At 40.6% G+C, this 121,896-nt stretch overlaps 1 protein-coding gene and 1 long non-coding RNA gene across 5 annotated transcripts; both read left to right on the plus strand.

Annotated features, from left to right (window-relative positions):
- The first annotated feature begins 24,557 nt into the window (after nucleotides 1-24,557).
- Nucleotides 24,558-121,626, plus strand: PSME4 (proteasome activator subunit 4). Of its 4 annotated transcripts, none has more exons than XM_064277088.1 (47): nucleotides 24,558-24,799; nucleotides 39,255-39,395; nucleotides 40,023-40,139; nucleotides 51,557-51,601; nucleotides 53,460-53,609; nucleotides 54,820-54,883; nucleotides 55,792-55,866; nucleotides 58,276-58,398; nucleotides 59,831-59,923; nucleotides 60,398-60,663; nucleotides 63,309-63,495; nucleotides 64,270-64,359; nucleotides 65,104-65,168; nucleotides 65,890-66,040; nucleotides 67,253-67,351; nucleotides 67,522-67,591; nucleotides 68,121-68,188; nucleotides 68,831-69,046; nucleotides 70,408-70,565; nucleotides 71,681-71,776; nucleotides 79,473-79,528; nucleotides 81,520-81,576; nucleotides 81,766-81,821; nucleotides 81,915-82,013; nucleotides 83,444-83,506; nucleotides 83,648-83,743; nucleotides 88,918-89,049; nucleotides 91,222-91,431; nucleotides 92,332-92,468; nucleotides 93,531-93,584; nucleotides 93,858-93,987; nucleotides 94,605-94,686; nucleotides 97,860-98,013; nucleotides 98,704-98,773; nucleotides 99,440-99,565; nucleotides 100,070-100,222; nucleotides 105,599-105,703; nucleotides 106,213-106,304; nucleotides 106,982-107,113; nucleotides 107,493-107,701; nucleotides 107,882-107,967; nucleotides 111,122-111,250; nucleotides 112,394-112,549; nucleotides 114,221-114,395; nucleotides 118,301-118,434; nucleotides 119,497-119,635; nucleotides 120,123-121,626. In XM_064277088.1, the coding sequence occupies exons 1-46, from the start codon at nucleotides 24,558-24,560 to the stop codon at nucleotides 119,629-119,631; spliced, it is 5,544 nt and encodes a 1,847-aa protein (XP_064133158.1). In that variant the 3' UTR covers nucleotides 119,632-119,635; nucleotides 120,123-121,626. The 4 variants fall into 4 exon arrangements, with proteins under 4 accessions (XP_064133158.1, XP_064133160.1, XP_064133161.1 ...); XM_064277090.1 differs by having other exon boundaries at nucleotides 114,221-114,383; XM_064277091.1 differs by lacking the exon at nucleotides 64,270-64,359.
- LOC135228695 (uncharacterized) lies at nucleotides 24,812-29,444 on the plus strand. Its single transcript, XR_010319469.1, has 2 exons — nucleotides 24,812-25,688; nucleotides 25,746-29,444. It is a non-coding gene; the product is annotated as an uncharacterized LOC135228695 (long non-coding RNA).
- Nucleotides 121,627-121,896: the final 270 nt, after the last annotated feature.

Raw genomic sequence — 121,896 nt, forward strand, 5'->3', positions numbered from 1 at the left:
GATATTCAAAGGACTCCTTGAATTTTGGGAAAATTTTTTTTAATGAAAAGAAAACATTGGGGTGGTGGCACTGGCCATTCACTTCATAGGCCTGTGTTCCCTGGGGAAGCTGGCTGAATCTGGTCATAGGACTCCCTTCATAAGAGACCCAGGGTGAAGCTGGCACCTCCACAGTCAGCCCCCAAACCTCCTCACAATCAATGGGGCTTCCATATATCAACCCATGGCAGATACCAACATATGTACCCAGACAGAGGTGCAGCTACCTCAGGACTCACCTGTGAGTCACCTGGAACCCCTCCACCCCCTCAAAAAAAAAAAAAAAGTAGAGTGGAGCAGCTCTGGGTGATGACAATGGCCAGAGTGGCTGGGGAAAGATGGAGGACAAAAATAACTACAGATGAGGAAGTCAAAGGACCTGAGAGCCAGGTGTTGACTGGATCATCCGTATGAACCCTAACATCATCCAGGATAACAGTAGGAAAGAAGACACTGAGCCAGGTGCCAGGTGCCAATGTCTTCAACAAATGATGAAAGTGACTAGAAAGCTAGGAGATGGTAGCAATAAAAAGGAGTAGAGAGCAATATAATCACACAAGTCTAAAGAAGCTGAGCTTTGTTTTTGTTTTTCACATGAGGATGGTGTAGCAAATGAAATGCAACTGGCTCAGTAATTAATAGTTCCCCTGCTGAGGTCATCCCCAATGTTCTAGGGATAGAAACAGCCCAGGTTCTTTTCATACCCAGCCCTGCCTATTGTGTAAACAGCTTGAGGGCAGTGTCTGACCTCTTCCAGCCCCACGAGGGGGAAGGAGAACAAAGATCAAGACAAGCTGTTTTACAGTTGGTGGCAGAAGTGGGATTCTTTGCAATGGCTCCATACTCATGAAAGCATGTAACTTTGTAAGAGAAAGAATGAGGGGACTTGGGAAGTGAAACTTTTGATTCATGGATGGTTGCTTTGGTCATTGTTACCTGTAACGTCTGTAAAGCTGCACCTGGAGTGTCCAGGGGCAAAAGCCAGGCCAGATAAGCAGGATGATGGCCTCTGGTTTCACCAAGCCAGAGGCCCAAGGCCATACGCATATGTATGGGAAAATAGTTAAGGTGAACAGAAGACTAAACTGGAATGTTTTAAAAGGGTTTTGTGCTTAGGAGTATGCATTTATCTGAATGTATTACGGATATTGAACGTTTCACCTACTTGATGTTTAAAAAAAGCAGACCTAAATGTATGATAGAAATGAATATTGGGTTATAGATTACAGAGAGCATGGTATAACTCCGCCTTCAAACAATTCTTGATTGGATATGCTAAAAGGGGAACTAGGGTTTCCCCAAGGGAAACACAGGTGGTTTCAATGCAGTAGCCCTGTATGTACAATGGGGGCCTTAGGTGGAAAACCTGAGCCCCACCCGGATTTGCATTTGAAAAGACATGCAGAACCACCCTGAACTGCTGAGAGAATGGAAGATTTGCATTTGAAAGAACATACAGGAAAAAAAAAAGTGGCTGTTTTGCTTTATGAATTTCTAACAAGTGATTTGCTGTTGGATGATTGAGGCAGGAAAAGTCAGTGCCCATCGGAAGACACCCCCATCCAGGACTGGAAGTTAAAGGAGCCAAAAGTAGACAACCTGGTCTGCTCACTTATGGTGACCACCTGGGTCCACTCAATGAGTGGAAGTGGGGAAGTGCACCAATGAAGAGACAGGCTGAGTTTGGACATGTTCCATTGGTACCCACTGACCTAGCCAATGGGGGCTAGGAATGAGAGAGAGTGGAAAGGCTGACTGGTCAGAAGTAAAAGGAGTTGCTGGACTCCTAAGTTTACAGGTGGAACCCACTGACCTAGCCCAAGAGGGCTAGGGATGAGTGTGTGTGAAGGGGCTGTCCAAAGTGTCTGGAGGTATGTGTGAACTCTCAAGCCTAAGGTTGCTTGCTACCCATTGTAACCTAGCTTGGATAGCTAGGGATGAGCTGACCAGTACCCCCACCAAATGAAGAGAAAGATGTTTGACACTGTGAGCTGGTATAAATTGTTGCAATTTGGTGGCTTGCTCTGGGCTGGACTTTGCTTACGGATGCAGATGCTCAAAGTTCCAACCAGAACAGAAGATTCTTCAAGACAAAAGAACATGCTTGTCTCCGCAGTACTGGAGGAGCTGATTCTGACTCACAGCGACCTTACAGAACGGAGTAGAACTGCCCCATAGAGTTTCCAAGGAGCACCTGGCAGATTCAAACTGCCGACCCTTTGGTTAGCAGCCGTAGCACTTAACCACTATGCCACCAGGGTTTCCATTAATTTGATAGGGATGGGCAATTTAAACACTGGCTATCTAAATCAGGAGAGAGATAAAGGCATGAAGTGGCTGGCTTACATGCTTTCATGGGTGTGCTTACATTAAATGAGGGGGGCAAGGGGGGACCCCCTCTGAGTAGATTCCTCTTTTCCTGATGGGGCTGGGGAAAAGAGGGTGGGAGAAGACGCTGATAGAATTATATGATTCAGCCGTGAGTGTTGATTGTTAACAGGGTTAATTGTGATTGTAAAATCTGTATTTGTAGAAGATGTAAGTGTGAAAGAGTAGACTAAGGGGGAGGGACTGCTGGACTTGAGTACAGTGGCCAAATCTAAAGTCCCTTAAAGGTTTTGCTATGCTGATCCCTCGTGAGGCTCAGAGCAAGGGAATAATCTTAGGTGAATTTTGTCTGAGGCCAGAAAGCATGAAGACAAGATGACTTTCGGAGAACCTGACCAGATCAGACAGAAACCTGCAGCACACCTGAATGGCTGGTACCTGAGTAAACTCACCCCTTGGATTCTTTGCCCTATTGAAGGATTGTTAATGACTGTTTGGGACTGGTAAAATGATTGGAAGAGGGGAAGTTATCCTCCAAATATGAAAGAACCATGGGTAGAAAAGCCAGGGGGTGGCCTGTGATGGATTAATTACTTTTGCGTGTGGCCTTTCCAGCTATGGTCTTGTAACTCCCACCCAGGTGATAGGGTAGGACTGTGTGATACAGTAATTGTGACCTACCAAGAGGATTGGTCAGTTTTGCCTTAAAAGAGAGCCAATTCCAGAGCAGAGAGGACGGTCTTGCTACCACCAAGGAAGGACGTCCAGGAGCAGAGAGTATGTCCTTTGGACCCAGCATTCTTGTGTTGAGAAGGTCCTGGAAGTAGGAGAGTGAGAGACAGAGACAGAGAGAGCCAGCCATAACCCTGAAGCCAGTGAGAAGTGGCAGCAGGAGAGATCTGGCAGCAGCAGTCAGCTGAGTGGGCTTCCGGGCCCACTGAGTGAGAAAACTGAGTGCCTTTAGGGAGAGACCTAGGGCCAGGGAGAGGCATGCCTGCAAGCACACTTGGGAAGAGGCTATCTTGACGGAAGAACTGTATCCTGAGTGTTCCTGAGCCTGAATTGTAACTGTTACTTCCCTAATAAACCCATAATTGTGAGTAGGGTCTGTGAGTGCTGTGTGGCCATTGCAATGACTTCTTGAACCCAGCAGAGAAGTAGAGAGTGCTGTGTGAGGGATGGCTGGTGTCAGAATTGGTAAAGATGGCGTGCAGAGGAGACTTGTCTGGCCTCTGCCTCATGGGTGTCAGCATGGCGCTGTTGACATTGGTTCTGTTTCCCCCTTATGGGGTTGGAGGAGGTCAGGAGTGCCCCCAAGCCGCGTTTACACCTATCCATACTCCACACTAGCTCCCCATCCCCACCCTACCAGATATCATAGGACTGACCATCCTGGAGGAGTCCTACCAGCTTCGCTTGCACAGGCAGAAGGTTGAGCAGACAATGTATATATAAAGAGCTTGGCCACTAACCAAAAGGTCCGCAGTTTGAGTCCCCCAGCCGCTCCTTGGAAACCTTATGGGGCAGTTCTACTCTGTCCTATAGGGTGGCTATGAGTCGAAATTGACTTGACGGCAACAGGTTTGTTTTAGGGTTTTTTTTTATGCCATTAATCAGCTAGTGGTGCTGAAAACTGAAACCACCTGTGCCAACATGATTCAACTCAGGAAATTTTTGCTCAAGAATTTAAAAATATAACAAATATGATCACTGTTCGCTTCAGAAAATATTTCAAATCAAGTTTTGAAGGCAAACAGTTTGCTGATCTGGATAACAGCTCTACTATCAGGATAATAGATTGCTTACCTGGGTAACCTGTTGCTTTCCAGTCAATTCCAACTCACAGCAACCCCACAGGACAGGGTAGAACTACTCCATGAGGTTTCCAAGGCTGTAATCTTTATGGAAGCAGACTGCAACGGCTTTTTCCTGTACAGCGACTGATGGGTTCGAACTGCACACCTTTTGGTTAGCAGCCGAGTGCTTAACCACTGTGGCACCAGGGCTCCTTACCTGGGCAAAGAGCTTAATTTTCAGACATTTTACTTATCAAGACTTGCTTCCATTCCCTCTCCTGGAAGTGTCCACCAGTCCTAAATATTCTGTAAAAAATGTTGCCCAATCCTAATCCCCTGCTTTCAGAGACAAGCCTAAAATTTTTAAGACCCAAACCCCTGTAAATAACCTCCCCAACTGCTTCTCCTTGAGACACGACTAAGGTTTGTCAGGAGTGTGCTTTCTCCTTTGCTGCTGTAAGTTCAGTTAACTCAGCTTTGCTTGATGAACAGTTTTCCCCGCCACTCTATGTGGGGGAGTCAACAATTGACAATCCTAAGAAAGTACTAAGTAACAGTTATAATTCTGTTAAATCTAGATAAAATAAACTTTATAATTTTTGCTTGAGTAGGAACTCAGCCTTTTCCTCCTTTTATTTAGTATAAATTTTGTTTCCTATTTTAAGTGGATTCCCCTTCTGTAGACTTTTTCTGGACAAATCACCCAAGTGGCAAAGACTTCCTGAACCTATAACCATACGTATCTATCTGAACCTCCTTTGGCAGGCTCTGCTCTCTCTCCCTGACGCCCTGAAAGCAAGACTCATCGTGTCAATGCTTGCTAAAAATAAGAGCCGACTACACAAAGATCGGATTGGAAATTGATGCTTTCCTAAGAATTTTGTAGGGAACTGGAGGAGGGGACCTCCTTCACATAAAAAAAAAAAAACCCACCTGCTGTCATCAAGTTGATTCCAACTCTTAGTGACCCTATAGGACAAAGTAGAACTGCCCCATAGGGTTTCCAAGGAGCACCTGTTGGATTTGAACTGCTGACGTTTTGGTCAACAGCCGTAGCTCTTAACCACTACACCACCAGGGTTTCCTCCTTCACACAGCACATGGCGTTTCTCTTTCCTGAACCCCTTTCAAAATCTCTTCCCAGGTCTCTGTCTGGGGCTTCCAGTTTCTTCCCTCTTCCATGCAGCCTCTTAAACAACAAAAAAAGCTCTTATATTGCCCTGAGCAATTTAAACTACCTATAGCTTTTATTTTTTTTTTTATAGCTTACTCACCGTGAGTCGGAATCAACCTGATGGCACTAGGTTGGGTTTTTTGGTTTTTGGTTATAGCTTACCACTCATATTGACTTGATGGCATAGGGTTTGGTTTTGATATAGCTTACAAGCAGCAAAGCACCAAGCCCAGTTGTTAGCCAGACGGGGCCTTCTCTTGTTCTACTACCTGCTCCCTGAAGCCTCAATTTATTTTTCTACAAACTTAACAATTTTACATTTATTCATTCCCCTTTTATGCAGGCTAGAAAAGTTTTATAAATATTGTCAAAAACCTAAAAGCACAGAGAAACACTGTTGCAGGGTAAAAACATCGCAAAGTTTAGTAAAGGAAAAAGAAAGTTTTATTCGGCATACATTCAAAAAGGCAAAAGTGGGAAGTGGACAAGCATGCTGCCAGAGCTGTCTGTCTGAGTCCAAGGAAATATTACAGGATGGACAGGAATGGGAAAATGGGCAAGCATGCTGCCACAGCCATGTCTGCCCGAGTCCAAGGGACGTTACAAAACTGTCAGTATACACTAACATTACAAACGGGCAATCCCATTGAAAGCTTCACCTTTTCACAGACTGGCTAGAAACTGTGATCCTCTATTTTGAATTGTCTTTCTGAACAATCATTAGTACAGGTTACAGTAAGGTCAGGTGGGTCTTCATTGGTCCAATTAATTTTCTATTCACTAAATGCTAATAGAAAAAGGTATGAGTGGAAAAGTCTTTTGTGTTCTGTTCGGTTGGCTCATGTGAAAGTTTCCCTAAAAGATATTTTCCAAGATTACCCTAGCTATTGTCTTTATACCTCGGGGCCCAGTTGGTGAGACCTTGTGAGTCCAGCTCCAGCTGGATCACGTTCTCTATGCTCACAGACAGGGACTAATGATTCCAATATTATTTTCTAAATCAACACCAAAAATTAATGCAGCAGAATACATCGTGAATAGATATGATTCGAATTGGACAGTGTTAACTCGAAGGTTTTGGGAAGGCGCTCAGAAGAGTGGATACTGAAAACAGGTTATACAGACGGGTCTGGGCAGGGTGGGGCCCTGGTGGCACAGTGGTTAAGTGTTTGACTGCTAATCAAAAGGTCTGCAGTTCCAATCCACCAGCCGCTCCTTGGAAACCCTATGGGCCAGTTCTATTCTGTCCTATAGGGTCTCTATGAGTCAATCTACTCGACAGCAGTGGATTTGTTTTTCTGTTTTTTGGTTTTGGGCAGGGTAGTCTCCCGAAGGTCATTGTAATTCTCCACAACAGCCCAAGGCCTAAGGCAAAAGGATCTCCCCTAAGCTGCTTACAGGTTACTGTTTTATGTGAAGGTGACTTTAGGAAAACAGTTCCCTAAAGGCTCAAGGTTCAAAAGGACCCCTAAGGGCAGATGGGCCAAGTGGGCCACCCCAACTCCATGGACCCAGAAATCTTGATTCCAGGAGAATTAAAACAGTTTGTCAATATCATACATACACCCTGTTTTTGTTTTTTTTCTTTTTCTTCTCACTTTTCCTTTCTCTCTCATATAGTCCTAACTTTTTTTCTGTTCCCCTTTTCAAATACTACAAAAGAAAATCTGGTTTGATGATTACAACAGTGAGATTACATGAGATATTCTCCTACTTTCCTGTGTGTCTTAAGCACATGACTTAGTTTCCATTTGCATTATCTTTTTTACTGCCGTCTATGGGAAGGGAACATGGCAGACAGGAGATGAAAAGGGTCATATATACTTCATTTAAAAAAAAAGTATTTTAAATATACTTAGAATAAATCTTTCCCAAACTGTAAAGTGGAGAGTGGTTTTAGCTTCTCTCAAACTATCCTCTGGGGTCAGGGACTCTTTTCACAGAGATCCCTGACCCCAGTTGCAAATGTCCAGATTTTCATAAGAGAAATGATCAACCTGGGTCAAACCTGAGTGAGTCTCTAAAACAAGCAAACCCCCTCCACCATGTGGTCAGAAACCCCGGCCTACGGCTCAACACGTATATCCTATAACCCACATGAGCCCTTCTAGCTGACTTTGCTTTTTTTATTAGCAAGGTCTCTAATTTTCCTAAAGCTGAAAAAGTATCATATTATAGCTTATAGTTTTCCATCTCTAGAGACGGAGATATCAGTTCCCCTTTGGAATAGGTTGTTTTGGAGAAATCACTAGAATAAGTCCTTTGATCATCCAAATCCAGCTGTCAAGTGTCTACTTATTGGATTGAGGAAACACTATAAAATCATACCAACCTTGAGTGTGGTCTCTTAACCAACAGCAGCAGCATCCCCTGCAAACTTGAAAGAACGCAAATTCTTAGGCTCCACCCCAGACCTACTGAATCGGAAACTCTAGAGGTGGGAATCCACTCAACCACTGCCTTAGACTGATGTGCTGAAAGTTATCAGTGAGTGTCTTGATTGTAGGCAATAATAGCCGATCTGGTTAACTTAAATGGAAGATGAATTTATTAAAAGTATCAGGTAACTTACAGAAATGATGAGAAACATTCTCAGATAATGGGCTGGAACAAAGGGAGTCAGGGTAACAGAAACAATCTCGTGAAGGTATTGCTGCCACCACCAACACAGGCCACCACTGGCCTTTGGTATAGTTGCCACCGTGGGTGGGCCACTGCTCCGGATGAATACAGCCGTAGACGCCAGACTGCCTATACCAGAGCCACCACATATCCAGTACCATCCCTTTATTTTGTATCACTTACTTAAGATTCAAAGTACATGGGGGCCAAATCTGTGTCACAAGACTGTCAGGGGAGTGAGCAGAGGGTGAATCTCCTCCCTGAGGTTTCTCAAGTTAGAGGTAGTAGCCTACTTCCCACCAAGACCTAGATAGTAGGAGGTTTCCCAAACCCAGTTAGTTGGTTCGGATGCTGGGCAGTCAAAAACAACTGCGCTGTTAAGTGTTCAAGTAAATTAGGTACATTTTTAGCAGGACCAGGTCCTAGCTGAATTAAGTAAATGCATTCTTTGTATTACTAATTATAGACTTAAGAATTGTCCATAAAACCTACTTTTGGTTCTTGAGAGATATGTCTTTTTATTTAAATATTGGCTTATAGTGGAGTATAAGAGTGGATGGTACGTACCTGTGATGGTTAAGGTTGTGTGTCAACTTGGCTGGGGCATGATTCTCAGTGGTTTGGCAGTTATGATGCAGTTTGGCAGTCGTATAACGATGTGATCACCCCCATGATGAGATCCGATATAAGGTGATCACCTCCATGATGGAATCTACTGTGAGTAGCCAATCAGTTGAAACGGAGTTTCCTTGGGCGTGTGGCCTGCGCTGAATATAAGTGAACATTTTGGTAAGGCTAGTGGGTTTTTGCTGGCTCTGGAGCCTGCAGCTGGCTCCTATTTGTCTGATCTCCAGCTCTTGGGACTTGAGCTAGCAGCTTACCTGCGGTCTTGCCTCCCAATCTTGTGGTTCGTTGATCTTTGCAGCCTGTGAGCAAGAGCCCTGCTCTCTGATCTGCCGATCTTTGGTTCACCAGCCCCTTTGGCTATGTGAATCAAGAGAAACCTCTATCCTGACCCACGGACTTGGGATGTTCCAGCCTCTACAACGGCATGAGCCATTTCCTTGATATAAATCTCTCTGTATGTGTATTTATACACTTTACTGGTTTTGCTTCTCTAGAGAGTCCAGCCTAAGGCAGTGCCAGCAGACCCATGCTGGCTTGACAGTCTTTTCACTGCATGTTTGAGGAAAGACCAAGAATAAAAAACCAAGCCATTGCCATCTTATAGTGACCCTATAGGACAGAGTAGAACTGCCCTGCAGAGTTTCTAAGGCTGTAAATCTTTACGGGAGCAGGCTGCCACATCTTTCTCCCGTGGAGGAGCTGGTAGGTTCAAACCACCAGCCTTTCAGTCAGCAGCCAAGTACTTAACCACTGTGCCTCCAGGGTTTCTTGAGTAAAGATAGTAGAAATAAATGACTGGGCTCTTGATGTTCCTCAATGGTGTTATTTAAAACTGAATTACTTGGATATCCATAAGCGATTGAGTGAACCTAAGGTCACACCTTATAAAAAATTAACTTAAAATGAATCATGGATTTAAATGGAAAACATAAAACTATAACAGAAAGAAATAGGGGAAAATCTTTGGGCTCTAGGACGGGGCCAAAGAGTCATAAGTTTGACACTAAGAATTCAACCTGTAAATGGAAAAAAAAAATAATTTGGACCTCATCAAAAATTAAAAGCTTTTACTCTGCAAAAGACCTAGTTTAAGAGAATGAAAAGACAACATACAGGGAGAAAATACTTGCAAACCGCACATCTGACAAAGGACTAGTATCTGGAATACACAAAAGTCTCGCAAAACTCAACAGTAAAAAACCAAGCAATCCAATTAGAAAACAGACAAAATACATGACTAAGCATTTCATCAAAGAGGGTCTATGGCTGGCAAATACACGTACAAAAACACATTCAACATCATTAGTTATTATGGAAGTGCAAATTAAACCACAATGAGGTATCACCACACACCTAGCAGAATGGTTAAAAAACAGTGACAATGCCAAACGTTGATGAGGGTGTGGAGAAATTGGATCACTCACGCGTGACTGTGAGATATAAAAGGGCATAGCTCCTCTGCATCATAGCTTGGTAATTTCTTATTTTTAAAAAAAAAAAACTAAATATGCCACTACCATACAAACCAGCAATTGTACTCCTAGGCATTTATCCTAGAGAAATCAAAACTTATGTTCATGGAAAAACCTGTAAATGAATGTTCTTAAAAGCTTTACTTGGAATGGTTAAACAAACTGTGGTATATCCATACTGTCATGGGTTAAATTATGTGCCCCCCCAAAATGTGTGTATCCAATTGGTTAGGCCATGATTCCCAGTATTGTGTGGTTATCCTCCATTTTGTGATTATAATTTTACATTAAGAGGATTAAGGTGGGATCGTAACACCACCCTTACTCAGGTCACCTCCCTGATCCAAGGTAAAGGACGTTTCCCTGGGGTGTAGCCTGTACCACCTTTTAACTCTCAAGAGATAAAAGGAAAGGGAAGCAAGCAGAGAGTTGGAGACCTCATACCACCAAGAAAGCAGCATCGGGAGCAGAGCACATCCTTTGGACACGGGGTCCCTGTGCCTGAGAAGCTCCTCGACCAGGGGAAGATTGAGGACAAGGACCTTCCTCTAGAGCCAGTAGAGAGAGAAAGCCTTCCCCCGAGCCGACGCCCTGAATTTGGACTTGTAACCCACTAGACTGTAAGAGAATAAATTTCTCTTTGTTAAAGCCATCCACTAGTGGAATTTCTGTTAAAGCAGCAGTAGATGACTAAGACACATACCATGGAATATTAGCCAGCGATAAAAAGGGACAAACTACTGATACATGCAACAACTTTGAAGAATCTCCAGGGAATTATCCTGGGTGAAAAAAGCCCAAAAGGTTACATCCTGTATGATTCCATTTATATAACATTTTTGAAATGATGAAATTCTAAAAATGGAGAGCAGCGTAGTGATTGCCAGGGTTAGGGATGTGGGAAGGCACAGGAAGGTGGGTGTGGGCTGTAAACGGGTGACAGAGAAATCCTTGTGATTACGGAACTGTATCTTGAGTGTATCAATGTAAATATGTAAATATCCTGGTAGTTATATCAGGCTACAGTTTTTCAAGACGTTACTAATTTGGGGAAGCTGGTGAAGGGTACGAGGGATCTATTTCTTACATCTGCATGTGAATCTACAATTATCTCAAAATACAAAGATTGATTTAAAAAATAGAACAAAGCAACAGCAACAGAAAAATTGAATTACTTAGGTTGAGACAGCCAGACCATACCCTATGGCTAGGGGTGAGGGTTTTCCCATAGAAAATGCTGTGTCCACCACTGACTACCCAGAAGTCCAAAACGAAGTAGCCTGGACTAGGAGACCAAGGATTTACCTTGTTCTCTGGGGCTAAATAGGATTTAGGAGCCTAAACTTTTCAAAGAAAGAGCCCTGGTGGCACAATGGTTAAGAGCTCAGTTGCTAACCTAAACATTGGTGGTTCAAACCCACTCAGCGCCTCTGTGGGAGAAAGACCTGGTGATCTGCTTCTGTGAAGATTACAGCTTAGGAAACCCAACAGGGCAGATCTGTGCTGTCACATGGGGTCGCTACGAGTTGACTGGACCCCAATAGGCCAGTTCTGTGCTGTCACATGGGGTCGCTATGAGTTGACTGGACCCCAGTAGGGCAGTTCTGTGCTGCCACATGGGGTCGCTACGAGTTGGCTGGACCCCAATAGGGCAGTTCTGTGCTGTCACATGGGGTCGCTATGAGTTGACTGGACCCCAATAGGGCAGTTCTGTGCTGTCACATGGGGTCGCTACGAGTTGACTGGACCCCAACAGGGCAGTTCTGTGCTGCCACATGGGGTCACTACAAGTTGACTGGACTCGACGGCATGTAACAAAACTTTGTGAAGAAGCCTGGAGCGGGGTTTTTTTTTACACATACATAGAAGCATACATGTATGAAAGGGCATTATCAAAAGTGTATAGATCAATAACTTTTAGCATCTTAACACACCCATATAACCAGCTCCCTCAATGAAGAAACAATATAACCTATGCCCCCGAAGCCCCTCTCATGCCCCCTTCCATTCACTGCCCTTCCCTCAAACGTAATCTCTACGCTGCTTCACCACAGATGAGTCTCGTCTATAAGCCCTATGTAAATGGGATTATACAGAACATGTCCTTTCTTGTCTGGCTTCTTTTGCTCCAACATTACATTTTTGAGATTCATCCATATTGTCGCACACATCTGTGCATTTCTCATTGCCATTGCTACTGGCATTTCATCGTGCAAATATATCACACTTCATTCATTCTACTGTTGACAGAGGAGCCCTGGTGGACAGTGGTTAAAGCTCTGAGCTGTTAACTAAGAGGCAGGCGGTTCAAGCCCACCAGCCACTCCACGGAAGACAGGTGTGGCAGTCTGCTTCTGTAAAGACTTACAGTCTTGGAAACCCTATGGGCAGGTCTGCTCTGTCCTGTAGGCTTACTATGGGTCGGAATTGACTTGATGGCAGTGGGTTTTACTGTTGGTAGGCATTTGGATGATCCCTGTTATGGGTTCTTTTGAACAGTGCTACTATGAATATTCAAGTAGATATAGTTCAGTGAATGTATGTGTATCTTTCTGTTGGGTATTTTCCATACAGTGGCTGGATCCTGGGTCCTGGAGGGAGGACAACGTGGAGCAGGCCCTCTTCTTGAATTGAGATGGACTATAGTCTGAGGGAATAGCAAATCTCAAACCACTGAGAATTGGGGATTATTCATGAATACAATATAACCTGGCCCAATTTGTTAATACAACCAGCATCCTAGCCTCGTTCCTGCCTTTAATGGGTCAGCTTTCAAAGATTCATTGTTAAGTATAAAGATCAACAGAAATTCTTAACAGGTTTAAAGAAGTTTTGAGGATCCCTGGTGGAGCAGCGGTTAAAGCACTTGGTTGCTAATCATAAAGTCTGCGATTTGAAACCACCAACGGCTCCCCAGGAGAAAGATGTGGCAGTCTGCTTCCATAAAGATTACAGCCTTGGAAACACTATGGGGCAGCTCTACTCTGTACCGTAGGGTCGCTACGAGTCGGAACCAACTTGATGGCAACGGGTTTGGTTTGGTTTCTCACTTAAAGAAGTTCCTTTTTATTCTCTAATTTGATAAGAATTTTTATTATGAATGTTTGAATTATATTTAATTTTTTTTTTCCTACATGTGTTGAGTGTTGGTTTTTCTGCATGAAAGTGGTGAATTTTATTGGTAGATTTTCTAACACTGAGCTAACTCTGTGCTCCTGGGATAAACGCTACTTGGTTTCAATACATTATCGATACACTGAAATATACATATATGTATACATACATACATACGTATATGTTGTTGTTAGATGCTGAGGAGTCAATTTCTACTCATAGTGGCCCCATGTGACAGAGTAGAACTGCCCCATAAGGTTCCCTAGGCTGTAATCTTTTCAGGAGCAGATCACCAGGTCTTTGTTCTGTGGAGACCTTGGGTGGGTTCGAACTGCCAACTAACCATTTGATTAGCAGCCGAGAGTTTTACTGTTGCGCCACCAGGGCTCCATACACACACACACACACACACTCTGTATTCGATTTGCTAGTATTTTTGTTGAGTTTTTCTCCCTATGTTCAGACGGGATTGGTCTACAATTTCCTGACCCAGTTTTGGTATGAAGATTAATTTAGCTCTAGGTCTAATTAGAGTCCCTGGGTGGCACAGAGAGGTAACATGCTTGGCTGCTAAACAAAAGATTGGTGGTTCAAGTCCACCCAGAGGCACCTTGAAAGAAAGGCGTGGTGAACTACTCCCGAAAAATCAGCCATTGAAGACCCTGTGGAGCACCCTGTGGAGTACCCTGTGGAGCACCCTGTGGAGCACCGTTCTACTCCGACACGCATGGGACTGCCATGGGCTGGAATCAACTCGATGGCAACTGACTATGAAAAGTTTCTAATTGCCAACTACTAAGGTTTTTTTGTTTTTTTTTTTTTTAAGTCTTCATTATTTGACCTCTAAGGCACCTCACCGTTGACCTCTGCTTGCTCTCCCTGGCTATTTTTGTTATGATGGCCATGCTTCTGTCCTGACTTATCTTTCTAAGCTAGAAGGTTCCTGTTGCTTTCCCGCCTCAATACTCACAGGATAAACTCCTAACTCCTCAGGAAGCCAGGTGTGGCCATTTGTAGTCCGGTCTCAGCCTACCTTCCTGTGTCTTCTCTTGCCATTGCCCACACTTTCTATGCCCCGACCACACTCTACTCATTGCTCCCTGTCCCAACAGGGGCCACTGCCAACTTCAGGTCTTCCCATGTACTGATGTCTTTGCCTGGACTGCATCTACCACCTCAATTTCAAGACTTCAAACCCCAAATCTCAGCCCCTCAGCCAAGGGTTCCCTGCTTCCTTCAAGTATTTGGTTACTGCCCACAGCACTGTATTCATATCTATCAGCTTTTGGAATAAAATCCAAAATCCTTTACCTGACTTACAAAGTCCCACATGCTCTAGCTTACCTCCTCAGCCTTATTTGCTTCTCTTGCCCTCTCTCCCTGAGTTCCAGCCACATTGGTCTTTTCTGAGCTGCTCAGACAAGCCAAGTTCTTGCCCAGCCTCAAGCCTCTACTCATATTGTTTTCCTAGCTGGAGCTAATCACCCTTCTCTTTAACTTCTCATTCATCAAATGCCACTTTCTCAAAGAACTCTTTCTAGGCCTCCCAGGCCCTACCAGGCCCCCATTCTACACAATCAGAGCACATTTGAGCCTATTAGAGAATTTAACTAAATTGTAACTAAATACTCATAACTTTAGTTGTTTCATGTCTGCCTCCCCCACCAGACTGTGAGCTCTGTAAGAGCAGGAGCCATGCAGAAGGGAATCTTTTAGGAAAAGATGTATTTTACATCAAAATTTAAGTTGTTTGTATTTCTAGTGTATGAATCCCTTTGCCTCCCAGAACCTGTACACATTTTATACACACACACACAAAAAATAGAGACTTGTGTGAATGGCTTGTTGTATGGAAACTATGGAAATTAAGGAAAAAAGAAAAAGAAGCCATGGTATCACCTTTGGGTTGAAGCAGTGGCAGGATAGGAACGACGGAAACCTCATGGGAAGATGATTATTCAGTGGAACTAGTTAGCAGAAGCAAAAATTTAGAGCCGGGAGTGACCATAAAATACAAGCCCCCCACACTGTCCAAAATTCACCCACATTTGGGAGGAGGCACTGAATTTTCCACAGTCTGTGGAAGGGAGTTCGAATGAGTTTTATCTAGAGATCTTAAGAGATAAAGAGACCTCAGGTGAACGAAGAAAACCAAACACACGAGAAAAATATTAGCCCAAGAGACAAAGGGACCACACGAACCAGCCTGAGACCAAAAGAACTAGATGGTGCCCGGCTACCACCAATGACTGCCCTGACATAGAACACAACAGAGTCCTGAATAGAGCGAGAGAAAAGTGTGGAGCAGAACTCAAATACTAGTAAAAAGATCAGACTTAATGGTCTGACTGAGACTGGAGGAACCCCCAAAACTATGGCCCCTGGATGCACGGTTAACCCAGAACTGAAACCCTTCCCGAGCCCACTCTTCAGACAAAGATTAAACAAGACTATAAAACAAAAAATACACATGAGGAATGTGCTTCTTAGTTCAATCAGGTACATGAGACCAAATTGACAACAACTGTCCAGATATAGGATGAGAAGCCAGGAAGGGACACGAACTCATCAAACAGACACAACGAACCCGGGGTGGAAAGGGGGAGTATGCTGTCAGATTGTGGGGACTGCAACTAATGTCACAAAACAATATGTGTAGAAATTTTTGTATGAGAAATTAACTTGAGTTATAAACTTCCACCTGAAGCGTAATAATAAAAAAAAATTAAAGACAAAAAAAAGAGAGGTCTCAGCTTTATTGGTTACAGTTTTAATTTATCCATTTACATGTCTGTCAATCCCTCAGACGGTGAATTTCCTTGAGGACAAGTATGGTGTCATTCATCTTATGATCTTAAACTTGGCACACGAGTCACTCAATTAATGTTTATTGAATTAACAGATGTATAATACACTCTGGAGAATTAGGGATTTGATACATTACCCCTCTTATGAATCTATAAATCTCAAAAGAGATTCTGCTTAGTACAAAGAAACAGATTGCAACTGGTAGCATTTCAAGTATCAGATAAAGTGTGAGTGTCTTGCTGGCTATTCAAATTATACATGCAGACAAGCCCATCCTCTGCCTATGAGTAAGGCCCGTTCTATTTCTACAGATAAAAATGGGAGGTAGGTGGGAAGAGTGCACATCCTCTTTGTGCGTTAGTTATTATCTCTCCACTGACTGTATTGTTAATTTCTTCAACTGCCATTTGGATACACGATACATCTCTTTACTACGCTTGATTATGAGGGAGGCTGTGAACTCCTACATTTTTCACAGCTTGTCAAAAAAAGAAGAAACACAAAGAGCTTCAGTAGTGCTGAATAACGTTTTTGCATTTAAACACCAACTAGGTATTTTTTAAATAATAATTTTTTTTTTAAACCATTAAATAAATATAGCCTTGTGGATAAGCGTCGCCAATGGCCACCTGTGTAATATGACTCCAGGGACTCTGTGGAAGCTTTTCATAACCCATAATGGTTCCTTTCTGCTCCCAGTGATGCCTGATATTTTAGAGTTAGAAGCTCGTTCCTTAAGGGTCTCCAAGCTCCAGTGGCATGGCTGCCTGACCTAATGAAGAAACCCTCTTAGGCAGAAATGCTAGATTAAAAATAATAACAAAAACAACCAATGACAACCACAGATAAGCTCAGACATAGACAGGAAAATCTCAAGATGCCAGAAACAAAGAGGAAAGGAAAGCCGGAGGGATAAGTGTGTGAGTTGACCCACATCAACTTTGGGGCAGAGTTACTGGATCTGAAAACAGCAAGTAATGTGAGAAAATCTATGCAGGGATTAGAAGTTAGGGTTTTAGACCTAAAAACCCACCAAACCAAACCCACTGCCATCGAGTCGATTCCAACTCATAGCGACCCTATAGGACAGAGTAGAACTGCCCCAGGGAGTTTCCAAGGAGTGCCTGGTGGATTCGAACTGTCGACCTCTTGGTTAGCAGTCATAGCACTTATCTACTGCGCCACCAGGGTTTCCTTAGACCTAAAGGAGTTGAAAATAAAACACTGTCTGAAAGTAGAACCCTTCCATGCCTACAACTCACATAGGATAGAAATTCAAATTTACATTAGCTGAAAAATGAACATAAGTGTTGGTACTGGGTCTGTGATTGTTCCGTGGGTCTCATGCAAACAAACAAAAAAAATTTGCTCTAAAAGACTTTCTTTCAATCTGGGTCACATGGGATTCCCTAGGGGAAAAAACCCTCTGAAGATGAATTCATAATACAAAAAATTATAAAACACAAGTAAATTATCCAACATGAGCAAAAGTCAGCAAAATGTCTAAAACAATTAAAGTTATTGGAACCATAAAGAAAGAATGAAACTCTATAAAAAAAATAAAATAGTTAGATTTGGAAAATAACTAAATAGAACTTCTAAAATTAAAAATATAGTTATTGAAATTAAAAGCTTAATGGATGCGCTGAACAGCAAATCAGAGAAAGATGAATGAACAATCCAAGAATTGGAACAATCCAAGAACTGGAAATAGCCAATAACATTATCCAGAATGAAATAGAAAGACTTGCAAACTATAAGAAATATGAAGATTAGAATGAGAAGGTACAACATATGTTTAATAGGAATCCTACAGAGAGAAAAAGAGGACAAAAAGTTTTGAGGAATAACTGAAAAATGTGCATAATTAATGAATAAGTCTTTTGATTCAAGAAACACAAATACCATGCAAGACAAATAAAAATAAAGTCATACCTAGCTATACTGTAGTAGAATGGCAAAATACCTAACAAAGAGAAAAACTATAAAATAATCATACGGAAGTTAATTCTTTTAGGTCTCATTTCTTCTTTATAAAAATTGAACTCTAAAAATACTCTAGATAAAATGAAATAGAGGTTCTATGTTTGAATGAGAAGAATGGATGAAATATTTAAAATTAAAAAATTATATATCCACCCCACCCACTGCCATCGAGTCGATTACAACTATAGGGACCCCACAGGGTTTCCAAGGTCGTAAATCTCTATGGAAGCAGACTGCCAAGTCTTTCTCCCACAGACCTGCTGGTGGTTTTGAACTGCTGACCCTTCGGTTAGCAGTAGATCACTTTACCCACCGTGCCACCAGGGCTACTTAAAAACTATACAGAAAGCAGAAAAATAAAACCCCCAACATTTCTCAGAGCCAATATTTTTGTGCCTTCGATAGTTCCAACATGGTAGGAGTCTGGATATTTGATTTGGGCAAAGAAGTCTTCTAATTCAAATACTTCTAAAGATTATGTTCCTGGCAACAGTGATTCATCCACTTTTGCCAAAGTATGTCCAGCCCCAAGTATTAATACATCATATACAGGGAATACCAAGGCGGAGGAAAGAATGACACTAACAATCTGTCTTTATTCTGTTCATTACAAATAAACGGATTATCAAGTAGTGGGCCAATAACTATATCAAAGACATAGCTACGTGATTGATAATTACCTCTGCCAATTCCTCCAGCTGGAGCAGAAACCTCTCACTTCAGAGTATTTTTCAAGAAAGGATTTGCACTTCCTAGGTCTTCCAAGAAGAGTGATTATGGTCTGCCTCCTAGAGGGGTCTGAGAAGAAGCCAAGGTCTCCCTCAGGGTCTGGCTGAAAGGATAATGGGCGGTTTTACTTTGGTGGCATACCCTGAGCTCCAAGAGATAAAACTCAACCCCAGAATTTGGATTACTGTCTCGAATGATGAGTAGACTAGGTCCCACACAGACACTTTTGGTCATCCAACTTTCTCACCTACAAGGGTTTCAATAGCCTTTTCTACAAAACTTCAGGTAGAATAGCAGGAAGAGAATTGATCTCTTTTACGCCAGTGATGTTTTCAACCTTTCCAGTTTAGACATCCATTTCCAGGGAGCCTGACGTCACCTGAAATTGCTTCTTCTTTGAGATCTTAAATCCAAACATTTCTGTATTCCAGGTCCCTTGCTCCCTCTAATTTTTCATATTGTTCATTTTCCGCATCAGTATCTGCAGTTCCTTGACCCCTCTATTTTCTCCCTATAAAACCTCTTCTTTCGTCACTTAGATTTCAACCAACTTAGACTTTATTCAAACCCTGTTGCCGTTGAGTTGATTCTGACTCATAGTAACCCTACAGGACAGAGTAGAACTGCCTCACAGGGTTTCCAAAGAGTAGCTGGTGGATTCCTGTCGACCTTCTGGTTAACAGCCTAGCTCTTAACCACTGCACCACCAGGGCTCCGGACTTCATTCACTCTTTTTCAACTATTTTCAGTTATCTCTCTATACATAGAGGGAGAATACAGTGAGATGATGCAGGTAAAGCTCTGGCCGTTAAAATTACTCAATAAACCCTGATGGTGCAGTGGCTAATTGCTCGGCTGTTAACCAAAAGGTCTGTGGTTTGAACCCATCAGCCACCCTACAAGAGAAAGAGGTGGCAGTCTGCTTCTGTAAAGATTAAAGCCTTGGAAACCCTATGGGACAGTTCTACTCTGTCCTATAGGGGTCACTACGAGTTGGAATCGGCTCAACAACAATGAGTTTTGTTGAGTTTTTTTTAATACTACTACCATTTTTTACCATCGTTACCTGGAGCCTGGGTAGCTCAGAGGTTAAGAGCTTGGCTGCTAACCAAAAGGTTGGTAGTTTGAATCCACCAGCCACTCCTTGAAAACCTTATGGGGGCAGTTCTACTCTGTCTGTATGGTTGCTAAGATTCAAAATCGACTCTATCGCAATGGACTGTCATTATCAGGAATACAAATGACAATCTACATTGTCATTCTATGTTGTTGCTGTTAGTTGCCATTGAGTACATTCTGACTCAGGGCTACCCCATGGGTGTCAGAGTAGAACTGCTCCATACGTTTTTCAAGGTCGTGACCTTTCAGAAGCAGATTGCCAGGCCTGTCTCCTGTGGGTAGGTTTGAACTGCCAACCTTTCAGCTAGTAGTCGAGTAATACCAGTCAATTATGTCACACAATCCTGAGGATTACTGGAGAAAATCCAATTATTGGATCTTGCACTAAATTGTGCAAACTGATAATAGTAAATTTATGCTTCTAAGCTTATCAGATCCTCATCCACGCCAAGCAATTCTACTGTTTCTCTAATTGGTTTTCTGACTTTTGAGACTAAGCATAGTTCGAGCTTCGCAAATCTCCTACTCACCACTCCCTCCATCGTTTTCATTCTCTTGCTTCACAGAAAAAAATAGAAACCATCAGAAATGAACTTCCTTAACTTTCAGTGACCAAATCTACAAGCCTTCCTGCAACTGCACCTATCTCTTTTCCAGTCGAGTCTGGCTTACCGTTAAGGGCCAACTCCTCCACACCCCTTCTACTCTCTATCACCCTTGCCCGTACATCTTCAATCTCTCCACTGGCTCCTTCTCATCAATACTTAAACATATTGAAATTTATCCCACCTTCAAAAATTCCTCTTGGCATTCCAGCTACCTCATCTCTCTCTCTTGTTCTTCCCGCTTAAACTTTTCAAAAAGGTGGTCCACTTTTGCTGATTCTATTCACTTCCTGTTCATGCTTTGTCACTGTCATCTGGCTTCAATTCCTGCATACTACTGAAACTGCTCTTGTCTGATTTATCAATAAGTCCCCTTCTCAGATTTCATTTCATTTGGCCTGTCAGTCAAGTTTGGCATTGTTGATCACTTCCTCCATCTCAAACACTCTCTGGTTTCAGTGACGCCCACTCTCCTAGCTTCTCTGACTGCTCCTTTTGAATATTTTTTGTGGTTTATCTCCTCTTCCTCTGCCCATCTTTAAATAGTGGAGTTCCTCAAAGTCTGGCAAGGACCCTATCCTTTTCATATGCTGTATCTCATCAATTCATATGTGAAACACACCATCAATGGCTCATAGGCAAGCTCGAGTAGAAGCTGATGAGAACAAGTCCACAAGAGCCAAAGTACAGCCTTGAGTATATCCCGCCTGAATTTAGAAGCCATCTCAAGAATAGATTTGACACGTTGAACACTAATGACCGAAGACCAGATGAGGTGTGGAAGAACACCATACATGAAGAAACAAGAGGTCATTAAAAAGACAAGAAACACAAGACCAAAATGGATGTCAGAAGAGACACTGAAACTTGCTCTTGAAGGTCAAGTAGCTAAAGCGAATGGAAGGACTGATGAAGTAAAAGAGCTGAACAAAAGACTTCAAAGAGTGATTCGAGAAGACAAAGTAAAGTATTATAATGACATACGCAAAGACCTGGAGATAGAAAGTCAAAAGGGAAGAACACACTTTCATTTCTCAAGCTGGAAGAACTGAAGAAGAAACTCAAGCCTCAAGTTTCAATACTGAAGGATTTCTACGAGCAAAATACTGAACAATGAAGGAAGCTTCAAAAGAGAATGGAAGGAACATGCAGTCATGGTACCAAAATGAATTGGTCAACATTCAATCATTTCAAGAGGTAGCATATGATCAAGAACCAATGGTACTGAAGGAAGACGTTCAAGCTGCACTGAAGATACTGGTGGAAAACAAGGCTCCAGAAATTGACGGAATACCAACTGAGATGTTTCCACACATGGATGCAATGCTGGAGGTGCTCACTCATCTATGCCAAGAAATTTGAAGACAGCTACCTGGCCAACTTACTGAAAGAGATATATATTTATGCCTATCCCAAAGAAACATGATCCAACCAAATGTGGAAATTATCGAACAATATCATCAATATCACATGCAAGTAAAATTTTGCTGAAGATCATTCAAAAGCGGCTGCAGCAGTGTATAGACAAGAAAACGCAAGAAATTCAAGCCATATTTAGAAGTGGACATGGAACCAGGGATATCATTGCTGATGTCAGATGGATCCCAGCTGAAAGCTGAAAATACCAGAAAGATGTCTACCTGTGTTTTATTGACCATGCAAAGGCATTTGACTGTGTGGATCATAACAAATTATGGATCACATTGCAAAGAATGGGAATTCCAGAACACTCAATTGTGCAGTCGTTTGAATAGAACGAGAAGATACTGCATGGTTTAAAGTCAGGAAAGGTATGTATCAGGGTTGTATCCTTTCATCATACTTATTCAATCTGTATGCTGGGCAAATAATTCAAAAAACTGGACTATATGAAGAATAGGGCATCATGATTGGAGGAAGACTCATTAACAACCTGCGTTATGCAGACGACACAGTCTTGCTTGCTGAAAGTGAGGAGGACTTGAAGCACTTACTGATGAAGATCAAAGACTACAGCCTTCAGTATGGATTGCACCTCAACATAAAGAAAACAAAAACCCTCACAACTGAACCAATAAGCAACATCATGATAAATGGAGAAAAGATTAAAGTCGTCAAGGATTTAATTGTACTTGGATCAACAATCGACACCTATGGAAACAGCAGTCAAGAAACCAAAGGACGCATTGCATTGGGCAAATCTGCTGCAAAAGACCTCTTTAAAGTGTTAAAAAGGCAAAGACGTCACTTAAAGAACTAAGGTGTGCCTGACCCAAGCTACGATGTTTTCAATCACCTCATATGCGTGCGAAAGCTGGACAATGAATAAGAAAGGCTGAAGAAGAATTGACATCTTTGAGTTACGGTGTTGGGGAAGAATGTTGAATATACCATGGATTGCCAAACGAATGAACAAATCGGTCTGGGAAGAAGTAGAGCCAGAATGCTCCTTAGAAGCGAGGATGGCAAGATTTTGTCTCATATACTTTGGACCAGTTATCAGGACGGACCAGTCCCTGCAGAAGGACATCATGTCTGGTAAAGTGGAGGGTCAGTGAAAAAGAGGAAGACCCTCAACAAGATGGATTGACACAGTGGCTGCAACAATGGGCTCAGGCATAACAAGGATCATGAGGATGGTGCAGGACTGGGCAGTGTTTCCTTCTGTTGTACACAGGGTCGCTGTGAGTCGGAACCTAACAACGATATCTCATCCCCTCCTATCCACTTGTGTGGTAATCCATATTACAGTTTAGATCATCCTGCTGATCCATATCTCAAAATATGTAACCATCCCAAAAGCATTTTGCTATTTCTGCCTCCAAACCTGTTCTGCTCTGGCGTGCTCTCAACAAAGGGCTTCACTACACAGTCCCCAAGCCAGACATCTGTCATCCTCCTGTCTCTTCCCTCTTTCACGCTTCATGTTCAATCAACTACCAAGCCTCAACCATTCCACTTCCTGAAATAGCTCTCAAAACATTTCACCTGACAACGAGGCCATCCCTCTGTCGTCCACATGACTGCACAGTTTTTTAACCAGTCCTCCAGTTCCAACATTGTCCAACCCAAGCAAAGCCAGTGATTCTTCTAAAATGCGAATCCTATCCTGCCACTCCTATGCTTAAAATCTTTCCTTTCCTGTTGCCCTTAGGATAAAGATGTAAACCCCCTCGGGCTTTTGTCAGTCTCATTTCCACACTCTCCTTTCTTGCGAGCCATCTTCAGCCATCCTGAACTTCTCTGAATTCCTAGAGTGCTCCCTGTATATTCAATTCCTACCTATTAAGTTTCACTCCCAGGAACCCACCTGATATCCCTCCAGTTTGTGGTCCTGGAGTTCCCGAGGCACCCTGCACTTACACAGCCATTAAAAGCTCTGTCTCTGAATTGCTCAGTCACTAGTCCGCATCCCCATTTCAAAGTCCCTGCAGGGCAGAAGGCAGGTGCTCTTATACTGATTCAATTACTATTTGGTGAATGAATAACCATTGTTTTTCTTTGGGCTGATGGCGGCCGGGAGAATTCCAGAAAGACGGGGGCTTGGAGGGGACAGAATAAAAATCTCTAAGTTTAGCAAGCGGGATGCACACAAGGCACCGAGGCTTTTCCATCAATCCTCGAAGCCCAGAACCGGGAGGTCCTCGCCCCTGCCGCAGGCACGGCGACTCGGGCTGCCGAGGGCAGGGAGCGCGCGACCCCAGCGAGGCAGGACAATAGCCCGGAATTCGGCCTCGCGTTTCCGGCGGGCGGGCCGGCCTGAGGCTCGGCTGTGGGGCCCGGGGTGAGGGCTCGGCGCCCGGGCGGCGGCCACCGAGGCTCGGCGCCCTGGGCTCCCGCTCCCGCCGCCGCCGCGGCCCCGCCCCGCCCATCGTGGCCACGCCCCCAAACCGCGCCCCGCCCCGGAAGTGACTTGAGGCCCTTCCGGAACCTCCCGGCCCGGCGACTGCAGCGTCACCAGCCGAGCCGGTGTGGGGCGGGCGGAGCGGCCGCTGCCGCCACCAACGAACCGGGGACCGCGCGGAGGTCAGCGCGCCGGCCAGGGGAGGGGGCCCAGCGGTCGGGCCGAGGGCGACGACGACGCGGAGGAGGCGGAGCCCGCAAGGGGCGGGGGCCGGGGCGGGCGCGGGCGGGAGGGGGCGGGGGTGGCCCGGGGCTCATGGAGCCGGTCGCGCTGGCGGGCGGCGGGGACCCCCCGGAGCCGGGCGGGCGCCCCGAGCCGGGCCCGCGGGCCTTCGTCCCGCAGAAGGAGATCGTCTACAACAAGCTGCTGCCCTACGCCGAGCGGCTGGACGCCGAGTCCGACCTGCAGCTGGCCCAGATCAAAAACAACCTGGGCCGGGCGGTGCAGCTGCAGGAGCTGTGGCCCGGGGGCCTCTTCTGGACCAGGAAACTCTCGGCGTAAGTGCCAGGCCTGCGGGACGGGGACGGAGACGGGCACCGAGGGCAAGGGCGGCCGGCGGCGCCCCTTTGTCCGGGACGCCTGGACCCCGCGCTCGGCTGCGTTTCGAGCCGGTGGTCCCGGTGCTGTGGCACCAGCCAGAGCCGCTGCAGAAACCTGGGAAGCCCCCTTGCCTCTTCCCTGCCACTTTCGTGCGGGACTTCCATGGTTCTCCGAGCTCCTCCGCCCTCCGCTCCTCCCCCAAGGGTTTGGGTTGTTGTCTTCCGACCCACAGGGCTCTGGGGAGCCGGGGGCACCTGACTGGCCCCAAGAGTCCTCCGTGGACCGTTGCCCATGGCCGGTTTGGGGCTGTACAGACACAACTCGTCTTCAGGGGAGGGACCTCTTGGCTTCCCCCGAGCTTCCTCAGGTTCTCTTTCCCCCAAGGTACTCACCTTCTCACATCCCTCAATTCCCATCTAGTAACTTTTCTGCCCGCGGTTTCTGAATGCGAAGGAGACCGGAAGGAAAGTTCTGGGTTCTTCTTTTCTGGGCCTGCTCAGTCTCTGTGGAATCATCCCTCAGCCCATCCTTGGGCAGTGCACTGGCTGTAGACTAGAACCGACAGCTGAGTTAGTGTTGAGTCTCGAACCTGGGAAAACTGTACGTTCCGCCGTTGTTGACGTTTCCTTTGAAAAGACCTTTGTAATACTAAGGAAGACAAGGAAGAGCCCTGTCCAGGGCTTTCTTAGCATCAGGCTCTGTCAGTTTTCTTTCCCACCGCCCCCCCCCCTTTTTTTTCAAATTGTGTTTTAGTTTTGTGTCAGTTTTTGAGTCATTCTGAGGAACCTGGATTGCCTAAGTGAGTTTCAAGAGTTCTATTTTGTTGATTTGTTTTTAGTAAACTAGGTCCAAACTAGTGAGTTTCAAGAGTTCTATTTTGTTGATTTGTTTTTAGTAAACTAGGTCCAAACTATAGTGTCCCTGAAATTGGGGTGGGGGGGGAGAGTAAAAATAGATAGTGGGGGGAAAAGGTTAGAGACTTTATTTGCTAGAAGTGCATCTTCACTGTGTTGGAAGAACTTTTTAAAAAAGAATCTTGCGGTGTCCTGTTTGATAAACTGTACACAAAGTCCTGCTAACTTTGTAGGTCGATGCCTGTGGATACAGACGGGCAAACGCACACAAGACAGAAGTCACTTGGACAGTGTTTACCCAAATCTGCTGAGTGTGCTGAGTGATGACTCAGCGTTTTGTAATGCATTCATCATCTTTCCATTTTGTCACATGGGATGGCCCTTACCTGCCAGTTATTAGGGGCTCTCTGACAAATTTGTTGCCTTTTAGGGGAGGACTGGGAGTAATTAACCTTTTTAAATAAAAAGAAGCAAAACTGAAGCACTTAATTTGTCCTCTACAAAAGGTGACCATAAGATGTCGAGGTTAACAACCCTCCTCTTTAACTTAGAGTGTAAAAAAGTTTGTGGCGTTAGGATCCGGAGGAAACTTGGAAAGAAAGGACTCCAGCAGGCAGAGAACTGCTTTTCGTCAAAAGGGGAAGATGAGTAAATGATTAAAATCAAATGATGGTTTTCATGTGAGCTCCCTAGCTGTTTGGTCCTCAGGCACAGTAAAAATAGGCAGTTGCAGTAAACGCCCGTTTTCATCACTTGCGTTAGGTCTGCCAGAGAGTACAGTTTTTGTGGACACAAACAGCTCGTTTCAGATTTGTGTGTATAAATAGGCCAATGTGTGAAGCATATCTGGCTTGGATTTTTGAACCTAGAACCTACAAAGGCTCTGCACAGTAAGGCATTGTTGTCTGAAATCTTTATTGTTACCGGGTTTGGTAAATTAGCACCTACAGTTTTGTTGTTGTTGGCCTTATTTGATAAGAGGAGCTTTTACTAGAAAGGGCTACAGTGGAACACCCCTGTGTGTTTAGGGCAGGATTGCAGTTAGATGGCTTAATGGTGATGAGTCCTTTAGTCATGTGTGTCTAAATAACCAGCAGGAAATGCCATCAGGTAGAGCTTTATTTTGGAGCAGTGGTGAAATGCTGCAAGCTGGTTCCTGGGATTGCAGTATGTGACATTTTGGAGCAAGTTGTGATCTTGGTTGTGTGTTTTTCTCGTAAGTCATATGTTAAGGTGACCTGTTTACAGACGTGCTTGCTGTGCTTTAAGACCTGCGTGCTGCATAAGTGTGTATCTAACGATGCCAAAACGTGTGACCATAGGTATCATATTTAGGACTTTATAGAAAGATGGAAACATAGTGACGTAAATAAAATCTGGTTTCTGCCACTCGCTCCTCCACTGCGGGGAAGCTCCTTAAGCCTGTATTACAGTTTCTTATAAGTGTAACGAGGGGGTTGGACTAAATAATTCCTGAGAACCCTTCCTGCCCGAGTGTTCTGTGATTTTATTTTTATATCCTGTAAAGCCTCAGGTAATCCAGAGTGTATTTTTCTACAAGGACTGTTTGAACAGTTTGTAAAGTACTGGAAATACTTGCATAGATCAAGAACTTTCCTAAAGAAGACCAGGGTGTAAATGCTGCTTACAGGCCCTGGAATTGGATCCACAGCCGGAGACGTGCCCCTTAAGCTGGGTGTCACGGGTCTGGGTGGAGCTGAGTTTTGAGTTGGGAGACACTCTTAGTCTGCATTGGCCCTCCCTCCGCCTCTTTTGACTTTTCACCTCGTTTCGGTAGTTAACATAATTGTTTCAATCCATCTTGAGATGTGAAGTCTGTCTATCATCTCTGTTAAGAAAGGTTATTTCTGTGTGTTATAAAAATTGGCCCTGTAATGTAATACAAGCTGTTTTGCAAGCCAGTTTAAAGGATTAAAACTGCCTGTTCAAGAGCGATTTTGTGATGTAGTATGTCACAGGGCCAGTCTTCAAGAAGGGAGGAAATAAATGAGAGAAGGGAGGCGTAAATTAGTGGTTTTCGGAAAAGGGCAGTGGAAACAGCTCTTGGGTACCTTCAGTGAAAGGTGTCAGTAGATAGCTTGTATGGCCCGAGTAAGAATGAAGGGAACTCAGCTTTTCTCCTCCTGCCTTTCCGGACTTTTCACAAGAGGCAGTGAAATCTAGCCTGAAGACCTCAGTCATCTACCTGGCTTTTTGCCGATAACCTCATCCGCTTGTAATGCTTACCGTCGGCCTCTCGTAGCTTTAGGTTCTTCATTTGGATGGAGGATGTTAGACTTAGTTTTTCGACCTTTTAAATTTTAGCATCGGACTGCTTATAAAAACAAAATGTTAAACAAAAAAGTGGGCTTCTCGGGCAGATGAAAACTGCATTGATTTTTTTTTTTTTATTAATATTTTGTTGATAAGAGAAGCCTGCTCCAGGCATCAGAGCAGCAAACTGTTTAAAAAGTTCCTGGGCTTAAATGGCCCCGAGGGCCTTTCTGGCTCGGTGTCCCTTTAAACTGGCCTGGAGGAAGTGAGGAAAGGGGAGGGAGAAGGAGTGAATGGGCGACTGTTTCCTAGAAGCTTACCCCACCCGCGCTCGCTTCTCTTTTCCGTTCTTTCTTAAACAGAATTTTGATTTTTGTAAATGTGTGTGTGGATTTGGTGTCATATGAAGCAAATTTAAATCCTGGTTTTGTTACAGTAAAATGTACTTGATGCCGCTTTGCAGTGACCTGACTATGTTATACTGAAGAATCATCTCCTTAGCTAACTAAACTGTTGATCCCTTATAGAAGGAAACCTCAGTTGTCTGTTACTGAGAACATCATGTACCCTTCCTGGCAGAAGTTGGATTACCCCAGCTGAAACCACGTGATGTATTTGATTAGATTATACAACCACCAGAAATGAAAGTTTAGTCAAGGTGGTTGTTAGCTGCTGTCTAGTTGGCCCCCAACTTATAGTGACCAAATTGACAAATTATCACATTCATCAGTGATAACCAGGTAGGAGAAGTGGTAGATGAAGATGTTCAGAAGTGACCGCACTTAAAATGGGAACCAAAATGTCTTTGTAGTGGGCAAGTTGATTTTCCATGGGGGGAGGGAACACATAAGCAGTTTTGGGGGACATGGATGTTTCTGACAAAGTTTTATAACATCACAGTAAAGTATCCTTTATTGTTTATTTATTTGGTAGGACTGTCATACTTATGGAGCCCTCGTTGCGCAGTGGTCGTCAGTTCAAGTCCATCAGCCACTCCTTGGAAACCCTGTAGGGCAGTTCTGCTCTGTCCTGTGGGTCCTCTATGAGTTGGAATTGACTCGACAGCAATGAGTTTGGTCGTACTTATGTAGCATTTTCAAAATATTTGAGGCCTCTATCAGTTAACCACTTCTGAACACCATGTTAGTTTTCATGAGTTAACTGAGAGCTTCTGCCACAATCTCATTTGTCAACGGATATATCTGATTTTGATTTGTACAATTTTTAAATATTTATGGAAACATTTGTTTGCTTTAAACCTTTGTTATAGAAAATATCAAACATATACAAAAGAAGACATAGTAATGAACCCTACCCCTGTGTACCCATCACCCATCTTCAACAGTTACAAATTCATGACCAGTCATGTTCTTCCATCATCTCCCTTCATTATTGTGAAGCGTATTACTTCATTCGTCAGTGTTTCCACTGTGTGTCTCTAAGAGAAAGGGCTTAAAAAAAAAAAAAACCCACAGTTCCAATACCATTATCAAACCTAAAAAAATGAATAATCCGGTATCATTTTCATCAGCCTCGGGAAATTGTGCTTCTCTTGCAGCAGTTGTTAAGTCACTTCTGAGTTTGCATTTCAGTTGCATTGTTTTGCCTGAGACTTATCACAGAGACCTCATGGACAAAGATGAAAATAACTCATTAGTCAGCATTTCTATATTACGGCATCTTTTTTCCCCCCATGCTCTTAAATTTGGAGACTTAGAATCAGTCCTGGGATAACAAGTACTCTTTGAGTTGCCTCCACGGTCAAAGTGATGACACTGAGACTCAGAGGTTAGTGCGTAATTTGATAGAGTAGTGGAGGCAGAATGCAGCCTTCTTTGAGCAAATTATTTTTTCAAATGCCTTTTTGGCTTGGCCAGACACTGACTTGGCACTTGGGTTACATCAGTGAAAGCTTTCTGCCCTCTGGAAGTTCCAGTGTGTGTTTTCTCTCTGTACATTTCTGTTCATTTAGGACAGACCAGACAAGGTGGCAGCTGCATCAGGAAATTTGGAGAAGGAGAATATGAATTCTAAATATACTACCTGTACTTGAAATCTCAAACTGGTGTATTTTAATGCCTCGCACCGAGGCACAGGGGAAGGCAGTTAAGAGAAAAACAACTGTTACCCTTCTGTTCTTCTGAGATCCGAGTGTGTCATTATGCAGACAATTTCCCAGGTGTTCTTGCTGCAGTGTTACAAGATACAGTGGGTTTTGAAATACACATTTTTAATTGAAAGATAGGCAAATTTAGTGTTAGGAGTTTTTGTTATTTTTTCATGGGAGCTTGTTAGTAAACAAGCACACAACTTATAAACCAGTTTTTCTCAGGGTGTAACCTGGAAAGCATCTTTTTTCTGTTCAGTGAGAGACACCCCACACCCCAATTTTTTTTTTTTTTTAAACAATCTAAATCTATTTCCCCCTTGCCTTTGTAGAAAATTAGATCAAAGTTTCATTCATTCTGTGTGAACAGTGAATTGAGAGCATAGTCATAGAAGCTCAAGCAAGCAGGCAAGCAAACAAACGCCTACATTCATTGAGATGGACGCTGGAGTGTTAAAAGCAGTACAAACCATAAATGTGCCCGTTGGGAATCTTGAGGTTGGCTCCTGCAATACTCGGCTTATACTTAGCATTTCTTTCCTTTCAGTGCAGTCTGTCTTGATCCCTGGTCATGATTTAGTATTCTTTGCATACGACTTTTCCTCCTGTACCTTGAGATCTGTTCAGGTCAGTGTCTTCAGTAGTCACCTCTCCTCCTCCCTGTCCCCAGCATGTATACAGTGGCAGCTACATTCACAGACACTTACTAATATCAGACTTAACTTTGATGTTCTCTGTAATCTAGCAAGTATACAAATCAAAGGAATTGTTACTTTTGTAGTCAAAATGGAGGAAACTGATCTGGGATGTGGTCTTTTTTAATATTGGGTTCAAAGGAAATATTTAACCAAAGGAGCGGAGAGAAGGAGGCGTTGGGTTAAGGAAGGGAGTGGTGTGTTTCATAACCCAAAGTGGAAATGGGGTGGGGGGAGGGCTTAGCAACGCTAAGTAGAGGAGAAAACATATATTGGTTGCATCAGGGAGTTGGACTTGAGAACTTCGTTTTTAAATAAATGATTGTTTCATTAAAAAAGTGTGATACCGTTACAGGTAAGTATTTAGTTTTACAAAATCTAGAGTATAATTATTATGATTTTTGGTAGATGAACTGTAACATTCTGGGTAGGCATTACCTTTTTTATGCTAATTTGACTAACAGCCAAATTAAAAAAATAAAATTTTTCACAATATCTGGAGCCTAAATTTTGAGTTTAAAAATACAGGAAGAGCTTTTTTTCCTTTCCAAGAAAGAACTAACGACATTGCAGCTACGAAATAGCGTAAGAATAGTATTGTACTTCAGCCAGGCTGGTGGTTGCTTAAGGATTATTAAAAATGCCTTATAATCCGACGTCCGGCAGCATAAATGGAATGTGTAGTCATCTTTGGACTCTTCTGTGTGGGTGGTGTGTTTCATTTTCTGACAATTTCCTTTTTTTAAGCCAAGGATGAAGCGGAAGTTTTTAGAGCAAGAAATTTTATGAACACAGTCTTTTGCATGTGAGTGTGTATTTTCAGGCACATACTCTTTTTCTTATTTCTCTTTTCAAATGGATTTTGAATGGAATTGGGAATTTTAGGCAGATTCCTGAAAGGTAGATTACTTCCAGAGGTCCCAGTAGATAAAATGCTGTCAAATTCTGTCATATACCAAAAGATCTCTAGTCTGTGTACAACAGGAGAAAAGTCACTATTTCTAACAAATTCAGGAATGACTTAAGTAAGTGATTTTTTTTTTATTCATAATTTAACAGGCAGAAATATCTTAAGACCTTATCACCTTTTTTGTCTTACAGTTTTTTAACTCTGTGTTCATTTATAAGTGTTATACATAATTTTCCAAATATGAATTATGACCAAAGGGTTGTGAGATCGATTTAGTAGGTCTTGAACAGTTTTTTTTGGGGGGGGTGGTGGCATTTATACTTACTGTAGGGTCGCTATGAGTCGGAATCGACTGGACAGGCATTGGGTTTGGTTTGGTATGCTAGAATCATCAGAGTGAATTTGAAAGTACTAAGAATGAATGTTGTTCATGGCCTTTGTTCAATTTTATGTGTATATGTGTGTGTACGTGTGTACTGGGTTATGATATGTTTGTTACAGTGGATTGTGGCCAGAAATTCTTGAACACTATTGATTTAATACAGGTGTCTTTCTGTATTTCAGATCACATAATCAACACCTACTTCCTGAGATAAACCCACTGCTGTCAAGTCGATTCTGACTCATAGCGACCCTATAGGACAGAGTAGAACTGCCTCGTAGAGTTTCCAAGGAGCGCCTGGCGGATTCAAACTGCCGACCTTTTGGTTAGCAGCCGTAGCGCTTAACCACTACGCCACCAGGGCTTCCTACTTCCTGAGATATAAAGATACAAAGAATGAAAATGCAAAGTTACAACAGTTAAAAAAAAATACCAGTAACTTTTGCACAGCGTGATGAACTTAGTATCACTGAATCATACATGTAAAAAATGTCGTACATGTAAAAAATAGTGAATGTTTTGTTATGCGTATACTTACCACAATTAAGTCAGTAACCTGAGGCATCTTATGAGAAATTAAGAAATTGTTAGATGCATGGCATAGGTGCTAACTACCTTATGTTGAGGGCTTAGAATGTGCAACACTGTGCTGAGTGCTCTCCATTCATTATTTCATTTAAATCCTCACAAACAACCCTGTGAAATGTAGGTACATTTATTATCCCAGTATTACTGTTGAGGAAACAAGGCTCACTGAGTTATGTAACAGCTGATTTGCCTGCCGATCACAGATCACAGAGCTCTTGCTCAGAACCCTTGTGCCATAGTCTGTGTCCACAGGAAGGGAAACTCCCTGGGTTTTGAACGCTAGGAATTCTACCCAGGGGAGGGAGAACTGCAGCTGAGCCTTGAGGTAGGATTTGGATAGATAAGGAGGAATTCCAGGAAAGCCATTTAATATGGAGGAACAGAGATAAAAACTGGTAAATTGACCATCTCACCCACTGGCCTTGCAAATTACTTCCCTAAAGGACACAGAACTGCCTGTAGGGTTTCCAAGGCTGTAATCTTTATGGGAGTAGACTGCCACATCTATATCCCCCAGAGCCGAACCACCGACCTTTTGGTTAGTGGTGGAGCGCTTTAACCACTGCACCACCAATCTGTAAACTAAAAATAGTGATTGGATAGGACAGAGTAGAACTGTCCTAAAGGGTTTCCAAGGAGCAGCTGGTGGGTTCGAACTGCCAACCTTTTGGTTAGCAGCTGAGCTCTTAACCATGGAGCCACCAGTGCTCCAAAACTCTCATAGTACTTCATTTATCCCATTTCTTTATGTTTAGTTTTGCAGGTGCCTGTCTTCTCACACCAGACTTTGAGTTCCTTGCCCAAGAGGAGTATCTGAGCCATTCTGTATTGTCCGCTAAAGCTTAGCCTGTGTCCTGTACATGTCACATGCTCTAGAAATCTTTTTGAATAAACAGCTATTTGAGAAGAGGACCGGTGGGTTTAGGAGAAAGGCCATTTAATCTTGTTACTACTCACTTTCTAGCAGTGAGGAGTTACGTACCTATTTAATATCACATAGAATGATGAGGAACTTAGTCCTGGAATAAAGTCAGGGTAATTTACTCCTGAACTTCAGTTTGCTTACTTTTGCCTTCTTTTTTTTTGATGTTTTCTATTTGGTGATCCTCAGGAAGATAGAAAGACTAGAACTGATACAGCTACACTGAAGAGTGCATTTGGAGGGTTGGGGACAGAGTCGAAGTTACTAAGACTAATGTTTAGGGTTGCTTATGGATTCCATTGGTCATGGTATTTTCCCTTGTTGTAATACTTGTTATTTAGCCCTAACTGTCAGGTGCGAAGGGGCATTTCAGAAAATTTTTATGTCTTACCATTTATTGAAATATTTTGTATTTTAGTAAAGCTTTATTTTAAAATTAATCCCTGCATATTTCTTTTAAAGAAATTTTTCATTAGCGTTTTTACTGATGTTATAAGGTAAAAACATCACAAAGTTTAGTAGAGCAAAAAGAAAGTTTTATTTGGCATATATTCAAAAGTGCAAAAGTGGGAAGTGGACAAGCATGCTGCCAGAGCCATGTCTGTGCAAGTCCAAAGAATATTACAGAATAGGCAAGAGTGGAAAACGGGCAAGCATGCTACTGCAGCCATGGCTGCCCGAATCCAAGGAAACTACTGAATAAGCAAGAATGGGAAAATGGACGAGCATGCTGCCACAGCCATGTCTGTCCAAGTCCAAGCAAATATTACAGAATGGGCAAGAATGGGAAAAGGGCAAGCATGCTGCCACAGGCATGTCTGCGGAGTCTAAGGAATGTGATAAAATCGGTGTATGTTAACATTACAAAGTGGGCAAAACCATTGAAAGCTTCATCTTTTCACAGATTGGCTAGAAACTGTGATGCTGTGGTTTGCATAGCCTTTCTTCACAGGTTTCAAGGAAGGAGGGTCTTCATTGGTCCAACAAATTTTCTATTCACTAAATGCTAACAGAAAAAGATAAGGGTGGAAAGTTTTCTGTGTTCTGTTAGATTGGCTTCCATAAAAGGCTCCCTAAAAGATGTGTTTTCGAAGATTATCCTGTCCATTTTCTTTATATCTCAAGGCCCAGTTGGTGTGTCCTTGTGAGTCCTTTTGAGTCCAGCTCCAGCTGGGTCACATTCTCTCTGCTCAAGGACAGGGAATAATGACTCCAATATTATTTCCTAAATCAGTGTTATGAATGTTTAACAATCTTCCTCCAACCACCGTTTTTTTTTTTTTAAATCCTGGAAAGCTGTTGATTGTAAAGACATCGTATATTCTGTAAATTTTCTTATTTAGTCTAAAAAAAGTGGTTTTTTTAGTTGATGGTTTCAGATGTTTTTAGGTGTAAAGTACCGTATTGTGAGTTCAATTTGCTTTTACTGATGAATAACGTTGAGTACTTTTTTACATGCTTGTTAGTTATCTGGATGTTATCTTTTGAGAAATGCCTTGCCCCCCCCCTTTTTTTTATTAGGGGTTGTGTTTTAATGATTTGTATCTTATTGATTTGTGTCTTACTAATTTGTAGGAGTTCTTTATTTAACTTGGATATGAGTCCTTTGTTAGATAAATGTATTGCAGATATCTGACTGGTCTTTTCGCCTTTGAATAGCGTGTTTTTACAGCACTGGGTTTGGTTTTTTTTTTTTTTGTTTGGTTGTTGTAAATAGAAGTTCTTAATTGTAATGAAGGTCAATGATTTTTTTTTCATTATGGTTAGTGCTGTCTTGGACCACATTTTGAGAAATGCTAGGATAAGAAACCACTTGCTGTTCGGCAAGGAACAGAGGGCAATAGACGTTTTCTGAGTAATCCCCCTAAAATGGCTAGTTTTGTGTTCAGATTGTTGTAGCCCTTCTAGTAATCCCATTTCTTGGCCTTTTTTTTTTTTAATTCCTTCAAACAATATGTCAATTTTACCATTCCTAATAAATGAATTTATCAGGAATTTTTTTTTTTTAATAAATGAGGAATAGTGTTATTTTAGTAGTTTTATATCTCTGATAAGGAATTTAGGCTGTGTACTAACCAGGTGGGATAGATGACATCGAATTGATAAACTTCTCTTAGAGGGTTAAGCTTGGGGCTTTGTGAAGTTCATGTCCCAGCTGTCTTCTGCAGCATGTGATGTAGAGAGCACACAGGTGTGTACCTCCCGCAGTAAAAGTCATGGGCTGTAGCCAGGTTATTCCGGTGGCGCAGCTCACTGTTTCTCCAATTCTTCCAGAGGCATTCCTAACCACAGGGGAGGGTGACTGCCTTACCCAGGGGCTTCTGGAGTCCCAGCAGGCCCTGAGACAGCCACCTGAAAACAGAGTGTCTTTGAACGCTTCTGTTTTATCTTAAAAACTTCTGCCAATTTTTAGGGATACCGTTTGTTTTCATTTTAAAACTGCACTTAAATGATTCTGAACTTTTACTTCCAAATTGAGAGTGAAATTGAGAGAGGCTTCAGGAAGCGTGTGAAGTACCTCTGGCAGCCCTGGATTTAGGGTCTAGATATATATCGTCGTCATTAATCCATTTGCTTCACCAGTCCAGAGTGGTTAAGAAAGTTTCGCGGTAATTACTGGCAGAGTCAAAACAGTCCCCCAGGTCTCATTGCTCTGCCCCTGTCCTCACACCCCATTCCTGCCTTGTCTCCTAGGTTATGGGTTTTTATATGGACCAGTTAATCATCTTCATCTCTCCTCCTACTGCCTAAATACCTTGAAAGGACAGAGAAGAACTGAATACAGAACAGCCGAAGAAAATTTTAAAAAGTGCTCTTTGTAGACTAGGAATTTTGAGGATTTTCTGGACAATGGAAAAGCAGTCAGGTGCCCTAACTGTAGAAGTTATACAAAAATTTAATCTTAGCTATTGGGGAGGAGAGATGCTAAACATGTAAGCAATATTAATGCTGTCTTTTTCTGTTAATTTATGTATTTGTCTATAAAATAATCCCTACTCAAAAGAGTTTTAAGTGTTCAGGAACTTTTTCTAAATAAAATTTGTAAGTTACATCTGAATCCTTAAATATGCTATAATTAGTCATTCTTGCTTCTTGGGACACCTTTTTCTTACGTTTGTTTTTAGTTAATGCTACTGAATACTTTTTTTTTAGCTGTGCTTTACATGAAGTTTTGCAGAGCAAATTAGTTTTTCATAAAACAATTAATACACATATTGTTTTGTGACATTGGTTGCCAACCCCACGACCTGTCAACACTCTCCCCTTCTAGACCTTGCGTTCCCCATTGCCAGGTTTCCTGTCCCATCCTGCCTTCTCATCCTTGACCGTGGGTTGGTATGTCCAATTAGTCTCCTTTTGTTTTATGGACCTGTCTAATCTTTGGCTGAAATGGTGAACCTCAGGAATGACTTCAGTACTGAGTTAAAAGGGTGTCCGGGGGCCATACTCTCAGGGTTCCTCCAGTCTGTCAGACAAGTAAGTCTGGTCTTTTTTTGTTACTTAGAATTTTATTCTACATTTTTCTCCACCTCTGTCCAGGACTGTCTATTGTGATCCCTGTGAGAACAGTCAGTGGTGGTAGCTGGGCACCATCTAGTTGTGCTGGACTCAGTCTGGTGGAGGCCATGGTAGTTGTGGTCCGGTAGCCCTTTCAACCAATCTTCTCCTTGTGTCTTTGGTTTTTTTCATTCTCTCTTGCCCCAGATGGGGTGCTACCAGTGAAGTATCTTAGATGGCTGTTCACAAGCTTTTAAGACCCCAGACGGTACTCACCCAAGTAGGATGTAGAACATTTTCTGTATAAACTGTGTTATGCCAGTTGAGCTAGATGTCACTGAGACTATGGTCACCAGCCCTCAGCTCAGTAATTCGGTCCCTCAGGGAGTCTGGATGTGTCTATGAATCTCCCATGACCTTGCCTTGTACAAGTTCTGCTGGCTTCCCCAGTACTGTCTTACCCTTCACCAAAGTTACCACTTATCTGTTGTCTGTTTAGTGTTTTCCTTCCTCACCCATCCCCTCCTTTGTAACCATCAAAGATTGATTTTTTTTTTCTGTGTAAATCTTTTCATCTATTTTTATAATAGTGGTCTCATACAATATTTGTACTTTCGTGATTGGCTTTTTTCACTCAGCATAATGCCCCCCAGACTCATCATGTTGTGAAATGCTTCGCAAATTCATCATTGTTCTTTATCATTGGGTAGTATTCCATTGTGTGTATGTACCATAGTTTGTTTATCCATTCACCTGTTAATGGGCACTTAGATTTTCCATCTTTTTCCTATTGTGAGTAATGCTGCAGTGAACATGGGTGTGCATGTATTGATTTGTGTGATGGCTCTTATTTCTCTAGGATGTATTCCTAGGAGTGGAATTGCTGTGGTGTTTCTAATTCTAGCTTTTTAAGGAAGCGCCGTATCGTTTTCCAAAATGGTTATACCATTTTGCATTCCCATCCGCAGTGTATAAGAGTTCCAGTCTACCCGCAGCCTCTACAACATTTGTTATTTTCTGTTTTTTTTATTTGTGCCAGTAATACCAGGGTGAGATATCTCCTTGTAGTTTTGATTTGCGTTTCTGTAATGGCTGGCGATCACAACATTTCCTCATGTGTCTGTCAGCGGCCTGAATGTCGTCTTTGGTGAAGTGTCTGTTCATATCCTTTGCCCATCTTTTGATTGGATTATTTGCCTTTTGGTTTTAGAGGTGTTGGATTTTCCTGTAGGTTTTAGAGATTAGACCTTTGTTGGATTTGTTATAGCCCAAAGTGTTTTCCCAGTGTGTAGGTTCTCTTTTTAATCTTTTGATGGGCATAAGTTTAATTTTTAGAAGATCCATTATCTACCTTGCCTTCTGGTGTTTGTGTATTGTTAATTATGGTTCGTACGGCAGTGGGTGGTTATCCTGTTAATGCTGTGTATTAGGGCTTCTGGAGTTGACCCTATTTTTTTTTTTCAATGATCTTTAGTTTTTGGTTTTATATTTAGGTCTTTGATCCATTTTGAATTAGTTTTTGTGTATGGTGTGAGGTATGGGCTCTGTTTCTTTTTTTTCCAAATGGACATCCCAATTTTTTCTCAGCACCACTTGTTAAAAAGACTGTCTTTTCCTGCTTTTGAACACTTTCTCTAAAGTTAAAAAAAAAAAAGTTGAAAATGTATAATTGAAGATAAAATACTTTTGGAAGTAACTTTGTTATGATTACGAGTTAACTCTTGGGATTCTCAGTAAGCTGTCTGTATTCTTAAAAGATTCTTATGGTTAATACAATAAGCTTTTATATTTATACTCTCTTGCTCTTCACTTTTAATTATGTTGTGATATGCTGTTTCAGAGTAATTTCAGTAGATATTTATCTGAGTGAGTACTTTCTTCATAAAGCAAGGGATAAAGGAACTCTTTTTTGTAGTTTACTTATGGCCAAAGGCCAGTTAAGAGCAAATAGCAATAAGACAGTAGTGTTTTAACTGGTCATTAAATGTTGATGGGAACTCACTTATCATTATAAGCATTTTGTTATGAAAGTATTTATTTGGTCATCTCATGACTAATACATAGAATAATTTGCTGTGTAATGATGAGAATGGATATCAAATGCCTGACCTCAGAGGAATTTGAAATTAAGGTTTCAGCATACATATTTTTAAAGGCAGATGTGTTTATTTTTCTCTCATAGATATATTCGACTTTATGGGAGAAAATTTAGCAAAGAAGATCATGTTCTTTTTGTCAAGTTATTGTATGAGCTGGTATCAATTCCAAAACTGGAAATCAGCATGATGCAGGGATTTTCCCGTCTCTTGATCAACTTGTTAAAGTAAGTGAGTGTTCTGTGATTTCTGCTAAATTTTGTTTTGTTTTTAAGATTTTAGGGAGTGAGGACTAAGTGTTCTTTAGTGAGCAGATCAACTCCCAAATTGTTAGTTTGGTAAAAAGATTACAGAAAACTTTGCCATAGGTTTAACCGTGTGTGTTAGCCTTTTAATTAAAATTCCACCTCTCCATGAAGCCTTCTTATTGGAGTGTATGTTGGCTAATTGTTTCACTTATGCTAATTCTCATCCCTTATGTAGGTTCTAAGTCCCCTGAAGACGAATCGTGTATTGCTTTGCTTTTCTCCAAGCACCTAGCAAGCACGGTGCTAGAAATGTTGCATACTCCCTAGATAGTATGGACTATGATCAGATAGAAAAATGAGAAATTCACCTGCAGTAATGGGGGCACAGATTTAAACGCACATTTTTGCCTGGTGCTGTTGGAGGTCTGGGCAGTATCAAGAACCTGGCGCGTTGTCTTCCTAATACCATATTCTGCCACTGAGTGGCTTGGATTGGATAAAGCAAAACTCACTGTGATGAGCAGCAAAATTTAATAACTGTCCTTTGTCTGGAGGGTGTATGTGTGATACATACACACCTATTTAATTTTTTTTTTTTTTAATTAGGAAAAAGGAACTTCTTTCAAGAGATGATTTGGAGTTACCCTGGAGACCACTTTATGACATGGTGGAAAGAATATTGTATTCCAAGACAGAGCACCTGGGATTAAATTGGTTTCCTAAGTAAGCATGGCCATTTAAAGTACTTCTTTGGGGGTACTTCAGGCTCTTGGGGGATGGGTCATGATTGAAAAATACTGAGTTATTTGAAATAAACAGGCAAATACACATTTTAATATGTCCATTTCTACGTATGTTGATTCCTAAAATCATTTATTGCCCTCTTAAGCTGTATCTGAAGCTGCACTTCTTAAGACTTTCCCACCAGGGTTTTATCTAACTGCTAACATCACCATAATGGCCAGGAAAAACAAGAGATTTTTGTGAAAATTTTGTATTTTGTCATTAGAAGTAATACACATTTGAGATTCTTCTCCATAACATATCCACATGTGTTTTAACTCTTAAAGTAAAATGAGTATGTGGGTGCATTTTCCAGAGGGCACCCCCGTCGCAGAGGGCACACACTTCCCAGTTGGAGAAGCATTCGTCTTAGCGATTGCCTAGTCTTAGAGCACAGACTGTTCACGTGCACGGTCCTGAGTTCACTTTGTTACTGATGCTTAGACTGCGGCTGACTTGCTGAGTATTGGCGTCTCACACACACATCTTGACTCTTCAAAACCTCTAAGTTTTGTATACTTTGAATTGTATTTTGGATTTCATGAAGTACAATATAAACATCTGCCTCTTTGCTGACTTTAGACTTGACTGCGAAGTATTTTATCATTTTTTTCTGTTAACAAGGGTTCTGGCCAGTTGTGATCTAGCTCTTAATTTTTTCATACCTTGTTTGGCTTTAAATGTTTTTAAATTATTTGTGATTGAGGGTTAATTTATTTTCTCTTCAGTTTTTAATAGCTTTCCTCTCAGTAGCCAAAATCTTTTGTCATATATATGTTCTCACTTTCCGAAGAACACCTTTTTATGCAGCTATATTCTTTTTCCTTTTTTATAACCTAAAAGATTTCTGTGGTTTGTCTTTTTAATTCCCTGTCAATCTCAGGTGTGTTTGTATTATTTCATTATTTCTTATAGGCTCCTCTGTTGAGCTAATCCCTGATTAATTCTTAGGCTTCACTCATAAGCTGCCTGTGCTATACCCTTACCATAGAATTTTTTTTGAAAATGATTGCAAATGACAGACTTTAAAAGATTTTGAGGTTGTAGACAAATGGTGACTAGTGAAATGATGTGAAGGAAAGGGTAAAAGATAGGACCATACGTGATCCTGAAGTTAGGCCTTAGTTGGGTTTTGGACAGTGGTCACATGCAGGACAGTTAGAAGTCACATGTTTCCTGTAGATTTTATATGTTACAACAAGGAAAGCCATTTCAACCATGAAAACAGCAAAATTGATGATGAAGCTAAATGGCATTATGTGCAAATAATGCTTTTACAAATACTAAGGAAACCCAAAACATAAAAACTTCGTTATAAAGGTTCCTTTTGAGTTTTATTTTTGCTGGGAGAGCATGGTGTGGACCGGATTGATTGAGCTGTCTGGAAATAAAGCTCAGTGAATTTTTTTTTTTGGTGCTGGAATCACTGACTGATAGATTTCAGGGACCTTTGAACTGTGTTCAAGATCGGTTTTCTGAAATTTTCTTGGCTGATTTTTTTTTGCTGAATTCTGAAAGTCTTTGGGAGGTGAAGGAGGAGGGAAGGCAGTTTCTCCCTTCATTCCTTGTTCTGCAGTAAGTCCTCTATTTCCGGCTGCATAAGCGAGCATCATGCTTCCTGCCTTGGCAGGTTGACTTTTGCAAGGGCAGCCACTTCTTTTAAAGTCCTCTGTGGTCATTAATAAATTTCTCTGGCTCTCTTCAGCAATTCCAGCTGTTTCCCTAGATGCTTTCTGTGAATGCCTCTGTCAGGCGGTGCTCACTGCTCTTCCCCTGCATCTTGGTAGTTTTCTCACTGTGTTCTTCCTGAAGGGTCACATCACACTGGCCCCATGTGGAATCCCTCATCCTTAGAAGCTTCGCCCTGCCTGTGCTTGGTCTTTTGAAGAGAGGCAGTACCTTTGCTGGGTTTAAAGCTCTCAACTCTAACACCCTCAGTATCCCTTTCTGCATCCTGTAATTAACTCTTCTGAAAGGAATTTCATAAATAATATCACCTACCTGTACTCATTACTGGAAACCCTTGTAGTGTTAAGTGCTATGGCTGCTAACCAAGAGGTCGGCAGCTCAAATCCGCCAGGCGCTCCTTGGAAACTCTATGGGGCAGTTCTGCTCTGTCCTGTAGGGTCGCTGTGCGTCGGAGTCGGCTTGACGGCAGTGGGTTTTGGTTTATACTCGTTACCTACATGTAATGACAACTGCAAATATAGATAATGCTTTCACTACGAAGGAGAAATCCACTGAAAGGCACCTAACGACAGTAGCCACAGTTCATTATAAAACAACGTATATGTCAGATTTACAGGCGTCATTACACTAAAAGATACAGTGTGGCATTCAGATGTTTGCATCTACTTATAATTAATAAGTTTGGATTTCAGAGAAAAAAAGATGAAAACACGTCCTGTTTCAGAAGCACAGGTAAATGAAGGTGCAGGAGCATGGGTGGAGACAGTAAGAAACAGTACTGCTGGGAGGGACACTAAAACCCAGACTCACTAAAACGCGGTAAAGAGGGAGATTACTCTCAGACCGCTCAACTGCGAAGAAGGGCGAGCTGGCTTTATTTCTAACATATTATCACAGTAATTCCTTATGTAATCATGTGTAATGGAGTAGTTACAAAATATCAACGTATTTATTTTTAAATATCATTCCCTGTGAAATCAGTGAAGGCAAAGGAAGAATTGGTGAAAGAAGCAGGAATTTATGAAGCTGTGGAAAATTCATGCGGTAGCTTCTGGGGGAGAGGATCAGTCAGTAAGATAAACTACTGAGCAGTGCCAAAATAAATAATGTCAGTATATAAGCTTCACAACATAAATTGCTTTTTGTGCCATATCGAAAAAAGGATGGCAATAACAGGAAGCATTTTAAGCAAAATTCTGGGAGATCTCATGTTTTGTATCTCTGAATTGCCAGTTGGAAGTTGGTCGTAAGACTGTTAGTCTCCAATCTTAGTCACGTGGTTGCGTGCACCGCCGGTACGGGCAGGCTGACACAGGGCTGTTGTCTCGGCAGGTGAAGCGCCCCAATCGCAGCGCCATTGATGGCGTGATTTTCTGGAACAATTAATAACTTTGGGTGACATTTTCAGCGAAACAAAGTACAGTCTTCCACGGACGTACATGCCGGTTACATTTCTGGAAGATGAAGTGTGTGTTGACACTGTGTAAAAAATGCTTTATGTTTAAAGCAGTTACTTTTAGATTCAGTGTTTTTTTTTTTAATCTCTGTAACCATCCAGTGGACTTTAGAAGACTCCCGGTGAATGTTAACATAGGCCCCTGTAAGTGAAAGTATTCCATATACAGAAAAGGATTAAATTTACTGATACTTTTTATATAGAGAGTATAATTTTATCTTTAGCTGGAATCATCGGGTCTCGCTTTACTTCAGAATACTTTAGAATGATGGGGATGGTAGGTGCTTTAGTGCAGCCTTTTTAGAGGAGGTTGGGGATGTACCTACCAAGTCATTCAACTGGTTGGTTGGAGAGTGGGGCAGGAACCCACGTGTTGTAGTTACCAAGCCAGTGTTCTGTCCCCTGCACCACTGCTTCTCAACCTTTCCGTTAGTACCTCCTTCCCTTTCCCCAGGGTTCTGAGGCGTTCCCTGACGCAGTGTGTTATGAGAAGTTTCTTGGACATTTCACATTTTGTCTTAAACATTCATATCTGTATTGGGTTTATTAAGCCAGTATTCTTATAAGTAGAAATTTCTTTTCTTCCCTGTGTATCTCACTAAAATTGATGGCTCTGGGAAGGAGGTCTGGTGGCTTGGAATGCTCCATGTACCAGGCTGTGTATCTTCAGCATCTAAAAAACCCAGCCCTGCTTCCCAGATTTGAGTCCGGCCTGTGGCGACCCCATGAGTTAGCGTAGAAGTGCTCCGTAGAGTTTTCTTGGCTCTCGTCTTTCTGGAGGCGTACCACCAGGCCTTTCACGATAACATGTTCCCTTTTGAATGATTCTGAAATAACTCTGGGACTCTGGAACTGCTTTTGAAGGAGGCTCTTGCTAGGTGAGAAGCAGCGCTGTAGAACAAAATCAGAGACTTAGTGTTTTTGTAAAAAAAAAAAATCTTTTTTAATTCCACTTGAAACGTTTTTTTAGTACCACTGATCTCTATTCATTATCTCTGTTTGTAACCCTTTTACTGTTACCATGTGTTTACCTCTCATTTTGAAAGGAATGCCTGGTACTCTGTTTCCATTCAGGAGGTCACATTGTGTATAGTTACAAATATACAACTTCAAAAGATTTTCAAGTTCTTTGGTTCTGGGACTCTGTTCATCATGCTACAGAATCACTTGTCTTGATTTTAAGCAGTAGAGGAATTTAGTAGTCTTGGTTTTTACACAGAAATGTAAAAGAAGTCAGTTGGGAAGCCAAACCTTTATTTCTTTGTTCATCAAAGCTATTCTCTCTCCGATGAATTTCTAAGAGGAAATAATTTAAAAAATTTTTTTTTAATTTACTTTTCAACTTAAAATTTTATTTAGCACACTAATATAGCAAGTGTTTAAAATCTTTTCAGTCAAGGGTGGGAAGGGAGGGGAAAGGGTATTCACTAACTAGATAATAGACAAGAATTATCTTAGGCAAAAGGAAGGACAACACACAACACAAGAGAAGGCAGCACAACTGGACTAAACCGAAAGCTAAGAAGTTTCCTGAATACAGTCAGACACTTGGAGGTTCAGAGTAGCAGGGGCAGGGCTCTGGGGACCCTAGTTTCAGGGGGCTGCTAAGTCAATTGGCATAACAAAGTTTATTAAAATGTTGTGCGTCCCACTTCGGGGAGCGGCATCTGGGGTCTTAAAAGCTAGCAAGCGGCCATCTAAAATGCATCAATTGGTTCCAACCCACTTGGAGCAAAGGAGAAGGAAGAATACCAAAGACGCAAGGAAAATATTAGCCCAAGAGACAGAAAGGGCCACATAAACCAGAGACTCCATCAGCCTGAGACCTGAAGAACTAGATGGTGTTCGGCTATCCACAATGACCGCCCCAACAGGGAACACAACAGAGGGTCCCTGAAGGAGCAGGATAAAAGTGGGGTGCAGAACTCAAATTCATGTAAAAGGACCAGACCTAATGGTCTGACTGAGACTAGAGGAACCCCGGAAGACATGCCTCCCAGACTGTTTACCCAGAACCAAACCCATTCCTGAAGCCAACTCTTCAGACAAAGATTAAAGCCCACTGCCCTCGAGTCGATTCCAACTCATAATGACCCTACAGGACAGAGTAGAACTGCCCCATAGAGTTGCCAAGGAGCGCCTGGCGGATTCGAACTCCCGACCTCTTGGGTAGCAGCCGTAGCACTTAACCACTACACCACTGGACAAAGATTAGACTGGACAGTAAGACATAAAATGATACTCGAGAACAGTTTGCTTCTTAAAGTTCAAGTAGGTACATGAGACTAAATGGGGAGCTTCTGTCTGGAGGTGAGATGAGAAGGCAGAAAGGGAGGGACCAGGAGCTGGTTGAATGGACACAGGAAGTCCGGGGTAGAAAGGGGGAGTGTGCTGTCACATTATAGAGAGAGCAACTAGGGTCACATAACAACGTGTGTGTAAATTTTTGTATGAGAAACTAACTTGAGCTGTAAACTTTTCCTTGAAGTACAATGAAGTAAATAAAAATTATTTTGCAGTCAATAGGTAAAATTACAAAATTTTCCATTTTCTTTAAAACCGTTAATTTATAAAGAGCCATTTAATAGGGCATGCATTTAGAATTGATACACTGTTTTGAGTATTTTTATCTTAGATGTATTCTGACGCATTTTGAAACAGCTCTGTCAGCTGACTGCATGTCTCTAAAGTGCTCAGGCTATTTTTAGAGCTACTGTTTTTATCATCAAAAGTGAAAGGTTGTTTCATTTGTTCCCTGTCTTTCAAGTGGTAAACTCCTGTGCCTTGTGTGTTTGCCCTTCCTGAAACCTGCTGGAGTGCCCTGTATTTCAGTCATGATTTGACAAGCTGGTTCTCTTGTTTGGAGAAAGGATTATCAAACATTTTTCTCTCTTTCCCTCTCCTCCTCTCCACCCCTCTCTCACTTCCCCATCCCTTCCTCCCTCCTTTTGTCATTCTGTCTCTCTTTTTGCCTCCTGGGCAAAAGAGCCTTTTCACCCTCCTCTGTTTCTACTTTATTTTGGAAAAAGAATTCGTAGGTTTTTATTCAGTAGGGAAATCAAAATTGGAAAGGAGCTGAGTAAGCAGTTGTGAACTAGCAACATAAGAATTGCTTACTGTTTTTTCATGAGAGAAGCCTGTGAGCATTACAAGCACGGTTTTATTTCATGAAATGATGGCTTGTGTACTTACTGTGAATAGGACACAGTTCCACACAGGCAGCAGGCTGGTCACCTTGTACAAATGGGCACGGACAGCTCATGTTTGAATCGCTGTGTGTATACACTTGTTTATTTAGTTTCGTTACCAGCAATTTGGTTTTTGTGCGTTGTTTGGTATACCTTGGGGCCTGGTGGTGCAGTGGTTAAGAGCTCGGCTGCTAAGCAAAAGGTTGGCAGTTCAAACCCACCAGCCGTTCCTTGGAAACCCTATGGGGCAGCTCCACTTCGTCCTCTAGGGCTGCTATGATTTGGAATCAACTTGATCGCAGTGGATTTGGTGTTTTGGATTTTGGTATACCTTATAGTTAAAGATTTATTTGAATCGTGAATAGTTTGGGCATTAGATATCTCCTTTATGTCTTTTAAAACTTTTTTTTTTTTTTTTTTTTGTATCTTTCTTTTCTGTGTATTGTCCTAAGAGTGTCATATAGTATTATATTCTCTCATTTTTTGTATTGTTCTGCCCTTGGAGAAATGCAGTATTTCCCTTTTCTGGTACTTGCTCCTGAGGGCATTTGTTTCTCCATCGATCAGGACCATTTGAATTTTGGTGCTCTTATCCTTAAGATGCGATTAAAACCTCAGTTGTCCCCCCCGCCTCCAACATGGACAGGAGTACTGGTGGCTGCTAGAGACCTGGTGGTCTGCTTCCTAAAGATTACAACCTAGGAGACCCCATGAGGCCTTTCTGCTCAGTCACATATGGTTGGTATGGGTTGATGTTAACTCTGGCACCCAACAACACCACACCACATGGAAATGACATGTTCTTAACCCCTGTTTGGGATTTCCTGGCCCATGGCCACATTTTTGAGCTGAAGTTACTGCCAGCAGCTCATGAATGCTCTCTAGCTGTGTAATTTAATATGTTAATGGAATAATGGAAGTAATTTCTCTGGGGACCTGTTGAAGCTTAAAAACTTAAAGTAGTTTTTACAGTTATTTTGTTAATAAGCAATACAAGAATTTTTAATTCGATGTTTGGGGAACATTCTATTTGCTTTTTAAAAAATACTGGTTTTACTTAGAAATTAGAGAATAAATCATTGATTTTTATTAATTAGTTTGATAATGTTTCTTCCAAAAGTTGCCTCTGTGCTACAGTAATCTTCCTTTAGAAAACTGATTTCTAAAAACAATTAAAAAAATCCTTCACCTTGATCTGGCCTTCATCACCTACAGCAGTTGTGTGTCCTTGTTTTACACGAATGCACATAAAAACGTACTTTTTTAACAGTCCCTGCTACCTGCCCTAGAGGTATACTTTTTTTCTTTGTAAGTAATTTTAATGAAAAACCAATGTTAATGCTGCATCGGTGATGAAGATGTTGAAGATTTATTTGTACCTTTCTTACAAAATTATCTCGGCGCTAATTTTGTGTGAAGTGACTGAAGAATCACTGCTGGCCAATTTCACGGAGCAGAATTAGGGTTTGAAAGGTGAGATGTAAGCTGGATAATGTTTGACTGACTTTTGGTGGGATTTGTTTAGAGTTAAAGAGAGCAGGTCAAACTGAATTTTTCCCCAAAATGAAGTGTTTGGCACACGCTTCCGAAGAAAGATACTGTGTGACCAGTTACTATTAAGTCGTAAAGAGATTAAGGCAAATGTGCACAGAATATGCCAAAGGCACAGTTCCCAGTTTATCTATGAAAAAGCAAATATATATTCTGAAGTTAAATTTTAGTTCAGGCGTTGTCAAGTGAAGCCGAAAGCACTGCTGGCTGTGGGTGATCCACTTTACCCCAGTCCTGACTCTGTCCTGTGCTGTACCTTTCTCTGCTTTAGAAGTGGATTTTGTCCTGATAGTTAGGTAAGTTCAAGAAGGCAGGAGACACAGACATCCAGGGCTGTGTGAGTTCAGTCAGATCTCCGTAATCGAGCCCCAGGCTACTGGCTTTCCTCAGGCCTCTCTGCTCTGCATACTTGACAGTTATTTTATCAAAGTCGTCATAAGGTAATTTTGGCCCAGAGAGGAAAATTCACATAGTCCTTGGTTGAAACTGGGACAAAAACTCAGCTTTTTGACACTCTCTGCCATAATAAATAAGATGGTGGTTGGGGGAGGAGTTTCCTATTTTGGCGTAATTTCCTAAATCATAAATTAATGGCTGTTCAGAGGCACTAATAAGTATAAAAGTAAAATAAGCACAGATTTTCAGTTTTTAATATAGTCAAAAATACAGTTTAGTTTGTTTTGGTCTGATAATTACAGTTAGCATTTATTGCCCTTGATTCTGGGCCAGATAACTCTGCTTTCCGTGTCTTATCTGGTTTGATTTTTATAACAGCCTTGTGTGAGGTGGGTATCGTTACTGTTACCTAGAGGGAAGAACTGAGGCTGCAGTATTGTGCTGCTAGCAACAGAGCTGGTACTCAAACCCAGAGCTGCCTGCTGCTGAGCCAATACTACAAACCCGTATATGCTATCCTGCGGCTTTCTTTTCAACTGAACGTGTCTTTTCTAAAAGGAAATAAAAAATAGGATATGAGAAAACTCACCCACAAAAAGTAGTCACTCCCTAGACCCTTTTTGACAAAAACAAAAACAGTGTTTTGCATTGTTATCAAGTTAGTGTTAACAGATTTCCATCAACTGGAAGGGTATGTAGTGATTATTTCACTCCTTCTAAAAATTAGTGGAATATAGTTTAGTAACATCTAGCCTTAACCTTTTATTTTATTTTTAAACAGAAACATTGTTCCCTTCATCTTGAGAGATTACAAGAATCACAAAAGGTCAATATACAGATATCACAGGTTAGAGAGATTGTACCCTTTTTTGGCTAAAGAGCGTAAATCCAATGGTACAGGCCTTATGTGTAAGGTTGGGATTATAATTGACTTTATTTAGGTGAACTAACTCACATGCCCACATACCCTAGTCCTGTAATGAGCGAAGTGACAGCTATCAGTTATTATAATTGGCCCCCTATTCTTCTGAAGAGTGAAGGGAACTGGAATTACCAGAGAAACCACGTAGCTGTGCAGTGTTTATGATTTACTTTCTAGAATCATTTTTTACATTATTTGAGAATTGGATGGTAGAACAGGAAAGTTCTCGGTGGAAACAGCAGGTTTTCTGTGTAGCACTCTTTTTGTGCTAGAGAACCAGTACAATAATTGTAAATTTAACATGAACACAAAATTTTAGGAGCCAGCAAAATTACGCATCTTCTGCATATTTCCTTGGATAGATAGCTTGCCATTTCAGAATTACCTTTTTAAAGTCTGCATTTAAGTCAGTCTGTCGTTTAGCTTGGAACTGGATGGCTGTCTGTAAAACTTGCCTGTTGATTCCGTGATCGATTTCTAAATGGGGTTCTTCAAACTAAAAGAAGATCCAGACATCTGTGTTCTTTGTTCCCCTGATAGAAAGTGTTTATTGGATATTGTAAATAAATAGATAAACTGATGTAAACAGGGAAACCTGGGTGGTGTAGTGGTTAAGTGCTGCGGCTGCTAACCAAAAGGTTGGCAGTTCAAATCCAACAGGCATTCCTTGGAAACTCTATGGGGCAGTTCTACTCTGTCAAATAAGGTCACTATGAGTCGCAATCGACTCCACGGCAACAGGTTTGGTTTTGGGTTTGAGTGTATGGATGTATAGCCTTGTTATAAGTACTTCAGAAATGCCCAGAAGTAAAAATGAAAGTCGTGGTTTTCAGGGAGCTGTCCATGTAGCTGGAGAGAAGTTTACCCTTTTTTACGGGGTAAAATCAGATGTTGTCTAAACTTCTGACTTAACACTTTTGAGAGAGAAAGTGTAACAGTTCTTTCTGATCATCGGAGAAAATGCTCCGTGATTCCTTTACAGTAGAACTCAGATCTGTCTGCCGAGTTGTAGCCCAGTTTTCTCTTCAGTTAACTTTCCTCCCGGTGGGTTGACAAGTGATGTCAGTGTTCTGTCCAGAGTGTATAATATATCGGTTCCGTGTGCTGGGTTTGCTCTCTGTTATTCCTTGAAATTTCTTCACAGATTAGTTCTTAAGCTTTCAGAAAAGAAGTTGGATAGACTTCTGGACTTAAGAATTTCAAGAAGCTTAATGAGAAAGTGTCAGGTGGAAGCACTACCTGAAATTTACCCCTTCCACCCATTAATTTTTTTCTTTTGAGATTTGGGGGCTTGTTTTATTTTTACACGTATACATCACATTGTAAGTAGTGCCAAGATTGTTTTAAGATTCCAGTTCAGAATTGCCTAATGCTCTTTTGTTTGTTTGCATTTGCCCTGTTGACTGTGGCCTTAATTAATATTTTAAATATTCTGTTCTGGTCCTTTGTGTATACACGGACCTTTTCATTAAAGCAGAAGTGTCAGTCAATTGACATTTCCTCGTATTCAATTATAAATCCATATGTAAAAGGTTATGTCGGCTCACATATTCACTTGAGGCACCTACAAGTAGGAAAACAACTTAGTTTTTAGTATTACTCAACTTTTTAAAGTAGTGACTGAAATTGATGGCTGTTGCTGTTTTTGATAAAAACGGTTGCTGTCAATAACGTTCCTTGGGGGGTCATAGAAGTCTCAACGATTAGTTACAGAAAGCCGATTTCTGGCAGTTGCTGAGTAAAAAAGCACACTAGATCATGGTATGCCTGCTCTTTGTCTTTTGATGTAAAAGCACTGTGATAACAATTAGTCATGTAAGTTTTCAGCCACTGAGCATACTTGTTGAAGTGTTGATAAATGTGGTTATGGCTGCCTACTTTGTAAAGATTGAAAATGGTCTCCCCTTTCCACGCCTAACATTTCCTCCTTCAGCTTATAGCAGAGAAATCCCAGGGTGAGGGAAAGAGTAGATTAAAGAGTTCAGGTAGTTAATCCTTGCAGTTCCATCTGTATGGAAGAGAAGGCTTAGTTGTGTGTTCACGGATAATGTACAAGCACATAATACATGAGCATATCTTAGAGGTATTGATTAATTGAATTATATGTGTTCTTAAAATATCCTGATCTAATTTATCAAATGGCTTTTCCCCCCAGTTCTGTAGAAAATGTCCTCAAAACACTCGTGAAAAGCTGCCGACCGTAAGTAGCTTCTTGATTTGTAAAGACCCTTGTTGTTTCTGTGGTGGGCTGTTTTCCATCTCTGGTATGCTTGGAAGAGGAAGTTAAAGGTACAAAGTGAACTATTTGTGTTCCTGACATTGTAATGGTAGTCACTGAACACAAATAATCGCAAACTTCATGAGATGAATTTTTTCAGATCTCATTTATAAATTTAGAATTTTTAAGTGGTATTGTGTCAGCCACTTATTATAAAGTAAAAATACCATACTTTACTTAAATCATTTTTATTTGAAAGGATGTCCTAAAGTATTGGCATTTGTTACTCAGATCAAAAACAGTTTCCAAAATGAGCGTTGTAGGTATTGCATTAAAATACGCGTCATAACAAGACGATGGGCCATATGTTTTTTTCTAAGTTCTGTTTCAGTAGTATGTTTGACTTTAAGTGTCCCATATTTGATGTTTAAAGGTGAACAGGGCCAGAATTTTGTTTTAATTAGCTAAAGTCCAATTCTGTGTATGTGAACTATTGTTTTGGGTCAGGCTGTTCTGAGACCATTTTACTGCTGTGGATACAGTGAATTCTTTTGAACAGAAAGCCTTATATTTTATCATGTTTGTAATATAAGTCAAAGTTACTCAATAAGCCAGATATTTAATATTGATTTACTGTACTACTCAGTCTTGGCCAAATGTATTTTCAGGATATAAGATTTTTCCCTTTTAAGAAGCATAAGGTCTAGCCTGATTTATATGCCACCAACGAACCGTGCCGTCTTGTGCTAAGCAGTTAGTTAGCCTCTGGGGCTTGTGTTACCACCAAGGTTCTTAGGTCATTCGTAGAACTCCAAGTTTTTAGTTTGAATTTTTAGGCTAACAATGATTTTTATCAATTCAGAAAAGTTAGGAAGGGACATTTATGTTGAGATCCTTGGTAGCGGAACATATTCTTTCATGCTTCCTCTTTTTTTTTTTTTTTTTAATTCTAATCTGTGGTACAGTGACTTGGCACATAAATAACTTGGAGAGCTCAACAGAAGTGTTACTAGAAATTTATCTTTTATATAAAAAAGAGATGAACTATGATTTTGATTAACAGAGACATAGAAAGATACACATAGGAATAATAATATGTGTAGGCCAAACCTAAAAGTAGATTTGAAAGGATTTCCTAACTTGTTTGGTCGTATCCCAAATCAGAATTTCTCATATGCTGTTCCTTATTTTTAAGCCCTGTAAGTACACTTAATGATACATGGGTCCTTCGTGTCCACCCACCTTAGTTTATCTGTGTGTGCACAGCTCAAATTTAAATTTTGTGAATCTTTCCCAGGAATGTCCTTGCCTGTTCATGCATTGAAGATATTAGAGCCCATAGGCCTAGATTATTTAGTCCAGCTCGCTCTCATCCACAGGAGGTCAGTGGTCCAGTGAGGCTAAACGGTGTCCAAAGGGGCCTGAAGGTTCCTGGACCTGGATGTTCTTGGGCGGATGCTCTCTTTTCTCACTTCCCTGAATATCCAATTCTCAATAGGCTGGATTCTACATGACGAGATTTTTTTTTCTATTGCTATTATGTGGCACAAAAAAAGAAAAAAATGTTTAACTTAGTGATTTGAATGACTGTTTTTATCTAAGTTTTATCAACTTGATAGGAATTTTACGTTCCAGAGATAAAAAGAGAATTCACCTTGTTAGTGTAACAGGGGCGTTTATTTTAGTGTTATAAAAACGGGTTTTTTATAGACTACTCAGCATTTGTATTTGTAGTGTGTGCTGTATCGTGAAATCCATCCCCCCCGTTTTCGTCAGTCATTGATTTCTGTTATAAAGTTTGTAGCCAGTGATCAGATACAGTGAAAGTCTTCTTCACTAGGTATTTTCCAGCAGATGCCACAGCTGAGATGCTGGAGGAATGGCGGCCTTTAATGTGCCCTTTTGATGTGACAATGCAGAAGGCCATCACCTACTTTGAAATATTTCTTCCTACCTCCCTTCCTCCAGAACTTCACCATAAAGGTTTTAAGTAAGTATGTATATATCTCTTAAGGAATTCTAGAATACAGCAGGAAATACAGATATACAAACTAGTAAAGCAGTAGTAAATTTAAAGTTTTTACAGATTCAGTGATTGTGTTATCTTCATGTGTATGAAGGTTAAAACATAAGATTGTAAGTTAGAGAGAATGCTTGTCAAACCAGATAAGAACAGAGAGAGAAAGGATAATGAAAACAAAAAGTAGTATCAGTAAGTAGGCAGTGATAGAAATGTTAGACTGCATAACGTTTAAGAGAATGAAGGGTGTTTTTCTAAAACTTGGGTTTAGCTCTTTCCATGGGCATTTTTACACTCTATTTGTTACTCGGTCTAGTCTTGGCACTGTTTTTAGGAACTGTTTATTTTTCTAGATGACGGTCAGCATTTAGTAAGTCCTAGAATACAAAATATGTAGAATGGCGTACTTCCTAGCAAAATATTTCGGATGTACCTTTACGAAAAAAGAAAAAAAAAAAAAAAAACTGGAAGAATAACAGTGAATTATCACTGTGTTGAGGGTTCATGCTTAGTTTTTTTTTTTTTTTCCTTCTCCCCAGGTTTTCTCTAGTGAGATGGCTAAATCTTTTTTAAACAGATTTTTTTATATAGCCATATGTCACTGGGTTATGTTAATTTAACTTAAAGTTTTTAAATACTTTAGTTTCTTTGACATTTGTAAAAAAAAAATGGTATTCCCACATTTTTGCCCCTACATTTTCTTCAATTTGGAATCATTTCCTTCTCCTTCATTTAATTGTCCCTGGCACTTGGTGGCTGGTAATTTCTTTCGTGGAACATTTGCTATAATAGTGTTAGTTAATGAGCGTAATGGGCTTATTAAAGGAAAAAGGTAAAGGAGAGCTACAGAACAGGCAGTTACAGTAAAGGAAGAAGGCGGAGGAGAGGAAAGGAAGGGTAAACAGAGAGACAGGTATTACATAGGCATGGACAATAGTTAACCATGAAGTAGAAATTTAATAAATGAGATTACTCTTTTAGCATAAATAAATTGAAAGGGGACTGTTCAGACAAGAAGAACTCCTTTGTTCCATTACGTTTTTAACTTCGGTATTATTTTTTCTAGATTATATAGTTATCAGTAAGAATAATAGATTAAAAAAAAAATACAAAGGATACCTGGCTTTGAACCACTTTTTATAAATCACTTGCTATTCATAACAACATTTTTCTTCTTCAGACTTTGGTTCGATGAATTAATTGGCCTTTGGGTTTCAGTGCAAAATCTCCCACAGTGGGAGGGGGTAAGTATCACTCTCATACTTTTTGGTTTGGAAATAGATTATTTTGATGAGTAACTCCGATCCCTAAGATTAGCTGTTAGCATCGTTGTAACCCATTCTTCTTCATTTTATTTACTCTGTCCTAAGGGAAGTAGGCATTTCATTTATTTTGGTTTTCTCCAGACCCAGGAGTGTACCCATGTATTGCAAAATGCATGAAACGTGAGCCCTGTCTTCCTCCTCGTGCACACACCAATAGGGTCTGGACCCATGGCGGGTGTTTTCTGCACCCTTTGAAACGTAAGCCCTGTCTTCCTCCTTGTGCACACACCAACAGGGTCTGGACCCATGGCGGGTGTTTTCTGCACCCTTTGAAATGTAAGCCCTGTCTTCCTCCTTGTGCACACACCAACAGGGTCTGGACCCATGGCGGGTGTTTTCTGCACCCTTTGAAATGTAAGCCCTGTCTTCCTCCTTGTGCACACACCAACAAGGTGCCGGACACATGGTAGGTGTTTTCTGTGTCCTTTTGGACTACAATTTTTTTTCTGTTTGTATTGCAGATTTTTTGTCACTTCCTTTTTAGAAACATTTGAATTGCCATTGCTTTTAAATAGACCACATAGATCAAAATTTAAGTTTGGGGGGGTTTAAAAACGAGGTCATAAACCACATGTCAAAATAAGCTGTGCAGGTGACTGGGAAAGAACGAATGGATAAGGGCCGGGGCTGAGACACTTAGAAACCGAATCGTACCCGACGTGAAGAGTGTGAGCAGGGAGGGGCATGATCTATATGTGTTTCAGTTGTTGTGCGCATATCTTTTTTGTTGTGTATATTTTCACCAAAAGGAAAAAGAACCAAGTCATAGCAAAGTGGCAAACAACAAATGCATTTACTTAACTTTTCCTCTTTTTCTTTACTTTCAGCAACTAGTAAATCTCTTTGCTCGATTGGCTACAGATAATATAGGGTACATAGACTGGGATCCATATGTACCAAAGGTAATGAGAACATTTGAACATAGAACATACAACAGCACGGACACCAACTTTATGCTATTAAGGAGACGTGTATTTTATATGCTGGTTTCAGACATCACCTAAAATATTTTTTGGCCATTAGTAAAAACCTATATGTAAAAAAAGTAATTTACAGGGATGGGTCATTTATTTTCAAAAAGCAGTTGGCCATGACACGCACCCCAAGAACCAAACCCAGTGCTGCTGAATCGATTCCGACTCGTAGCAGCTCTGTAGGACAGAGTAGAACTGTCCCATAGGGCTTCCAAGGAGCCCTTGGCGGATTTGAACTGTCGACCTTTTGGTTAGCAGCTGTAGCTCTTAACCACGATGCCACCAGGGTTTCCCATGCCAAGCAAGGCATCATAAATGTGTGGTTTTTCTCTTACGTATGCCGGACATGAACCGAAAGCCTCAGAGTGGGTAATTTGGAAAGTATGAAGTATATTATCCAGTGTTCCGTACAGTCATACTTTCCAGTAATTTCGTGTATTGTGTTTGATTGCTGTTCTAGGGCACCCCCCACGTTGTAGCCCACGTGTATTTGCTTAGAGTGGCTAAAGCTAGAGCATATCGAGGTGCAGTGTCCCTTAGCGTCACCTCTTTGGTTTTGTTTCACCTGCAGCAGAGTCACCCCCAGAGCTTCAGTGGGACGGGGATGGGGCAGCCGGCTGGTTCTGCTGCCCACTGACAGTAGAGCAGGGATGGGGCAGCCGGCTGGTTCTGCTGCCCACTGACAGTAGAGCAGGGATGCGGCAGCCGGCTGGTTCTGCTGCCCACTGACAGTAGAGCAGGGATGGGGCAGCCGGCTGGTTCTGCTGCCCACTGACAGTAGAGCAGGGATGGGGCAGCCGGCTGGTTCTCCTGCCCACTGACAGTAGAGCAGGGATGGGGCAGCCGGCTGGTTCTGCTGCCCACTGACAGTAGAGCAGGGATGGGGCAGCCGGCTGGTTCTGCTGCCCACTGACAGTAGAGCAGGGATGGGGCAGCCGGCTGGTTCTGCTGCCCACTGACAGTAGAGCAGGGATGCGGCAGCCGGCTGGTTCTGCTGCCCACTGACAGTAGAGCAGGGATGGGGCAGCCGGCTGGTTCTCCTGCCCACTGACAGTAGAGCAGGGATGGGGCAGCCGGCTGGTTCTGCTGCCCACTGACAGTAGAGCAGGGATGGGGCAGCCGGCTGGTTCTGCTGCCCACTGACAGTAGAGCAGGGATGGGGCAGCCGGCTGGTTCTGCTGCCCACTGACAGTAGAGCAGGGATGCGGCAGCCGGCTGGTTCTGCTGCCCACTGACAGTAGAGCAGGGATGGGGCAGCCGGCTGGTTCTCCTGCCCACTGACAGTAGAGCAGGGATGGGGCAGCCGGCTGGTTCTCCTGCCCACTGACAGCAGAGCAGGGATGGGGCAGCCGGCTGGTTCTGCTGCCCACTGACAGTAGAGCAGGGATGGGGCAGCCGGCTGGTTCTGCTGCCCACTGACGGTAGAGCAGGGCTGGGGCAGCCGGCTGGTTCTGCTGCCCACTGACAGTAGAGCAGGGCTGGGGAGCCAGAAGGCAGGTTGTTTGTTCATCTTTGCTGGTACTGCCTTCCTCTGCTGCTAGAAACTAAGTGGGGAGGAGAAATAGCTTCCCCCCACCCCAGGCCCCTATCTGTTGGCAGTGACAGACTTAAAATATACATTTAATTGTCTTGAAATACATTTATTAAAGGAAAGATTAAAATATAGATTCTTAGTGAAAAAAGTCAAGTCAGTATTAAAACTCTGAGAGGAAAATGAATCGTTTAGAAAATATTTACACTCAGGGTGGTGCTGTTGTGTGTCTTGGCATGGGGTCAGCGCTGAGGAAAAAGAATTTTATGTGCACTCAGGGAGGCAGAAAGATCTTCCTGTTTACAACAGGATCTACGTTTGGCATCATATATCTGTTAAAATCTCATTTTGTCTGATTTGGATATGGATGCAGACACCTCATATCCACACGTCCACATGCATGGGACCTGAGTGCTGTAGAATTTGTATATAGATATATATGTGTAATTTTAAGGAGCCCTGGTGGCGCAGTGGTTACAGTGATCAACTGCTAACCAAAAGGTCGGCAGTTCAAAACCACCAGCAGCAGCTCCTTGGGAGGAAGATGTGGTGATCTGCTTCCGTGGAGATTTACAGCTTGGAAACCCTGTGGGGTCGCTATGGGTCAAGATTGGCTTGATGGCAGTGGGTGGGTGGGTGGGATGTGTAATTTTAGAAAGTAGGTTATTTAACAGTATTTTTTTTTACTAATTATTTCATGAAAATGAAAATATGTGTAATACTATTACTAATAATAAATTATTTAAGGAAGAAGTTATGTGGTACCTTTAACTATTTATTCTTTTTTTTTTTTTTCCTGTTTAAAGATATTTACACGAATTCTGAGAAGCTTGAACCTCCCAGTGGGAAGCAGTCAAGTATTGGTCCCAAGATTTTTAACAAATGCTTATGATATAGGACACGCTGTAATATGGATTACTGCCATGATGGTTTGTAACGCATTGTTTGTTTTATGCAGTTCATCTAAATTTTGTGTTAATCATAAAAGAATTCTGCGTAATCACCTAAGTCCATATGAGTGACTTTGTTTGTCCCTGGGATATTTTCTGATGTAGTACGTTCATGTTTATCAGACCCAGAATGTGTTAATTATAAATTTCCTTACTCCAATGACCTAAAAAACAGAGTCAAAATTATAAGAGTTTTGAGGGATTCAGAATGTCTTAACAATTTTCACGGACCAGGAAGCAGATTCAGAAATAAAAGGCCTTTCCCAAGGTCCCGCGGATAATGGTAAAGGTGAGAGTAGAACTCGGGGTTCCGTACGTGCTCCGTAATCCAGTTACTCGTTCAGTGTTGGTGTCCACATGAAGCATGGCGCTCAGCACAGAGCTCGTGAACAGAGTCATGTTAGCGCGTGAAGTGTGAAGGTGACGTTGTTGCTGTCGTTGGAGGAAAGCAAGCTTAGGTTTCAGCGTCGTCTTTCAAATAAGAACACGGGAACAACTTCACGCTGTAATTGTTTGAGTTGTTGATACGGTGATTCTGCACCTGTCTCTTCCCGCATTATTGTGTTTCATGTTGTCTTGTTTCTGGGAGAGGCAGAATGGTTGCTAGAAGCTTAGCTCTTCAATGTCATCGTAAGAAAAGAAAACAAAAGAGATTCTGGCTACCCCTCTCTTTGCCGTTTCAAAATTTTGCTGTGTTGTTGTGCAGTCCTTACAGCCTTGTTGAGCAGTTGGCCTGTTCTCGGTGGAGGTGCTAGGTGAGGAACCGTGAACATGGATCTCACTTGAGCAGGAGGACATGTTTCTAATGTAACTTGATAGTCTGTCTTTGGCCTCTGCTGTTTCTTGAGATGAGATTATCATGAGACCAATACGATACAAGGTGTTCAAGGCCTAGCTGTAGTCCTTTACCCCAGGGCTGTTCAACTTGATGAGCTGAAAGCTAGCTTTTCCCTGTTGTTTTTCTCCCAGGTTGTGTTTGTTGTACTTTAATCATTTAGAGGTAATCATAAAATATTTGAATGCATTTAATGTGAATCTGCCCTCCATTTCCTTCAGTTGAGTCGTTTAAGAAATGCTTTGTACGCCTAATGTTATACCACTCTTGATTATTTTAAGACCATAATCTAGTGGCAAGTTTAGTTTTCAAGTTATTTGACTGCAAAACAGTAAAATATACTGCTTTTCCAGGTTTAAATATAGTCTTTTCAATTTCCTAATTTGGCTTAAGTACATGTCCTTATTTTTAGTAGAATGTTTTGAATTGATTTGAATAAACTCTGTTTTGTTGATTTTTGTCAGCAGGATGAATATGAATCAAGTTAGAGATTTACATGTAGGCTTGAGTCTGTTGGCCCTTCATTTTTACAGAATATCATGGCTATATTATTTTATTTTATTTTTATCTCGACAGGGTGGACCAAGTAAGCTAGTGCAAAAACACCTGGCTGGTTTATTTAACAGCATCACATCTTTTTACCATCCTTCAAATAATGGGCGCTGGCTGGTAAGTATTTTACTGATGTAAAGATTCATAATTGAGTAAAGATGAAGGCCCTTAACCCAAAAAAGCCCGTACCAAATTATAATTTTTCTGTCCTTCATGAAAGCTTTAAGTATATGTAAGTGATAAAGTTCAGATTAAGTTACTGTGTTCTTAGAACTTCTATACAGAAATATTGGTGTGGTAGCAAATGCCACAAAAGCATGTTGTTGTTGTTGTTTTTTAATTGCTAGATTAAATGGCTTTTCATATAATGGAAGATTTATGTGGTGCTAGAAACTCTTTTAAAACTGAAATTTGAAACTCATTTATTATGAGGAATCAGCGTTTTGTTATACCAAGTTATGCTATGCAGGCCTTTATTGTGAAATGATAACTGTTATTTTTAAAATCTTTACTTGGGAGGCTAGAGAGGAACCGTGAATATCTGTGTGGGAAAGTTGAGCCTACCTGAACTTCTTGCTTCTGTGTTCCCAGAACAAGTTAATGAAACTACTTCAGAGGTTGCCAAATAGCGTCGTTAGAAGATTGCATCGTGAGAGATACAAGAAGCCTTCTTGGTTAACCCCTGTGCCTGACAGCCATAAGCTCACTGATGAAGATGTTACGGACTTTGTACAGTGCATTATTCAGCCCGTCCTCTTGGCTATGTTCAGCAAAACCGGTAGTCTGGAAGCAGCCCAGGCTCTCCAGAATCTTGCTCTCATGAGACCCGAGTTAGTAATACCCCCTGTACTTGAAAGGTAAGTGGAGCTTTACGTGTTCTGTTGAAGCCTCAGCCACATCTGGGCTGTCCTGGTTCTCTCTTCTCTCTAGTGTTCTCTTCTGTTTGGGTCTCTCTCTTTTTTTTTTTTTCCCTCATCTGGTGCTGCCGCCTGCTACTTCAGTGCTTATTCCTGTTCCTGCAGAATTGAGGTGTTTTTACTTCATGACTGGTAACTTGGTAAAATTTTATGAGGGAGAGAAGAAATTGAAATGAAGTGGATAATAAAATAAGTATTTTGGATTATTTGTGCATTTTAGTTACCCACTTTTTTGCTCATAAATTAAGATTTGGCTGTTAGGGTTTTGTTTCATTTTTATCAAAATACAAGTATCATGAAATATTGATTACATGGAAGTGAATAAAAAAGTATTTTATTTTAATAATTTTATAGAATCAGTGATACAATAGAAAAATGATCTTTATTCTAACATATCATCTTAGGTTTGTTGTTTTCACAGTGTACGTTTTGTTCGTTTTGTTCTGTATGTTGAAACAGTAATGCAAAGCTCTGTATTTGCCTAGTCACTGTCACATATAGGCCTAGGGTGCTTCTCGAGAGAGAGCTACTCAGTTCTTTTTAATGTTCAAGAGCAGATTTGTTGTTTGTTTATCCTTGGTATAAATCCCCTTTTTTCCCATGTACTATCTAATGAAGTGTCCCCTATTTCCTTCTCTGTAAGGTTTTCTGTTATACCTTATGGACCTTTAGCTTCCTCTGCTGTCTGAACTTGGGCCTTTTGGTTTCTCTCTAATTGTATTTGTCAAAAGGGAAAGGTAGAACAGTAGTTTTTAGAGCCTGGAAGAATCTAGTAATTTGAGTTCCTTAAAACTCAGATTTGCCCAGAGTCCTTAGTGGCAGAATTCAGAACACAGCCTGTTTTCTGACTGGGTGTTGAGACAGGAGTAAGTTCGTACTGCTCGTATTTACTTTGGGAAGAGTACCCTGTTAAAGATCTTGATCAAAATCAGGTTCGTTTCTCGATTACCTGTGTGCTGTGTCACCCTGTCCTCACTGCCATACGTAGTTGGTTGTACCTCACATCCCAGCCTCTCGCTGACAGATGATTGGGGAATGTTGTAGACATCTTTGGCACTGACCCTCTTCCAGCACATTGAGCTTCATCAGGAGATGGAGTGGGGAAGGCAGCCAGCTTCCCCTCTGCCTCTGTCCCCCGTATTCTGGGCTCCTTGGCCTCCATTGGGTAACAGTGGGTACAGTTGATGGCAGGTGCTACGAAGCTCCCCGGCTCTCCTCTTACTCTCTGAGGAGGCACTTCAGCTGTTGGCAAACTTTGAAGTTTGGTCTGTCGTGGTGTGTATCACTTTGCCTTTGTTCTGCTTTATTTCCGTGTTTTTCAACTGATGAATTGTGAGTAGTGAGAGAAGTTTTTAGTAGAAGGAACAAAGCTTATAGATACAAATGTCCGTCACATTTTTCTTTAGTCCCCATTTTTTGGAAAAATTTAATGTCAGCGTATTGAGTAATGTATGCTTGGTCCGGATAAATATTTTATTGACAAAATTGACAACTCAGTGACATTTGTTGAGATTCCTTCAGTTGTAACTTTGTGGTGTTTAGATTTGGCATGACAAGTTTTTCAAAGTTTTTTTTTTTTAATAGAAGCATTAAGTCTTTTTAAAAAGTGAAAGTATAGGAAAAAGTTAAGTACTTTGTTTTGCGCATTTCTTAAAGACGGCCTCTGCTAAAGAATTTGACGCGTTTTGTCTTTTAAAATAAGCATAGATTTTTTTGTTGTTTGTTCTGTTTATCCCTGGTATGAACCCTCTTTTCTTCCTACGTACCATCTGATGAAACTTCCCTTTTGTTTATTTACCTTCTCTGTATAAGCAGCATCTAAGATGACCGCATAGCATTTAATGTTCTTTATTTACCTCAGTTTACTGAACCATTTTTTAATGTTTTTAAGCATATAGGTCATTTCTGCGTTTCTTCCTTCATCATTATAATACTTATACACGCCTGGAGCTTTTTCCACTTTACACCCCCCCCCTCCCGCCCCCATAGGCTAGATTCTCGGAAGTAAAATCAGGAGAATGTATGTTTTGGGCTCTTAAATAATTAGTGATCAGAGATCACATTTGTGTTGTATTCTTCCCAGTTCACTCCAGTGTAGGAATATTCTCATGTTTCAGATAGTTGATTCTGTTTATTTTATACTTTGAAAAAGACTTGTATTTTTAAATTGCAAAATTTCAGCATTTTAATAGGGTTGTTTCTCCTATAAAAGGGAAAAGTGGAGAAGTTGTAAGTTATTATTTCCAAATTCTAATGGTGACCGTTAGATGAAATGCAGCCTGGAATATTCAGCGTATCTGGACTTAAGATGAGTGTAATGTGGAGTAAGATGGCTGAAGTCATGCAGACGTGGTGGGACGTGTGTGGAGGAGGTGGCAGGAGGTTAGAAGGAGCAGTGGTCTCTGCTTTCTTTCCCTTTATGTATTAGTTGTCTTAACTTTAACAGCAAACTTACACTCCCAGCACTCTGTTAACTACAAACCTGTGTGCCCAAATGCAGCTGAGAAATGTAGTATATTTAACGTATTGTGTATGCCTATCTGTGGTGAAGGTCAGTTCTTAAAAATCCTTTTTTCCACTTGCAGAACATATCCTGCACTCGAGACGTTAACAGAACCTCACCAGCTCACCGCCACTCTAAGTTGTGTGATCGGGGTAGCCCGCAGTTTGGTGTCAGGGGGCAGGTGGTTTCCTGAAGGTCCCACACACATGCTACCTCTGTTGATGAGAGCGCTCCCTGGGGTGGATCCAAATGACTTCAGTAAATGCATGGTGAGCACATTTGTGATTCTCTTGTATTTCAGTTGTAATTGTGCACGGACACCTGTCTAATTTTGAAATGCTCTTGAGAACATGGTTCAACATAAAATCTGTTAATGGTCACAGAACGGTATCTGTAGTTGCCTAAGTTTAGATCTGTGAACCGCTGATCTATAGCACAGCTTCCTTAGTAAGAACTTTGCCGTAACCTATAGGCATGTAATGACAATACTGTCCTGTATGAAAAGCTCATTTCATATTTACTATTTCTTGTTTAAGGAGAGGTGTTAAACCTCATTGTGTGTGATCACTTGGCCCTCCCCTCGCTGCGCTGGTGTGCAGGGAGTGTGAGGAAAAGCTAGAGCTGAAAGCCAGAGCTTGCTTGGGTACCTGTCTTCCCCTTCCCTCTTCTCTAATTTCTGCGTTTGCGTTTTTATTTAGCCTTAATTTATGTTACATTTTCAGATGTGAAGCAGAATAACTTCTCAGCAACAGAAGATTGGAGAATGTTGTGCTTAGAACTCTCAATAAGAAAGGCTTAAAAAAAATTTTTTTTTAAGCTAATTGTATGAGAAGAAATTTAGCATATCTTCACTGCTAAAGCAGCAGCTAGTTGATTGTGAGAAACCTTAAGAAGTCCAATTCTAGGTGAAAGTTTTCCAGAATGGTTGTTACAGGATTTCCCTCAAAATAATGTATTGAGTGCTTCCTTGGTATTCTTGTGTTTTTGAACTAGAACTGTGAACTGTGTAGTAAACGTGGACCATTCTGTGCGTCTTCCCACAGATCACATTCCAGTTTATAGCAACATTTTCCACTCTGGTGCCTTTAGTAGATTGTTCTTCTGTACTACAAGAAAGAGATGACCTCACAGAAGTAAGGATGCTTTCTGCTTATAAAAGGGCTAACCGAGTTCTAAGTCCTGTTTGTATTATAGTAACATTTAATAGCTTAAACACAATTTTGGATAGGTGCTAACTAAGTAAAATCACTGTTTTGTGACCAGAATGGTGTAAACGCAGTGCCAGGCCCACGTTGGTAAAACAGTCCGCAGAGCACCTATCGTGCGAGGTGGTGTCAGAAATAGTCCGTTTTTGTAAATAACTGACGCCCAGAGGTGTATTTCAGTTTTCTGTCACTTTAGTGGTCAAGCAGAGGGGTGGTGTTTTTCTTTTCCATGTTCTTGTGTTAGGAATAAATCTGTCCAGGGATTGGCATCTGATGGAGAGAAATTTGATTCATTACTGTCTGGTCCTTTAGAACTGTTTTCTTTACAGCAAGCTTGTTATATCCTGGGTCATGTGGATGTTCAGGTAGTGAGAGATCACCCTTTACACACATACCAGCAGGTCGAAAACTGGAATTGATAGTAAAAATGGCTGCTAAACTTCTGATTTTGACCCTTGTAAAATACGTTAATTAATTCTCACTTGGGTTCCTGGGAAGTAGTGTAGTCAGTTGTCCTAGACTGAGTATGTAATTATGGTGGTGTTTCTCACAGTACCCAGTATAGCAATTTAATCTTAGATTTATTTTGTAGACTATAACAATGATTTTTGTGAGTTCAGAGAACAAGATCAAAGGTCATTTGTAACCTTTCTCCACACTGGGATGTTACAGGTGGAACGAGAGCTTTGTTCAGCCACAGCTGAGTTTGAAGATTTTGTCTTACAGTTTATGGACAGGTGAGCAAGTAGCCCAAACCTGCCCTTCACCTGACACTTGGAAACATGACTGGCCTGTCCCAGCAACCTTAATCGCTATGCATTTCAGCCCTTTTGTGAACCAGTTATTTTCTGCTTTGAATTGTTTGTGTTGGTACCGTGTGTTTCCATTAATGGAAGCATGTGGAATCACTGAGTGTGTCTTGAGTGTTTGGTAGGCAGTATGGATTTTTTTTTCTTGCCCCCTCCCACAAGCCTCCCCTAAGGGTTTAGTGGTGCATATGAAGTACCACTAATTATACCCCAGAGTCCTCACCAGGGTCTGTTTGTCGTATACGTAACAAATAAAATTTTTCACAATTTCTGCTTTTCCTATCAAAAATTCAGACACCTCATACAGTACCCTGTAAAAAGAGTAATTTGCAGCACACGTCCATTTCTTCAGTGTCATATAGTCATAAAGGCCCCTGCCAGGTGGCAGCACACACTGTCAGTTGTACAGCAGCTTCCCGATAAACCCCAGAGGCAGAAAAAGTGCTTGGTCCCTAAAGGTGCCCTGAGGGTTCACTTTTATTTATTACCCGAGGGCAGTGCTTGTAAAGTTATGGAAGGACAGTTGGTTTGTGGGCCAGGTAGAGATTAAGCAGCCCTCACTGAATATCCATCCATGACAGGAGAGACTAATCACAAATGTTAAACCTTTTTTCAGTTGCTGAACATTGTGCTCTCTTTGGTTACTTAGATGCTTTGGACTTATAGAAAGTAGCACATTGGAGCAGACAAGAGAAGAGACAGAGACTGAGAAGATGACCCACCTGGAGAGTCTGGTTGAGTTAGGTCTGTCTTCCACGTTTAGTACAATCCTCACGCAGTGTTCCAAAGAAATATTTACGGTAAGAGGGCATTGCTGCAATAAATTAAACTTGAATTTTGTAGTTTTAGTTGATATTTTAAAGTTGAACCGCAGGTTTAAAGTTTGTGTATCACGCCAGTGTGTCCTTTCTGTTTATACTAAAGTTTGAAAAGGGTGTATTTTTAAAACTCACAGTAAATATGATTATTTGGGAGAGAAGTCTTAGAAATTGTTTATGCCATCACCTGATAAAAATTAAATCCTAAATATAGCAACCTGGCAAACTGTGATGGATTGGAAATATTTGTCCTTATAGGGTATTTTTGAACATTTATTCAGCATTGGTCGATACCTGTTACGTACAGTATAGTTTTGAAGGCTGTACTTTATTTCCATTTTTGTATCTTTACCTGTCGTTTGAGATTATCTCTGTTTAATATGTTTATCCTGATTACAAGCTAAACTGTTTTCTTAAAGACTTAATATTACAGTGCATACAGTATTTATAAGATTACATTAGTATAGAGAAATGAACCTAAATAATCTCTCGATTAACAGAAATCTTTCGAAGAGAGTTATTTGTAATTTTTAGCATTGTTGGCCTAGGTCTAGAAATCATACTTGCATTCAGCAGTTAAGTTAGAATTCTGTGACATGATAGGATTTAATTTTACCATTAAATGGGATGCTTCAAGCCTTTTTAGGGTAGGAATGGCGCAGTGGTTAAGCACTCAGCTGCTAACCGCGAAAGGTCAGGGGTTTGAGCCCACCAGCCGCTCTGAGGGAGAAAGTTGTGGCAGTCTGCTTCCCTAAAGATTCCAGGCTTGGAAACCCTACAGGGCAGTCTTACACTGTCCCGTGGGGTCACTATGAGGCAAAATTGACTCGATGTCAATGGGATAGATGTGTCTGGTTTGTAGTTGTCAGGATGACAAACTGTAGACGTCAGACATTCCTCCCAAGTCCTCTTATTACAGTGGATTAGCCAGAACATTACGGTCTTGATTACATTTGCTTCCAACCAGCTGTAATTTTGTGTGGGGTCATTTCTGTAGCAAATAGAATTTTGTTCCTCAGATGTTTTGCTCAGGTTAGGATCTTGTGTGTTAAACCTGAATCTAACATTATTAAGCAAATTGTTAAAAACTTGGATGGCTTAGTCTTTCTGCCACTTTGTTTTTTTCTTCCACAAGATGTTTCATTTTCTGAAGAACACTGATCAGGTGTTTTCATTTCTTATGTATCTTAACAGGTGGCCCTTCAGAAGGTTTTTAATTTTTCTGTTTCACATATTTTTGAAACAAGAGTCGCAGGCCGCATGGTGGCAGACATGTGCCGCGCCGCCGTCAAGGTAAGCTTGTACCTCTCGACTGATGAATTAATAGAACAACAACTAAAACGTTGATGCGGCTCATTATCTCAGATGTGCTTGTTGTATGTAACTGCTGATAGGACTGACTTGTCACTGAGAATGGAGCTAGTGTGTTTTGTGACACTTCTATCTGTACGAATGTTTTTCAGTGCTGCCCAGAGGAGTCTTTGAAGCTGTTTGTCCCCCACTGCTGCAGCGTTATAACTCAGCTGACAATGAGTAAGTCATAAAAATGGTATTCTGTTTTTACAATTTTAGGTAGAAAAAAATTTTCTTGGTTTCCACAACTCAATGCAGCTAGGTCCCATAAGGTATGCAGTATTTCTGTTAGGCAGTTTGGAGTAAATCACTCCAAAAAAAAAGTCTCATGCAGGTTGGCAGGTAGCTTAGAAATTTTACTTTATTAAATTAATATTTCCATACCTACAAGAATCATCCAGAGGTTGCCTTAAAAAATATCAGTTATTTTGTAACACATAGGATGGCAGAAGTCCTGGTCGGTGTGTTGGTTTTCCTTAAAATTGAGTTTCTGCCTCTAGAGGGCATCCGGCTTCACGAACAGTCTCCCTAGAAGAGGCTTTTCTCAGCTAAATAAGTAACTGTAAATCCGCTTGCTGTCAAGTTGATCCTGACCCGCGGTGACCCCACGTGGCTCAGAGGAGAACTGTGCTCCCTAGGGTCTTCAACGGCTGGCTTTTTGATGTGTTTGGCTGCAAACGTAATTTTTTGCTCCTCTTGCCGCTTGTAGATGATGATGTGTTGAATGAAGAAGAGCTAGATAAGGAGCTACTGTGGAACCTTCAGCTCTTGTCTGAGGTAGTACAAACCTTTGGAATGAAAAACTTTTATTTGAAAATGTTGACTTGATTTGAGAGTTTATCTTTTTTTCTGACAAACGGACTTTAAAACTGAATGAAAAGCTGTAAAATGTTTTCAAGATTTCTTGATGTGACAGCAGAAACTCAGAGTATCTCGTTCTCGCATTATCAAGGAGTGTAGTAATTGCCTGGTTGCTTCACATTCACCAATCTACTTGACTGAGTTTTTACTGATTAATTCTGATATGGATAACTCAATTAAAAGTTTATCAGACTTGGGAATTCATTTTTGCTGTCTACACTCTTAGTTTGGTCATCTAACTTCAGCTTCCTTTACGGCTAATTCGGAACCAGATGACAGAAAGACTCACTCATGTCTCATTACAGAGGTACAGACTTTCTTAAACTGGGCCGTTGACTATAGCATATGAGAGCCTAAATTCAGAAAAAGTGTTTTGATTTTAAAAAAGAAGAAATTCTTAGAGCATAGTTAAAATGACAATGCTAAAACAAGTTACAGTTGTTTTAAGAAACGCTTATCATTACAGTCTCCTTTCGTGGCAGAACGTTGAACTTTTTAACGTGATTTAATGATTCTTGATCTTTTAACTGAAGTAACTGTTTTCTTCCTGTTTTTCAGATTACTCGAGTAGATGGGAAGAAGCTGCTTCCTTATAGGGAGCAGCTTGTGAAGATTCTCCAGAGAGCCCTACATTTAACCTGCAAGCAGGGCTACACTCTGTCATGTAACCTCCTGCATCATCTTCTCCGCTCCACTACCCTCATCTACCCTACGGAGTACTGCAGTGTGCCAGGTGGCTTCAACAAGCCCCTTTCTGAGTATTTCCCTATCAAGGCAAGTAGTTCCAGTCATTTAAGATTCAAGGATATGTTGGTTCTTTTTCTGAAGGATTTAAAGTGTCCATGTGTATGTTTTTCCCCCATCTTGTATATAAAAATGTTGGTTCTTTGTTTTTAAAATCGCTGATTAAAACTGTTATTTTGTTGAGTTAAACTTGGAAGTGTGCACCATAGTGCTGGTTTTCTGTTTGCATGTGGAGCGACATGGAATGCTGTATCTAACCTCTGTACAGTCAGCCCTCAGTATCTGCAGGTTCTGTATTTGTGAATTTACCTGCTCTCTAAAAATGATTTGTAGGCCCCAAATCCATGCTCGTGGTGCTTCCGCGGTCTTTCTTGGACGCCCACAGGGCAGTGAATAATTGGAGCCGCCTGGCTGTGGTCAGACAAGGCAGTGCTCTGCCTTGTTTTAGCTCTCACTGTAAACAAGTGTCCTTTTCTTTGCAGTCTATGTGGTGACACTGTTTTGAATTTTTTGTGCTTTTTCTTGGCGATTCTGCAGTTTAAAAGCGCCCCCAAGTGTAGTTTTGAAGCACCGCCTAGTGTTCTTAAGCACAAGGAGGCTGCAGTGTGCCTTGCAGAGAAAGTACGTGTTAGATAAGTTTTGTTCAAGCATGAGTTAAACAGTTCAGCGTGGAACACGCAGAAAGGCATGTACGTGGGGCCGTTCTGTAGGTGAGGCCGCGCCTGAAACGACTACAGTAGCGTCTCTAGAATGTGATGGAGCCGCGGAGGAGATGGAAAAGCAGCTCAGTCTGTGGATTCGTGAGATGATGACCAATGAAAAACTGTAGTGAACAGCATTGTTGTGAGGCTGAAAGCCAATAAAAAATTTACAGTTCACGGTACCCAGGGTCAGGAAAACGTTAAACTCTTCTTGGCTAGTGTCTTATTATAAAGAAAAACTGCACGTAATGAATTCTTTGTTAAAAATATATGTATTAAGTGAAGTGTCTTTTAAAAGAACATAAAATAAGGGTACGTATTGATCAGTTAATGAAAATACCGTCTCCCGGGAACCTAGGCCTGCGTTTCCCCTAGGAGCAGTGCCTCAGTATTCACTAGTTCAGGGTACGCAGTGCCTTTAAAGAACATGACTACCGCAAATAAAGAAAATCGACCAATGTCATTTTTGTCTAAATAGCCTCATGTAAGTCTGTCATCGCTCTTAGAGTGAATGCACGTTCGAGTGACTCTGGAGGGAGACTTTACAAAAGTACATAATGAAGGGGTATTTATTACTTACTTGTTAGCTTAGCTTTGCATTATTTATCTATTTCCTTTAAGCCTTTAAACAGTGTGTATCTGTGATTTTCAGATTTCTCAACTTGCTGAACAGTTGTCTTTCTTACCTAGGACTGGGGTAAGCCAGGGGACCTATGGAACCTGGGAATCCAGTGGCATGCTCCTTCTTCGGAAGAAGTGGCTTTTGCCTTCTATCTGTTGGACTCCTTCCTTCAGCCTGAGCTCATCAAACTGGAGCATTGTGGGAATGGAGAACTCGAGATGTCTAGGTTAGCGCTCTTTTATAGTCAATCCATGTCATTCAGTTGCAGACTAAAATAATGCTTTGTACCTTTTCCCCGAATTTGTGGCATATCTGAAGAATTGATATTGAATATGTTTTGAATGTCTGCCATAAATGTACTTGGAAGACTAGTTAATGTAATGTATAACAACGGCAAATTTGTCATCGTATTTTAAGCACTTAAAATAGGAAAACTAAGTTCTTTCCTAGTTTGTTTTTAGTACCTTCTGCTTAGCAGTTTTCACTTTTGCGTCTTTTGGGAACTGTGTCAGTATACCAGCACCTTTGGAAAGAAAAATGCCTGTTTTTCTACACCCACCTTAGCGATTTCCTTTTAGTAATTCATAGTATTGGCATTGATGTTAGAGAACTATCCCTACGAGATTTTTTTTCCCCTATCCTATGGGGATTCAACAGGAAATTTATTCGAAACTATTAGACTTCAATAGTTTGAATCTTGAGAGTTCCTGAAACCATGGTAAGAAGATTACCATGTAGTAATTTCAGTAAATAGATCCAATAGGAACAGGCTCGAAAGGAGGAAGCTGATCAGCCAGTGTGGACTGTGCAGTACTCGGAACTGCTTTTCGTGTAGTAAGTTTTTCCTAGGTCTTTTTTAAGAGATGGAAGAAGCTGAGAGGCCTCCTTTAGCACTGTTTTCGTTAGCAGTGGCAGTCTTTGGTAGGGTCTGCCTCAAAAAGGGCAAGGAATTGTTCTTAGTTGTGATTAATTATTCAGAGCCTGTTTAAATTTGAGCAGGGCTAGTATGACCAATATAGGAGCCCTCGTGGCACGGTGGTTAAGCGCTCGGCTGCTAACCGAAAGATCAGTGGTTCGAATCCACCAGCCACTCCTTGGAAACCCTATGGAGCAGTCCTACTCTGCCCAGATGAGTCGGAATTGACTGGACAGCAACGGGTTTGGCTTTTTTTTCTTTCAGTTTATTAAGTAGATAAGCTGAAGACATTGGCCATTTCTTTGCCTTATTCTGTATGTCTGCACTTGCTACAAGTTTCTGTACTTCGCCCTAGATTCTAGGGGGCTTGTTAGATAACAACTAGGATTCTTCTAAAATATGAAAATATATTTTATCGTTTCTAGAGATGATGTCCTGCAGAGCCTGACTATAGTGCACAACTGTTTAATTGGCTCAGGGAACCTCCTACCTCCGTTGAAAGGAGAGCCGGTTACTCACCTGTAAGTAGAGATAAGTACTTTACGTCTCGCCTCCTGCCGATTGGCCGTTTGGCATGTATCTTAAGTCTTAGTCACTTAATGAGTCACTGGTTTTGTTGCTGTTTTTTTGTTTTATTTTGTTTTTTATCATTTTAACCTTTTTATTTGTCATTATTAGGCCAAAAATATCTGAGGCATAATTTAGGCCTGTAACTTCTTAAAGGCTTTATTCAGATTTTCATGTGGTACCAGGATAGAATAACTTAAACGTTAATTGATTTAAAAATGTCAGCTTAGAAACATTAAGATTCTCTGTTAATTCACTGAGCTAATATAAACATTCTTTTTAAAACAGTAAAAACACTACCTTCATCTGCAGTCAGTGTTGATTTAGGATTTTGTAATCAAAAAAAGCTGGCGTTTTTAAAGTAAGTTTGTTCAGTGTTCTTCATTATGATTTTTAACTCTTCAGATTTACTGAGTTGCTAGGATGTTTAATCTTCAGAGTATTATTTTGAATGAATATCTGGATTTAATCCATTTTTGGTGCTGCCATTTATGCTGAAGAGCCAGGTTTAAATGAACCCGGCAGTGTGTGGCAACGTCAGCGCGTTTAGTGAGTACAGACAGACGGCAGTTTCAGTCTACCATCCTAGGTGATTTTGTCTCTCCTTCAACCTCTCATTGCTGAGTAAGTTAATAAAAATCACACAAAAATGTTTATCCCCCCTTCCTGGGCCCCCTCAAAAATTAAAGGGGAAATTATTTGCAGATTTTGCAACAGAAATCTTAAAAAGCTTCAAGGAGTGGTTTAAAAATGTGGCTTGCTTGTCCTCCCCATATTTCCCATTATTGTTTGAAGTTGTACCTTTCTGGAATTCTTAGTTCATTCTAAAAACTGTTTATAGGCAGTGATTGTTTATTAGGCTTAAGAGTGGGAAAGTAGGATCATTTCCGATAAGGAAATCTGTTTGAAGTTTTTACCCAGGTATTTCCTAAGTTCTTCTTAAAGAAATTTTGTTTTTCATCAGGTTATAGTTTGATGTAAGAGCAATGTAGCCAAAGTCCATTGGTGTGAAGACAGATCGGTTAATATTTTAAAAAGAGAGACCTCCAGAAATTGTTTGGGCTTCCTGATGATCTTAACGGTGTGTCAAACAGTCAGAGCTTGACCCTTTCGTGACATTCCAAGAACCTGTTTCATTCATGATAGACTTAACGCATCAGTAAATTGACTTCTGCTTGAAGGTGTTGACGACGAGAATTGTGGTCATTTAATCCAAGAGCCAAAGGATATACCTTGGATGTATGTAAATTAGAATCTTTTTAAGTACTGAATGGTCATTACAGTCCACTGCTGAAGAGTCAGCTAAGAAGGCTGAAGGATGTCCCTTGCAGTTTTTGTTAGCATGTGGCCACATTTATGGTACAAGTGCTATAATAATGCAGCAGAGTCACCACGTGCTCCAGGGCAAAAAGTTCCACATATTTGACTTTTATAAAATAAGGAAAACAGCCTATTATGAGAATTTTATGAATACTGTAGGAATAGGTTGTAGCGTACGTTACTATTTATTACAGGCTGTAAAATTATCCTGAGTATTCTTTGTATGCTTTTACTAGAAAAGTTGAAAAAGAAAGAATTTTAGACTGAAAAGCTTTGTGCCTTAGGTAGAATTTTTACTTTTAGAGTGAAAACTTAACGTAATCAAAATAATTAAATAACTTAAAGTGTAATAATATATAATTTAATACGTAGAGTGTATAGTATCTATCAACCAAAAAACCAAACCCACTGCCTTTCGAGTCAATTCCGACTCACAGCGACCCTACAGGACAGAGTAGAACTGCCCCATAGGGTTTCCAAGGAGCGCTGGGTGGGTTTGAACTGCGGACCTTTTGGTTAGCAGCCATAGCACTTAACCACTATGCCACCAGGGTTTCCGTATAATATATACAAAGTATATAATACATATACTGTGTATAAAAAAATACGTATATTTTAATGTGTTTTTTAAGTATAAACGGTAATGTATTTTATAGTTATTAAAATGCAGTAAAACATGAAAACAGATCATTTTAATCACCGAGCACATGTGTTTTTAGGGTTCTTTATACTTATTTGCACATGTGCAGGGTAGCAATTATATAAAGTAAAATAAGGATGAACGAGTAGCTCTTAGCCTTTGAATTGTCAAAAGCAAGAGTTAATGAAGCCCACCTGTAGCTTTTAGGTAGTTAACAGAATCCTTCCCCTGAAGACCAGTTACTGTGTGGTGTCACCTTCATCTGAAGAGTGTGACTTTCTACGCATATTTTTTATGTATAACATTTTCTTTTTTTTTCCAGATAATAGTTCTTACAAAAGTATCAAAATAAAACAGCCATTTATATTTCTAAAATGCTTTTATTCTGACGTAAATCAGTGATTGTTAAAATCTCCTAAATTGATTTGAAGAAACTAATAAAATAATTTCAAATGATGGCTCCACTGTTATGTGATATGAAAGACATGAACTTACCTACTTATTTTTAAGATGATCCAGAAAAGTATGTCCGATTTTCGTATGTATAGTTTTTCCACTGCCTACTGGCATGAAAAGAGTACCTGTAGCTTGGTTCACAGAGATCATCGTCGGGTCAGCGTGAAACTGGTGCAGGAAAAGAAAACTTTGTTAGGATGTTAGTTACTCCGTAGGAAATAGAGTGAAACGTACTAGGTACAGAGGCCTGAAGATCGACTCCTGAAAGATCACAGTGATTGAGAACCCACTACGAGTGGGAACTGGTTTGGCTTTTTCTTTATACCCGGTGAGAGAGCAAAGGAAACACGGCGTTGTGCAGAGTGCTTTAATGTAATGCCTGCGATACCTGGGGAAGTCTATCTCGGTCATAACAGTGCAGCAGTGGTGTTATGGGACGTTGGGCATTTTCTGAAATACCCACACCAGTTTTGGGAAGCACATAGTGACTTAAGCTAATCTTCTTAAAATTTAAATTTCTGTTATGTAAATTCTGATTAGGTAAAATATTTTAGCTGCTATAATTTTTTGTTGTTGTTAGATTAGCCAGTCTTAAGTTTGCCTTATGCATGTATTAATAGTATTTATCTCCTGGAAAATTTCTGTGATGTGATGAGAAACTAGAAGCTTACTAGTTTATTCCTGAGTTTCCTGTAAGATAACCTAATTTCTAATATTGTGTATTCGGTTTTAAAATTTCATTGTTCAGAGAAATTGTTGCTAAATGTGAAAACCAGCTTTTTGTGCTATGTGATTAGAGACTCATAAAAAGTAGAAAACTCAGCTGAGTTGTTTGTCCCGAGTATAAAAGTAAATCATATACCAAATGGTATCCACGTTGTGGTTTTGGTCTTTGGACATAAAGGGTTACTAAGATGAATAGCCTATACATTCTGTAAACTTTATTGTTTCAAAGGATGTGTAAAATAAGGTCCTGAGGGTAATGAAGAGTCAGTATTTTTTAGTTTAGTGAAAATTAAAGCAATTCAAATTTTAACAATTTTGCCAGATGCCATAGGTTGCTGAATTAGACTTAGAACAAGTTAAAGTGAGACCTCACTCTTTTTCTCTATGAACCTCTTGTTAATGGTGTAAGAGAAATATTGGTGGCATAGTTTATTAGTTCTGCTTTTATAGATGTGGAAGTTGGACGATGTTTTTCTAGGGTCACAGGAATTTTGGACACTTGGCCTTTAGTCCTGAAATTGCCTTTAATTTCTCCTTTTGCAGTCCACTTAATATAGTCTTCTAGATTAACCAGCTATGACAGGATACAGAACACTTAACATCTAAAAAAAAAAAAAAAAATAGGGCTACTCAAGGTAGAGGAGCCATCTTCTATCTCAAATATTTCTTCTTTGTGCCCCTTTCCCCTGCTGGGTCTGTGAACTCATTCTTAGTTAAAGCATTCTCAGGACCTCAGCTTTTATTAACTTTCCGCTCAGAAAATCCATAGGTAAGGCCTAAGGGAGAGACGGTTTCATTGATGTGTGAAAGGATATGTTGCTATGCGATGAGGGCAGGGCTAGCTAACCTCTCTTGGCACCTCCAGGGAACTTCCCAGCTCCGCTGGGGGAGCTGCACACAGGACAGGAAACGCTTAGCCCTCCACGGTGAGTAACCCTGCTTTCTCCTTCTTTCACCTTCAACTGTTTTCATTGATACTTAACAGCTTGTGTGTCAGACACAGAAAGAGTCCCTGTGCTCAGAGTTATTTTTAAACCTAGCCCTATGTAAGATTTCTCTTAGCAACTCTCTGTTCACGTGGGAGTGTTAAGAGCCAGCTTTCATTTGTGTTCACAGCCATTATTGATACCTAGGATTGAACTGGATAATAGGACACAGAAATAGACCACGTGCCCTTTGTGAAAAGCTTATAACCCTGAAGGTGGAAAATAACAAACAAAGAACCCATTCATTGGTGGCTTGGATTTTCGATCTGTATTTTTTTACTCGGAAGGGTAGGATGTTCTTTCGCTATACATGGAAAGAATTTTCTGTTTATTGTTCGCAGCTGCCTCATGACAATTCACCTGCCTTCATTTGCATATTTAATTTGTATTACATATTTTGTTTTTATGTTGTTAGTCATTTTTCTCTTTTCCACCATCCTTTCCTACCAGTGATTATACACACACTTCTGATCTAATCAAATCCAAAGAAGATTGCCACCTAGTGGTACAAATAACAGAGTTGCGAAAAACTCAGGTTTTCTTTTAATGGCACAAATGGAGTCCCTGGGTGGTGCAAAGGTTAAGCGCTCCACTACTAGCCGAGAGGTTGGCAGTTTGAACACAGCGGAGGCACCTCAGAGGACAGGCCTGGCGATCTGCTTCCGGAAGGTCACTGCCTTGAGAACCCTGTGGAGCAGCTCTGCTGTGCACACACGGGGTCGCCACGAGTCGGAATCTACTTGACAACAACTAACGTTACACATTCGGTGGCCTAGTATACCTAGGAGCTATGAAGCTAAGAACATTGTTGAATAGATGGTATCACTTATAATATGTTGTGCTGGGGTCATTTTTCAGAATTTTATCTAGTTCCTGAAGTCAGATATTATAGGATGGGCCAGTGGATGAGTCAAGTGACTTTCACAGGGGCGAGGGATGGTATTTGATTTAAGTTATAGATGGCTGCTCTAGCTTTTAACCAGAGTACATACAGATCTATAAATGTTTGATAGCACTCAAGTCTGTTCAACTAAGATTGTGTACATAACTAGTGATTATAAGATACTCGTAAATATCAGAGTGCACACATAGACCTCTAGGGTTTGTAGTCAAAGGTAACAATCACACAGCCTCACTTGGGTAATAGAGAAGTCTTTTAGAAAATGTTTACTGTAAATATTTATTTACACTTGCTGAGAGAGATTCAATGTAAAACATGTTAATTCAGTAGTTTGATTAATTTGTAGTAAATAAGAGATCAAATTAAAGCTGCATCTTAGGTAAATAAGCATAAAAGGAATTTGTTGTGGATGCGAAGAAATAAAAGGGAAATATGTATCTAACCAGATACCTTCTATGTATTTTAGAGATGTGGAAGATATATTTTTAAAATAGAGTAAAAACCAAACCACCTTTATTTAATTGCATTACTGAATATTTAAAAATCTTATACTGGTTGGTATTTTTTTAAAAAATAGTTACAATAAGTGATAATATTTCTTAAATCTTCTGATAGAAAAGCAATTCAGAGCAACATGAATTTTAAAAATCAGCATCAAGGCTCTTAAGTGAGACTTGTTTTCGATCGTTATTACTCTGAGATTTGAGGGTTACTGGAGCTGGAAGTGCACATAACAAAAACATTTCAAATCCCCAACTTAGAGTCGTTTTTGCTTGGTAGTTTTATGTTTTTGTTGCAGAGAATAATTTACTACAGGGCTTGCTGTTTTTCTGTTATTTGGAAGAGTAATGTGACAGTAATTAGAAGTCATTCGTGATTCAACATAATATGGAACTAGGTATGGACCGGGTAAGGTACGATTGTCTTCCTGCTTCAGCAGGCCACCCCTGTTTATAGAGCAGGCTGGAGACACGTGCTCCCATGTGACAGCTTGTGCCGAGTACCTGCCTGCTCTCCCAGGGAAAGGTGTGACAGGCTTAGCTTGTTAGCGTTGGAGCATGGGCGTTTTTTCTTTAGTAGTGAAGTCCGATCTCAGTAGAGATGTATGACTCCCCTTGAAGTTTATTACAGAGGAATCTGATCTTATTTGTACTAACTGGATTCTGGGTAAATACATATGTTTCAGTCATACACAGTTTTACAGGATGCCCAGTTCGCAAGCTGTTGCTGAAGGTTGAAGCTTGATGTAATGAAAGCCAAATTCTAAGAGGAATTTGAAGTTGAACTTGAAAGTCTCTGAAAAAGCAAATTAGCAGCATATACAGTAAAACCTGTGAATGCCAGGTGGAACCCGTGTAAGGCGGAAACCTGTCAGAGAAGGAAAACTCAAATATTTCCCACTAATAGAGAGCGATAGAAAAGTGGTAAGACTGTTCCCTGCATCCTGTCAAAGATGGAAAACATGAGAGACTCAGAAACACAAGGCAGTCACATCGAGTTCGGCTCTCACAGGTTTCACTCTACTGTGCAGCCTTCAAAGGAGCTTTGAAGTAAATTAGTGTTTATACTCAATAAGCTTAGTTTTGGAACGTGAGGAAGTGTGGTTGCTGTCATAAGCATTGGAATATAGCGGGGAACACGGTTAAATTGTTGGTGTTTTAGTAATCATAGTGTTATTACCTGTTATTTAGCCAAATCCCAGAATCCTTCAGGCAGAGATAATCCATTTAAGTCAACTACTTTTTTGTAAGATACAATATAGACATGGAGTATATTGGTTTAAAATAATGTTTTCTTCATTACAAGCGCTGTGTAGTTCATGCATGGTGAGTAATGATAGAATTTCTATTCATTATTAATGAGCCCTGTGTTTCCTCCTCCTTGAAAGTGTCATCAGTTGAATTTCATCTTTTAAAAATGTTGAAAATTGGAGTACATTTTAGATCTCAGGTCTACAGGTTTATATTCTCATACAAAATCCGCCTTTACATACCTAAAAATGACTTCAGTTCTTGAACGAGCTTAACTAGCTGGGTCAGGCTCTGGTAACAATTCTTTGTGGAGGATCTTTCATTAAGAAATGTAGTGCTTTTATATCTGAATATCTTCAGAAAGAGTGCTAGTACGGTGCAGGTGTTAGGAGAGAGATTTTGGCTATTTTAAGAAGAAGGGTCACGATTACCTAAAGAAGCCTGTCCGCTTTATTTGCGTCAGTAAAAGTTGACTGAATTTTATGTCTAGTTTTAGTTACAATTATGATGCCATTATAAAGCCAACTTTTCTTTGCATAAATATATAAATGTTTGTCATCAAATTGAATTTTTCATATTTGAATATTAAATACCAATATTATGTTCCTTTGAGAGGTGAATTTTTTCCCCTAAAGTCATTAAAGTTAACATTTTCTTTGTTTAGGATGAATAATATTGTTTTTATTGAAACAGATAGCATTAATCTCCAGAAGGATAGAGTAAAGAATTGAAGTATTGAAGATGGGAGCTCTGTTTGTTAGAGAACATCATCATGTTTGTTTTAATTTAAATGTTTCAACAATGAGACTTTCCCCCCAATCCTTTTTGTTAGTATTATCAATAAATGCAAGCACTTTTGTTTTTATACAGGGTACCAACTATGGTGTCCTTGGAAGAGACAAAGCTGTATACTGGACTTGAATATGGTATGTGAACCCTAATCTGAAATAAGCCTGTGTGGAGTAATTTTTGTCAGTTACTCTGCAGGTGTTAAAAGAGGAGTTTTATCTTTACTGTTTTCCAGGTCTCTTTTTGATATATAAAATGAATACATTTTTCTCTGAATTTTATTTATTTTGTTGTTGTCGTTGAGAATTTACACAGCAAAACATTTCAGCAGCTGGTGCTCACCTTATTTTGTTGTTGGCGGTGGTGAGGATATACACAGCGAAACGTACGCTGATTGACCCACCTCTGCGTGTGCAGTTCAGTGACGCTGATGGCGTTCTTTGAGCCATGCCGCCATTCTCACTCTCCTTTTCTGAGCCGTTCCTCCGTCGTCAGCATAAACTCACTGCCCCCAAGGTCTTCCTGTCTAATCTTTCAAGTTGCTGTTGTCACTTCGATACCATGTAGATGGTTCTTAAAAGAACATAATGCTCAAGGCCGACCTTTTTTACTAGTAAAGCTAAACTGTGGTTTTAAGATGACTTCAGGAGTTTATTTTTGGTTTAAGGTTTAAAGATCATCTCATTGCAGTAGTTTCAGGGGTTCATCCACCTTCCGTGGCTCTGGAAAGCTTAGTGTCTATGAGAATTTTAAATTCTGTTCTGCATTTTTGCCCTTTTGATCAGGATTTTTCTATGGAATCTTTGATTAAAATGTTCACTAATTATAGCCAGGCACTATCCAGTTCTTATGGCCTCATGGAAAAGGAAGCAATTGTTCATGGATAAAATAAGTGTTAACACAACAATCATGCTTTTTCTGAAAAAACCAGAAAATTGTTGTATAAAGTATAGCCATCCAAAGAGAGGAGGTGGGTCAGTGAATACTTGAACGCTTTCTACCTGTAGAGACAGCCTTTCATATATCGCAGTGTGCGTTTATGTTTAGAATTCCTTTAATACTGGTGTGTCGTAGTTCGTGTGAATGTCACTGTTACAACCACTCTGTGTTCTGACTATCTTTGTATCTAACTGTTGTATTGAATTATATTTCCTGTTAATATCTGTGTAAGACATTTTCTTGTGTTAACATTCTGAATCTAATGTTAATAGACATTTAGCACAAGTCTGCAGTGATGGATTAATGCTGGAGTGAGTTCCACACATCAGCCGCTAGGGTGTAATTTTGATTTGGGTCACCCATAACTGATTATGGAACTTGTGCATTTACGATCTCTCACTAGTGATTTTCCCCCCTTTCCTGTTGAGTCAGCTCCGAAGCAGGGCAGCCCCGTGTGTGTCGTAGCAGAACTGAGCTCCAAAGGGTTTTCAGTGGCCGGTTTTTAGGGTTGGGTTGCCAGACCTGTCTTCTGAGGCACCTCTGGGTGGACTCAAACTTCCAACCTTTGTGCTAGCAGTCGAGCTCCTTAACTGTGCCACCCAGGGACTCTTAACTACTCATTAGAGACTCTGAAGTACAGGTTGTCCCTGACTTACGACGGGGTTCCACTCCGACAGCTGTGTTATAAGTCAGTTCTGTTGTAAGTCAAATACCTCTTTTTGTTTGTTTTCATTATTATTGCCTTTTATTACCATTATCTGTATAAATTGATATTTATTTGCCTTTGAACATGTGTGAGTGAACATCTGAAAATAATAACATCAGCAGATTACGTGCTGCAACATTGTATGTAGTTCGTAGTAACGATAAGGGGAAAAAAAAAAACAGACTGACATAGTGCGGGGTAACGGTAACATGAATATGTCCTAAATCGGGGACTGCCTTATCGGCAAAGATGTTTTATTTCTTCCTCTACCTCTTGCCTCCCCCACCTTCCTGTTCAATAGAGTTTTATAAGCAGGTCACTGTAAATGTGACGGGTTTCAGAAGTTATACAGTACCATGCCCACCCATCACTAATCCAACTAGGATAAAAGCAGATCCACCTCCCCCGACGCTTTATCCCTGAATATAAACGTCAGTGATCTGGAGTCTAAAATGCCTCTTCTCTCTCTGTCTCTATTAAAAGATCTATCCAGAGAGAACTACCGAGAAACAATTGCTAGGGTCATAAGGAAACTCCTCAGTAAGTACATATATGCATTTAACTTATTTTTATAAGTATCCTATCCTATAGTTTATGTGCTTTTTACTTGTCAACATTTTAGATTCTAATGATGAGGATATGGGGCAGTTTTTTAAACTAATGGTAATTTTTATTTTTACAGTAATTCAGAATATTTTAACCAAAATTCCTTCTTTTCTCTTATTATAGACTACATACTTGATAATTCAGAAGATGACACCAAATCATTGTTTCTTATCATAAAGGTACAGTTGGCATTTGATAGTTGCATAGTTAGTAGTAGGATTGGGGTTAACTTGATGACTAGTAAATAAAATTTGCAAATTCTTTAATGGCAGATTATTGGAGACCTTTTGCAGTTCCAAGGATCTCATAAGCATGAGTTTGACTCCCGGTGGAAAAGCTTTAACCTAGTAAAGAAGTCCATGGAAAATAGGGTCAGTATTTTTACCTGAAAACTCTGAATTAAATTTTTGAAAGAATGTGTATAGTATTGACGTAACCACCTGATCTGGGGATTGCTCAGCATACAAAGTTTCTCTGTAAGTAAAAATAGTAGATTTTTAAGTGTAAAGGCTAAAAATAAAAACATCAGGGTATGATCAAAGGGTTCCTAGAGAAAAGTGTGCCTTTTGATCAAGCCTTAGCTTATGTCTTCTCCTCTCATGTCAGTTTCTGCGAGAGCCCCGAGCCTCCGTGGCATTGGTAGGATGATGGGTAGACAGGTGCGTGTGGGCGGCAGCATTCCGGCTGTGGGGACCGTGGCGGGAGGCGTAGACTAGGTTGTTTATGGTTTAGTTTGTCAGAAGAAATTGCTTCAGTTTTATATTCAGCAGTAGAGGAGCCATTAAAGGTTCTTTCCTAGATCTGATTTGAATATTGGAAATACCAATTGGACATTATTGAAAAGATCTGCCACCCTTGTGAAAAATAAGCACTGAGAGATTGAACCTGGCTGCAGGGAGGGTAGTTAAACTATGACAGGTGAAAAAGCACGGCTTGAGTCATGTCATTGGCATTCCCATGGAGGTAAGAAGGTGTTTTTAAAAGGTAGAATATGGAGACTTGATGACTGATGAGATACAGGTGTGTAAAGGAACAATCTTTTTGTCCTAGGTGTCTGCCTTTGGTGGCTCGATGGAAGAGTATTGGGGAAAAGAGGAGGACTTAAAATAATTTTTTTTATACTTCTTTTTTTAGTAATTTTTATTGTGCTTTAAGTGAAAGTTTATAAATTAAGTCAGTCTCTCACACAAAAACCCATATACACCTTGCTACACACTCCCAGTTACTCTCCCCCAATAAGACAGCCCACTCTCTCCCTCCCCTCTTTTCATGTCTATTTCGCCAGCTTCTAACCCCCTCCCCCTTCTCATCTCCCCTCCAGGCAGGAGATGCCAATGTAGTCTCAAGTGTCCACCTGATAAAATAATTTTTTAAAAATAAAATATATAGAATCACCTTGAAAAGCTGTTCAGGCAGAAAATTTAACAGTCTTGGAACTTTCTTAGTGAGCTGTTTTTGTTCTTTCAGAATTTGACCTGAAAAACCAACTCCTCTGCTGTCTCACACACAGATCTGTTAATAGAAACTTTCAAAGAGAAAGAAACAGTGTATTGGATGGGCCATTTATTTATTTTATTCTACTATTAGCAATAACGTGAATTGAAGTAGTGTGTGTGTGTATATATATATATTAAGTAGTATGTTTTAATGTAGGCCTGATTGATGGCTTTAGAATGAATGAAATGCCACCACCCCACCCCCCACAAGCCTTTTGGGGACTGAGTTTTCATTAAGGGATCCGGAGAATCCATGGTCAGTCATTGAGGGAAAACCTCGAGGTGTTCGCTCCTTTGTTTTCCAGCTCCATGGGCAGAAACAGCACATCCGAGCACTGTTGATTGACAGGGTGATGTTACAACATGAGGTAAATATCATTTTCAGTCATGATGGCTTTTTAAAATGCCAGTTTCCAGATGTATATGTAATTCTTTGTGTTCTTATTTCATATTTAAGTGAATTTTAGTAAACATTTTGAGATTCGGTTTGTATTATTTTGTTTTCTTAGCTCCGAACACTAACTGTAGAGGGTTGTGAATACAAAAAAATACACCAGGATATGATCAGAGATCTGCTTCGTTTATCTACAAGTTCATACAGTCAGGTAAGGCTTATCCAGATGTGCCCCACCACCTCAGTTTTATCGTATGTCATCTGAACATCACAATTTTAACAGATCTAAGAAGTAAGAAAACCAGAACCAAAAGCTTATCTCACATTGGCAGAGAAAACACCTTTCAAATTGCAAATACATGCAAGCTAATTTTGTTAGTCTTTTTAAATATCTATTTCTGCTGTTCTTAATTGCTTCTCAGAAGAAAAAAATTTTTAATTTAAAAAATGATCGCTTGAGCTAATGCAATGTTGTTGCCATTTAATTAAGGCAGATTTTGAAGGCCTGCCTGACTGTGATGGCCATGTAACATGTAATACTGCCTAGGCATTGTGCTTGGGTGTCAGGAAGCTGCTACCATATGAATTGTGAGGTTCGTCCTTTAAAGTATAGTCTAGGACCAGGAGATTACCTCTAAGTACAGAGAACCAGAAAAAGTACGAGATTCACATACAATTATTCTATTTTTATAAAATAATGCACATTAGATAACAAATCTCTAACCCACAGATTCTTCTGAAATAATGTTTAAAAGAGTTAGAAATACGTACAGTGTGTTGCTTTTACTGTAATCGGTTATTGTCCATTAACTAGTCCATAGGTATATGCCTGCTCCTCACTTATCGACACAGTTAGGTTCCAGAGACCAGGTCGTTATTCGAAAATTGGCGTTATGCAAGAGTCAGGGCTATGCCTCGTCTTCAGCACCAGTGTTACCCCCCAGTCGTGTCTTGGGACGTGCGTGACATGGCAGGCTCCCTTCCCCACCATTCCTTCCCTGCTACGCAGAGCCCACGGGGGTTGGATGTGGTGGTGGCAGTGGTTGCGGGTTGCCCGCCCCCCCTGGAGCAGCAGGAACCCACTGTCACCTGGCTGCACTCTAGGTCTCTCTTGTAGATCCCCATGGCTCGCTTCTCCACTTTCCCGCTTCTCTGGCTCGGGTCTCTGCGGCAGGTGCCTCCTGGGCCTGCAGGCAGGTAAGGTCTGGCCACCTGTGCCCGGTGGAGGCAGCAGAGAGGCTTCTTTGGAAGAAGAGACTTGCAAGCCCCTGCCTGGCTCCTCTGCTGCACTTGGATTATGAGCTGCCTTGCTCCCTGTCACCAACCTCACCCCTCTCCTCCTCCTTTTCCTTGCGAATACACAAAATAGTCAGATAGTTGATTTTTCACTATTGTCGAAAACGCAAAATGTCAGGTAACAAGTTAAGTCGGTAAGTGAGGCCTAGGTATAAAGATATAAATGTGTACTGAATCTTTTGTTTGGGGCCTCGTATCAAAATACGTGGGGCCGTCACTGCAGAGTTCTACCAAACTTTCAGAGAAGAGTTAACACCACTACTACTGAAGGTATTTCAAAGCATAGAAAATGATGGAATACTACCCAACTCATTCTATGAAGCCACCATCTCCCTGATACCAAAACCAGGTAAAGACATTACAAAAAAAGAAAATTATAGACCTATATCCCTCATGAACATAGATGCAAAAATCCTCAACAAAATTCTAGCCAATAGAATTCCAACAACACATCAAAAAAATAATTCACCATGATCAAGTGGGATTTATACCAGGTATGCAAGGCTGGTTTAATATCAGAAAAACCATTAATGTAATCCATCACATAAATAAAACAAAAGATAAAAACCACATGATCTTATCAATTGATGCAGAAAAGGCATTTGACAAAGTCCAACACCCATTCATGATAAAAACTCTTACCAAAATAGGAATTGAAGGAAAATTCCTCAACATAATAAAGGGCATCTATGCAAAGCCAACAGCCAATATCACTCTAAATGGAGAGAACCTGAAAGCATTTCCCTTGAGAACGGGAACCAGACAAGGATGCCCTTTGTCACCGCTATTATTCAACATCGTACTTGAAGTCCTAGCCAGGGCAATTAGGCTAGACAAAGAAATAAAGGGTATCCGGATTGGCAAGAAGGAAGTAAAGTTATCACTATTTGCAGATGACATGATCTTATACACAGAAAACCCTAAGGAATCCTCCAGAAAACTACTGAAACTAATAGAAGAGTTTGGCAGAGTCTCAGGTTTTAAAATAAACATACAAAAATCACTTGGATTCCTCTACATCAACAAAAAGAACATCGAAGAGGAAATCACCAAATCAATACCATTCACAGTAGCCCCCAAGAAGATAAGATACTTAGGAATAAATCTTACCAAGGATGTGAAAGACCTATACAAAGAAAACTACAAAGCTCTACTACAAGAAATTCAAAAGGACATACTTAAGTGGAAAAACATACCTTGCTCATGGATAGGAAGACTTAACATAGTAAAAATGTCTATTCTACCAAAAGCCATCTATACATATAGCGCACTTCTGATCCAAATTCCAATGTCATATTTTAAGGGGATAGAGAAACAAATCACCAATTTCATATGGAAGGGAAAGAAGCCCCGGATAAGCAAAGCATTACTGAAAAAGAAGAAGAAAGTGGGAGGCCTCACTCTACCTGATTTCAGAACCTATTATACAGCCACAGTAGTCAAAACAGCCTGGTACTGGTACAACAACAGGCACATAGACCAATGGAACAGAATTGAGAACCCAGATATAAATCCATCCATGTATGAGCAGCTGATATTTGACAAAGGCCCAGTGTCAGTTAATTGGGGAAAAGATAGTCTTTTTAACAAATGGTGTTGGCATAACTGGATATCCATTTGCAAAAGAATGAAACAGGACCCATACCTCACACCATGCACAAAAACTAACTCCAAGTGGATCAAAGACCTAAACATAAAGACTAAAACGATAAAGATCATGGAAGAAAAAATAGGGACAACCCTAGGAGCCCTAATACAAGGCATAAACAGAATACAAAACATTACCAAAAATGATGAAGAGAAACCCGATAAGTGGGAGCTCCTAAAAATCAAACACCTATGCTCATCTAAAGACTTCACCAAAAGAGTAAAAAGACCACCTACAGACTGGGAAAGAATTTTCAGCTATGACATCTCCGACCAGCGCCTGATCTCTAAAATCTACATGATTCTGTCAAAACTCAACCACAAAAAGACAAACAACCCAATCAAGAAGTGGGCAAAGGATATGAACACACATTTCACTAAAGCAGATATTCAGGCAGCCAACAGATACATGAGAAAATGCTCTCGATCATTAGCCATTAGAGAAATGCAAATTAAAACTACGATGAGATTCCATCTCACTCCAGCACCAACAAGGCTGGCATTAATCCAAAAAACACAAAATAATAAATGTTGGAGAGGCTGCGGAGAGATTGGAACTCTTATACGCTGCTGGTGGGAATGTAAAATGGTACAACCACTTTGGAAATCCATCTGGCGTTATCTTAAACAGTTAGAAATAGAACTACCATACAACCCAGAAATCCCACTCCTCGGAATATACCCTAGAGATACAAGAGCCTTCACACAAACAGATATATGCACACCCATGTTTATTGCAGCTCTGTTTACAATAGCAAAAAGCTGGAAGCAACCAAGGTGTCCATCAACGGATGAATGGGTAAATTAATTGTGGTATATTCACACAATGGAATACTACGCATCGATAAAGAACAGTGACGAATCTGTAAAACATTTCATAACATGGAGGAACCTGGAAGGCATTATGCTGAGCGAAATGAGTCAGAGGCAAAAGGACAAATATTGTATAAGACCACTATTATAAGATCTTGAGAAATAGTAAAAACTGAGAAGAACACATACTTTTGTGGTTACAAAGGAGGGGGGGAGGGAGGGAGAGGGTTTTTTATTGATTAATCAGTAGATAAGAACTGCTTTGGGTGAAGGGAAAGACAACACTCAATACATGGAAGGTCAGCTCAATTGGACTGGACCAAAAGCAAAGAAGTTTCCGGGATAAAATGAATGCTTCAAAGGTCAGCAGAGCAAGGGCGGGGGTTTGGGGAACATGGTTTGAGGGGACTTCTAAGTCAATTGGCAAAATAATTCTATTATGAAAACATTCTGCATCCCACTTTGAAATGTGGCGTCTGGGGTCTTAAATGCTAACAAGCGGCCATCTAAGATGCATCAATTGGTCTCAACCCACCTGGAGCAAAGGAAAATGAAGAACACCAAGGTCACATGACAACTAAGAGCCCAAGAGACAGAAGGGGCCACATGAACCAGAGACCTACATCATCCTGAGACCAGAAGAACTAGTTGGTGCCCGGCCACAATCGATGACTGCCCTGACAGGGAGCACAGCAGAGAACTCCTGAGGGAGCAGGAGATCAGTGGGATGCAGACCCCAAATTCTCATAAAAAGACCATACTTAATGGTCTGACTGAGACTAGAGGAATCCCGGCGGCCATGGTCCCCAGACCTTTTGTTGGCACAGGACAGGAACCATCCCCGAAGACAACTCATCAGGCATGAAAGGGACTGGTCAGCGGGTGGGAGAGAGATGCTGATGAAGAGTGAGCTAATTATATCAGGTGGACACTTGAGACTGTGTTGGCAACTCCTGTCTGGAGAGGGGATGGGAGGATAGAGAGAGAGGGAAGCTGGCAAAATTGTCATGAAAGGAGAGACAGAAAGGGCTGACTCAACAGGAGGAGAGCAAGTGGGAGTACGGAGTAAGATGTATGTAAACTTATATGTGACAGACTGATTGGGTTTGTAAACGTTCACTTGAAGCTTAATAAAAGTTAATAAAAAAAAAAAATACGTGGGGCTGTACTTATGGTTTACGTTGAAAAGGTTAAGTTTTCCATGTTTCTTTTGGTTATTTAAGTTCCTTATGGAAAGTCTTTGATTTTCCTTACGTGGGCAAGAGAAAAAATCTGCCTCTTCTCATAAGAAGTAGTAACTCAGAACAAAAAGTTGATTTTAATGGTCTACTGTTTACTTTTAGTTCTGTTACCAAACAAGTCCATATCTGTTCCATCCCACCCTGGTTTATCAAAAATATTTTAACTAATGTAACCTAAACCATGAATATGGTTGGGGTAATGTGCATTCCTTTTGGTATAAAGATAATCATTTACTTGTTTTTGTTGGAATATGTGCTTTGATAACCGTTTTCTGTCATTAGGAAAACGTTTCAGTTATCACTTTGCTTTTGATAGCTCGTTTGTAAATCTTCCGTCATTCGTCTGCCATTTAATAAAGCCCTTTGCTAACGAATCTCCTTTCCCCAGGTCAGAAATAAGGCTCAGCAAACATTTTTTGCTGCCCTGGGAGCATATAACTTCTGTTGCAGAGATATCATTCCCTTGGTTTTGGAGTTCTTGAGGCCTGATAGACAGGACGTCACGCAACAGCAGTTCAAGGTATAGGTGTTTTGTTTTAGTATGAAAATTATCAAACACACAGAAAAGTTGAAGGAATTCCGCAGTGAACATCGATATATCCACCGTTCAGATTCTACATTTAACGTTTTGCTGTTTTTGCTTTATCACATATCTGTCCTTGCATCTTATTTTTTTAATGTATTTCAAAGTAAATTGAAGGCCTTCGTATACTTGATCTTTAGACCAGTATAATCTTCTTTTCGCCCTAATTACATATTTACCTGTGTTTGTGATCTGTGTTATAATGTGGAAGAATATAGAATGCTGCTCTGAGAGTTACAAGGAGCCCTGCATTGGTCTGGGGAGTTCGGGCAGACTTCTCTGAGGAGAGAGTTGGTTGAGCTGAGTGCCACTGGCTGACTAGCCTCATGGACATAGGAAAGGGGGATGTGAGAGGCCAAAAGGTTCAGAGCAGAGTTTCCAGCATGAAGGGCCTGAGGCAGGAATAAACATGGTAAGTTGCACCAACTGAGTGAAAATGTGTCTGGTTTCAGCAGGAAGGGAAGAGATGATACAAGATAAGGCGGATACTACATCCCCTAGGGAAGTAATAGCATACAGGTGAGAGATGATGATTGCTTCTGTCATCAAGCAGAAAAAAATTGAGAGTGATTTAGGAGAGAGAATTTATGAGGATTCAGGAGGGAGAATTGATAGAATTTGGCAATTAAATATAAGGGGACTGGAAAAAGGAGGTATCAAAATTACTTAGTTTCTGGATCGTACAAGTGGTTGTTGGACATCTTAGAGGGAATGGGAAAATGGATGATGTTTGTTTGGACACATTAATTTGAAATGGGCCCCAGAAACTAAGAGGCAATGTCAAGTAGGCATTTAGGTACCTGAGTATGGAGCTTAAGATATAATCTGGATGCATGTTGATGGTAATGGAAATCTTTGGGCGGCATGGTTAAGTGTGTGGGAAGAGAGTGAGAAGGGAAGAGAGGACCAAAGGACAAGTGTTGAGAAACTCCATTAGAAATCCAAGTAGGATAGTTGAGGTCAGAAAGGTAAGAAGACATGAGGAGTCACAAAAGCCAAGGGGAGCGCTTTCCAGAGGGCTCCTCGATCGGCAATGTCAGTTGCTTTCTGAGTCAAGATGAACTTTAAATGTGTTTTTTGAACTTAGCTTCTAGGACAAAGGTCAACAAACGGGGTAGCATAGACCCTGCTATCTGCTTTTGTAAATAAAGTTTTATTGGAACACAGCCATTTCCATTTCTGTGTGTATTTTCTATGGCTGCCTTTCTGCTTATGAGGGTAGGTAATAGTGGGTGTGACAGGGACTGTATGTAGCTATTTATTAATGGCCTCTTACTGAAAATGTTTGCCAATCCCTGATGTATAATTACATGATTCAAGAATGCTGTAGGAGGTCTCACTCATTAGATGGTACATCATTGACCTTGTCGAGTGCAGTTTAAATGGATAAAATCAGTGAATTCAAATAAGATCAAAATTGAGAAATGTTCTTGAGTGTCAACAAAGTCGCAGTCACCAATGACCTGTGGAGAACGTTCACAGGAGAGTTGAGTGCAGGGTGGGTAAGAAGCCCGGCTGGAATGAAGTTAGAGTGAGAGTTGTGGAAGTGGCAAGCTATGTTGGTTCTCACAGGTCTTCTTTATGAACATGGAGAAAGGGCACCTGCTGCCGTTTGAGTCATTTTCATTAACTGGACTCCGATGTACACAGTAGAATTAAGTAACCGGGCTTTTATATACTTAGGAAAATATTCAACTAGTGAGTATTAGCTACTATTTCATAAGTTATTTCAAACATGCCCTAAAATACGAAGAGAACGTTTCATGGCCTTTATGAAGCGATTCCAGCAAAATAGAATTGGAATGGAAGATACATTCTTGGAAATGACCTCCTCTGACTTCTTTCTCTACGGCCTTATTAATTACAGTTCCTCGAGCAAATGTGTGTCAAATGACTTGCCCTTGGAGAAAATATCAGTAGATGCCACTCACAGTGATTAAATGTCAAGTTCAGGTTTCTAAAAGTAATACTTTAGATGTGTGAAACTCTTCTACTAACCAATATCAAGCATTTGAGTAATCAGTTTTTAGTAAATTTGAAAAAATCACATAGGTGAGTTGGCTACAACAGACAGCGCCTCTGATTCCTCTGTTAATCTGTTTTGTGCAGGGTGCCTTGTATTGTCTCCTTGGAAATCACAGTGGCGTGTGCTTGGCAAACCTTCACGACTGGGACTGTATTGTACAGACATGGCCAGCAATTGTTTCTTCAGGACTTAGCAAAGCAATGTCCCTGGAAAAGCCCTCGATAGTGAGACTGTTTGATGATCTTGCGGAGAAGATTCATAGACAATATGAAACAATTGGACTGGACTTCACAGTAAGCAAAACCGTTTTTTCATTCAGATTGTAGCTGAAATACTGCCTTGTTAAAATGCTTTTTATTAGTCTTTATGGTGGTGTAGTGGTTAAGAGCTACCGCTGCTAACCAAAAGGTCAGCAGTTTGAATCTACCAGGCGCTCCTTGGAAACTCTATGGGGCAGTTCTACCCTATCCTATAGGGTCGCTATGAGTTGGAATCGACTGGATGGCAACAGGCTGTGGGGCTATTCTTGACATTTGAGTCTTAACTAATGTTTTATAAAAAAATTCATTTGTTTAATTTTTCCATTTCCTCTTTGTCCTGTTAGTGCTTATTACTGTAGATAACAGGTTGAAATACCAAGTTGTAACATGGCCAGGAGAGAGGAGGTTTTCTACCAAGAGGCCACAAACGTTGTTGCAGTTAGTATCATTCGACATCTATCCGTGTCTCCTTTTTCAACGGTCACTGTGATTCAGGACTCTAAATACGTTCCTTTTTTGGAAAGCACAGTCTTGCCATTTGCAAGTCTCATTAGATTATTTTTAAATTTTAAAAAATTTAGATATGATTCACATAGTATAAAATTCACTCTTTGGCATGTGTGATTGTATATTTTTATATCCACAGCAGTATATTTATGACATCATTGCAGCCATTACCACTATCTCATTCCAGAAGATTTTCATCACCCCAGAAAGAAACCCCATACCCATTACCAGTCACTTCTTATCCCCGCAAGCCCCCAGTCCCTGGAAACCACTTAACCTACTTTGTTTCTGTGGCCTTCCCTCTTCTGGACATTTCCTGTAATGTGTGACTTTTTGTGCCTGGCCTGGCATGATGTCTTCAGGGTTTATCTGTGTTGTAGCGTGTGAGTGCTTCATTTCTTTTTACGCTCTTTTCTTTTCTATAAGATTCCCAAGTCATGTGTTGCAATTGCGGAATTGCTTCAACAATCGGAAAACCCCTCTGTCAACCAGACACTGCTTAGCCCAGAAGAAATTAAAGAAGGACTTAAACGCCAGCAAGAAAAGAATGCTGATGCCCTAAGGTAATTGATGAATGGTGTACTGAGACAGGTGGTACTATAGATAACCCGTAAAACCAAACCCACTGCCATCGCGATTCCAACTTGTAGCGACTCTGTAAGACAGAGTAGGACTGCCCCACGGGGTTTCTGAGGAGCGCATGGTGGATTCGAATTGCTGACCTTTTGGTTAGCAGCCGTAGCTCTTAACCACTACGCCACCAGGGTTTCCTGACATTATAGGTAGTAGGTTTTAAATATCTCTGAAATATAGACACACCATAACTACTTAATGGTTTCTACGTTGGCTGTGATACAAAAAAGTAGAATATAATTATCATGAAGATCCCTGATTTTTAGTTTTAGCTGTGGAGGTAGAAAACACCATCTTAAAAATACAGCTGTTTTAATACCATATCTTTATTTTAATGTGATTCCTCTTTGATTTTTTTAGATAGTAGTTTCAGGAGTAACTTCATTGGGACGTATCAGTCATTACATGATAAACGCACTTTCAATGCGTGTATTTCTTCGTGACTAATAATTCCTCTGCTCAAATTTATAATTTGGTATCAGGATATTAATAACCTGTTTTTACACCTTTGAGCCAGACAATCTAGTGATAACACTCAAACAGGAGCCTTTCTGGCTTGGCTTTGTCTTTTGTCTTCTTCTGTGAATACACCTACTTATTTTTTCTAAGATGTCTGTATAAATAATAAACCCTCATGTTATACCTACCTCGTGTATTTCAGATACCCAGGGTATGATATAGGTAAACCACCCCTCACTTAGTGGTCAGTACTTACAGATTTGCTTTGAATGCTCACTCAAAAACAGTGTGTTACCCAGAGTACCTAGTGGTTTTCTTTGTCTTCTCTCTGCCCCTCATGTCCTTTTCCCAGCATCTCTGTTTACCCAACTGCTTTCCTCCGGCTTGTTCCTCACCAAGCCTTTTAGCAGGCTGGTGATGGGAAGTGGGGAGGGTCAATTTTGCATTAATTTGAATTTATTTTACATTTTTTGATGTACATCTAAGTAGTATGTTAAAACAATACCGCTACTGTTTTTTTTTTTTTTTTTAAGGAACTATGAAAATTTGGTAAACACTTTGCTAGATGGTGTGGAGCAAAGAAATTTGTAAGTACAGTTTTGTTTCCTTAATTCTTAAAGCATTTGCCTTAAATACTATGGGGTTTTCTGCATTGAAGGACAGAATGGCCTGTGTCACAAAAATTCTAGTTGGATTCATGAATTTAGAAGACCAAAAGGGAAAGATGTGAAGGGGAAGGAAGTTTGGGGTTAATGATAGGTACAGCGTTCTTCGATAGACCCATCTAATACAGGTTTTTTTAGAAGTGGTCTTATGGGTGACGTGTCTTGTGATTCTTTTTCTTTTTCCTCCCTTTTAAGGCCTTGGAAATTTGAACACATAGGCATTGGGCTTCTGTCTCTGCTCCTGCGAGACGATCGAGTGTTGCCTCTTCGTGCTATACAGTTTTTTGTGGAGAATCTCAACCACGATGCAATCGTAGTTCGAAAGGTAGATACTTACCTTAGCTACAGTCAGTCAGTTCAATGGGTCTGAGAATATTTACCTCACCTGAAGGGTTTAAATTTTCACAACAAAAGTTACCTAGTATGTTGAGGTATATTGATGCGAAATCTATCTCTATTGGGTCAGAGAATAATTTCAGCAGCTATGTGAGGACATGTCGAGGTGCTGTGTATTTCAACCAACTCTGGGGTTTAGCAGGAAGGGAGTTTATAGGCTAGTGAGAAAGACTGACTTTGAAAACTGAGTTACGGTATGATGTGTTGCGGGGTAAGAAATCTGATGCACTACGTTTTGTTTGTACACTCAAAGTGTTATGACATGGAAGGGGGTTGAGCGAGCCTGGTGCGTTGCTGAGATTTAGAGAACAAGCAGGTTTAGTTTAATAAAGAAAAGGTTGAGGTTTCTAGCCTGAGAGACTAGTGTGGTGAAGGGTCAGCTGTGAGAACCCTGAGTGACTCATTTCATGTTAGATTGAGCACTCCCAGCTGTGTGGGGGGTGAGGCATTTCTGGTTTGAAAAAAGCAGACCAACTTCTTTTGTGAGTAAGGCAGCTATTTAACACATTTTAAAACTTCGATACGTGTACCTTATCTGTTTTCTAGATGGCTATCTCAGCTGTTGCTGGTATTCTTAAGCAGCTAAAACGAACCCACAAAAAGCTGACTGTCAACCCCTATGAAATCAGTAAGTACTACCAAAAGCAATAATCCTTATTAAAACTGAGAAAGTTTTCGTAATTTGAACTGTATAAATGACTGTGTTTTTTTTTAATGAATTTTGTTGAGAGTATACACAGCAAAACATACACCAATTCAGCAGCCTCTGTGTGTACAGTTCAGTACCGTTGATGACATTCCTCAAGTTGTGCAGCCATTCTCACCCTCCTCTGCTTAGCTGTTCCTCCTCCGTTAACGTAAACTCACTGCCCCCTAAAGTTCCTGTCTCATCTTTTGAGTTGCTCTTGTCAGTTTGATCCCATATAGACAGATTCTAAAAGAGCACAAGTGCTCAAGGCAGACATTCTTTATTAATTAAGCTAAACTCTTGTTTGGCTTACAGAAGACTTCAGGGAATACAAGTTACCTGCTTCTACAGCACAGTGGCTCTGGGTCTCAACTGCTGTTCTGTGGATATTAATCAAAGTATGAGACACTGTTATGAAGAGGGACAGTTGGCTACTGATAGATAGCATTCACAAAAATATATTGATTATGAAGATACAGAGAATCAGTGTATTTTTATGAGTATCTGTCCATTTTGCACACTCTGGGCATACATGTCATTGACTTTATATTGTTTATCTCACACTCTGGAAATTATGTTGTTTATCGGTGTTTCAAATACTTAAAATGCTATGACCAGTAATTTATCAGTAGGGTAGGTGATCTCTCTGGGTGGTGGGATTACGGACAGGATTAATTTTCTTTATACCTTATTGTATTATCAGAACCTTTTGGGTAGTAATCTTATGTAACTATTATAATCATAAAAAAGTAATAAAATATGATTTTAGAGAGAAAAAGTGAATTATTGTTTTAATTTTTTCTACTACCAAAGTCTACCTCTCTGCTAACTTCTGGGGGTACTCAAACAGCTATCTTCCGTTCTTTTTCCACACAGAGGGGATGGCCATGCGCACCCCATCTTTACTTTGCGACGCTGTAAAAATAGTGTTAACTACATCTGGGGAAGGCGTTGTTTACTGTCCTCCCTACTGGTAATCTTTCCTTTATCCTCACTTGAAATATATTTGCGGTCCAATATTATAAAAATAATACTAACTTTTAATATTAAGCAAGGCACAAAGAAAACAATCTGTATTTTACGTAATATAGGTAGTCTGTTATAGGTTATATCTGAATTATTTTTAAGTACAATGGGAAAATTATTTCAGGAGTGAACAGTTGCTTTGTAATAAAAAAAAAATCTAAAAGCAGCGCATGGAGTAAAAGCCCTAGTTCCTCTCCACTCTGCCCGGTCTTCGTGTGTAAACACCGTTACTAAGTTCTTAAGTCATTGGTTATGTGTCGTGGATAGTACGGGCTGCAGTGAGCCTCAGTGTGAATTTTCTACATAGATAATATTTGCCTGTGTGTTAAGTCAGAAAGGATGTTACTAGTGTGGTTGTTAAACTCTTTTTTCCCCCCCATGAGTAGTGTCCTCTTGTTCTTAATTTCAGGTTTTTGGTCTCAGTATTTGGTCATAAGGGCTCTTCATATATTTATGATACATATGGTTATATTACTCATATATGTGGGACATGTTACTTTTTTACCCTGCTTGTCCTGACTTTGTGTGTGCGTGTTCATCAAAAAATTAACTTATGTAGCAAAAAAAAAAAATGGGAGTGATGGTGGGCACTTGTAGGTCTCATAGCATGCATGGAAAAGTATTCCTCTCTCTGGTATTTTAAGAAGATTCACTAATGATTTTCTTTATACATTTATGGTTAACTTTTACATTCAAAATTTTTATCTTACACCTAGTACCTAGATCTTGTTTTCTAACCACCAATCTCCACTAAAAGGAACGAGGGCTTTTTGGAGAAGGAACTGATTTCAGAGCTGTGGTTGGGAAAGGCAGGAACACTTTGAGCCAGAAAGTAAGGCAGTGCTCTAGAAATGATGGGAACGTGTGAAAGGACAGAAGAGACCCCTCAAAACGACTCTCCACTATCAGTTTGCATATCAAAATAAATACTGATAGTGATAGATTATAACCATTAGGTTAAAATAAGAAGTAGTGATCACCCCATATTGATGTAAATGACTAAGTTAACATGGGGGCAAAGAAAAGCTTTCTTTTTAGAGTGACAACTAATAAATGAAATGATGGAATTAGGAAATTATCATTTGGGAACCACCATAATAATTGCTTCAGAAAAAATTCACTGATGCTAAAACAAGAAATGAGAGGCAGGATGTTTATATAGTTTCAAAACATACGTTTTCATAAGCTGCTGAACAGACACAAAAGGGAACAAGAGTAGCTTTACAGCAGAGAAACCTGGCAGACAGTCACCTCCATCAAGTGACCAAAGGCAGCACTCTGAGTAACGGACAAACCAATATTGTGCACCTCCTGGTAGGGCATACCAAGAAGGGCGTGACAGCACTTCTCTGTTACTGACAAAAGCCCATAACCTGAATCTAATCATGAAGAAAGACCATACACACCAAAATCGAAGAACAATAAATGGCCTGTAGTCTTCACGATGTCAAGGTCTTGGAAGACAAAGCCTGAGAAACTGTCCCAGGTTAAAGGAGATTAAAGACGCACAGCTAAGTGCACAACTTGATCTGGGTTGGATTGTAGACCTGGAAAAAATGGTTTGAAGTTTTTTTCTTTTGTGATAAGGGACGTTAGTGGAATAATGGAGAACATTGTAATAAAATCCATTGTTGAGGTAATTTTTTTTTTTTTTTTGAGAATTTTGATTTAGAGAATGTTCTTGTTTACAGGAAATATACACTGAAATTGGGAATATTTATGTTTACTCACATGGTTCCAAAAAATACACGTGTATATGTGTGTAGAAAGAGGGAGAGGCAGGAAGTTTGGGATATCTTGGTAAAGGATAGGTGGAAACTCTTTGTGCAGTTTTTGGTAGAATGTATGAAGTAAAGATCAAACTTGATTTTTCTCTCCCCAAATAAATATTCCAAGCCTAATCTATCTTTTCCTCTCTGGTTTGACATGCTCCCTGAATTATTCTGTATATGTGGCTTTTGTCTCAAGGAAATTTTAATAGATTGTCTTATGGAAACAAAGTTAGCCTGGTATTATTGGTTGAAAGTTGAGAATAATGGTTGCATGAGCAGTTCTAAAGTCATCCAATGCGATTTTCCTTTCTGTAGGTGGCTATCCTAAACCAACACAAATTCTCGCTGGTGATAGGCCTGATAATCACTGGTTGCAATATGATAGCAGAAGTGTGCCGAGAACGAAAAACGAATGGGAGTCAAGTTGCTTTGTAGAAAAGACTCACTGGGGGTACTACGCCTGGCCACGGTAAGTTGTCGCTTAGTGTGCACTTTATTATATAAACAGCCCATCTATATTTTATCATTTTTCGATTTTGGGGGAAGTTCAGAGACATGAGGCAGTTAGAGATGTTTTGCTACTGAAGACACACGCACTCTTTTTTCGCTTCTTTCTTCCTCCCTTTTCATTTTCCTCCAGCCAATGCCGTGCCTTGTTCCTGCCTCTTTCCTTGTCTTTCTTCTGGAACCCACTTCCTTAATCCCACTATTATAGGGCTAAGGAGGTTGTTAATAAAACCATTGCTGTCAAGTTGATTCCGACTCAGCAACCCTGTAAGACAGGTAGAACTGCCCCATAGGGTTTCCAAGGAGCGGCTGGTGGATTCAAACTGCCAACCCTTTGGTTAGCAGCCGAACTCTTAACCACTGCATCAGCAGGGTTCCAAGGAGGTTGTTAATAGCTGCTCTAAATTATACTCGTACTGTGAATAGTACCCACGCCTAAACTAGCCTAGAGAATTGCTGGCTTGTCTCTCATTGGTGACTCTGCTGATCTGTCATAGGTTACAGTGACCTGATAGCTTTTAAGACTGAGACTGTTACTGATGTACTTGTGTCCCCAAACTTAGCAAAAGTTCCTAAAAAGTACCTGCTTATGCTTTCTGTAAGACCCTATTATTTTTACTATGCTTTTTACAAATATACTCTTACTGTGTAGGAACCTGGTTGTTTATGCTGGTGTGGAAGAGCAGCCTAAGCTTGGCAGAAGCAGAGAGGATATGACAGAGGTAAGACTGCATTTTCACCACATGTAAACCCTTGGCTACCCTTGTTCAGTGCGTCTTACTTTGCTTTTTTATCGCAAGCCAGTAACAGGCACTCAGTAAGTAAATGTTTGTAGATTTAAGTGGAAACTCCAGAGTCTTCATAGATCTTAATTGTTCTTCGCTTTGAAGGTTAATTAAGGGCTTTTAAGTTCATATATTCCACAAGTTAATGGTGTTGTAGACTTTATTTTCTGATTCTGAACCAAGGTTACCTTTTAACTTCTGGTGTTTTATAAATATGAATATGGTGTGTTAGGGTTTGGGTTACAGTGTGGGCGATTTTCCTCAATTGCACAGAAGGTGACACATAGCATTAACCCTCCCTTTCCCAGGCAGAACATTTGTTGATTTTAATTCGCGGGATTCGAAACGGGGTCCAGACTTGAAGATCGGCGGGAAAACTTGTAGCTACTGTTGTTGTTTAAAATTTAGCACTTCTAGTCGAGACAGTATTTTGATTCTAGAAAGCATTATAGCCTTTATGGGAACTGAAAATTCATTAGAACAAAAATTCAGCCTGCCAGTGGCTACCAAGATTTTAGGATTGAATTTTAACATTTTCAAAATCATGTTTTTAAATAGATTTTAAATGCTGAATGTTCTTCTTTTTTTTTTCTAACTTTATAGGCAGAACAGATTATATTTGATCATTTTTCTGATCCTAAATTTGTTGAACAGCTAATTAATTTTCTATCTTTAGAAGACAGAAAAGGAAAAGATAAATTTAATCCCCGACGTTTTTGCCTCTTTAAGGTAACTTTGTTATTTATATATCTTCTTTTTAGATACATAATTTATTTTATGTTGTTGAGAATTATATACCTTCCTCATAAGGCTTAGTGACTGTAGTTTGTCGGTTCATAAGTTTCAAAGTATTTGATCGAAGTTTGAGTTTAGCTGCAAAGGCTTTGCAGTGACTGTCAGTCACATTGATCTGGTTTCGAGGCCCAGGTCTCCAGACAAGCTATTTAGTGTTTATCTGCATGTTTGTGACTAGCACCAGAAGGAACAAACCACAAATACTAGGTGCAGTTGGCATTCATTTGCTTGTTTAAACTGCGATGTTCTTGAGGTCAGAAAAATTGTAGAGTGACAGTATTTTTATCATTTTAACTTAGACATTCTTAAAGCAAAAAGCGGGGAAGATGTGGGGTGTTAAGCAGAATGTGGGTAGTAATGCAGAAAATCGTAAGCATAGTGTAACTGAGATGACACTCACTTGAGTACTGGAGAGCTTTCTTTCCTTGGATTCCGTAGGGTCTGTTCAGGAACTTTGATGATGCCTTTCTGCCGGTTCTGAAGCCCCATCTAGAACGCCTGGTTGCAGATTCACACGAAAGCACTCAGCGATGTGTTGCAGAAGTTATAGCTGGTTTAATCAGAGGCTCTAAGCATTGGACATTTGAGAAGGTAATAAAACTGCATAATCTATTCATGTCGCATTTTCCAACATATCAGGTGCTCATACCTAGAGTATGAAATGTTCAGTTCCATAAAATTTGTCAAATAAGTATATACTGCATTTGAGTAGTTGTTGTTTTTTTGTTTTTCATTTTATTGTGGTGAAATATGTGTGTTTGTGAATAAATAAACCCAGCCCGCTGCCAGTGAGTCAATCCCAACTCTTAATGACCTCACAGGACAGGGTAGAACTGCCTCGTAGGGTTTCCAAGGCTGTAAATCTTTACAGAGGCAAAATGGTGGGTTCAAACCACCAGCCTTTCGATTAGCAGCTGAGCGCTTTAACCACCGTGCAACCAGGGCTCATAGATACATATAAACAAAAATAAAGTAACCATTTTTAAGTATACAATTCAGTGACGTTAATTACGTTCACCGTGTTGTACAGCCATTACCACCGTTGCAAGTTTGTCATTATCCGGAATAGAACGTGGTACCCCTAAGCAAATAACTACCCATAGCCCTCTCTTCTAGTCCCTGGCAGCCACAGATAAACTTTGGATTTTGTGTATTTGCATATTCTGGGTATTTCGTATAAGTGGAATGATACAGATAGTTTTCCTTTCACGTCTCACTTCAATCAGCCTGACGTTTTCAAGGCTATGGCTCAGTAATACTCCATTGTATGTAAAGGCTACGTTCTGATTACGCGTTCATCTGTTGGACACTTAGGTTGCGCTTCCATCTTCCAGCTATTGTGACCCATGCTGCAAAGAGCATTGGTGTGCAAGTATCCGTTTGGATCTCTGTTTTCAAGTTTTTTGGGTATATACCTAGGAGTGGAATTGCTTGGTCATGTGGTAATTTCGTGTTTAACTTTTCAGGGAACCACAGAACTCTTTCCCACAGTAGCTGCACTGTTTTTACATTCCCACGGGCAGTGCACAAGGGTTTCAGTCTCTTCAGATCCTCGACAACACTTTGTGGTTCTGTGTTTTTCTGCTGGTAATTAATCCTAGTCGGAGTAAAGTGGTATCTTATTTTGGTTTTGATTTGCGTTTCCCTAATGACTGGTGATGTTGATCGTCTTTTCATGTTCTTCTTGGCTATTGGTGTATCTTTTCTGGAGAGATGTCTGTTAAGTCCTGTGCCCATTTTTTTATTTGGTTTGTTTGTCTTTTTGTTATTGAGTTTTAGGAGTTCTTTATATATTCTGAATTTTAAGTCCTTATCAGATACATCATTTCCAAATACTTTCTCCCGTTCCCTAAGTTGTCTTTTTACTTTGTTGATAATGTCCTTTGATGCACGAAAGCGTTGATAGTGATGAAGTCCAGTTTATCTGTTTTTGTTGTTGCTCATCTTGCTTGTGCTTTTAGTGTCATGTCTAAAAATCAGTTTCCAAAAACAAGGTCTTGAACCTTTTACTCCGTGTTTTCTTCTGAGAATTTTATGGTTTTAGCTTTTTAAATTTAGGTCATTGATTCATTTTAGGTTAATTTTTGTCCACTACGTGTTTTGATTATTGTTATCTTCCTGGTATGTTTTGAAATTGGGAACTGTGAGTCTTCCTACTTAATTTCTTTTTTCAAGATTGCTTTGGCTATTCGGGCCCCTTACAGTTCCATATGAACTCGAGCATTGGCTTTTCCATTTCTGCAAAAAAATGGCTGTTGGTTTGTAAACTTTCACTTAAAGCACAATAAAAATAAAAAACATTGGAGGAAATAATAAACAACAACAAAAAAAGGCTATTGGACTTTTGATGGGAATGCCATTGAATCTGTAAATTTCTTTGGGTAATATTAACATCTTAATGATATTAAGTCTTTCAAACCATGAACATGGGATGTCTTTCCATTTATTTCGGTCTTTTAAATTTATTTTAGCAAAATTTTACAATTTGCAGTGTAGAAGTCTTTCTCCTCCCTGGTTACTTTATTCTTTGAGATATATTGTAAATGGACTTTTTTTTTTTTTTCCAGATTGTTCATTGCCGATGTATAGAAACAACTGATTTTTGTGTGTTCTTGAACCCTGCAACTCAGCTTTTATTAGCTCTAGTAGCTATCTTATGGATACGTTGGGATTTTCTATATATAGAATGTATCATCTTCAAATAGAGGTTTTACCTCTTCTTTTCTGTTTTGATGCCTTTTATTTCTTACCTAATTGCTTTGCTTAGAATTTCCAGTGCAATGCAGAATAAAAAAAACCAAACCAAACCCATTGTCGTCGAGTCGATTCCGACTCATAGTAAACCCTGTAGGACAGAGTAGAACTGCCCCTTAGGGTTTCCAAGGAGTGCCTGGTGGATTTGAACTGCCGACCTTTTGGTTAGCAGCCATAGCTCTTAACCCCTACGCCACAGTGTAGAATAGCTGTGGTGAAAGTGGACATCCTTGTCTTGTTCTTGATCTCAGTGGGAAAGCTTTCAGTCTTCCACCATTGATTATGATGTTGGTTGTGGGTTTTTCCTAAATGCCTTTTATCCTGTTGAGAAATTTCCATTCTAGTCCTAGTTTGCTCTGTGTTTTTATCATGAAAGGGTGTTACATTTTGTCAAATGCATTTTGCGCGTCATTTGAGATGAGCGTGGGGTTCTTTCCCTTCTCTTTACTGATACGCTGTATTACCTTGGTTTTCCTATGTTGAACCACCCTTGCGTTCCTGGCATAAATTCCACTTGGTCATATAATATTTATAATATGCTGTTGGATTTGGTTTGCTAGTATTTTGTTGAGGACTTTTGCATCTATTTTCAGGAGGGATATTGGCCTGTAGTTTCTTTACTTTTGGTGTGTTTATCCGGTTTTAGTGTGAGGATAATTCTGGCCTCATAGAATGAGTTAGGAACTGTTCTCTTCTAATTTCTGGGAGAGTTTGAGAAGGTCTGGTGTTAATTCTTTAATTGACTGGTAAAATTCACCGGTGAAGCCATCTGGTCCTAGATTTTTCTTTGGCGTAGGTGGTTTTTCATTCTGAGCCAGTCTCTTCCTTTGCCTTAGGTGTGCTGAGATGTTCAGTTTCTTCCTGAGTTAATTTAGGTTGTGTGTTTCTTTAGGTGTGCTGAGATGCTCAGTTTCTTCCTGAGTTAATTTAGGTTGTGTGTTTCTTTAGGTGTGCTGAGATGCTCAGTTTCTTCCTGAGTTAATTTAGGTTGTGTGTTTCTTTAGGTGTGCTGAGATGCTCAGTTTCTTCCTGAGTTAATTTAGGTTGTGTGTTTCTTTAGGTGTGCTGAGATGCTCAGTTTCTTCCTGAGTTAATTTAGGTTGTGTGTTTCTTTAGGTGTGCTGAGATGCTCAGTTTCTTCCTGAGTTAATTTAGGTTGTGTGTTTCTTTAGGTGTGCTGAGATATTCAGTTTCTTCCTGAGTTAATTTAGGTTGTGTGTTTCTAGGAATTTGTCCGTTTCATCAAGTTGGTGTACTGGTGTTCATAGTGTTCTCTTAGAATCCTTTTTATTTTTATAGGGTCGGTAATAATGCCCCCACTTCGGTTTCTCATTTTGGTTATTTGCATCTTCTCTCTTTTCACCTTGTCGATCTAGCTGAAGGTGTGTCTGTTGAGCTTTTCAGAAAATGACCTCTTGGTGTCATTGGTTCTCTTTGCCGTTTTGCTGTTCTCTATTTCCTTTATCTCTGCTCTAATCTTTATCATTTACTTTCTTCTGGTAGCTTTGGACAGAGCTTGTTCTTCTTTTCCTAGTTACTCAAAGGTGTAAAGTTTTAGGTCATTGATTTGGGATCTTCTTTTTTAATATAAATGTTCAGAGCTGTGCATTGCCTTCACCGCGTCCCCTAAGCTTTGCTATGTTGTATTTTCACCTTCATCGTCTCTAAGCCTTTTCTCATTTCCTTTGTGATTTTTTAATAGTGTGTTGTTTAATTTCACGTGTTTGAAAAATTTGTGGTTTTCCTTCTGTTACTAATTTCTGGGTTCATCTCATGTGTTCAGAGAAGAGTTTTTGTATGGTTACAATCATCCTGAATTTATCGAGACTGTTTTGTGACCTAACATATGCTGTATCCTGGGGAATGATCCAGCTGCACTGGCGAATAGCCTGTATTCTGCTGTTGTGGGCGGAGTGTTCTATAATGTCTGTTAGGTCTTGTCATTTACAGTGTCATTCAGGTTCTGTGTTTCCTTGTTGATCTTCTTTCTAGATGTTCTGTCCAGTATTGAAAGTGGTGCAGTAATGTCTCCAGCTAATATTGCAGAACTGTCTCTTTTTGACTCCTGAAGTTATGTTCATGGTTTTGTCATCTTTCATAATTGGTGAGGGTTTCTATTCAACAAGGTTAGCTTGCTAGCAAAATGTACCAGCCTGAATATAATCTAGTAAAACATCAGGAATGCTTGAATAGAAGGGAGTCCACCAGAAGGAAACAAAGTATTGTTTTTGGCCAGTTTCATTATACTTTCAAGAAGTCTGTAAATTTTTACTGTATTGATGTAGTTATACATATTTAAGTCACCTATTACGTGAAAGCATTTATTAGTTTAGTTTACGATGTTGCCTTTTATGAAACTGTTTTAATGGCACATGTCACACATATCCTTGTCATCTTGTCGCTGTCATTCCTAGAGCCATTGTTGGCTTACCTGTCTTCTAGGACTCATCTTTCCTTATAAGGTATTTGAGAGACGGCATTTTTTTTTAATAGGTGCCTGGTGCCTTCACTGGCAGTTTTATCCCAAGCCTTCTCTCCCCGTTTGTCCAGTGTGTGTCCTGTTGACTAAAATGTAGTCCCTAGGCCAGCAGCAAATGGCATCATTGGGAGCTTATTAAAAGTAGGATCTCAAGCCCCAGCTTGAGCTAATGAATCAGAATCTGTGTTTTATCAAGATCCCAAAGTGATTTGTATTTTCATTAAATTGTGAGAAGCACCAATAGAAGTATATTCACAGCCTCTGTACAGCTGAACACCTTAAAGGCTGTTTATGGTAATTTGAGGAGCCCTGGTGGCATAGTGGTTACGCAGTTGGCTGTTAACCAGAAGGTTGGCTGTTTGAATCTACCAGCCGCTCCGCAGGAGAAAGATGGGGCAATCTATTCCCATAAAGATTTACAGCTTTGGAAACCCTATGGGGCAGTTCTGCTCCATCCTGTAGGTTCACTGTGAGTCAGAATCAACTCACTGGCAGTGAGTTTGGGCTTTGGTATAGTAATCTAAGACTTGTTGTACCACAAGCAGATAACTAAATTAGATCTGGGTATACATGATGGTGATACAGTGAGGTTACCGTCTCGGATTATTGGGGTGCTCTAAGAAATAATTTAGACGAAGTATCAGTTTATATGCGTGTGTTCCAGGAAAAGAGTGTTTTGAAGAAACGAAGTTTAAGTGTTACTAACTTCTGCCTGTGTATTTTGTTCTGAGTAGGTGGAGAAACTTTGGGAGCTGCTGTGCCCTCTGCTTAGAACAGCGTTATCCAACATTACGGTAGAAACTTACAACGACTGGGGGACTTGTATAGCAACGTCCTGTGTAAGTCCTTCTCTTTACTGCTGTGTCCATCTCTTCTGTTCAAACTCTGTCCTACCCTGTCTCAGAGTGTATGAAATCTCGCTAAGCTGCTGGATTCTTGAAATTTTGTTCAATCTTACATGATTGGAGAAGCCTTGAGCAAGAAATTTACGTCATTATTATACCTTCTGTGCTGTGGCGATGCTTACTTTTATTAAATAAAAGTCAAATCATCTATCTGGAAATGTAACTCACGGATAGTAAAAGCCAGGTGACACAAGGTTATAGTTGTCATTTCCGACACCGGATGTGCCAGTAGCTAAGAAAATTTTAACACTGCTAATCTTTCTAACATGTACTCTGGTGTTACATTTTGATTTTGACTCACCTATCAGTTTTATTTTGGTATTTTTACCACTCTGCATTTAAATTATATGTAGTTTTAATACATCTAAAACAATTGGATGTGGTTTATTTACGTAATTGTAGGTCCTGTCCCTGTTTAATTGTCACTTTATATTTCGTCCCAGGAAAGCAGAGATCCTCGTAAACTTCACTGGCTTTTCGAGCTGCTGCTGGAGTCACCGCTGAGTGGTGAAGGAGGATCCTTCGTAGATGCATGGTAACTAAAAAGAAAACCTATAAGTGGAAGTGAACTGTCTGCACTCCTAAGGCTCAGTGAAGTAATTACTGTCATCTGGGAGATGACAGTCCAGCTTGCCACAAAACGTTTTACTAGTAGCGTTATTTCTCATTTGGGAATAAGTAGGAGAAATGGAGGCAACTCCAGCAATTCAGACAGAAGTTAGATTCAGCCTCCTCTGCTCCGATGATACTTCTTCATCAGGTGTTACCGTTTTTCTCTCTTCCTTATCAAGAAAGATAGAAATGAGAGAGTAGTCCTTTTAAGGACAGCTGTGCTTGGTGTGGCACGAGGAGCTGGAGAGAGAGAGTCAGTGGACAATAGAAAGAAATCTGGTTAACCCTGTTAACAAGAAGAAGAAGTACTTTGTTAATTGGGGAGAAGTCTGAAATCTGATGCTCAAAAACTAACTCAGTGAGTGTTCTGAAGTCACTCTTTCTTTTGACTGCATAGTCATGGGGATGAAATGGAAATACAGAAAAAACAATGTTTAAAAAAAAAGCTTCATGAAGATGTTTCGAATTGTGGTTACTTTATTATTTGTTAGGTGAGAAAATGAAAAAAATTGAAGTGAAATTGAGACATCATTAGTCTATACTTTCGATTTGTAATTACAGAAGAAGCTCTAACACAACATTCTTACACTTTGATTTTAGCCGACTTTACGTTCTACAAGGTGGCCTTGCCCAGCAGGAATGGAGAGTGCCTGAACTATTGCACAGACTACTGAAATATTTGGAACCCAAACTCACCCAAGTTTACAAAAACGTCAGGGAAAGAATAGGGAGGTAGGTAGTATTTTCTCTGCAGTCCGATATACCTCAATTTTTTTTTTATTTTTTATCTGACATAATACATATTGGTTATGTTGTCATTGAGCTTCATGGTATACTCTTTGTAACGTTTTGTATTGTGGGAAATCAGATAAGACAGTAAACATGGACTAGGACATCAGCATGCTCACCAGCCATAGAGTGGGCAGTCCCCAGATCCTAGTTCTTAATACTTCAAAATATGAGGCTTCTTGTTTTTATACATAGGCACAATCTAAGGCCCTCTTTAGGGATTGTCTTGGAAAATTTTACCTTGGTTGGGCCACCATTTTTGAACCTTAGTTATATTTATAATGTAGGATCTATTCTTACTCTTACGTATTTTATTTTACAGTGTGCTGACCTACATATTCATGATAGATGTTTCTTTGCCAAACACTGCACCAACAACATCCCCCCGTGTCCCTGAGTTTACTGCTCGAATCCTAGAGAAACTGAAACCCCTCATGGATGTGGATGAAGAAATTCAGAACCACGTTATGGAAGAGAACGGAATCGGTGAAGAAGATGAACGAACTCAGGGCATCAAACTCCTAAAAACTAGTGAGTGTCTAAGATGAGTAGAAACTCACTTGAAAACTGACATTTATCTTTATTGTCCTTTGCACTTGTGTGTCCAGGTTTTTCACAGGCTCTAGGTAGGTATAAGCGGCTTCGTCGTCCTTCTGCTGCTACAGTGTAGAAGGTGAGTGTGACTTGTATTCTGTGCTTGTTTCCCAACAGTACTGAAGTGGCTGATGGCGAGCGCAGGAAGGGCCTTCTCCACAGCAGTCACGGAGCAGCTCCAGCTTTTACCTTTATTTTTTAAGGTAAGGTTATGGCTGAAAATAAAAATGCATCCTCTTCTGACCTTCAGAAAGAATTTCTGTTGTCCGACGACTGACAGGGTTGAAGACACTGTTTGAATTTTGATTGAAGTACAATAATCACAGAAGAATCCACCGGTGAGAGGAGTTTAATAGGTGAAAATCTGACAGGCAGAATATTGTTTCACTGGTAGCTTATTTCTGAGGAGAGAAAATATTGATCCCTAAAAGAAAAGCCACAATGAATTTTTGAATATAGCCATTTCTGACTTTTTTCCTCAGTGTATGATAAACCTTGAGATCAAAATATTCAGTATATGTGTTTATTTTACGATGTTAGACAGCTCTCAAATTGGTTCTAACAAATACCTGCAGAATTCTGTAATTTGTCTGTGGTGATCCTGTACTAACATTTAAATTTTATTGAATGGAAGGCCTAACATGAAGTGGTATTTTAACGATTCATTGAGTCAGAGAATGAGTGAAGTTTTATTAGTCTCATAAAACTAAAGTCACAGACTGGCTCATCCAGCTTGGTAGCTTGCGATCATGGTCTTGTTGGCTGGGATTAGGAAGACAGTGTGGTCTTACTGCACATTTGGAAGGCTTGACAAAAACATCACCACTGCTTGACAGTTACTGGTCAGTACAGTTATTATCATTTAAGAAATGAGGGTCCTTATTATTGTTCATGATACGCTAAAATTTTTATTTACTCCCGCATGATTTGTCTTTGGGAAATGTCAAAGAGAGAACTCTACTGGTAATTTTCAAAGGATTTGCTACTAAAACGCGTTTGAATAGTTCACCTAAGTTGATAAGACCCTTGGTATTTTGGCAAAAAATAATTTATTTTTGCAAATTAAAACTATACTGAGGTAACTTTTTTTTTAACCTATTTATTCTACTGGCAAAAATCCAAATGTTCGACATCATACATTAAATGGTAAGGATATCCAGAAGTGTGCGATACAGACAGGCAGGTGGCAGTGTCTAAAATTATATGCATTGGCTTTTTGACAGCAGTCTTTTTTTCCACCCTTCTATCCCAGAGAGACACTGGCAAAAATATGAAGTGACTGTGCACTAAGCTGTTAATTTTAACACTATTTCAAAAGCAGAAGCCTAGAAATGATTCAAGTATTGATTGGATCTGGAGGGGCTCTGGCTAAATAATTGTTGCCACATCTTACATGTGTTAATACGGCATGACCTTCAAGATACATTCTTAGGTGAAAAAAGAAGTTGGAGAAAACTGTGGCTATCATGCTACCATTTATTAAATAAGGATTGGGATCACAGGAGGGAAGAGATGCATGTGTGTGACGTGCGTATATATTCAGAAAGAAACAGGAAGACTGCATCTGAAATTCTCTAGAGGATACTTTACTTGAGGGACAAGATTACCAAAAACCAAGCCCGTTGCTGCTGATTCGGTTCCAACACGTAGCAACCCTGCTGGACAGAGTGGAACTGCCCTGTAGGGTTTCCAGGAAGTGGCTGGTGGAGTCAAACCACCGGCCTTTTGGTTAGCAGGTGGATTACCTAACTGTATCTTGTACTATAGATTTGTCTTGGGAACCATAAAACTATTTCACATAATGGGAAAACAAAATTAAATGGGAAGAAATCCCTAAAAAATACAAACAAAGCAAAATGAAGTAAATGAACTCTAGGGTGTATCTAGTTGATGGGATGAATACCCAGAGCAGTGACTTAAAAACACATAAAATCATTCATGCTGTCCAGGGTGTATTCTTGGTCATTATGTTGGTTTGACGCTATTGTGTATATTGTATAATAAAAAACAAATACTGTTAATAGTAACTAAGATGTTTAGCGTAAGAAACGAGATAACATACGAACCTAAGCGATTAAATCTCAGTACTCCTAAATTTGAATTAAAAATGTCAGTATGATCTCATGATGTATTTCTTTTTAGAAAATATGCTTATATTCTAGTTTTGTCCACCAAAAAAACCCTGAACCACTTAACCATCCCACTGGACGGACCAGGGCTCCTTGGAGAAATCGTTAATTCCAAGTTCCGAGCAAGGAATGTGCAGGATAAACCAGAAACCACAGAAGCTGCCAGAGGCTCCTGGGTCACATTAAAGGACTCAGAAGCCAGTTGGCGGGGGCCCTTATTAGGCAACGAAGGAATTTGACCAGCAGTAAAAAGAGTTAACTGTAATGAATTAAAGCCACCAAATTTGATGAAATTCATTGGTTCATAATGATATTTCAAAAAATTAAACTTGATTGTTCACTTTTGGAGGATAGGCTATCTAGATAGTTAATGAGAGAAAGCTTTTCTGTATGTAAGCGCTCCTGTCACTAACACGGAAGGAATGACTACCATTATTTTGCAAACCTCTGTTGTTATGATGGATCGTCATAGAAGGTGAAAACCGGGTATCACAATACCACACGTGTTGTTCCCCAAAAATCAAACTTGAATAATTCAAACCTCTAGATCCAACTGGCCAATTTCCAAGCAATACTGGGACTCAGGAAGTTGGTAATGACGCCACAGGGAAGTCCACAGTGGAGGAAACACAAAACAAAGGACTTTGGTCCCCCCTCCCCCAATTAAAAAAAAGAGGGGTGGGGGAGGGGACAAGGAATTTTCAAAGAGGGTGGGAAGAATTTATAGGATAAGAGACTTCAGAGACGTATCATCCAAATGCAATGTGTGGTCATTGTGTTGAACCTGATGTCACGAAACCGGTTATAATAAAACATGTATGAGAAAGTTTGAGAACTTACCGAATATTTTATATTTAAAGCTGCTGTGAATTATGTGTGGTGATGTCATTAATGGTTTTCTTAAGAGCCCATATCTTTTAGATACGTACTGAGATGTTTTGTATAAAACCTGTCTGGGGCTTCCTCCAGTAATTCAGTTGGGAGAGGGAGGGTCAGTAGGGCAAAATGAAGATTATCCATGAGTTTCTCATTGCCGAAGAGGTGATTGATTCACGGGGGCTCGTTGTGCCATTGCCATTATTATACTGCTATCTTGTGTCTGAAATTTTTCGCAAAGCTGTTAAAAGGAAAAAAGTGATTTTTTTTCCAGATTATTTTTTTTTGCCTTTTATACTTGATGGCAGTTATTTTTCAGTGTGTGTCTTTGGTTCATTTTCTTGCTTTCTAGATTGCCCCGGTGGAAAATGACAACAACTATGATGAGCTGAAAAGAGATGCAAAGTTGTGTCTGTCCCTCATGTCTCAGGGGTTGCTTTACCCTCATCAAGTGCCTTTGGTACTTCAGGTGCTAAAACAAGTAAGGCGTGACTCTAAAACACTTAAGTCTCTTGGTGAGAGTTTTGGTTTACCATTCTAAAACTTTCACAAAGCCAACTGCAGTGCGCACAGCACCTTGGTTTTTTTGTTCTTGAATTTTTTTTTTTCGGTATGAGAGAGAAGACTTATGTGTTGACCAAAGAAATAGATCTAGATTCTGTACCTGACTCTGCCACTGACTTCCTTGACCTCGGCAAGGCACTGAAGCCCAGGGTGCTCTCTGTATGAGAAGAGCTAATTACTGAACCTCGTTGGATACAAAGTGCTTGGGAGGGGAGGGCACAGGGATTTCCCGTCACTCTCTTCCCTTTGTCAGCTCCCTTCTATTTCCTGGTTGGTGCAGAGAGACCTCCAGTGACTGTGTTTTCTGACTGTGCTGTAGGAGAGGGTGTGCCCTGCTTTATTTGTATTTCCACGAGTTGTGTAATAGAAAAACGGGCATGTTCCGTGGCTGTCAGTCGCAATCAGATTAAGTCTGGGCACCACTGAAAAAGTATTTTTTAACAGTCCAAAATTATTTTCTTCTGGTAAAAGTTAATAGTTCTCAAACTTGTTTGCGTTCAGAACCCTACCAGCTGCTTGGCAACAGCCAAATAATATGCAGCCCTTGGAGGAATTACTGAGATGGGATAGGACTGGTTTTAATGAGATACCAGTGGGTTAATGATGAAAGTCAAATTTACCTGCCTAAAGCAAAACAGACATAATGCTATTAAAATTATGTAGTCATTAACAATGAGTAGTTCTGGTTTTCATTGCCATCAAGTTGATTCTGACTCCTAGAGATCTGAGAATAGAACTGCCCCATAGGGCTTCCAAGGAGCACCTGGTGGATTCAAACCACTGACTTCTTGGTTAGCAGCTGAGCTCTTAACTACTGTGCCACCAGGGCTCCTCTAAAATTGTTCCTTTCCCTTCACTCTCACCCATTTATACATTCTGAATAGCTTTACCTGATATCACTCGTGCCACATTTTATATGAAGGAAATATGATGCAGGCTTGCCATAACTATACCTGTGGATGTAGAGTTAAATTAGAATATTACATTATTTGTAATGTTATTGTCCCCTCACCACGTTCTTGTCAGCACTGTTTTCATCCTTCTTGTTTCTCATTCACAGACAGCAAGAAGCAGTTCTTGGCACGCCAGATACACGGTACTGACCTACCTCCAGACCATGGTGTTCTATAACCTCTTTATTTTCCTGAACAACGAAGATGCGGTTAAAGATATCAGGTGGCTGGTTATAACTCTTTTGGAGGATGAACAACTGGAGGTAAAATTTAAGTTACAACAAATGGAAATTCAGTAAAGAAAGCAGCACAATATTTGCACACTGATATGATGTGGTGGAGTCTCTTAAAGTGTAAATTACTAAAAGTAACTTTTCATTTTACAGCAGCCCTGTGTGAGTAGTCTCGATACCCCAATCCTGATTTCCTGCAGTGCAACTAGTACTCCATATTTAGTTTTCTGTCAGAATTAGTTAGTACTCTCTCTTGGAGAAAAAAACCTGCTAACTATAAAGTGAACAGTAGAATTACTCACACCTTCATATTTACTAATCCCAATTTTTGGACTCTCGTAAGAAAATGCTTTGCAATAGGGAAAAAAGTTACAAGAACTAAGAATATTTTGGAGTGTAACAGTGGAAAGTTTAAAGTTGTCTAATCAGTAGTTGACTGTAAAAGTACATGGTGGTATGTCATTGAGCTTTGTAGGAAATAGTGCAGCCAAGGGTGAAGTGGTAAAACATTTTATGATGTATTTTCTATCTAACAGTGTGATGAAAGTAGCGGAGAAAATGCTGTAACCAAGTACACAGACTATCTACTGCAATGATGAAAACCTTAGGAAAAAACCTTTTGAAGGAACACAGAGCAGAAAACTCAAGTGTTTTTTCAAATTATTATTGCATACCTTTATGAATGTTGGATGGGAATTTTTTGTGATTTATATGAGAACTTTTTACCGCTCTTTATTTTTTGGTCTTTCTAACACTTGAGTTCTTGTTCTAATTAGAAATCAACTGTTATACACTCTTCACACAGAACTTGTATAAACTGTATTTGTAGTTCTCACAACAGTCTGTGAAATTCATGAGAAGATTGGATGTAGATCTGTTAAAAATTAAAATTTCCATAATTATTCAATTTGTATGAGCTCATAAGCTTTATTTTTCAATTCATCAATTGGGGGACATCTCATCTGGAAGTCAGATGAGTTTCAGAGAGTGGTTCATAGCCAAAGGGTTTTGCAGTCACGGGCACACAGGAACAAGGAAGCTGTTCCGGGCAAATTTCCGATGGGCTGCAGGGCGTTTGCCTTCCTTCCTTGGATCAAGGGGAAATTTTGAACTAGGTTAAAGTGAGCAGACAACTCCTGATTGGCTGGCTTAGGTTTCTGTTTTGGGGAAGAGTCAGCGCCTATGAAGGCCAGGCATTTACAGGAAATAAAAACTAGTTAGGTTTCAGTTTGCTGACCTGGAGCTTAGCATAAGTGGCTCCATCTAGGGCCTCATATGGTGAGGTAAACAGACTGAAATTGCTGTGGTGGGTGCCAGTGTAGAATTGGATTCTCCTGTATTTTTAACAAAACAGCAGCAGCAACAGTTTCTAGAGAGGAGAGACAGTCCAGGAAATCGATGCCAGGATCCAGTACAACCCTGATGAGAACTGTCAGCAGTGGGAGATAATTTATAGAGAAATACAGTTTTGCATAAAATAGTTAAGTGTTTACTTTCTGTAACCCTAATGCAGTGGCTTTTATCTATTTCGAGCCCACAGACCTTTTGAGAATCTGGTTCAATCTCTTTGGAGAAACCACACAATTTTGCACACCAGTTTTAGGGACTGTTCCCCCCACAGGTCCCATACCCTCCCCTCACCTTCTGTTACCCACCCCCAGGCTTAGGCTCGGAGCTCTGACAGAGTGATTATCTCCACAGGTTCGAGAAATGGCTGCTACCACCTTAAGTGGTCTGTTACAGTGTAACTTCCTTACCATGGATGGTCCTATGCAGATTCATTTTGAGCAACTTTGTAAAACAAAACTACCCAAGAAACGAAAACGAGACCCTGGCTCTGTAGGAGATACCATTCCTTCTGCAGGTAACGTTGCAGGTAGAAAACACCCTTACCTTTTTGGGAATCAACCAGGCTTACTCAGTTATTGAATACTTGTATGTGCTTGGGACTGTGCAGGCAAGATGTGGAAGTATAAAAGCTAAAATTGAGATGGGTACAGAGAAACCAGTAAACTAACTGCATGTTGTTGTGTGCCATCAATTTGATTCTGACTCATAGCGACCCCTGAGAACTGCTCCGTAGAGTTTCCAAGGCTGTAATCTTTAGGGGGAGCCCTGGTGGTGCAGTGGTTAAGAGATCAGCTGCTAACCAAAAGTCGGTGAATCTTTATGGGAGCAGATTGCCAGGTCAGGAGTGACTGGTGGGTTCAAACAGCAGACCTTTTGGTTAGTAGCTGAGCATTTCACTGTTGCCCCACTAGGGTTCCTTTAAACTTCCGTGTATTGTGTTGTTAGGTTCCATGGAATCAGTTCTGACTCAGAGTGAGTCAGCAGAAAGAAAACACTGCCTGGTGTCCTGTGCCATCCTCACAATTGTGGCTATGCTTGAGTCCATTGTTGTAGTCGCTGTGTCATTCCATGTTGTTGAGGGTCTTCCACTTTTCGCTGACCCTCTGCCTTACCAAGCGTGATGTCCTCCTCCAGGGACTTGTCCCTCCTGATAACATGTCCAAAGTACATGAGACGAAGCCTTGCCATACTTCTAAGGAGCATTCCGGCTGTACTTCTTCTGAGACAGATTTGTTCATTCTTCTGGCAGTCCACGATACATTCCATGTTCTTCGCCAACACCATGATCAAATGCATCGGGTCCTTTTCGGTCTTCATCGTCCATTGTCCAGCTTTCACATGCGTGAGGCGATTGAAAACACATGGCTTAGTCTGTGAAGTGGCGTCTTTGCCTTTTAACATTGTGAAGAGGTCTTTGCAGCAGATTTGCCCACTGCAGTAAGTCGTTTGACTTGTCGACTGCTGCTTGACTGCTGATGATGGATCCAAGTCACATGAAATCCTTGACAACTTAAGTCTTTTCTCCGTTTATCATGATGTGGCTTATTGGTCCAGTTGTGAGGATTTTTGTTTTCTTTATGTTGAGGTGCAGTCCATACTAAAGGCTGTGGTCTTTGACCTTCATTAATAAGTGCTTCAAGTCCTCTTCACTTCCAGCAAACAAGGTTGTGTCATCTGCATAACGCAGGTTGTTAATGAGTCTTCCTGCAATCCTGATGCCCCGTTCTTCTTCATATAGTCCAGCTTCTCGGATTATTTGCTCAGTGTACAGATTAAATAAATATAGTGAAAGTATTGACACTGACACATAGCTTTCCTTATGTTAAACCATGCAGTATATCCCCTTTCCTGATGTTAAACCATGCAGTATATCCCCTTTTCTGATGTTAAACCATGCAGTATATCCCCTTTCCTGATGTTAAACCATGCAGTTTATATATATATCCCCTTGTTGTATTTGAACAACTGCCTCTTGGTCTATGTACAGGTTCCACATGTGCATATTATAAATATATAATGTGCTGCATATTATAAACTATTATATAAATAAGGCCCCCTACACACCCCAGAGTGGCTTTATAAGAGAAGTATGCAGAATTATTTTGGAGGATCTGAAAGACCTCCTTTTAGAATTTATAACTTGTGTGTAGGCTACGAAGAGAGGAAAAAAACTCAAGTAAACAAAACAAGAATAATAGAACATGTATAGAAAAATCATTAGCAAGCAGGCAGCTTAATGAATTTATAGGAAGTACTTGGAATATGAAGCTGTATAGTGAATTTAAGGGAATTCGGGGCTGACCAAAAAAAAAAGACATGACCATGAGATAGCTTTGCACAGCAAGATTTACTGCAGGAGGTCTCCCAGAGGCAAGCTTCACAGAGAGCCACCAGAAGGGGGAAAGGACAGGAAAAACTCCAGGGATGAACATAATCAGTGTCACTTGTCCAGTTGGGGAATGTCCAGTTATGGACCAGTAATCTGAAATTTTTCTCCAAAAATGGAGGGTGCCAAGAGACCAAAGAAAGGCGGGCAACTCCAGGGTGGCAGCAGAGGAGTATATTAGGGAAACTTCCATACGAGGCAGCGATCCCTGGTAGCCAAAGGACCAGAGCAGATCTCGGCACCCCTCAGTGGGAGGGCAGAGGTTTTATAGTGGTGGTGGACAGTAGTGGCTCCATGCCAGGGGTTTACATAAGAAGGCAAGCTGTGGTGTGCTGGTGGACCTCTCCGGGGCGCCCATGTTCAGCCTTGCAAAACTTGTTTGCCCTTCAGTCCACCCCCCAAGGCCAGCTCTTACAATCTGGCACATTTTCTCTTGTGCTGTGGTACGAGAGGCCCCGTCCCTCCTTGCCAGGAACAGATACGGAAGTGGGCTTGGCAAGGTGCCCTGTGGTACCCACGCATGTGAAAGAGACAGAGAAAGTTACTGTGCGCGCGGAAGAGGGAGACGGCTTGTCTGATACGGAGAAGGAACTTGGGGAGAGAAGGCAACCCAGTTCCCAGCCTCCTCATCCGAGAATGCTGTGGGCCCAAGGCCTTTACATAGGCAGCCCGGTTGGGAGGTGTAGAGGTAGACCATTCCCCACCCAGGGGGCGTAAAGTGCACTTTACACGGTGCCTTTCTGTAGCATCATGGGGAGCCTCTGGGTCAGAGAGCTCTGAAGGACAGCAGCGTCCTCGGGTCCTTATGGCTACAGGACTTTACATTGTCTGCACCAGATGCTGGGTGCAGTTTGGAAGGGTGTATAAAGCAGGCAGGCTCTAAGTGGTTAAAATCTGCATATTGGGGGGGCTGTTTTTAAAACAATTAGATGTGTACAAACTTGAGTTTGGTACCTGCGGGCTTCTTTGGGCTAGTAGGCCTGAACTTGCTATGAAGAAGTAAACATCTTGGCGCCATACACGAAGGCCATTAAGCTCTGAAGTGCCTTATATTAGGGTCTTCCTAATGTCATGTAGTTACCTAATAGCAAATGCAAATAAATGACTAGTGCAGGTGCCAGTTCCTTTCCTTGAGAACTGTGTTTTTAAATAATTAAGTACCAAAATATTTTTCAGCCTCTGTTAAACCAGATGGCAATGTTTGCTGTTTTTGTCTACTATCAGTTCGCCTTTTCTTACTTTCAGCCCCCTATCCTCCACGTTGCTCATGTACACGTAGAATGCACTCAGACACCTCCATAAACACCATTCTTAAGAAGTGATGAGAATTTGAAAGCAATGTGATGTAACCGTACCACTGAAGAGAGACTAGAATACACACGGGTTGCAGTTCCATGTTTTAAGAAATACAGCCATGCCTCAGACGCAATGTTTTCCCAAAGAATTGATGCATCCTCTGTGGGGTACACACCTCCAGAAAAATTTTGATTGGAGATTGTTTTGGATCTAAGAATGGCAACTGATACGAGTTAATCAGAAAAGCCATTCCTATATTAGTTTGGCATGTATTTCTGGCTTAGGTACAGTTATGCTGTCGCCGAAGGATGGCTGTAGGATGTCTTGGCAAATTCTTAAATACAGGGTTGTTTTGAGTTCAGCCTCCCAATCATGTTTTTTGATGTGTACATATGTAGATTTGGGGCCCTGGTGGTGCAGTGGTAGATTGATTTATTTTTACATGCGATTTTATTTTGTTGATGAGAACACCACCACAGCAAAGCATACACGAATTCAGCAGTTTCGGCGTGTGCCATTTAGCGATACCGATTACATTCTTTGAGTCGCGCAACCATTCCCACCCTCCTTGTCTGAGTTGTTTTCCCTGTCTTAACATGAAGTCCCTGCCCCGTGTACATTCATTTTAAATGGAGAAATCCACACGCTGAAAACCACTGGGATAATTGTGAGCTGATTTTCTTTCATTGTAACAGGTACCATAGAGCCTTGGAAGCACGCTGACACGTGCACTGCTCTTCTCTTTGCAGAGTTGGTCAAGCGCCACGCTGGGGTGCTGGGACTTGGTGCCTGTGTTCTCTCTAGCCCGTATGACGTTCCCACCTGGATGCCCCAGCTGCTTATGAACCTCAGTGCACATCTGAATGATCCCCAGCCCATCGAGGTACACGTCCTGCGAGTTTCTTTACATCTATACTACCTGTAATATCAGTGATGTTTTTAGGACCACTGGTATTAATAATTTCCTGTGCACTCTGAACCATCTCCAACAAAGCTGCTGCCCCTGCCAGAGCCGAGTCTACTCAGCAACAAGTATTAAAATCTTGCGCAGACTTGCTCCCATGTATACTTGGGCTCTTTTGCTAACGAGGAAAATACTTTAGCTTCTGTCTCTCATTCCCAGTCTAATGAAAGTAAATTTATGCTTCTATTTTTCTAGTATTTTTATATCTGGTAATTATCTCACCCTGGTGGCACAGTGCTTAAGCTCTCAGATGCCAACCGGGAGAAAGATGTGGCAGTCTGCTTCTGTAAAGATTAGGGCCTTGGAAACCCTGTAGGGCAGTTCTACTCTGTCCTGTAGGGTCACTATGAGTCCAAATTGACTTGACAGCAGTGGATGTGGAGGCAAAGTGGTTAAGTGCTCGCTGCTGAAGTTGGTGGTTTGAACCCACCAGCCACTCCAAAAGATGTGGCAGTCCCCCGCTGTAAAGGTTACAGCCTTGGAAACTATGGGGCCATTCTACTCTGTCCATAGGGTCACTGTGAGTCGGAATCGGCTTGATGGCAACGGGTCGGGGTTTAATTATCTCACTAGAAACTAATATTAAACAGGAAATTGGTATCATTTACTAGTGAACGCATAAGTTAAACAGTTGTCCCTGTTCCCTTGGTAAACAGATGTGAGTGTATGTTGAAACTGGTATAATAATATGGAGGTAGGTTCCTTAAATGTCGCTAGTAATTCACAGACATGAGTTTGGTGGCTTTGGGAACTGAGATTGGCTTGTTGGTTTTATAACACTCGGGAATGTGTGAAATCTGAGTCCTAGAGGAATCGTTAGCTTAAACAAAACCCGCTGCTGTTGAGTCGAGCGACTGGTGGATTCTAACTGCCAACCTTTTGGTTAGCAGCCGAGCTTTTAACCACTGTGCCACTAGACTTTACTTAGCTAAAGGGATTGTTCCAAGAAGTTAAAACGTGTGTGGGTTGCCTCCTCCGCAGATGACTGTAAAGAAGACCTTATCCAATTTCCGAAGGACACACCATGACAACTGGCAGGAACACAAACAGCAGTTCACTGACGACCAGCTGCTGGTTCTCACCGATCTCCTGGTGTCACCATGCTATTACGCCTAGGACGGTAAGTGAGCAGAGCTCTGAGGTGAAAGAAGGCCGGCTTCCGTCCTCAGGGAGATGGCAATGGTTTAGCACCAAGAAGTGAGCATCTCAGAAGCTTTTTTCTTTTTGATAACATTCTTAAATGTCATCATTCAGTGGCTTTTGCTCTGGCTGCTGAAAATAACTTCCCTGCTTTAGATGTGAATCAATGTTGCTTTGGGGCCTTTATAAATGGCTGCACTTAGTAAGCCTGGAAATACTTACCTGAAAGAAAACAAGAAATCTTACTCCTGTTTGCCTCATGAGTGACTCCCGGGCATTTCGGGTTGCACAAGTGTGAGAACATTTCATGTGGATTCTTAGCTACTTATTACCCATCCTGTATTAACGAGAAAGGACCGAGACACCTTTTTACTGGGATAGGAAGAATAAAGGAAATTTCATTTATTGGGCTTTTAGAGTTGGATGTCCTCTCCCCTGACGGAATTTTTTTTCCTTTCCCGACACAGATGAGTAGTCCTCACTTTGGGCTCTTTTCATCAACAGTCCCAGACCCTCAGGTACCATCTGCGGCGGCTCTCTGCAGGCTGTGGCCCTGCCTTTGCTGAGCTCTCATCGTTGCCGTGGTTTCTGTGTTTGGTCTCCTCAGTCCGCGTTCCACAGGCTCTCAGCTGCCATTTGATTTCCTAACCTGTTCGCAAGTGTTTCCAGAATATTGATCACTTTTTCTCTGAGACGTCGGACAAAGCCACAAAGTCTTAGACTAGAAATAATTACCCTGTATGATCATGGCATCCGAACCAGACAGAGTCTAGGAACTCACTCACAAACGGTTGGCTTGGAGTGGAGGATACCCATCTGTAGCACAGGTCCCGCCATTTCAGTCATCTCAAATTATTTTGAATTTTTTCCAAATGGCTGTTGGCTTTAGATGGCGGTAGGGCTTGTGAACCATAAATCTGAAGCCCCGAGAGCCTTGGGCTGGACAGCTATGAAGATGGAAGGAAAGAGGACACATCTCGAACCTGACCAAGGACCTGGTAGCTTGCTTGACCAAGGCGCAGAATTGAAGTCCACGTCCACGCGCGTCCCACAGACTGGAGTTTTTGGTGCTGAACAGAGCCAGTTGCTGAAAAATCGGGGGTGTGCTGAATAAATCTGATTGCTTGATGTGTGTGTGTAAACAGTGTCTGATTTTGAAAATAAACAGCAACAACAATAAAAGACCTGACTGGTGGATTTGTACCTGTATTCTTTACAAACATGGTTTGACCCTCTTTAAAAACTGCTTAACCTAAATGGAAGACTGCTGTGTTTGTGGAAACTCTGTACTTTTTTTTTTTCTCCTTTTTTTTTTTTTGCCTGCAGAATCGTTAAAGAGACTGATAAGTCTTGATATTTAATTGACTTGTTTAATATGTGTTACATAGATGTACAAGACTGTATAAACTGTAGCGATAGCAGTGGCAAGACTTTGTACAGATTGCAGCCTTTTACACACCACCACTGTGTGATCAATTTGTAAAGATTTCACATGTAGCTCCCTTATAGTGGTTTTGGCTTTTGTACCAACTGAATGCCATTTTCTTTATGTTTTTAAATTATTTTCTTTATCTTTTCATGTTACAAAAGCTGAGGTGTGGGGTCTTTGTTATGAGTTCATTTATCGTTAGAATGTCCGGATTTTTATGTAAATTCTTGGCGTGTAAACACTAACACCACGTGTTTGCCCGTGACAAGTTATAAAATGCAAGGTGTCTTCTAGGTTGAAATAATTCACAAGGTGGCGAACGTCATCTTGCAACACACTCTGTACAGTCTTCCTTAAAGGAACACTACGGTCTATTTTTTAGTGTCTACCTGCTGAGCGACTCCAGTACAGACCTAGCACAGCAGTGGTTCTGGTACAGTATTGAAGCATCACCATACACAGGCATATCCCTGTATAGAGTAGTGCCAAACTTATTTCAATTGTGTACCTAGTTTAAAACCCAATAAATGGATTGTTTTTAACACCTGGCTTTTGTCTTCATTAAGAGGAGAAGACAGAAGGCAGTGACTTCTGTGATGTTTTTCCCTGAAGATCCCTTTCGCAGCCACACATCCGGATCCACAGATTATGTCTTCTGACACAAAAGTGTGTTATTCTCTAGGTCTGCCCTGTCCAATACAGTAGCTCCTTGACCCATGTGACTGTTTACATTGAAGTTGGGTAAAATTAAAGCTGCAGTCCCTCAGTCTGACTGTCCACATCTTGAGTACTTATTAGCTATGTGTGGATGC

This window comes from Loxodonta africana, chromosome 26 (genome assembly GCF_030014295.1).
Source record: "Loxodonta africana isolate mLoxAfr1 chromosome 26, mLoxAfr1.hap2, whole genome shotgun sequence".
Taxonomy (NCBI): domain Eukaryota; kingdom Metazoa; phylum Chordata; class Mammalia; order Proboscidea; family Elephantidae; genus Loxodonta; species Loxodonta africana.

What these genes read in the sequence shown, in the direction of transcription:
- PSME4 (XM_064277088.1), top strand. Translation starts at nt 24,558, where the DNA reads ATGGAGCCGGTCGCGCTGGCGGGCGGCGGGGACCCCCCGGAGCCGGGC. An exon ending in AGCATTGGACATTTGAGAAG is followed by an intron (nt 100,223 to 105,598) that starts GTAATAAAACTG and finishes TGTTCTGAGTAG; the next exon opens with GTGGAGAAACTTTGGGAGCT. An exon ending in TGGAGGATGAACAACTGGAG is followed by an intron (nt 112,550 to 114,220) that starts GTAAAATTTAAG and finishes TTATCTCCACAG; the next exon opens with GTTCGAGAAATGGCTGCTAC.